This window comes from Myxine glutinosa, unplaced genomic scaffold (assembly GCF_964187855.1).
Source record: "Myxine glutinosa unplaced genomic scaffold, kmMyxGlut1.1 SCAFFOLD_752, whole genome shotgun sequence".
Classification (NCBI taxonomy): domain Eukaryota; kingdom Metazoa; phylum Chordata; class Myxini; order Myxiniformes; family Myxinidae; genus Myxine; species Myxine glutinosa.
This window is the reverse complement of record NW_027616847.1, coordinates 7,015-113,416: the sequence shown is the minus strand read 5'-3', so window position 1 is coordinate 113,416 and position 106,402 is coordinate 7,015. Positions and strand designations below refer to the sequence as shown.

The following is a 106,402-nucleotide window of genomic DNA, read 5'->3' as shown; positions in this document are numbered from 1 at the left end:
TTCCTGTGGTCACTGTAAAAACTTATACTCTCTTGAGGCAAAGATGTCCATAGATTGCGTAAGACAATCTTCTCTCAATCATAGAAGCTTAGGAATCCCTGCTATTTCATATACTTTCCACAGCTGAGACAAAATCACATTGTCTGGTGTTGCGATGTTTAGAAAGTGTCCAGCCTCTTGAGATGAGATTCTCATCAGATCTCATAAGAAATCGATGGAGATGTTTGAAATGGACAAGGTGCTCATTCTGTACAGATTTGCAGTCATGCAGAAAGATATTTTAAAAAACGGTTTAACGTTCTGAAACATAACACGAAACTGGATAGCTCGTGGGTCATGCTTAAAGAGCCCCGGGTGAGCTTGGTTTGCAAGTTGTTTCATACATTCAAGCAGATCTTAAGATAATTGTAGAGTATGAGGGTACGTTCACATGCGATGCATACTGCGTGACATTGTGGTGACCCCACTAGAGAAACCATCCTGGTGTGTGCCAATATGGCGCTGCATGACCACATTTAGAGGCCATTTTCCCCCGCAGGGCAGGGGTTGGCCTTTTTCGGGCACCATGGTCCCCTTTTTGAAGCAATGTTTTATGGCCGGATGCCTTAGTCGCCTCTTGCGACACACAGGGAATTACCAGTGAGCTGGTACTCAATTTGCCGACCCCTGAAGGATGACATGCTAAGTCAACCCCCCTAGCCTTAATTCAGCGAAGGACCGGGATTCGAACCCAGGATCGCAGGATCCCAAGCTGGCACCCGAACCGCTAATCCAACACCAGGCGTAACAACACCAACACCAACTGAAACACCAACACAACTGAAACACCAACACAACACCAACTTAAGCCAACACACCCGGCGCTGTGTTGAATGTAAATATATAAGTGTGAGATTCCTGCTCATAGAGCAACTGTTCATGTAAGCGATAGATTGTGTAATGAATCCGAGAAGGCATGCTGGAGGTGTCTAGATGAAGAAGGAAAGGCGAAGGTTGGAGGAACTTTATCCGTCGTGCGATGTCAAAATACATAATTGGAGAACATTCTTACATCCATTGTCACATTGTAAGTAAATTGAGAAGATAGCTGGCAGGTGCATCAGTGGAAAGACCAAAATGTGAGGAGTAGAAGACCCTGAGTTCAACAACCTGTCTATGATAAGAAATGTATTGGGTCTATTGAGTTTTTTTTAATGATGCCTTGGATCATAGGCCGCAAGCTTCTCTGCATCTGGAAGATAAAGGACCATTTTGTCCAAGTGGTGATATGTAGGTCAGCTGTTCGTGATGCAGTTGTTCATGGTAGACACTCGTCATGAAATGACAACAACATCAACAATTGCAATATGTTATTTGTAACTTTACTTGTAAATATCATATTCGGTTTGCCTTTCTGGTTGGTTTTGCCAGGACTGTGATTCATTGCACTTCGAAGTGTTTTAACCCTTTCCGGCATGCTTACGTATATGGCTTCCGAGGCCTCTTTGGTTGAGGTACAGTGCCATCTTCTTCGACTTTGTAAATTTCAAGAATTATTGCTGCATAGTGCCCATGTTGTCCAAATAAATCTGAACCATCATTGTACAGTCACATTATTTATCTCAGTAAATGAGATTTTATCTTTTTGTTCCATAGCCACTCCAGTGTAGCTTTGGCTGTGTGCTTCGGGTCGTTGTCGTGCTGAAAGGTGAACTTCCGTCCCAATTTCAGCTTTCTTGCAGAGGGCAGCAGGTTTTCCTCAAGGATGTTTCTGTATTTTGCTCCTTCCATTTTTCCTTATATCCTGACAAGTGCCCCAGTCCCTGCTGATGAGAAACATCCCCATAACATGATGCTGCCAACACCATTTTTCACAGTAGGGATGGTGTTCTTTGGGTGAAGTGCTGTGTTGGTTTTGCTCCAAATATAACGTTTTGCATTTAGCCCAAAGACCACAAAACTTTTTGCCACATAACTTCAGAATCTCCAGAGTGGTTTTTTGCATTTTTTTGCATAGATTCGTACAAAAAGATAAATCACACTAAAACACTGTCCTATTCTTTTGTTCTGTACATCGTCGTCCACATGCACCACGTGGCTGTGGGTTATTGTAGGGATGCAGCTGTGCCCTTGATGCACTGCCCCCTGTGGGTTCGAGCAGGAATTTGGAATTTGTACAGGATGCTGGCGATAATCTGCGACTACGTTAATTCAAATACCCTCAACTTTAATTCAATAACTTGAATCCGGGACAGTGTTGAACATTCACCAATTTGAATACTGCCATACTAATAGTTCTGAGTCTTGTAACGTTCAAGCTATAGTTTTTTATGCCTCCGTCAACGAAGTCGCCAGAGGCATTGTTTTCAGGTTGTCCGTCCGGCTGTCCGGCCGTCTGTCCGTCCGTCTGTTATAGGTTTTCGTTACCGCGATAACAAGAGAACGGCTGCAGGGATCTTAGTCAAACTTGGTGCAGGTATGTATAATGAAGTAACGATGAACTGATTAAATTTTGGGGTCAAGAGGTGAAAGGTCAAAGGTCATGTTGGGTTAAAAAAATCCTGTTACCGCGATAACTTGTGAACCATCGATGGGATTCTGACCAAATTTGGTACACTTATGTAGAATGATGTAAAGATGAACTGATTAGATTTTGGGGTCAAGAGGTCGAAGGTCAAAGTCTGTAATATGTCTATAACTTGAGAACGGCTAAAGCTATCTAAGTCAAACTTGGTACAGATATGTATAATGATGCAAAGGCTAACTGATTAGAATTTGGGGGAAAGAGGTCAATGGTCAAAGTCTGTAATAGGTCTATAACTCGAGTACGGCTGAGGTGATATAATTCAAACTTGGTACAGGTATGTATAATGATGTAAAGATTAACTGATTAGATATTGGGAGCAAAGTTCAAAGGTCAGAGGTCATGTCAGGTAAAAATGTGATAACTTGACAACAGCTGAATGGATTTAAAGCAAACTTGGTACAAGTATTATAATGATGTAATAATGTGGGCAGAGGCATATCAGTCGATGTAGTGATATTGAAGAGTGTCGTTCTAGTTGATTAAGCGCTGACATTCAGGAAGTGGGAATGACCTAACTTTCTCTGTGATTGCTTGTTTCAGCTCAACAATGCTTCTTGGGTTATCCTTGTACGCATTGGCTTTGAGATATCCCTAAATATAAAATTCTGGTGGGCTCAAATCAGGGAAATGTGGAGAATGGTCAACACTGAAGCATTGTCCGATCATTCCCTCACCAAAATGGCTTGCCACCCACTCACGGGACTCATTTGTAGTGCAAGGGGTTGCCCCACCATGCAAAAACCATTGTTCTTCTCTTTGAAAGCTTCTCCAGCGACCATGAGCAGCCCATAACTCATTCAGCACTTTAATGTAGCGCTCAGACTTCATGGTCATAGCATTATCGTCTTCAGCCAGAACGGTCCAAAAATGCCATGTTTGCTCATTGCACACCAGGCTGTGCACTTGACTGAATGTAAGGGACTCTGGCGCATCTCATCGGGTGGTACTTTGCCCCAGTAGACATTGTTCCTCAAGTTGACTTGGCCATTAAGCAAAAGGTGAGCCTTATCGGAGAACCAAATGCCATTAAGAAAACCAGGGGCTGCTCAATATTTTCTCCACAAATCACCGAGCCATTTCAAGACCCTGTTTTTGTCTGGGTCCATGAGTTTTTGTCTGACATGTATTCAGTATGGATAATGTGTCATGTCATCATGGAGAATCCTCCCGAGACTTGACACCGTCAGTCCAAGTTCTTGACAAGGGTGGCAAACCAACTGTTTCGGACTAACTGCTGGACCTTCTCAATGACCTTAGGAGTTCTCATAAAAGGGCGTCCAAAATTAGTTTGTCTGTCCGTTGATTTTGAAATTAAGTTGTATACATTTCCTTGCTCTCAAAACTTATTTGAATATTCTGTCTTTGCATGGGGTGTCTCTGTCATTAAATTTTCTCCTGAACCTCCTTTGTGTTTGGACGAAGAATTAATTACCTTTCGATGTAGGATTCTGCAGAAAATGACTTTTCTCTATTTGTCCAGGGTATTGTTTCTTGAACGACCTCAGGTATCATTATCTGAAATGAGAGGAAAAAAAACCATGAAAAATAAATGAATGGTGAATAGAATGGAGAGTTGTTTTTATTTTGTCACATCCTGTATGTATAGCCAGTACCGCACAATTTTTTTTTTTTTTTTTGTCTTCAAGATCGAGGCTCATGTAAGAGCTAAGATTAATCACAAAAAGACAAACTGACATAAAACATAAGATAAAGGGAGCGGGAGACAATATGGGGAGAGAGAGGGAAGCACACAAGTACAAGATTTGAGAGCAGGGACATCGGGAGATCTGTGGGAGGGAGAGGGCTTGGGGGGAAGAGGCATGGGAAGGGGGGGGGGGGGTGGGAGAGGTTAAAAAAAAATACAAGGACACTGCAAGGACTTCCAGGAAAGAAGTCGGTATTTCAAAAAAGTGGATCTGGGGTGAATTAACGGGGGTAGAAAAGATCAAGGTTTTTGATGGGGGAAGACAAGAGGGTGTCTGACATGATAGATCTATGAAAGAAACTGAATTATCTTGCTGGTGAATTAAATCTCATTTTTGCCAATTATAATGGTCTCTGGATGGTAATCCGAATTAGTCAGTGTAGACTGTCCATTGGATGCGAGGCCCTCACCAACCTGCAAAGTAAAGAGCAGTTGTGGTGCGGGAGCACACACGTTGAACAAAGGTAGGCCACAACGCTTTGGTTATCATCGAGCTCTTTATTCATTGCTCACTCATCCGCACTGGAGCGCTCCGGGCTGCGCGCCCGGTGTATATCCCGCGACCACGCCTACCCCTCGGGCGTGGCCGCCGCCCACTTGGTGCGTGGAATGATGCCCTCATGCCAGTGAGCTTTCGTGTCCGCCACACGCGCCCCCCCAGAATTCCCGCGCACCTGGAGGGCCAGTTTGCGGGGCAACCAGATGACCCGGCCGAAGCGCCCTCTGGCGACTGGCGGCGTCCGGGGTGCAGGGATGCCTCCGGTTGCACCCGGGATGGGTGCAGGACCGGGGGGCGGTGTGCCGGCGGGCCTGGGCGGTGCCGGGGGTCCGCCCGCAGAGGGGCGGCCCCGAAGCGGGGGCCGAGCCACCGGCGGTGGGTGGTCCACGTTGAGGTGGGCCGGCTTGAGGCGATCCACCGAGACGCGGTCGGGAGTGCCGCCGATGTCCAAGGTGAAATGTTTCACCCCGGTCTCCAGCACGCGGAAAGGCCCGTCGTACGGGGGCCGCAGTGGTGTCCGGTGGGCGTCGTGCCGGACGAAGACGTACTCCGTGGTGCGAAGCTCCGGGGCGACGTGCGTAGGCGGGTGCCCGTGGTGCGCCGTCGGCACCGGGGCGAACCTCCGGGCGGTCTCCTGCAGCGCGGAGCGCTCCTGCGCCGCGGAACATGGTGCCGTGGGGTCGGGGAGGAACTCGCCCGGCACCCGCAGCGGCTGTCCGAAGACCAACTCCGCCGCGGATGCGCGCAGGTCGTCCTTGGGCGCCGTCCGGAGACCCAGCAGGACCTAGGGGAGCCTGTCGACCCAGCCGCCGTCGCGGAGGGTGGCCCGGAGCGCGGCCTTCAACGAGCGGTGGAACCGCTCGCACAGGCCGTTGGCCTGGGGGTGGTAGGCCGTGGTTCGGTGTAGCTGGACCCCGAGCCCCCGCGCGACCACCCCCCAGAGCTCCGAGGTGAACTGGGGGCCGCGGTCGGACGAGATGTCCGAGGGGGCGCCGAACCGGGCGACCCAGGTGGCGATGAACGCCTGCGCGATGTCCGCCGCCGTCGTCGTCACCAAAGGCACGGCCTCCGGCCACCGGGTGGTGCGGTCCACCATGGTGAGGACGTGGGTGAAGCCCTGCGAGGGGGGCAGAGGTCTCACCAGGTCCACGTGCACGTGGTCCAACCTACGTGCCGGCACCGTAAACGGGGCAATTGGGGCCTGGGTGTGCCGGTGCACCTTCGCGCGCTGGCACGCGAGGCACGTCCTGGTCCAGCAGCGGACGGCCTTCCGGAGGCCATGCCAGACAAACTTGTCGGCGACCAACCTCTGGGAGGCCTTCGTGCCCGGGTGGGACAGGCCGTGGATTGCATCAAAAACCTGGCGCTGCCAGCCCGCGGGCACGATGGGGCGAGGCCGCCCGAGGGAGACGTCGCACAAGAGGGCCGCGCCGTCGAACGGCACCTCGGTGACGCGGAGGCCTGTGACGGCGGTCCGCAAGGCCTGGACGCCGGGGTCGGCGGCCTGGTCCGCTGCCATCTGGGCATAGTCGATGCCAAGGTGGACTGCGTGGGCGACGGACCGGGAAAGGCAATCCGCCACCGGGTTGTCCTTCCCCGCGACGTGCCGGATGTCCATCGTGTACTCGGACACGGCCGAGAGGTGACGCTGCTGCCAGGCCGACCACAGCTCGGCGACCTTGCCCATCGCGAAAACCAGTGGCTTGTGGTCGACGAAGGCCGTGAACGCACGGCCCTCGAGCAGATGGCGGAAGTGCCTGACCGCCAGGTGAAGCCCGAGCAACTCGCGGTCGAAGGTACTATAGCGGCGTTCGGGCGGGCGAAGCTGCCTGCTGAAGAACGCCAACGGTTGCCAGGCACCACGCACCCATTGCTCGTGCACCGCGCCCACCGCGTAGTCCGAGGCGTCGGTGGTGAGGGCGATCGGTGCATCGGGCGCCGGGTGCGCGGGCATGGTGGCGATAGCCAGGACGAGCTTCGCGCCCGTGAACGCCGCGTCCATCTGCTCGGTCCAGGTAACATCACTTTTGCCCGGCTTGCCCCGGAGGGCCTCGTGCAAGGGGCGCAGGAGCTGGGCGATGCGGGGCAGGAACCGATGGTAAAAGTTTACCATGCCCAGGAACTCCTGGAGCCCCTTGATCGTGCGGGGGCACGGAAACCCCTTCACCGCCTCCACCTTGGCCGGTAGGGGGACGGCCCCGTGCCTGGTGACGTGGTGCCCCAAAAAGTCGATGTCGGCGACGCCGAACCGGCACTTGGCGGGGTTCACGATGAGGCCATGCTGGCCCAGACGTTCGAAGAGCTTGCGGAGATGGTGTAGGGTGCTCTTCGCCGGACGCGCTGGCGACGAGGATGTCGTCCAGGTACACGTAGACGCAATCAAAGTCGCGCAAGACGCTGTCCATTAGGCGCTGGAACGCCTGAGCCGCATTCTTCAAACCGAAGGGCATCCGAAGAAATTCGAAAAGGCCGAACGGCGTGATGACCGCCGTCTTCGGGATGTCCTCCGGCCTGACGGGGACCTGATGGTAGCCGCGTATGAGGTCCACCTTCGAAAAGAAGGACATGCCCGCCAACCGGGCGGAGAATTCCTGGATGTGGGGGACGGGGTAGTGGTCGGGGGTGGTGGCGTCGTTGAGGCGCCAGTAGTCCCCGCACGGTCGCCATCCCCCGCCGGGCTTTGGCACGATGTGAAGCGGCGACGCCCAAGCACTCTCGGAGCGCCGCACGATGCCGAGCTGCTCCAGCGTAGCGAACTCCGCCTTAGCTACGGCGAGCTTTGTCGGCTCGAGGCGGCGTGCCCGGGCGTAGACCGGTGGCCCGGCGGTGGGGATGTGGTGTTCCACCCCGTGCTTGATGGCCCCCGCCGAGAAGGTGGGCCGCATGAGGGCCAGGAAACCCGCGAGGAGGCGGGTGAATTCGTTCGCTGCCGGAAGCGTACAGATGAACCTGGCCGGAACCAAACCGCTCAGCAAGCCGCTCGGCGAGCCGCTCGATGAGCCGCTCCGGAAGCTGCTCAACGAGGCGGGCAGCGCGCAAGCGAGCGAGCTGAACGTCTCAGCCTGGACAAGCCTTCTGTGCTTGACGTCCACCAGTAGACCATTGGCACACAGGAAGTCCGCGCCGAGCAGTGCCATAGGCACGTCGGCAGTGACGAAGGACCATCGGAAAACCTGCCCTCCGAACCGCAGAGAAAGGCAGCGTTTTCCGTACGTGCGAATGGACGTACCGTTTGCGGCAAGCAGCGCGGGGCCCCGGCCCGCGGACTGCTTGTCGGACGTACAGGCGGGAACGACACTCACCTGCGCTCCCGTGTCGCACAGGTAACGGCGCCCGGATAAGGTGTCTGTGATGAATAACAGGCTGCCAGTATGGCCGACGCTCATGGCAGGAAGCGAGCGCCGGCCTGGTCGTTTCCCGACCTGCCAAAAGTACAAGGCGGGCGACAGGACCTGGCCTTGTGGCCGAACCTGGCATGGAAATGGCACCAGGTCTGGCCCGGTGGTGGTCGCCGCACCGGTTGCGATGACGGTGGTGGGCGGGGCATGGCGGCGGCCACGCACGGATCCCCCAAACCTACGCCGCGCTCGGAAGGAACCGAACGCCATGCCACGCGGGGTTCCGCCAAACCTACGCCGTATTCGGGAGGATCCGAACGCCATGCCACGCGGTGATCCACCAAACCTACGCCGTGCTCGGAAGGATCTGAACCACCCGCGCCGTGCGTGGCGCCGGGACCCACGACGGCCGTGCTATATGCCGGCCGCGCGTCGTGGGCTGCGAAGTACTTGTCCGTCTCCCTGGCCAGGGCCCGCGGTTCCGTAATGGTCGACCCGGCCAACGCGAGCCGCACCTGTACAGGCAGCGCGTGGAGGAAGAGAGCACGGAACAGGAAATCCACGCAGCCGTCGCCGAGCAGGGCTAGCATGTAATCCATCCATGCGGGCGGACGGGCGTGTGTCGCCGAGGGCGGGAAGGTGCAAAAGACGGTCGGCGCGGTCGGCCTCTGGGAGGCCAAACGTATCGAGGAGCAGCTGCTTGAGCGCCGCGTACTTGCCCTCGTCCGGCGGGTGCCGGAGGAAGGACACGACGCGCGTGGCCGTGCCGGAGCCAAGGGCAGCGACCACGTAGACGTACCTCGTGTCGTCCGCCGTGATGCCTCGGAGCTGGAATTGGGCCTCGGCTTGAAGAAACCAGGTGTCGGCCTGCGCTTCCCAGAACTCCGGCAGCTTGATCGCGTTGATGGCCATTGCGCGTTCGGGGGTTCAACTACGGTTGAGCCAGTCGGAGGTCACCAATGTGGTGCGGGAGCACACACGTTGAACAAAGGTAGGCCACAACGCTTTGGTTATCATCGAGCTCTTTATTCATTGCTCACTCATCCGCACTGGAACGCTCCGTGCTGCGCGCCCGGTGTATATCCCGCGGCCACGCCTACCCCTCGGGCGTGGCCGCCGCCCATTTGGTGCGTGGAATGATGCCCTCACGCCAGTGAGCTTTCGTGTCCGCCACACAGTCATCATTTTGTGAATCACTCTGTATATTTTCTTCGCTCATAATAGTCAGGTTCACTTTGTCAATAAATTATATTTAGTTCAAAATCATGGTAGATTAGCAAACCTATACATTTTTGGAAAGGTTATAGCATAAGGAAACTAAAAATCAATGTTTACATTTGGAGAGATACCTGTATGGCGGCCATTTTGGATTTTCAAAATGGCCACTGTAAAATACATATTTTGTTCTATTTCTGCCTCTAATTCCCCTAAAAACTTTTTAAAATATACTAAACCTATATTTTCAGGGACAAGGTATCCAATGAAAGTATCAAATTAGTGCTATGGGGAATGGTAAGACACGAATCAAAGGTTTTGAATTGCAAAATACTGTCTTTATATTCGCGATAAGTTGCATAATCAAATACATGTTATCATTTTGTACAGGCAGTTAATAACATCAAAATGTGTCACAATAATTCATATCACCAAACATACACAGGCAGTCAGCAAAATCATATATACACATGCAGTCAGTATCACTTCACATCCACACAGGCAGTCAATGACAAAATATACACAGGCAGTCAATGGCATCAAACATACACGATTACAGAATATGCCATTTAGAGTTCGTCATCACTGTCCTGTGTGTCGTATCCGACAATTTCGTCCGCATCGTTTTCACAGTCCGTTCCACACAAGCAAAGGTCGGTCAAATTGATTGGCAAATCGAATTGGTCGAATGGTCGATCGAATCGAATTCGATGAATCGAATCGAATCGAATTGGTCGAATGGTCGATCGAAGCGATTGGTCGAATGGTCGAATGGTCGAATTGGTCGAATGGAATTGGTCGATTGATCGAATTGGTCGAATTGGTCGAATCGAATTGGTCGGAATTGGCAAATGTAAACATAGATTTTCAGATTTTCCATGTAATAACGTTTCCAAAAATGTATAGGTTTGCTAATCTACCATGATTTTGAACGAAAAAACATAGTGAACCTGACTATAATGTAATCAATGTCCGCATTGATTCGGAGACCACTTTATGTCAAAGCTGAGGTACGATTGAAATGAGCAATGTCCGGAGAGGTCTCCATAGGTCATTACTAATAGGGATCACACCAACGCAGGTGCAGGACAGCTCGATGTCTGCTTTAATGGCTTCATCTACATTCAGGCCAAAAACGGTCAATATGAAACCTCTGGGTTGAAACTCCTTACCAGGTAGGAATTATTGGAAGAAACTGGGGGAAAAAGATGTAAAGACAGAAGGAAATTTTAAAAAGCAGAAAAAGGGAATCGAGGATTAAGACCTGCAAAGATGAATGTGTTATTGCTGCCCTACATCTCATTAACGAGAGTGGATGAACAACTCATGGATTCAGGGAAACATCTCCCCCAGTGCGGTTCCTTATGGATCATCGCCCTAGTGGGGAATGAACCCACAAAACAGCGCAATGGGGCCATTGGGAATCCAGTCGTTTGCAATTGAAATCATATTCATGTCGGTGCTTTGGTCTTTGTCAGTGCTGGTTTAAGCCTCGACAGGGCCGGGGGCAAAGAATATTTTCAGGTCGGCCTCAACATTAGTGCAACAGCCAAGCACAGGTTGTCTGAGGTTGAGTAAAGAGTCTCTCGTGTCTCTCTCTGGCTTATTTAGGTTTAGAGTTGAAGGAGAAATATGAATGAAATACATTTTTAAATTTTCTTCATTTAATTGATCACTCGCACACATGTAAGCACGGAACATCACACCGCTCACACGCCACTCACTCGCACGGAACATCACACCGCTCACACGCCACTCACTCGCACGGAACATCACACCACTCACACGCCACTCACTCGCACGGAACATCACACCGCTCACACGCCACTCACTCGCACGGAACATCACACCGCTCACACACCACTCACTCGCACGGAACATCACACCGCTCACACGCCACTCACTCGCACGGAACATCACACCACTCACACGCCACTCACTCGCACGGAACATCACACCGCTCACACGCCACTCACTCGCACGGAACATCACACCGCTCACACACCACTCACTCGCACGGAACATCACACCGCTCACACACCATTCACTCGCACGGAACATCACACCGCTCACACGCCACTCACTCGCACGGAACATCACACCGCGCACACACCACTCACTCACGCGGAACATCACACCGCGCACACACCACTCACTCACGCGGAACATCACACCGCGCACACACCACTCACTCACGCGGAACATCACACCGCTCACACGCCACTCACTCGCACGGAACATCACACCGCTCACACACCACTCACTCGCATGGAACATCACACCGCGCACACACCACTCACTCACGCGGAACATCACCCGCTCACATACAACTCACTCGCACGGAACATCACACCGCTCACACGCCACTCACTCGCACGGAACATCACACCGCTCACACACCACTCACTCGCATGGAACATCACACCGCGCACACACCACTCACTCACGCGGAACATCACCCGCTCACATACAACTCACTCGCACGGAACATCACCCGCTCACACACCACTCACTCGCACGGAACATCACACCGCGCACACACCACTCACTCGCACAGAACATCACCCGCTCACACACCACTCACTCGCACGGAACATCACTCACACCCCACTCACTCGCACGGAACATCACACCGCGCACACACCACTCACTCGCACAGAACATCACCCGCTCACACACCACTCACTCGCACGGAACATCACACCGCGCACACACCACTCACTCGCACGGAACATCACACCGCTCACACACCACTCACTCGCACGGAACATCACACCGCTCATACACCACTCACTCGCACGGAACATCACACCGCTCACACACCACTCACTCGCACGGAACATCACACCGCTCACACACCACTCACTCGCACGGAACATCACACCGCTCATACACCACTCACTCGCACGGAACATCACACCGCTCACACACCACTCACTCGCACGGAACATCACACCGCTCACACATCACTCACTCGCACGGAACATCACACCGCTCACACACCACTCACTCGCACGGAACATCACACCGCGCACACACCACTCACTCGCACGGAACATCACCCGCTCACACACCACTCACTCGCACGGAACATCACACCGCGCACGCACCACTCACTCGCACGTAACATCACACCGCTCACACACCACTCACTCGCACGGAACATCACACCGCGCACACACCACTCACTCGCACGGAACATCACACCGCTCACACACCACTCACTCGCACAGAACATCACCCGCTCACACACCACTCACTCGCACGGAACATCACACCGCTCACACACCACTCACTCGCACAGAACATCACCCGCTCACACACCACTCACTCGCACGGAACATCACACCGCTCACACACCACACACTCACACGGAACATGACACCGCTCACACACCACTCACTCGCACGGAGCATCACACCGCTCACACACCACTCACTCCCATGGGACCACACACCACACACTCGCATGGAACATCACACCGCTCACACACCACTCACTCCCATGGGACCACACACTACTCACTCGCATGGAACATCACACCGCTCACACGCACAGAACATAACCCGCTCACACACCACTCACTCGCACAGAACATCACACCGCTCACACACCACTAACTCGCATGGAACATCACAACACTCACACACCACACACTCGCACGGAACGTCACACCACCAATACACCACTCACTTGCACGGAACATCATACCACTCACACACCACTCACTCACACAGAACATCACACCGCTCATACATCACTCCCTTGCACGGAACAACACACGGCTCACTCACCACACACTCACACGGAACATCACACCGCTCATACACCACTCACTCGCAGGGAACACCACACGGCTCACACAGCACACACTCACACAGAACGTCACACCACTCACTCGCATGGAACATCACAACACTCACACACCACTCACTCGCACGGAACATCACACCGCTCATACACAACTCACTCGCACGGAACACCACATGGCTCACACCCCACTCACTCGCACGGAACATCACACCGCTCACTCGCATGGAACATCACAACACTCACACCCCACTCACTCGCACGGAACATCACACCGCTCACTCGCACGGAACATCACACCACTAACACACCATTCACTCACGCGGAACATCACCCCACTCACACACCACTCACTCACACGGAACATCACAACACTCACACACCAATCACTCGCACAGAACACCACACCACTCACACACCACTCACTCGCACAGAACACCACACTGCTCACACACCACTCACTCGCATGGAACATCACACCACTCACTCGCACGGAACATCACCCGCTCACGAACCACTCACTCGCATGGAACATCACACCGCTCACACACACCACTCACACACCACTCACTCGCCTGGAACATCACAACACTCACATACCACTCACTCACATGGAACACCACACCGCTCACACACCACTTACTCGCACGGAACATCACACAGCTCATACACCACTCACTCGCACGGAACATCACACCGCTCACACACCACTCACTCACACAGAACATCACACCACTCACTCGCATGGAACATCACAACACTCACACACCATTCACTCGCACGGAACATCACACCACTCACACACCATTCACTCACACGGAACATCACACCATTCACACACCACTCACTCGCATGGAACATCACAACACTCACACACCACTCACTCACATGGAACACCACACTGCTCACACACCACTCACTCGCATGGAACATCACAACACTCACACACCATTCACTCGCACGGAACATCACACCACTCCCTCACACGGAACATCACACCACTCACACACCACTCACTCGCATGGAACATCACAACACTCACACACTACTCACTCACACGGAACACCACACCGCTCACACATCACTTACTCGCACGGAACATGACACCGCTCACGCACCACTCACTCGCATGGAACATCACAACACCCACACACCATTCACTCACGCGGAACATCACCCCACTCACACACCACTCACTCACACGGAACATCACAACACTCACACACCACTTACACGCACAGAACACCACATCACTCACACACCACTCACTCGCACAGAACACCACACCGCTCACACACCACTCGCTCGCATGGAACATCACACCACTCACACACCACTCACTCGCACGGAACTTCACCCGCTCACAAACCACTCACTCGCATGGAACATCACACCGCTCACACACACCACTCACTCGCACGGAACATCACACCACTCACACACCACTCACTCGCATGGAACATCACAACACTCACACACCACTCACTCACATGGAACACCACACCGCTCACACACCACTTACTCGCACGGAACATCACACCGCTCACACACCACTCACTCGCACGGAACATCACACAGCTCATACACCACTCACTCGCACGGAACATCACACCGCTCACACACCACTCACTCACACGGAACATCACACCGCTCATACACAACTCACTCGCACGGAACACCACACCGCTCATACACCACTCACTCACACAGAACATCACACCGCGCATACACTACTCACTCGCACGAACATCACACCGCTCACACACCACTCACTCGCACGGAACATCACACCGCGCATACACTACTCACTCGCACGGATCATCACACCGCTCACACACCACTCACTCGCACGGAACATCACACCACTCACTCGCACGGAACATCATACCACTCACACACCACTCACTCTAACTGTGTTTGTTTTATTAATGGTTAAGGACTCATGGATTCATGTTGGTGATTTGGTGTTGGTAACTATAACTGTGGTTGTTTTGTTAATGGTTAAGGACTCATGGATTCATGTTGATGATTAGGTCTTGGTAACTATAACTGTGGTTTTTTTGTTAATGGTTAAGGACTCATGGATTCATGTTGATGATTAGGTCTTGGTAACTATAACTGTGGTTGTTTTATTAATGGTTAAGGACTCATGGATTCATGTTGGTGATTTGGTGTTGGTAACTATAACTGTGGTTGTTTTGTTAATGGTTAAGGACTCATGGATTCATGTTGATGATTTGGTGTTGGTAACTATAACTCTAGTTGTTTTATTAATGGTTAAGGACTCATGGATTCATGTTGATGATTTGGTCTTGGTAACTATTACTGTGGTTGTTTTATTAATGGTTAAGGACTCATGAATTCATGTTGGTGATTTGGTGTTGGTAACTATAACTGTGGTTGTTTTATTAATGGTTAAGGATCCATGAATTCATGTTGGTGATTTGGTCTTGGTAACTATGACTGTGTTTGTTTTATTAATGGTTAAGGACTCATGGATTCATGTTGATGATTAGATCTTGGTAACTATAACTCTAGTTGTTTTATTAATGGTTAAGGACTCATGGATTCATGTTGGTGATTTGGTCTTGGTAACTATAACTGTGATTGTTTTATTAATGGTTAAGGACTCATGGATTCATGTTGATGATTAGGTCTTGGTAACTATAACTGTGGTTGTTTTGTTAATGGTTAAGGACTCATGGATTCATGTTGATGATTAGGTCTTGGTAACTATAACTGTGGTTGTTTTATTAATGGTTAAGGACTCATGGATTCATGTTGGTGATTTGGTGTTGGTAACTATAACTGTGGTTGTTTTGTTAATGGTTAAGGACTCATGGATTCATGTTGATGATTTGGTGTTGGTAACTATAACTCTAGTTGTTTTATTAATGGTTAAGGACTCATGGAAATCTGATGGTGATTTGGTCTTGGTAACTATAACTGTGGTTGTTTTATTAATGGTTAAGGACTCATGGATTCATGTTGATGATTTGGTCTTGGTAACTATTACTGTGGTTGTTTTATTAATGGTTAAGGACTCATGAATTCATGTTGGTGATTTGGTGTTGGTAACTATAACTGTGGTTGTTTTATTAATGGTTAAGGATCCATGAATTCATGTTGGTGATTTGGTCTTGGTAACTATGACTGTGTTTGTTTTATTAATGGTTAAGGACTCATGGATTCATGTTGATGATTTGGTGTTGGTAACTATAACTCTAGTTGTTTTATTAATGGTTAAGGACTCATGGATTCATGTTGGTGATTTGGTCTTGGTAACTATAACTGTGATTGTTTTATTAATGGTTAAGGACTCATGGATTCATGTTGATGATTTGGTGTTGGTAACTATAACTGTGATATGGTACCAAGGACTCCTGGAGGTTTAAATCTAGATTTTCAATTTTAAACTAGGATAACTAGCTTTATTATTATTATTATTTTTGTATACAAGATCGAGGCTCGTGTAAGAGCTAACATTAATCACGCAAAAAACTAGAGGTTCCAGGGAACCTGAACTCAACTGGTCTATATCAATATGGTTAGAATATGCATAATAGAACCACAAACCATATACAGACTTAGCATTTAATATGGAATTTTTTTTTTCTTGACTTGGGTTTACTTTCTTAACTCAGTATATCAATCTGGTGAGTTTCTTTTACACTTTGGTGATTTATTTGTTAAAAGAACCATGTCACTGATTGTCTGTCACAGCAGGAAGTCAACAACAGGATTATATCACAGGTGGCGTGGCAAAATGTACGGACAGGTGCATTTGATGATTGGCTTCACAGTCGGGTATACAAGGGTTGTTGCGTTCTGTATTATTGGAAAACAACTGCTGCACGTATCCAAAAGTTATTGCCGCTTCCTCTGGAGATGGTCCGTCAACTCGACAATGCTGTTTGTCATGGAGTGGTGGCTTTACGAAATTACGGCATGAAACAGCGTGCTATTGCTCGGCAGCATGGCATCACTCAAGGTCAGGTGTCAAAGATCCTGAAACGAAATGCTCAGAGGGGTGTCCCTACTCCAATACCGAGGCCAGGACGTCCCCGCAGAACCACAAGGAGGGATGATCGCCAGCTGCACCGGTTAGTCCGCAATGGCCGTACCAAGTCAGCTAATCGGCTTAGGGCTGAGTGGCAGCAACTGACAAATGTGCCTGTATCCAGAAGGCTAGTCAACCAACGACTAGTTCAAGCAGGCTATTGTGCCAGGCGTCCCCTGAGAAAGCCACGCCTGACCAGACAACACTGCCAGCGCCGATTGCAGTGGGCCAGAGAGCACTGTCAATGGCAGCCAGGACACTGGAATCACGTGATCTTCAGTGACGAGTCTAGATTTCTGGTCTGTCGTCAAGATGGCCGCGTCCGAATGCGCAGACAAGTGCATGGAGCCTACAACAAAGATTGTATAGTGCCAAGAGTCCAAGCTGGAGGTGGTGGGGTGACCGTTTGGGCTGCTTTTCCTGCAGGGGGCAAAACTGACCTGGTTGTTCTGAATGGAAACCTGAACCAGTTCAAGTACAGGGCCATTCTGGAAGAAACATTGCTTCCATTTGCTCGTGCAGCCTTTCGAGGAAACTTTGTCTTCCAAGATGACAATGCACGGCCTCGTCGTGCTCGCATGATCCAACACTTTCTTGTTGACCGTGGTGTAGAGCATATGGAGTGGCCTGCCATGTCCCCGGATATGAATCCGATTGAGAACTTGTGGGCGGAATTAACGCGTCAAATCGACAACTTGGACCAGCAGCCGACCTCTGTGCGTGAATTGCAGCAGGCTATTGTCACTGCATGGCAAGCGATTCCTGTCCAAACCTTGGCAAATCTCGTGAACAGCGTGCCGCAACGTGTACGTGCTCTCATGAATGCTCGTGGGGGTTACACGAAGTACTGAACTGTAATTTTACTGTCCGTAATCCCAGTCGTAATTTAACTTTTGTTTTTGTTGAAATTTTTTTTGGCTAATGTGCAAAATAAAGAGATACTTCTGGAAAACGTACAGAAGTTTAACACAGTAGTAGTGTAATAATGTTGCTTCTGGGACACCTCCGTTTAACATGTGAAATCCCTATCTAATGTCATTTACCCCCTTGTCTTTTTCAAAAATCATAAACACCTCTATTTCTCCCACCCTCATCTTTATGAACCTTTTGTCTGTAGTACCTATCCTTAATGTTGTTCATTAGACCACTCAAACACTACAAATATTTGTTTTCTCTTATAGACCTATCATCCTTCTTCTACATATCATCTGGCAGATTAATCTTTGACCCATTCACTTCCATATTAATTCTTTCCCTCCCTCATTGCCCCTAAAGACCTCTATTTCTCTCACCCTGTTCTTTACGAACCTTCTAACCTTTTGACATGCTATCCTTATTCATTAGACCACTTAAACACCTGTGATCCTTCTGACCTTATGGACCTTTTAACCTTTTACTCTTAATATCATCTGGTGAATATAACCCACTCAAACAACGACCCTACAAATATTTGTTTATGCGTGGGAAATAATTTAATTCTCCTACAACTCTCTTCACCATCTAATATATTAACAAAAAAGATGTTTGAGTTTGGTTCTTTATTAAGATATTTTAACTGAGCTAAGATAAAATGGTAAACCTCCCTCAATGTTCTTGTTTGAGCACCTCCAGTGCCACATACCATTTTTAAATTAAAGTATATATTTTCCTGACAACCATCAAAGTTTTCCGTCCACTCAAAAATATTTCCATCTTTTTTACCCAATTCACCGGTATTTAAATTAATTCTCTTATTTGTTTTGTGAATTTTTTTACCAGTTGCCTTTTCAATTATACCTATTTGATATTTTTCACATTCATTATGTTTTCCATTTATATACCAAGGTTGATTACACCTCCACTCTTTAGTCTGGTTGATACTTGGTTCTATCATTTTTATAATAGTAAAAAAGGCGGCGGTAGCCCGTTAAAATCCCCAACCCCCCCTTTTTAACTTATCACTTATATATATCTTATCACTTATGTATATCTTATCACTTATATATATCTTATCACTTATATATATCTTATCACTTATATATATCTTATCACTTATATACTTATATAACCATAAGGGAGACTATCAATTCCATTTTCTAAAATAAACCTCTTATCATCAAAAGCCCCCAATGCTTTCTTATTTATCTCTTCTGAATATAATTGATGTTTATAACTTCTTATTCCATTAATCTTTCTAAACTCTTCTTTCTTTGTTGTTAAACAGTTATAATAATCCTTAAAGTTTATTGTTTCTTTAATAACATTTTTCTTTACACCTTTTAACTTCTTATCAGTCTTTTCAACGTTATTCACAATGTATTTATAAGCATAAGCCTTTGACCTCAATCCCACAAATTCACTCATAACATTTCCTCCTAATTCATCCTTGAACTTTCCAATCACCTTTTTATTTTTAGAAGAGAACAACTCACTCTCTGGACTGTAATTACTCGTGTCATAGATATTAATGTCTCTTTTCATGTCTGAATAAACATCGTTGGTATTAATTTTCAAAATAAAACTATCTGTATCCATATAAAGTAGATTAACATCATTTTGATATTTCTTCCTCAAGTTATTATAAAAGTAATCATACATTAATGACTTTGATAAATCAAGAATTGTTGTTCCAATATAAATAGGTTTGTTCATTTCAATACTCTCTTTAATCAAATGGATCGCACAAAAGTTCTCAGTAAAGACCTCAGCTCGAGTAAAACTCGGTCTATTAATTAATTTTGATGCTTGTTCCCAAGATGTTGATAGTCTGATATTTTGTCTTTTCCTCACATTCTCCATAGTCTTACCAAAGACCGCATTATTCATCAATTTATAAAAGTCTTTCTCAAAATCTGTTTTTGACTCTGTTCTTCTTTGTGTATTAAAATCAATGTACCCCTTTAACCAATGACTTTGATTGAACTTTAGAACCCTATGGATCTTCTCTACTCTTAGACCTTTTGATAAATATTGTCGCAAATTTCTTTGGTGTAGAACATAATTTTTCTTGTTATATAATGTAGTAAGTAATTTTTCTGTTGATTCACCTATATCAAACGATCGTTGATAATCACTCAACCATTCTTTCTTTGGACTTGCTTTCTCACAAGCAAATGGGAGATCTTTGTGTAGGTTATGGAGTTCCTCTGGATATTTTAAATCAATTTCAAAATAATAACCAACTTTTTCTTCATCCAATTCTTTTTGTGTAGAGATACATACATCTTGTAAAACGTTTTTGTAGTCTTTTTCCTTTACCCATCTAAGTTTTCCATAAGGAAGAGCCTGAGACATTGCCCAGCCATACAGGTTGTTCGCGTCATAGTACATCAAGTAAGAACTCTCTTTCGTTGGATCATAATTTGGAAGATATTTGTTATTTGCTTTTGCGTATCTACTCGAGCAGACTTGTGAAATTCCACCTCTTTTTGCCTTTTCAATCATCAAAAGCATATCAACATCGGTTATCAAATCCAAATCTTGTTTTGTCATTTTCAACATCGCACTCCAGGCCAATCCAGGTGCTGTGTAGTAGTGAGCAGGATCCAATCCATATCCAGTGCGACAAACAGATCTAAAGGCTTCAAATACATCGGCCAATAAAAGCACATCAGTTTTGAGATACAAATCGTGATACTCGCCAAGATTCTTGATGTTATATTTTTCCCAAACATTTTGTGCGTGTACATAATCTTTATCAGATATATGACTATTATTTAATTTGTTATAGAAATTTTCTTTTGAAGGAAGTTGTGTTTCATTGAATCTCTCAAATGAGTCCATATAGTCATAGGGGTAAATTCCCTTTTGTGTTAGAAAATCTTTATCTAAAAAATACTCTGAAAGACATGGAAACTCTTTTAGATTTTGAACCAAGTTAACCAATGGACTTGCCATGAATTTAAATGTATCAAGAAATCTGATATGAGTAATAGGAGATGTGTGAATTGTTTTTGTGAATGAAATGTATTTCTGATCCGTGTTTGGAATTGCTGAGATACTTCCAGAAGTCTTTGAGAGTTCCTTGATAAATAGATGTGTATCATAATGAGCGTTGTTATGAAGAAAGACAGGAATGAAAGAGGGGAGTTGATAATTAATATTACAACTTTGATGAGCCGGACCTCTATATTTACCAGTGAGATGACAATGGTCTCTAACCTTTAGACCTTTACCAATTTTCTCCTCACAAATATGACAGACATTGTTTTTTATAAATTCCCTTTTTTCTTTACTTGTTAAGGACATTGGTTTATTGGTTTCTCTCATTATCTTGGTTAATCGAACACAGTCTTTTTCTAGTCGTTTCACAAACTCCTCTGGGGTATTTGAGCCTCTATACATCTCTAACTTGTTATATTTATCACCAACGGATGATTTGATATAATAACAAAAACCACAAGGAGTATGTTTTTGATATTTATTTGTGTATGATTCTTTTGGATCTGGAGAAGCAGTATCAATTTTTTCTAAAATACTTTCAAAATCAGCATATATAACAAATGGATGTTTGATCTTTTTATTTTCATCTTTGAATGTGATCTTTGAGCCTTCTTTAGGCATATTGATTACCGTTGATTTATGTTCGCCACAATAATTTGAATGTTTATCTAATCTTTCTTGTGAATTGAAGAAGTTAAGACAACGCAAACAAATATATATTTTATTTGTTCTCTTACAGACTTGTGGTTTTATTAATTTAGCAATATCTTTGATGTATGTATAATGTGAATTTTCGTCTGAATTAAAATATAGAAGATTAATATGAGTTTGTTTACAATTGTCAGAAAGCTTTAAAACCTGAATGTTGTTTGTTTCTGTTAGACCATAAACATTAACTGATAAATTATTCATCTTTTCAAATTTAGGAATATCATTTAAAGTCATCGGAAACTTTAGATCTTTCGTATTTAATGTATTCTCATATTTTTTATAATGAGATACTCTTTCATCATGAAAATGTGGAGGATGTAAGTGTGCTAAAATAGACCAGAGAAAACATTTATTGTCTTTATTTTTGATATTGATAACTGCTTTTCTATTTTTGATAACACTGGGTAAATCAATGTAAGAAGAAGCTTTTAGAGGATCTGATTTAAGAATATGAATGTCTATGTAAATAATTTTTCCTATATTGAATCCACTTCCTACGATTGAATTATCCACATCTTGCTCTTGTTTAATAAGTTCATCATAGACTCCTGATGTTTTAAAATCTTGATATGAAGATATAAAGTGTGGCTCAGTTCTCATGTATGGTGCATCTATAACTCCTTCATCCTTTGTCATTTCTAATTTTACTCCCATATAAAATTTAAGTGGTTTCATTTCCTTTAGTGTTTTTTCAATCAACGTTTGAACAGCAGGTTTAACTATTTCTACAGCATCAACTATAGACTCTGGTTCAGGAGGTTTGAAGTTAAAGACTCTTATTTTAATATGTCCTTTGAATGCTCCATCAGAGTTTTTAGTTGTGATAAAATTTGATAAATGTAGATTTGTTTTAAGATGTATTTTGAAGCCTTTCTTGAGGATATTTTTATTACATGTAGAACAGTGTTTTGTTTCAGGTGGAAGAGGGGAAAGTTTGTTTAAAATGTTGTATGTATGTTTTGCGGTGAGAATATGTTGTTTATAATATTTTACTTCCTTCTCGCAAGTATCACAATAAACCATATTTATAGCGTGAGAAAACGTGGTGTTTTATATATATCACTGTGCTTAAAATAAAACACTTTTGAGCTTTACAGCTCCGTTTTATATATATCGCTGTGCTTAAACTAAAACACTTTTTCACTCAGAATCATCTAAGTCATAACTATCACATGAATACTCAGAATCATACTCAGAGTCATCAATAAAGCTACTCTCATAACTATCATTTGAGCACAAACTATTAGTATCATAACTATCATCTGTGTTCAATGAAATACTATCATCACCATCGTCCAAGTTCAATGAAATACTATCATCACTATCGTCTGAGTTCAATGAAATAGTAAAATCTTCACTGCTGTATTGACTCATATTTAATTAGCAAGAAAAATATTCCCATCAATATCTATATACTTTCTTTCATTAACAGATTCAATCTCTACAATTTTTATATCAAAAGTTATCTTTAAATAATCTCTAACTATCATAGAACGAAATGACATTTCACCAGAAATATTAACATCATTCATTTTACTTAGATCTACACCCTTTGGATTATTAAAGAAAATACAAATGTCTCCTCTAGAATTATTAATGGTCTTATCATTCTTTTTCAAAGTATCGTGGTCAATCACTTTTTCAAGCTTTGAATAAATTGCCAGGAGTAGAGGAGAAACTTTTGTTAGATTTACTTTAATGGATGTCTTTCCAGGTATAGTTAGAGCTCTTCCTTTAAATGAAATAGAGGGGCTCATGTTATTTTCCATAACTGGTTTTACCCAAAAATTTCCATATTTATCTTTGTTCAATTTAACATCTTTGACATATTTTTCTATATCTTCCACCGAAGTAGAGATTGATTGAAATTTGTCTTTTGTGCTTTGAAACATTGTATTTATTAATGAATAAACTTGCGTTTAGTTTAAGTAAAAATTTACCACATAAATATGATAAGTTCTGAAGGATATTTAGAATTTCCAGACTCTCCATATGATAAATTAGAGAATTGTCCGGCTTGTGATAGAGTGGGGCTTAATGATGAGGATTCATATAAACAATGTATTTTCTGTGATTTAATTTTAATTAATGATAATAGGAAATATAAAAAAATATATAACTCTTTTAAATTAGAACCAAAAATGAATTACTTTACAAGATTAATAAGAGAGATGAATGTTAAGTATTGTGATGATAATACACCATTTCTTTCAAGGGAAGAGACTAATTGTATTGAGGAAATGTATAAGGGTTTAATGATATTTATTATTCAAAATAATTTTAATGGAAATGTTAATACAAGATACTATATAAATAAAATAATGGATTATTTTGAAATTAAACCCGAACTCAGGATAAAATATAGAGTTTCTCAAATAGCTCAAAAAAAGTTGGATAACTTGTTTTCCAAATATATAAATGAATGATTTTTTACCCGTTTGGGAAAATAAGATAAAATTTAATAACCATAAAAACATTCCAAATTCATTGAGATGTCTAATAGTTGGTTCAAGCGGATGTGGAAAAACCTGTTTACTTTTAAAGATGCTCCTTGGTTCTAATTTTTTAGATTATGATAATTTAATAATTTTTACAAAGTCAAGTTTTCAACCCGAGTATCAACTACTCTCACAGGGTTTTAATGCGGGTCTTAAAAAGGAAGACATTATCGGTTTATTTAAACTTCAAAACAAACTAAATGATTATAATATTGATGATATAATACAATTATTTTGTGATACACAGAAATCAAAATCGAAACCCATAACTTGTATTCTCAGTGATAATACGGATGATATACCTTCACCTCAAGATTTAGATAAATCAAAAAAGAACCTTGTCATCTTTGATGATTGTGTTAATGAGAGAAACCAAACAGTAATGGATAGCTACTATACAAGAGGGAGACATTCTTCTTGTAATTGTATATATCTTAGTCAATCATATTTTCAACTCCCTCGACGCTCAATAAGAAACAATGCCAATACTTTTATTTTATTTAAGTTAAATTCAATAGATGTAAATAATTTTTGGAGAGATAATTGCTCTACGTTATGTAGTAAAAAAGAATTTGAAAATTATATGAAACACACGATTGGAAAATATAAATATATTGTTGTGAAACAAGATGAGATACTAAATGATATTTTTCAATAAATAAATACAGAAAATGAATACTGAAGAAAGAGAAAGAAAGTTTAAGGAACATCAACAATTAGTTTCAAAAGTTGTTAAACAACAGGAAGAGATAAAGAAGAAACGGAGACAGAAACTAACTGGTGAAGAAGCCTTTGAAAGAAAACAAGAGAAATTCTTTAAACCACTTTTGAAAACTCAACACCCTACAGTTCCCACGGTAGAATTTACTCCGAAAAAACTTCAAATGCTCAAAGATTTTAGTCAGATAACAAAACAAGAACTTGGTGAATTAGAATATGACGACGAGGGATTATTTCGGAAACTTGAGGAGGTAAATCAACCCCCTAATTATGTTGTGGAAGCTCTTCAAAACAATGAATATTCGGCGGGTTCAAAAACCAGAGCAGGTCTCATTCCAACAGAAGAACCAGCAGTGTTTCATCTTGTGGAAGAAAAGGTATTGATATTTAATGATGAATTGATGTTCTTGAGTTCTACTCAACCAAATGTTAAATTAACTCCAAGATTAATGTTTCTTCTAACAAACCCCGGATTCAGCGGTTCAAAATATTTTGAGGAACCACTTGATATGGAAAGAGAGGAAGATAGGGTATATATTGAGTTGCTAAATGCACTTGATTATGGAGTTTCTGTTGCTGGTAAAAGTAAGAAGAATGAGAAGGAGAAACATATTATTGATGCTTTAAGTAAGCTTGGTTCGGGTGTTAGTTTTCTTCCAAATGACCCATCACAATTAGTTAATAGGCTATTATTGTTGTTAGGTAGTAAGAAGGCTGGAAACAACAATTGTTTTAATGAATCCTCAGCCATTTTAGATCAGTTGATGAACATGAAAATAATTAATAAATGTCAATACAAAGATATTTTATTAGATATTAAATAAGATGAGAAGCACAATTCTTAGTTTTAATTTCACAACGAGCGATTACACAGCTTCATTCCCTTACCCACTACAACTTGACCCCCTTACCTCATATGAGGCATCTTTATTGTCAATGGAAACTTATAATACCTTGTTTAATATCACAGAGAAAAACAACAAGTTTAGTTATAATCCAGGAAGTGGATATAAAACTATAACCGTTTCACCTGGAGCTTACGAGATTTCTCAAATATCTTCAGAAGTCTCTCGCCTTATGAAAGAAAAAGGTGATGAACCAAAAAATATTGTAATAGATATTCAAAAACACACTTCAAAATCAACTATTAAACTTAAAAATAATTATAAAGTTGATTTCACGATTGAAAATTCGTTTAGAGAGCTATTGGGTTTCTCTTCAAAAAAGATTGAAAATAACGGGACGTTTTACAGTGATAATGTTATCCAAATATCCTCCGGTATAAATTCAGTATTAATTCATTGTGATTTGATTGATGGTGCTTATAACGATGGAATAAGAACAAATACAATATTTTCATTCAGTGCATACTCAACCCCGATTGGTTATAAATTTAATATGGAACCAAAAAATCTTGTCTAAATAGACCTGTGTTCTATTTTAGGATAGAATACAAAAAACCTGTGTCAGGAAAAACCATATACAGAGTAAATTTTAGGATAACCGACCAAGATAATCGTATGATATCCTTTAATGATGAAATTATATCCATCAGAATTCACCTACGTGAAGTTTTTCAATAAATAAATAATGGTTATTGTGAGAAAACACGAGTTGGGAAAATATAAAATAATTACAGGGGAGGGCATGTTCCTTTCACCAGACTATACAAGGTATGTGGGTAGAGGATACTATAAACCTAAGAGACAACGAGGTGTAGGTCATCAATTTCGAAATAAAGGAGATGGGATAATTGATACTCTAATGGGTATTGGTTCAACCATCCTTAAACATAAAGACCTAATTGGTTCAACTGCTTCTGCCGTGGGCTCCGTTGCGGGTGCTATAAAGAGTATAAAAGATGCTCAAAAGGAGTCTCATAAATTACAAGCAATCAAAGAAATAAAAAAAGGTAAAACTCAACTATCTTCACAAGAACGACAAAAAATCATTAAAATACTTGGGTCAGGGTTTCAACAATTTTAATGCTATATAAATACAAGTATGGAAGCGATTGATAGTATCTATGATTTGGATGATACGATTATCATTTCAAACTCCACTAAAAAGGAAGACTATTTTAAGGTAAATGCTATAACAGGAACAGACTGGAATTCAAACGGAACAAAAAGTTTTGAAATAAATAATCAACAAACTTACTTGAATATAGCTGATAGTTTCTTGCTGTGTAAATTTAAATTCACTAAGGCTGCGAATAATACTAATGCTACACTCGTAAATGATTTCTTCTGGAAAATGTTTGACAGTGTTCGCCTGTATATTGGAACACAAGAGGTTGAAGCGGTTGATTATGTCTCTGCTACATCTGAAATGATGAAATTTACACTATATTCGTTTGGTGATAGAATGGGTAAGGGAGCTGTTGAAGGCTTTATTCCTGATATGTCAACGGGAACAAACACAGACCCTGGTTATAGTCAAAGGAAGTCAATGTATAATGATGACGCAAAAGCTGAGAATAGTTTTACCGTAGCAGTACCTCTTAAAGGTATATTTGGATTTTGTGATTATGATAAAGTTTTGTATGGTCTTAAAATTAGATTTCAACTACAAAGGAATGATAATGTAAATAGATTGCTTTTTGGGGCTGAAAATGCTTTTGGCGACAATAATAAATTTGTTATTAATGATTTGTGTTGGTATATCAATGAATATACTCCTAATCTTAAAACGGAGGAGATGTTAAATAGAAGACTTAACTCAAAGAAACCGCTAAATGTATCATACCTTAAAAGAAGATGTCAACACGTTAAACTGGAACACACTACCTACACTTGGAATTTGGGTGTTCTTGAAGGAAAGCCACGATACCTATGGCTCATTTTTAAAAAACCAGATGGAGAGGAGGGTACTAATAAGAATAATGCGCTGAGTGATAATGCTAAGGTGAAACAACTTCGGGTTTCTCTTGATGGCACATTTTATCCGCGAGATAGATTGGAAATTGATTGGGAAAAAAATGATTATGCGGAAGCCTACAAGTCCTACCAAAAAGTGTGTGAAAGTAATGGTAATAATGATCCTATTTTGGATATGGTTGCATTTAAAGGTTTATATACAATCTACGCAATTGACCTGAGTTCTCAAAAGGAAACTATAAAGTCTAATCGAGTGGATACTTCTCTATACATTGAAAGAGGGGAGAATGAAGAAGTTGATGCTTATTGTTTGCTTTTGGAGGAAACAGAATTACAGATTAATACAGATAATGGTGTTATGATTAATATCACATAGGTTTTTTCTCATAAATAAATGGTAGGGGTATATGTTAATCAAATCAATCTTAATAAATTAACATCTTGTATTCAAAATCAAAAGCCTTGTATTATTAATGTTAATACAATTCAAAGAAAAGGAGCTGTAAGAATTGATGTTTTACTCACACACACACAAGTAAAAACACTAAATGATGTTGGATCACTTAAAATTAAAATGACGAAACCTATGTTAAAGAAATATTCAATAGACGAGTCAAGAGGAGGATTTCTCCCGTTTCTAATTCCTTTATTTGCTGGTTTAAGTGCGGCGGGAGCATTGACTGGTGGTATTTCAGCAGCGGTAAAAACTGCTAACGAAAGGAAGGCACAACTAAAAGCTCAAAAAGAATTGGAAAGACATAACAAGGAGTTGGAGAAACAAATTAGTGGAAGTGGTGTAATTGTAGATTTTGCTCAAAAACTTGAAAGTCTACCTGATAAAGCTAGATTGTTGGTTGGTGATATGCTTTCCTCTATCGCTCAAGCGGGTGTTAAACTAACTAAACGGGGTAATGGATTGTATCTTTCTCATAAATAAATGGATAAATGGTTTAAACAATTTGGAAAGAATACAACGTCAAATATAGAACTAGCCAAGTATTGTAAAACACTAAAAATTGATAATGTGGTAATCTGTATGAGAGATGAATTAATACATATAAATAAGAATACAAAGAATATTATTATGAATTTAGACACACAGAATGGTTCTCATTGGGTTTGTATTCATAATAGTCAGGATAAATATTATTTTGATAGTTATGGTATGCCACCACCTGTTGAAGTAATACAATTCTTACAGAATGGTGTTTATCAAACATTTCAAGTTCAAGAAATTAATTCTAAATGTTGTGGTCAATTATGTTTATATGTATTATTTCAACTCAACAATAATGAAAATTTTTATGATATCATTTTTAATCTAATATAAATGACTTATGTTGGAAAAGATGGTTCTATCTTTGGAAAATCCTCTCAGGATATTGATTTATCAAATTATTATACAAAGGCACAGGCTGAACGACAAAAATATAGTGTAAGTAAAAATATTAATATGAAGAATACTTATAAATTAATCAATTATCCAAACCCTACAGATGCGAATGACTTAATTAGATTAAGTGATTTATCACAATATATATTTTTAAAGAAAACAGCACGTTTTGTGAAAGAAGTAAAATTTACAACCACAACACCTGGTTATACTGACCATACACCTTTCCTCATTGAATTTAACTACCTGCTTACAATTGAATTTTATAAAGAAGGACATTTAGTTAATATGCGAATTAATAAATGGGGGTATGATATGCCTGATTTAGGGTATAATTGGTCTTTTTCAATAAACATAGAAGACCTACATGATTTAAATCAGTCTCGTAAAGAAGAATATTATCCACTTGGTGAAGATAAGGATTTATGTGGAAGTACAATTAGTAAACAACAAATACGTGATTTTAAGAAAATAAAAATATATGATAGTATAGCGATGGTTCGCATGACAAAGAAGGAAGGTAATGAGATAAGGATAGAAAGCCGAGGAATACAAACCGATTTGGTAGTGGGAAGATGGGGTGGTATTACCTGTCATAATATTAATCTCACATATATTTCTGATACATAAATGGCAGGAAGAAGACTACAAGAGAATTATAATTTTTGTATTCAAGGATACCTACAAGAAAAGGGTGCTCGGTATTACATACCTTATGATTTGGAGCATATACATGGGAATTTTGTCATAAAAAACTGGCCTTATACTGATATTGTTAAACCCACAAATAGAGACTTGTTTAAAATATTAAATAAAAATGAACTTCTCAAAGTTATGAAATATAAAACTCTTTTAGAAATCGTCAACAAATCTTATTGGTATCCTATTATGAGAAAAATAATTATAGATACAAGAATATCTCAAAATCCAGATGAGTATATGTATAATATTCTTTGGGGTTCAAACTCAAGGGTAGCAAGGGATGAGGAAGGAGTTGAAGAAGAGAAGGAGGAAAGAGAGAAAAAGGAGAAGGAGGAAAGGGAGAGGGAGGAGAAGGAGGAGAGGGAGAAAAAGGAGGAGAAGGAGGAGAGGGAGAAAAAGGAGAAGGAGGAAAGGGAGAAAAGGGAGAAGGAGGAAAGGGAGAAAAGGGAGAAAAAGGAGAAGGAGGAGAGGGAGAAATTGGAGGAGGAGGAGAGGGAGCAAAGAGAGAGGGAGGAAAAATATAAAAAGATGGAAATCACTGAGATTCATAAAAGATTGAGTGTATTAAAGCAAATAAATCAATCTCAACGCACCGAAGAGGAAATTAAAGAATTAACAACTCTTATGAAGATAATGGTTTCAAAAATAAGAACGTCAATGTCTTCAATTTCAGAGATTTAAACGAGAAAGTGGTGAAGAAGAAGAAGAAGAAGAAGGAAAAGATTATGTGATTGATGATGTTGGTGTCATTGACTTTAGTTAGTTTTTATTTGTAAATAAATGGAGGAGAGAGTGAAGGCATTCCTTAGGATTCTTTATGTTTTAAAAATAAAGATTGAAATGTGTATGTTGAAAACCAAAAAGGTTTTGATACTCTGTCGGAATTTTTCTGATAAATAAATATGAGTTATTGTCTCAAATGTAAAAAGAAAACTAAATCTAAAAATATCTCTTATGTTAAAGCTAAAAATAATAGAGTTTATCAAAAAGGAATATGTCAAGTATGTGGCTCTAAAAAGTGCCAATTCATCTCTCCTAAAAGAGGAGGAGACATACAAAAGTTTCTGTCAGGAAGTAAATTTACAACAACTGGAATTCCAGGGGAATTACACCTTCCAGGGTATTCTTTCTGTGGTCCAGGAACAAACTTGGATAAAAGATTAGATGAGGCTGACAATCCTAAACCTTGGTCTAAACCTACAAATAGGGTTGACGAAGTGTGTATGAAGCATGATATTGCTTATGGGAAAACCACTACGTTGACTGAAAAACATAAAGCCGACAGCGAAATGTTGTATAATTTGTCTTTGATACAAAATCCAACGTTGAGAGAGAAAGTTGATAGGTATATTGTGAGAAATTTGATAAATGCTAAATTGAAACTTGGTCTTGGTTATTCCTCAAAAAACTATTAGGCTCTAATGATGTCATCAAGACTGAGGAGCTTTTGGCTGAAGAATTACACAAACCTATAATCACAAAGTTTAAAAGAAGGAAGGTTTATTCTAAATACACCGACCACATATGGTCCGCTGATTTAATTGAATTGAATAATGACAGGGGATACAGGTATGCTTTAACCGTTATTGATTTGAGGAGTAGATTTGCCTGGGTTGTCCCTTTAAAAAATAAAAGGGGTGATACTTTAATGTTAGCCTTTAAGCTAATATTTGATCGGGATAAAAGGAAACCAAAGAAGTTATGGACTGATGAGGGAACAGAGTTCTATAACAAAATATTCATGAAATTTCTTAAGGGGAAGGGTATTAAATTATACAGCACCTTTAATGAAGGAAAGGCAGTTGTTATTGAGCGTTTTAATCGTACTTTAAAAGAGAAATTATATAAAAAATTCACACAACTCGGTTCTCAAAAATGGGTGTATTTAATTCAGGATATTGTAGATAATTACAATAATACAGTTCATTCATCAACACAATCAAAACCATCAGAAACATTTACAAAATTAGAATATGAAAAGGAGATTAATTTGAGAAAGCCCAAGTTTAAAGTTGGTGATATTGTAAGAATATACAAATGGAAAAGTCATTTTGAGAAAGGTTATACACAAAAATGGACTCGTGAATTATTTAAAATCATTGATGTAATGGATACAGTCCCTTGGACCTACAAATTATATGATTTAAATGGAGAAGAAATCTTGGGTTCATTTTACTCACAAGAATTACAAAAAACACAAGTAAGCAGATAATACCCTTGAAAATAATAAATAAATAAATAAAATGTAATGGGGATACGTTTTTAAATCTGTGAACCCCAAACACCGAATCCCACAACTTTTTAGTTGGGGCTTAACTTTTGTGTGTGTATAATGGGGATACGTTTTTAAATCTGTGAACCCCAAACACAGAATCCCACAACTTTTTAGTTGGGGCTTAACTTTTGTGTGTGTATAATGGGGATACGTTTTTAAATCTGTGAACCCCAAACACAGAATCCCACAACTTTTTAGTTGGGGCTTAACTTTTGTGTGTGTATAATGGGGATACGTTTTTAAATCTGTGAACCCCAAACACAGAATCCCACAACTTTTTAGTTGGGGCTTAACTTTTGTGTGTGTATAATGGGGATACGTTTTTAAATCTGTGAACCCCAAACACAGAATCCCACAACTTTTTAGTTGGGGCTTAACTTTTGTGTGTGTATAATGGGGATACGTTTTTAAATCTGTGAACCCCAAACACAGAATCCCACAACTTTTTAGTTGGGGCTTAACTTTTGTGTGTGTATAATGGGGATACGTTTTTAAATCTGTGAACCCCAAACACAGAATCCCACAACTTTTTAGTTGGGGCTTAACTTTTGTGTGTGTATAATGGGGATACGTTTTTAAATCTGTGAACCCCAAACACAGAATCCCACAACTTTTTAGTTGGGGCTTAACTTTTGTGTGTGTGTGTATGTGCGAGTGAGTCATAATAATATACAAACCCTAACCCAACCCAAGCCCTAACCCAACCCCATCCCTAACCCAAACCCATCCCTAACCCAACCCATCCCTAACCCAACCCCATCCCTAACCCAACCCCATCCCTAACCCAACCCCATCCCTAACCCAACCCCATCCCTAACCCAACCCCATCCCTAACCCAACCCCATCCCTAACCCAACCCATCCCTAACCCTCACATTCAAAATCCCAACCCTAACCCAATCCCATCCCTAACCCAACCCCAACCCTAACCCTCACATTCAAAATCCCAACCCTAACCCAACCCATCCCTAACCCAACCCCATCCCTAACCCAACCCCATCCCTAACCCAACCCCAACCCTAACCCTCACATTCAAAATCCCAACCCTAACCCAACCCCATCCCTAACCCTCACATTCAAAATCCCACCCAAACCCTAACATAATCTTTCTTTTCTTCTTTTTTAAATACGTATTTCTTTTTTTTTTTCCTCTTCCTCCAATTCTGTCTTTCAAGGCTTTTAAGTTTGAAGAAGTAGAAATGGGAAGAAAGAATTTTCCAGCATTTTCTTCCTCGAACTTTCTTGATATTGCTTAAATCAAGCGTCATTAAATAAAGAACATTGTTCATTGCTTTAGAATCCAAAGAGTCTCCAAGAGGAACCCCACAGGTAGAGTCTCCAAAATAAAACCAACTTTCCAAGTTCCCAAGGTATAACCACATTCCTGTTGAGCCTCCAAGATAGGTATCACATTCCGAGTCATCAAAACAAAACCCCCATTCCGAGTCTCCAAAAATATAACCATCTTTCCAAGTCCCCAAGGTAAAACCACAATTTTCAGAAATATTGGGGGTTTCCGTGATAAGTCTCACATAGTATAACTGCGGACCATCAGGGAAAACTTCCCTTTCCCAATTTTTTAGGGTTTCTATGATGTGTCTCACATAGTATAACTGCGGACCATCAGGGAGAATTCCCATTTCACAATTTTTTAGGGTTTCTATGATGTGTCTCACATAGTATAACTGCGGACCATCAGGGAGAACTCTCCTTGCCCAATTTTTTAGGGTTTCTATGATGTGTCTCACATAGTATAACTGCGGACCATCAGGGAGAACTCTCCTTGCCCAATTTTTTAGGGTTTCTATGATGTGTCTCACATAGTATAACTGCGGACCATCAGGGAGAACTCTCCTTGCCCAATTTTTTAGGGTTTCTATGATGTGTCTCACATAGTATAACTGCGGACCATCAGGGAGAACTCTCCTTGCCCAATTTTTTAGGGTTTCTATGATGTGTCTCACATAGTATAACTGCGGACCATCAGGGAGAACTCTCCTTTCCCAATTTTCAGAAATTTGTGGGTCTCCAATGTATGACTTGTATTCTGGCTCATCAAGGTAGAACTTGTTCAGTGGGTTTTGTTTTGATAACTCACAACAAGTATCATCATGGTAAAACTCTTTTTCAGGATTTTGTGGATCTCCAAGGTATAACTCTTTGGCTGGGTCATCAAGGTAGAACTCGTTCTGGGGGTCTTGGTTGTTCAAAATGTCTTCAAACAAAAAAATAACTTCATCCCAAGTTGTGTTAAAAGCAGAATTTTCATTTCGTATCTCAGATACAATTTCCTGTGAAAGAAAATAACAATGTATTAATTTAATACAATATTTTTTATTTGTATAAATCAAGCTCTATGAATATTAAAATAAACTTTGTTAACTCTTACACGAGTCTCATCTTAAAAAAAAAAAAAAAATTAAATAAATAAATAAATAAATAAACAAACTTACCTCCATTGATAAGAGGTTCGAGTCCAGTTCATCAATCTGAAGGTTGAGTTCTACACAGGTAGTAGGACTCCATGGAATAGCAAAGTTATCCCATTCCATTTCGGCATAGTAGTCCATTCTCAAGTGAAGCAGAAAGCGTGTTTGAAAAAGCCTGTGTGGTCGGTGCCTTTTATAAGGACTGGGTGTGTCTTCCTGTGGAAATTCCCTGGGCGTGTCTTAACTGGAAATGATGTGATGGAAATTCCCTGAAAATGATGTAATGTATTACCTGGAAATGATACAATGCTGAAGAGTTTATAAAGTGGGTGGGACTTAGCAAAAGTGGGAGGAGCTTAGCAAAAGTGGGCGGGGCTTAGTAAAAAGTGGGCGTGGCTTAACAAAAGTGGGCGGGGCTTAGTAAAAAATGGGCGTGGTTTACCAAAAAGTGGGCGGAGCTTACCAAAAAATGGTATGTGGCACTGGAGGCGCTCAAGCAAGAACATTGAGGGAGGTTTACCATTTTATCTTAGCTCAGTTAAAATATCTTAATAAAGAACCAAACTCAAACATATTTTTTGTTAATATATTAGATGGTGAAGAGAGTTGTAGGAGAATTAAATTATTTCCCACGCATAAACAAATATTTGTAGGGTCGTTGTTTGAGTGGGTTATATTCACCAGATGATATTAAGAGTAAAAGGTTAAAAGGTCCATGAGGTCAGAAGGATCACAGGTGTTTAAGTGGTCTAATGAATAAGGATAACATGTCAAAAGGTTAGAAGGTTCGTAAAGAACAGGGTGAGAGAAATATAGGTGTTTAGGGGCAATGAGGGAGGGAAAGAATTAATATGGAAGTGAATGGGTCAAAGATTAATCTGCCAGATGATATGTAGAAGAAGGATGATAGGTCTATAAGAGAAAACAAATATTTGTAGTGTTTGAGTGGTCTAATGAACAACATTAAGGATAGGTACTACAGACAAAAGGTTCATAAAGATGAGGGTGGGAGAAATAGAGGTGTTTATGATTTTTGAAAAAGACAAGGGGGTAAATGACATTAGATAGGGATTTCACATGTTAAACGGAGGTGTCCCAGAAGCAACATTATTACACTACTCACAGTACTGTCCATGAATTGAGTTCGATATCAGTTTACATCACTTTCAAGGATCAATTTATTTGTTTCGAAATGTCAAATGTGGTTTTTGTTTCTTTTAAAGGTCACATTAACAAAATCTAGAATAATTTCAACATAATTCCAATGAACTTTTGGTTCTAAGGCGTCTTGGAAAGTACGTTCACCCCCACAAAAAAAATATTCCATATTAAATGCCAAGTCTGTAGTTTATATGTGCTAAAAAATATGACAAAAATAGATTTTTCAATATGGCCGCCCTGCCGCGCTCATTTTTGGGCGTGCAACGCCCAAATGCAATCCCAAACTAGTTTATGTCTTAAAGATGCTGCATAACAAGTTTCATCAAATGTAATCAATATTTGTGACTTTTAGAGCGTAGACGTCGAATTGTTTACAGACGACAGACAGACAGACAGACAGACAGACGGACGACGGACACTGGGTGTCGACAAAAACTCAGCTGGACATAGTCCAGTTGAGTTAACAAACGGACACACAAAACATACAATGAAGGGAGTGAGAGACAGGATGGGGAGAGAGAGGGAAGCACACAAGTACAACAGCAGAGAAAAGGGAGATCTGTGGGAGGGAGAGGGCTTGGGGGGAGGAGGCATGGGAGGGTGAGGGGGGTGGGGGTGGGTTAGGTATAAAACACATGGACACTGCAAGGACTTCCATGAAAGAAGTTGGAATTTCAAAAAAGTGGATCTGGGGTGAATAATTAACGGGGGTAGAAAATATCAGGTTTTTGGATGGGGGAAGATAAGAGATGGTGGTGAACAGCTGTTTTAAAGACCTGGAGGGAGGAGTGGGATTGAAGAGAGTGAGGGAGTTTGTTCCAGAGGCGGGAGAAAAGAGGAAGGAGTGAAGTGAGCAGAGAGTTTTGATTTTGGCAGTTTCACCAGAAGAGGGTTGCAAGCAGATCTTGTGCGACCTGTCGGAATATTTGGGGGACACAGCACAGACAGGGCTGGGGGAGCAAGGCCGGAGAGGAGTCGGTAGAAGACAGAAAGACCACCTACCTGCCTGCGGTGAATGAGTGAAAGGCCCTCGTAGTTCGCTTCATCGTGGGAGATTCCAATGATTATTTAACTACAATGCAATTTAATTAATGAAATTTAACGCTGGTCAATTAATTTTAACTAGGAGTTGGATGTTTAATAAATGAATTGGCCAGCTATTGGGTGTTAACTGAGTTCACATCCCTGCAGGTACTGAGGTAAAAACAATAGTTGGATCCGTTTGATTTATACCATGATTACATCGACTTCTCATCATCATTGAGAGGGCTGCATTTTTCTTTTCCTCCATCGATTCCATTTTTGTCTTTTAACATAACCAGCGTGGCTCAGCATGCTCCGCGCGCCTCACCACACGTCGCTTCAGATGGTTCGGCATCTTTGACCATGTCTGCTTTCTCAGGGAGTGAGGGATGGCAGGAATGGTGGGTGAGTGTTAGTGGTGGTGATGGTGTATTGGTGGTTGTGGGTGGGGGAGTAGGAGGGGGAATGATGGAGGAGGAATGGGTTGCATGGTGTTGGGGGGGGTTGGAGGGGGGGGTTGGGGGAAGGTGGCGGTGGGCGGCCAAATATATTTTGTGCTCTGATTGAATATCTACTGTAAATCAGAAATCAGAACTCAACACATATAAATAACAAGCGTTACGCCTCGGTCCCCCGTCCGGTGACGTGATGTGAGTTGACAAAGTGGAAGACGCAAGGCGGCCATCTTGGATTTTTGGCGTGGCGACCCAATTTTCAAATGCATTCTTCCTTATGCGTAGATACACCCACACACCAGATTAGAAGTTAGTAGTTCGTTTATTTTTCAAGATATTTCGCTCACAATGTTCAGACATATATATGGTGTCGGCCATCTTGGATTTTGACGTGGCGACCCAATTTTCAAATGCATTCTTCCTTATGCGTAGATACACCCACACACCAGATTAGAAGTTAGTAGTTCGTTTATTTTTGAAGATATTTCGCTCACAATGTTCAGACATATATATGGTGTCGGCCATCTTGGATTTTGACGTGGCGACCCAATTTTCAATAGCGTTCTTCCTTATGCGTAGATACACCCATACACCAGATTAGAAGTTGGTACTTCGCTTATTTCTCAAGATATTCCGCTCACAAGGTTTGGACATACATGGCTTCAGACATACATGGCGGCGGCCATCTTGTATTTTGACGTGGGTTGCACCCACGCACCAAATTAGAATTCGGTCCTTCACTTACGCACGCATGCACGCACGTACGCATGCATGCACGCACGCATGGACGAACGGACGCACGCACGCACGGACGGGCGCACGGAGGGGAAAACCATAGTCCCCCTCTCGCTCCGCGGTGCGACGGGGGACAAAAAGGAACTGAGCACAAATTTAGATTTATTTAAAATTATTGAAATGTTGATTGAAATGTGAGTACGTCTATTAATTATATACCATTGAAACGTTAGCACGTCTATTAATTACATACCATTGAAACCGAGTACGTCTATTAATTACATGCCATTGAAACGTGAGTACGTCTATTAATTACATGCTATTGAAACGTGAGTACGTCTATTAATTACATACCATTGAACCCTGAGTACTTTGATTAAATACATATTATTGAATACGAGTTCAGTACGTCCATTAATTACATGCTATGGAAACCTACATACATATATTAATTACACTGTGTACGTCTATTAATTACATGCTATTGAAACATAATTGCATGGGTCTTCGGGGTCTTCTGTGTCTTTTCGGTCTTCATGGTATTTTGGGGTCTTCAGGGTCTTTTTGGTCTTCTGGGTCTTTAAGGTATTCTGGGTCTTTTCAGTATTTGTGGTATTTTGGGGCTTCTGGGGCCTTTGGGGTATTTTGGGTCTTCAGGGTATTTTTGATCTTTGAGGCATTTTGGGTGTTTGGGATATTTTGGGTCTTCATGGTCTTTAAGGGTCTTTGAGGTCTTCAGCGTGTTCTTGGCCCTCAGGGTCTTTTGGGACTTTGGTGTATTTCAGGGTCTTCAGGGTATTTTAGGTCTTCTGGATCTTTAAGGTCTTCTGTGTCTTTAAGGGTATTTGGGGTATTTTCAGTATTTGTGGTATTTTGGGTCTTCTGAGGGCTTTGGGGTCTTTTGGGCCTTCAGGGTCTTTTTGGTCTTTGGGGCATTTTGTGTATTTGGGATATTTTGGATCTTCAAGGTCTTTAAGGGTATTTTGGATCCTCTGGGCCTTTAAGGGTATTTGGGGTCTTTGGGGTCTTTAAGGGTCATCAGGGTCCTTTGGGTCTTCTGGATATTTAAGGGTCTTCGGGGTCTTTCACTATTTGTGGTATTTTGGGTCTGCCGGGTCTTTTGGGTCTTCATGGTGTTTTGGGTATTCAGGGTCTTTTTGGGTCGTAAGGGTCTTTTGGTTCCTCTGGATCTTTAAGGGTCTTTGGGATATTTTGGTTCTTCGGGATCTTTGTGGTGTTTTGGGTTTTCGGGGTATTTTGGGTCTCTGGGGTCTTTTGGGTATTCAGGGTGTTTTGGGTCTTCCGGTCTTTTAGGTCTTCGGTGTCGTTTTGGGTCTTTAAGGGTATTTTGGGTCTTTGCAGTCTTTAAGAGTATTTGGCGTCTTTATGGGGTATTGGTGGTTTTTTGGTGGATTTAAAGGGTGGTCAAATGTTTGAGGGGTCTCAGCAGTGTAAAGGGTCAAAAGGTATATTCCAACAGTATGTAATTATGAGTTCACAGACTGTTTTTTGGGTGTTTTTTTAGTTGAAGACAAATACGTTTTGGTCACAAATAAACAAACAAACATCCCCACATACGTTTGCTCTATTATAATAAGATATACCAGAGGCACTCACTCCGCCTCCATCAATATGCGGCCGGCGTACCTGTCCCGACCCCCACCTTGCACATCGGGTCCCGGCGGGCCAGGCAGGCTCCTCCACTCCAGCTGCCGTCCCGCGGCGGCCCGGGATGTTGTCGTCGACGCGACGCCAGGATTCAGCGCGGGACCCTCGGCTGTGCAGGGGGGGCTCCATTTCCAAGGGCCGTCCCCTCGATCTAAACACGAGTGTATTTCCGACGCGATCAAGCTGTAAAGAACGACATTCGCGGCTGCCGGCGGAAGTAGTGGGACAATAAAGGACACTTCTTCATCGAACCCCGCTCCCGGCGTTCCGTGCGCGTTTTTCTCACCGCGATGATGAACTTTCTGCGCTTCTTCGAGCGCCGGAAAGCTCCGTGCCAGGAATCTTCCTCCTCAAAAGGCGCCGAAGGTCACGAGGACTCGTTGGTGAGCCCCGCGGAGAGACCGAACGAGGCTCAGCGAGAGCTCGTCAAGGACTCGTGGCGCGCTCTGCAACAGGACATCGCCCGGGTCGGGGTCATCATATTCGTCAGGTATGGAGGCTTGAGGTATCGCTCCCTTGGGACCTTTAGCACGACCTACACTATCATCACCGCTCTTTTTATATCTCCTACCTGCATCACCAGAATCCCGTTTAAGACACGCTAAATGCTTTGCCGTCATTGTTCAAAAGCTGCTAATTGAGAGTCCTGGGTTTGGGTTTGGGGTTTGGTGTTGGGTTTGGTTTTGGGTCCCCTATTGAGCTCGTTCCATCATTATCACGTTTGTACGAGTGAATGCAATGGCTGCGCCTAATTGTCTCAGCTTGACAATAAACGCTTCAATCTAAGATGAGGCTTTTCAGTTTCGCGCAGCAGTTTTGACTTTCACATCGGTGAAGAAGAGTCTGGGAGGCAGTAAGGTGATGGTTAGAGGGTCTGCTCTCTGGGAGGTCGGTAGGGTAATGGTTAGAGGGTCTGCTCTCTGGGAGGTCGGTAGGGTAATGGTTAGAGGGTCTGCTATCTGGGAGGTCGGTAGGGTAATGGTTAGAGGGTCTGCTCTCTGGGAGGTCGGTAGGGTAATGGTTAGAGGGTCTGCTCTTTGGGAGGTCGGTGGGGTAATGGTTAGAGGGTCTGCTCTTTGGGAGGTCGGTGGGGTAATGGTTAGAGGGTCTGCTATCTGGGAGGTCGGTGGGGTAATGGTTAGAGGGTCTGCTATCTGGGAGGCCAGTCGGGTAATGGTTAGAGGGTCTGCTCTTTGGGAGGTCGGTGGGGTAATGGTTAGAGGGTCTGCTCTTTGGGAGGTCGGTAGGGTAATGGTTAGAGGGTCTGCTCTTTGGGAGGTCGGTGGGGTAATGGTTAGAGGGTCTGCTATCTGGGAGGTCGGTAGGGTAATGGTTAGAGGGTCTGCTCTCTGGGAGGTCGGTAGGGTAATGGTTAGAGGGTCTGCTCTCTGGGAGGTCGGTAGGGTAATGGTTAGAGGGTCTGCTCTCTGGGAGGTCGGTAGGGTAATGGTTAGAGGGTCTGCTCTCTGGGAGGTCGGTAGGGTAATGGTTTGAGGGTCTGCTCTCTGGGAGGTCGGTAGGGTAATGGTTAGAGGGTCTGCTCTCTGGGAGGTCGGTGGGGTAATGGTTAGAGGGTCTGCTCTCTGGGAGGTCGGTAGGGTAATGGTTAGAGGGTCTGCTCTTTGGGAGGTCGGTGGGGTAATGGTTAGAGGGTCTGCTCTCTGGGAGGTCGGTGGGGTAATGGTTAGAGGGTCTGCTCTGAGTCTGAGAGGTCGGTGGGGTAATGGTTAGCATCAGAGGATCTGCTGTCTGGGAGGTCGGTGGGGTCATGGTTCGACTTTGAGGGTCTGCGCTGAGCTTGCGAGGTCGGTGGTTTCAACTCCAGTTCAGTCATACCAGACTTTTCAGTGGTACCTGCTGTTTCCTTGCTTGACGCTCGCAGTTAGAAGGATAGAGCATGGACCAACAACCATAGCTTGGTAATAACAGGCTTTCATGGTCCAAATGACCTCCTCCTGTGTCAAAAGTCTATTGCAAGTGAACTCGTATTATTTTGAACCAAATGATGTACAGTATTGCAAAGGTTTACCGATTTGGGCTGATGGTCTTCCATGGTTGGTTATAGGTTCAAATCGCCAAATCCTCAAACGCACACGCCAGGTATTTATTACCTTCGCCACCAAAGGTGGATGTAGGTTATGTTTTCACCCCTGACTGTCTGTGTGTTTGTCCGTTTGTCTGTGAACAAAATATCTCAAAAAGCTGTGGACGGATTCGGACGATATTTGGCAGAGATGTAGCGTATGTGAGGACGAAATGATTCGATTTTGGTGAAGATCCGGATTCGGATCCGGCTACTAGAACTTTTTAAGTGATTCTTCACCATTGGGAGATCGGGCCAAAAACGATACGTAGCAGGATATCTCAAAATGTTATAGACGGATTTGGACGAAACCTGTTGGACCGGTTGTGTGTCTGACAAGGACGATTCGATTCGATTTTGGTGAAGATCCGGATCCGGATCCAGATAGTAGAATTTTTTAAGTGATTCTTCACCATTGAGTGATATGCCCAACCAGGTAGAGGTATGCTCTCTACTGAGTGCCGTTCTACTTACATATGTGCCTCACATGAAATATCACAGGTACTCCTATGTTATTATACATATACCGGAGATGCACTTGTATGTTTGGACATTTTGTGTTCGGACCTGAGCGAGATAAGACAAAACGTTTGATTTGATTTGATTTTAACTAGAAAGTACAAGAGAATGTTATGGGCCATTTTCGTCATTAAGAATGACCTGTAAACAAGGTAAGGGACCGATCACAATGAATGCACGAGCATCACGACCTTAATTCCTAACATCGTGTGTACTGCTCTTTTCAGTTGGATTTAGAACCACGACCTCTGGGATTATTATTTCATATGCAGCCCGTGACTGCTGGTTGCATCATTGCTGAGAGCGTGGCTGTGCGGCTGATGCAGTGCCCCTGTTTCCAGGAAGCTGGTGCTCATTTTGCCAACGTCGGAATGATGGCAGGCTTATCCAACCTACCTGGTGTTATTTATTGGCACGACAGGGGCTCAAACTCAAGACCCTAAGATCTTAAACCTTAACCGTTAAGCCAACACTCGGCTTACCTCTGGGATACCAATCCAGTGTCCTCGCTAATAAGCCACCGCTGTACCTGCGTACAAAGGACGTCTACAATGGACAAATCGGAATGGTCGATGGGCTCTTGACATGGGATTAGAGAAACAGGATGAAAGTACTCAGCTGGGAACATGATATCGGTCAAATTAGAGACATAGTACATGTGCCACATGTGGAGTAAGTTCAATCACGTTTCGCATTCACTTTCCCTCTCTACACACATAGAGCCTGTCATGCCAGAAGCCATGGGTACAACAATATACAGTTCATGGTCATTGTTTGCTGATACGAGAAGTCACAAAGATGCCTGGAGTATTCAGGGGAGCAGACAGACGTGGCGATAGAGTTCAAGCATATTCAGATGTAGTATTAAAGACCAATTGTGGTTACAAAGACCAAGGACAAATGTCATGGTTACAAAGTCCAGATGTGACGACATGCAGAAATTGTATTGAACATGAAGAGGAATGAAAAAAAAAGAAAGAACCGAGAAACTGGTGACTTCTTATTCACTAAAATTGTTATTCACTTAGAAGCATTAGGTGAAGGTTTCCAGAAGCAGAAAGGATACTAATGTAGTACAGATAAAACTAGAACGGCATTCAGCAGAGAGCATACCTCCACCTGGTGAACACTTTACGTTTTGTATCCCAGAGTAGACCAGAAAATCTCAATACAGAATCATATTTAATCAAAATCAATCACAGGAATCACCATAGATAGGTCCAGTCGTTCATACCCTGATCTACCCCTCGTTTTTGACCATATCACTCAATGGTGAAGAATCACTTTAAAGATTTACTAGCTGGATCCGGATCCTGATCTTCACCAAAATCGAATCGAATCGTCCTTGTCAGATACGCTACATCTCTGCAAAATTTCGTCCGAATCCGTCCACCACTTTTTGAGATATTTTGTTCACAAACGGACAAACGGACAGAGGTGAAAACATAACTTTCATCCACCTTTTTTTTTTTTCTTTTTTTTTTTGTATACAGAGTCGAGGCTCGTGAAAGAGCGAACATTTATCAAACAAACAAATCAAACAAACAAGCAAACAAAGTATATAAAAAGGGGAGGCGGAGGTAACGACATGGCGGAGGTAGGTAATGACATGATTTGGTGGCGGAGGTAATGACATGCAGTAAAAAACATGAATGTACGGAGCAATTGCGCCGGAATTCCGGGAGAATTGAATTTTCCGAATTTAGTGGAATAGAAATCGTTTTGGCAATAAGAAGCTAAATTTTGACTGTTTGAAAGGAAACATGGAATTCGATAAAAATGAGCAAAATCGAAAATCAGTGCGTGTGTGGATGTGCCACAAAATAGCTTGGTTGGCAGCCAATTCGCCCTCAAGCTTCCCATTTTAATACATAAGATGCATGCACATTCATGGAAAAGGTGAAGTGACGGAGGGTGGAAGGAAATGAACAACAACATATCAACTAGAGAGTTCATAGAAATAGAACACATGACCCCGTGCAGTCTTGACAAACAAGGAAATGGGCGGGGTCTGCGAGCGGCAAATTTGATTGGTTGTGGATTGGTTATGGTGATGTGAAATGCCTGTCATATTTTGTCAAAGTTCTGCTGAACGGAAGACTTTTGAAAGTGGCAAAAACGCAATTTGTGTTTTACAGTATTCAAGTATATAATTCAACGTAAATTACCCTTTAGAACCAATTATAATCACCCTTTAGAATTACCCTTTAGAATTACCCTTTAAACCGCTTTAGAATTACCCTTTAGAATTACCCTTCAGAATTACCTTGTAGAATTACACTTTAGATTTACCCTTTAGAATTACCCTTTAGAATTACCCTTTAGAATTACCCTTTAGAATTACCCTTTAGAATCACCCTTTAGAATTACCCTTTAGAATCACCCTTTAGAATCACCCTTTAGAATCACCCTTTAGAATTACCCTTTAGAATTACCCTTTAGAATCACCCTTTAGAATCACCCTTTAGAATTACCCTTTAGAATCACCCTTTAGAATTACCCTTTAGAATTGCCCTTTAGAATTACCCTTTAGAATTACCCTTTAGAATTACCCTTTAGAATTACCCTTTAGAATCACCCTTTAGAATCACCCTTTAGAATTACCCTTTAGAATTACCCTTTAGAATTACCCTTTAGAATTACCCTTTAGAATCACCCTTTGGAATCACCTTTTAGAATTACCCTTTAGAATCACCCTTTAGAATTACCCTCTAGAATTACCCTTTAGAATTACCCTGTTGAATTACCTTGCAGAATTACACTTTAGATTTACCCTTTAGAATTACAATTTCGAATTACCCTTTAGAATTACCCTTTAGAATCACCCTTTAGAATTACCCTTTAGAATTACCCTTTAGAATTACCCGTTTGAATCACCCTTTAGAATTACCTTGTAGAATTACCCTTCAGAATTACCCTTTCGAATTACCCTTTAGAATTCCCCTTTCGAATTACCCTGTTGAATTACCTTGCAAAATTACACTTTAGAATTACCCTTTGGAATTACCCTTTATAATTACCCTTTAGATTTACCTTTTAGAATTACCCTTTAGAATTACCTGATAGAATTACCCTTTAGAATTACCCTTTAGAATTACCCTTTAGAATTACCCTTCGGAATTACCCTTTAGAATTACCCTTTAGATTTACCCTTTAGAATTACCCTTTAGAATTTCCCTGTAGAATTACCCTTTAGAATTACCCTTTAGAATTACCCTTTAGAATTACCCTTTAGAATTACCCTTTAGAATTACCCTTTATAATTACCCTTTAGAATACCCCTTTAGAATTACCCTGTAGAATTACCTTGTAGAATTACACTTTAGATTTACCCTTTAGAATTACCCTTTAGAATTACCCTTTAGAATTACCCTTCGGAATTACCCTTTAGAATTACCCTTTAAATATTACCCTTTAAATAATTACCCTCAAATATTGTTTGGGAGGTTCTTCCCAACACTGTTGCAGAAGTTCCCACAAATGTGTTGCACTTGTAGGTTGCTTTGCTTTCACCCTTCTGTCCAGTTCATCCCAAACCAGCTCTATGAGGTTTAAGTCTGGAGACTGTGCTGGACATTCCATGATTTGAAGCCTACCGTCTTGTTCTTTTCCTCGAAGGTAGTTTTGACATAGCCTGGAGGTGTGTTTAGGGTCATTATCTTGCTGTAGGATGAACCACTGACCAACTAGGCATATACCAGAAGGTATTGCATGGCGCTGCAAAATGCTGTGGTGGCCCTTTTGGTTCAGGGTGCCAGTCACTCTGTGCAAGTCGCCGACTCTGGATCAAGCAAAAGAGCCCCAGACCATCACGCTTCCTCCTCCATGTTTGACAGTTGGTGTCACACACTGAGGAACCGTCCTTTCGCCTACTCGACGGCGTACAAAAACCCTGCGTGATGAACCAAATATTTCAAATTTTGATTCATCGGTCCACAAGACCTTCTTCCAGTCTTCAGTAGTCCACTGGCGGTGCTTCATGACTCAGGCAAGCCTCTTTTTCTTATTTTGCCATCTTAGCAATGGCTTTCTTACTGCCACTCGACCTGTCAAACCTGCAGCTCGAAGTCTTCTCTTCACAGTTGAAACTGGGACTTGCTTACTTCGTTCAACCAGTGTTAAGCTGTGCTTGAAGCTGTTGTCCTGTGAGCCGCCGATCACGCAAGCTGCTGACTCTCAGAGACTTGTCTTCTGATTCTGTTGTGGCTTTGGGTCTGCCAGACCTCTTCCTGTCAGAGTTTCCTCCAGTTTTCAACATACTACTTCCTGCAGTGCAATATTGTCCAAATTATGCTTCGGAGGGTGTAATAATAGTCTGTTCCAATACTGCTTTTATACAGACAGGGGGTTTGTAATCAAGTATTCAGCAGAGGTAGGGACACCTGTAGGAATTGTTTTACATCAACTTTCAAGGCTTAATTTACTTACATTGCTGCAGAACAACTGTAAGTTGTTAACCCATTATTTGTTCCCTGAAGAAGGCCTTTTTTACAATATAACTGTGCAATTTACATTATTTTCCCATTTTTGCTGACCTAAACTTTTTGTTTTAACCTCGAGCAGTTGACTGCTTACCTTTGTACCATTTCAGATTATTCACTGAACTTGAATTGCTTAAATTTCAATAAAAACTGGAAAAATTGAGGTGTTCTAAAACTTTTGACCAGTCGTGTATGTGTGTACGTGTACATGTGTGTATGTGTGTATGTGTGCGTGCATGGGTGTATGTGTGTTTATGTGCGTGTATGGGTGTGTGCATGTATGTGTGCATGTATGTGTGTGTGCATGCGTGTATGGGTATATGTGTGAAAGTGCTTGTGTGTGACCTTTAATGCCTTCAAAAAAAGCAGCAATTGTTTCTGGATTATGCTAAATCGGCAGATTAAACCTCCCCTCCCCTTCCCTTATACCTGGTGTTGGCCTCATCGTTAGGGCGGTGGGCTTGGGATCCGAAGGTCCTGAGTTCAAATCCTGTTCAGCTGTTGAATTAATACCAGGTGGGGTTGACTCAGCCTGTCATCCTTCTGAGGTCGGCGAAATGAGTACCAGGGTATTGGGTCATCCCTCAAGGAGGTTGGTGGCAGGATATGCACTCCGGCCACCGTAATAACACCTCATTCCATAGCACACACAGTGGTGTGTGTCGGGATGGTGCTGAGGAGTCGTTCAAGGACGCAGCAACGTGGTGATCCAGCGTACGCTCCCATATGCAGTCACGTGAAAAAGTGGGTGCACCCCATGTAAAGTTTTGACATTTTCAACATATTTCAACATGCAGCTATTTGATCTTCATTTCAACGGTGTTGATGGATGGAGGTGATATGGTGTAACAGATATCATGAAACATATACATTTTGTGGTCCATTGTATAATTTAGATAGACATCAATGCAGGTTTTGCATGTGGAAAAAGTAAGTACACCCTTGGCTCCAAATAGGTGGAATTGCCCCCTTTGGCAGAATCAACCTCAAGTAGGCGTTTCTTATAACTGTCTACCAGTCTCTGACATCGTAGCCTGGTGTTGGCTTAGCGGTTAGGGTGCCGGCTTGGGATCCTATGATCCTGGTTTCGAATCCCGATCAATCGCTGAATTAATGCCAGGGGGGTTGACTCAGCCTGTTCATCCTTCCGAGGTCGGCAAATTGAGGACCAGCTTGCTGGGATGAATGATCCTGGTGTGTACCCCAGCTTAGAATAGGTGCACCGTATCCCTGCGCATAGTAAGAGGCAACTAAGGGTTGGCGTCAGGAAGGGCATCCGGCCATAAAAACATTGTCTCAAACAGGGAACCACGATTGTCATGGGGCCCGCAAGGCTAACCCCCGCTCTCGCGGGGAAAATGGCCTTAAAACGATAGTTCATTCATTCATTCATTATTCAATGACCCTTTAGATTTACCCTTTAGAATTACCCTTTAGAATCACCCTTTAGAATTACCCTCGAGAATTACCCGTTTGAATCACCCTTTAGAATTACCTTGAAGAATTACACTTTAGATTTACCCTTTCGAATTACCTTGTAGAATTACCCTTTAGAATTCCCCTGTAGAATTACCTTGCAGAATTACACTTGAGAATTACCCTTTATAATTACCCTTTAGATTTACCCTTTAGAATTACCCTTCGGAATTACCCTTTAGAATTACCCTTTAGATTTACAATTTAGAATTACCCTTTAGAATTACCCTGTAGAATTACCCTTTAGAATTACCCTGTAGAATTACCCTTTCGAATTACACTTTTGAATTACACTTTAGAATTACCCTTTAGAATTACCCTTTCGAATTACCCTTTAGATTTACCCTTTAGAATTACCCTTTAGAATTACCCTTTAGAATACCCCTTTTGAATTACCCTGTAGAATTACCTTGTAGAATTACACTTTGGATTTACCCTTTAGAATTACCCTTTAGAATTACCCTTTAGAATTACCCTTCGGAATTACCCTTTAGAATTACCCTTTAGAATTACCCTTTAGAATACCCCTTTTGAATTACCCTGTAGAATTACCTTGTAGAATTACACTTTAGATTTGCCCTTTAGAATTACCCTTTCGAATTACCTTGTAGAATTACACTTTAGATTTACCCATTAGAATTACCCTTGAGAATTACCATTGAGAATTACCCTTTCGAATTACCCTTTCGAATTACCCTTTAGAATTACCCTTTAGAATTACCCTTTAGAATTACCCTTTAGAATTACCCTTTAGAATTACCCTTTAGAATCACCCTTTAGAATTACCCTTTAGAATTACCCTTTAGAATCAGCCTTTAGAATTAGCCTTTAGAATCACCCTTTAGAATTACCCTTCAGAATAACCCTTTACAATTACCCTTTACAATTACCCTTTGCAATTACCCTTTCGAATTACACTTTAGATTTGCCCTTTACAATTATCCTTTACAATTACCCTTTACAACTACCCTTTAGAATTACCCTTTAGAAATACTCTTTCGAATTACCCTTTAGAATTACCCTTTAAAATTTACCCTTTAGAATTTACCCTTTCGAATTACCCTTTAGAATTTACCCTTTAGAATTAACCTTTAGAATTACCCTTTAGAATTTACCCTTTAGAATTACCCTTTAGAATTTACCCTTTAGAATTAACCTTTAGAATTACCCTTTGGAATACCCTTTATAATTACCCTTTAGAATTACCATTTAGAATCATCCTTTAGATTTACCCTTTACAATTACCCTTTACAATTACCCTTTACAAATACCCTTTAGAATTACACTTTAGATTTACCCTTTACAATTACCCTTTACAATTACCTTTTACAATTACCCTTTACAATTACCCTTTAGAATTACACTTTAGATTTACCCTTTACAATTACCCTTTCGAATTACCTTGTAGAATTACACTTTAGATTTACCCATTAGAATTACCCATTAGAATTACCCATTAGAATTACCCTTTAGAATTACCCTTTCGAATTACCCTTTCGAATTACCCTTTAGAATTACCCTTTAGAATTACCCTTTAGAATTACCCTTTAGAATTACCCTTTAGAATTACCCTTTAGAATTACCCTTTAGAATTACCCTTTAGAATCGCCTTTTAGAATCACCCTTTAGAATTCCCCTTTAGAATTACCCTGTAGAATTACCTTGTAGAATTACCTTGTAGAATTACACTTTAGATTTACCCTTTAGAATTACCCGGTAGAATTACCCGGTAGAATTACCCTTTCGAATTACCCTTTAGAATTACCCTTTAGAATTACCCTTCGGAATTACCCTTTAGAATTACCCTTTAGATTTACAATTTAGAATTACCCTTTAGAATTACCCTGTAGAATTATCCTTTAGAATTACCCTTTCGAATTACACTTTTGAATTACCCTTTAGAATTACCCTTTAGAATTACCCTTTAGAATTACCCTTTAGAATTACCCTTTAGAATTACCCTTTAGAATCACCCTTTAGAATTCCCCTTTAGAATTACCCTGTAGAATTACCTTGTAGAATTACCTTGTAGAATTACACTTTAGATTTACCCTTTAGAATTACCCTTTAGAATTACCCGGTAGAATTACCCTTTCGAATTACCCTTTAGAATTACCCTTTAGAATTACCCTTCGGAATTACCCTTTAGAATTACCCTTTAGATTTACAATTTAGAATTACCCTTTAGAATTACCCTGTAGAATTACCCTTTAGAATTACCCTTTCGAATTACACTTTTGAATTACACTTTAGAATTACCCTTTAGAATTACCCTTTCGAATTACCCTTTAGAATTACCCTTTAGAATTACCCTTTAGAATTACCCTATAGATTTACCCTTTAGAATTACCCTTTAGAATTACCCTGTAGAATTACCCTTTAGAATTACCCTTTAGAATTCCCCTTTAGAATTTCCCTGTAGAATTACCTTGTAGAATTACCTTGTAGAATTACACTTTAGATTTACCCTTTAGAATTCCCCTGTCGATTTACCCTTTAGAATTACCCTTTAGAATTACCCTTTAGAATTACCCTTTCGAATTACCCTTTCGAATTACCATTTAGAATTACCCTTTAGAATTACCCTTTAGAATTACCCTTTAGAATTACCCTTTAGAATTACCCTTTAGAATTACCCTTTAGAATTACCCTTTCGAATTACCCTTTAGAATTACCCTTTAGAATCACCCGTTAGAATTACCCTCGAGAATTACTCTTTAGAATTACCCTTCAGAATTACCCGTTTGAATCACCCTTTAGAATTACCTTGAAGAATTACACTTTAGATTTACCCTTTAGAATTACAATTTCGAATTACCTTGTAGAATTACCCTTGAGAGTTACCCTTTAGAATTACCCTTTCGAATTACCCTGTAGAATTCCCCTTTAGAATTACCCTGTAGAATTACCTTGCAGAATTACACTTGAGAATTACCCTTCGGAATTACCCTTTATAATTACCCTTTAGATTTACCCTTTAGAATTACCCGGTAGAATTACCCTTTCGAATTACCCTTTAGAATTACCCTTTAGAATTACCCTTCGGAATTACCCTTTAGAATTACCCTTTAGATTTACAATTTAGAATTACCCTTTAGAATTACCCTGTAGAATTACCCTTTAGAATTACCCTTTCGAATTACACTTTTGAATTACACTTTAGAATTACCCTTTAGAATTACCCTTTCGAATTACCCTTTAGATTTACCCTTTAGAATTACCCTTTAGAATTACCCTTCAGAATACCCCTTTAGAATTACCCCTGTAGAATTACCTTGTAGAATTACACTTTAGATTTACCCTTTAGAATTACCCTTTAGAATTACCCTTTAGAATTACCCTTTAGAATTACCCTTTAGAACCGTTTAGAATTAAACAGTGGGTTAGAAAGGTTCTTCTACTTTATTTTTGGTGGACGGACATAGCCAAATATTGAAGTGGCTTCACTGCTTAAAAATACAAACACATCTTCTCATATGTTTGAAAAATACATCCTCGTACCATAGTTTCTGGCCATGGAGACAGCACCTGTCTTGAAATTGTTCACAGGAATACACACAATGTGGCAGCCATTCATCATCCATTCGTGCATGACCATCTCTCTGCAACTGAGTTACATTTGGCATGAGGACAAATTTGACACAAAGCATGTTCGCACAACTGAGAACTTCTACATTTTATGTACGGTCCATCCACCATATTCCTGTAATTAAACATAGATGCCAGAGCTGTATGCTCGTAAGTTGATGCCAATGACGATGGTAGAGTATATACGTTCCAGCAGTCTCGTACATATGCATAAACGAAAGCAATTGTACACGAGCAGGGAAGTGGCAGCACTGTAAGTAGTTGGTTGTGTTCAGCCCTACTATTGGCAGAGCATCAAGGCATTCACGATAAGTCATGAATGTTTCCGTGGCTCGAATTAATCTCGGACAGGTCGCCATGCGCAACAGTCTGGAAATTTCCACTCATTAGCCATTGGAATTAGAACACACACCAAAGAGGGCAATACAACAAAACTTCACCCACTCCACCACCAAGTGGCTCCTGTAAGTAGGATATACAGATAACGTGTAGAGTGGTAGTGTATGTTAGTTGGGCTACTTTGTTGCATTCTCTCCATCCTGATGCGAAAATATATAATTATTTTCTTTTAGACTAGACGGATTTATGGAAAAAAATCCATGTATAAGCTTCTAGGTACATTTTTGGGTAAAAGTTGGGAACCTCACTTTTTAACATAATTAGGGTATGCTGAATTCTATTAACCCGGTTGCCAAGCCGAATTTTGAGGTTTTGACCTTCTAATTAGCATAAACAAAATGGCAACCAAATTGCCATTTTTGGACAATTTCTTTGAACAAGCATTTATATATCATGTATATACAATATACATGCAGCTCTTTTACTTTAACTTTACAACTTTTACCCCAAAATGCACCTAGAAGCTTATACATGACCTTTTTTCATAAATCCGTCTGGTCTATATTATGGTTGGCGACATATTGAAAGAGACATTCAAACTGATATTGAAATTGGACACCATAAAATGAGAAATGGTTTTAACAAGACAATGTTTCATACAACCATTTATTCTTAAATTAAGTATACATGACCATGAAGCACATACATTCAGGAATGCCACACATGTTGTTTTGCCAAACTACATCAAATTCATACAAGGGGTCTGATCATCACTCTGTTGCTGGCAGGCACACAATGATGTACACCTCAACTCTGAATAGCGACATTTGCAGCGTCGAGTCTTGCATTGCTTTGGGCATGCACAACAAATCATGTCGAGGCAACTTTCTGGGATTGGACTCAGTGACATCAGAATAGGCTCTAGTCCTGAATCACCACGTTTCCATCCCATTTCCACAGGTGCAGGAAAGTCAGGTATGGCACAATGAGTATTTCTCCATACCATGGCTTGATAGTGTACTCGCATCAAATGGAAACGAAGTGCATCACTTGTCAGTGACATTGCTTCTGGTTTACCAGTCTTGGAGAACATATGTCATGCTGAATCAACAGAGGTTGTTCTGTGCACATTATATCTTCTGCAGACGAACGCTTCTGCACATTTGATTGTCTCCTCTGTGAGTTCACCAATGCCCAAGTTCTTCAGCAGTTTATTCAAAACTCAAAAAAAAAACCCTCAAAATTCGGCTTGGGAACCGGGTTAATCAAATTCAGCATACCCTAATTATGTTAAAAAGTGAGGTTCCCAACTTTTACCCAAAAATGCACCTAACATTCACATTTCTCAGAAATCCCTCTAGTCTATTTAATGTACATTTGGTTTGAAACATTGTTTCACAGTGGTACTAAATTACTCTGCGTTGTACTAAATCGAAATCACATTACTAAATTGTACTAAATCAAATTACTTTGAAAAGTGTTGTGATTTGTGACGCTCAACAGTTGGCTAGAAAATTCTGAGATGATGTGATCGAATTATCACATCATAAAGAGGGTATAATGGAGTCAGCAAACACTTAACATCTGCGATTAGTGAGGAGTTAAACGTGCTGGCTTGGACTGAATATTGAATATGAGGGCACACATTCAAATTTAAAGAAATAAACAGTTTACAAAAATTGATGTTGCCATGTAGAGTAAGTCAGCAGGAAAGGTGGTAGAACTTTAAAAGGTGAATACATTAACTGATCACTGTACAATTATCCTGGTGATGAGGAATATTGATAGAAGATAGAGGTGATCATATTGTCGTGCGAATCCCTCCGGTTAATACCAGGGACCGCGGATGGACCAAACGGATTTACTGGAGGCGACGATCAAACACGGACTTTGCTATAAACCCGCGAGAGGAAGAAGGGAAGAGGAAGATGCGGCAAAAGCACTTACCTTGAGCGAACCGACGGCAGCTCCGATCCTGCAGGGGAATTAACTCAAGCGAAAACCGAATTAGAATGTACAAAAAGAACAGGTTTATTCAACGGTCACGGAAGATCTGCGCATGCGCAAGATTGGAGGTCACGTCTCTTCAAAGCTGTCCATGCGCGCACGCTTTCGAAGTTAAGTAACTTTTCACAATTGTGTTTTTGTCGAAACTGTATCTTTTTTCGGTGTGTGTAACTATTGGTGTGTCTTTAATAGTATTCTTGGTGTTGGTTTTTCATACCTGTGTACAGAATCGTCGGTTAGTTCGTGTCGCGTATTCTGAGGCCTAGTGTAGTACTAGTAGGCTACGGTGTCTGACCTTGGCTTGAGGCTTTGTTTCTGTCTCAGCGGTTCTTCGATTGCGCTCGCAATTACTTTCGGTCTCTATTTTTCACGTTTCACGTTCGGTCTCTGTCTCTGTTTTCATCTCAACTCAAAAAAAAAAAAAAAAAAAAAAATTCCCTTCTCTGTTCTTATCCGTTGTTCGTTCTTATTTGTTCATTCGTTCTTCGACCACGTTGTTCGTGATCACGTGTTCACGTCGGTAAAAAATGTTTCAACTGTCCCCTGAAGAACTGTATTCTGTCATATACTATAACACCTTTTTCTTCTTCTTCTATAAAAGGATGCTTTCGACTTGCTCACCAAATCTATTCATTCCAAAAAAAAATTCCATCTCTTACAGTTACAGTGCCTCTTTCATACATTCCCTAAACTCTCCAGAACTCCACCCATCCTTCAGCATCCTCAAACGTATTTTTGACTCGAAGGTCTCAAGAAACTCATTTTGCAATAAATGTTCGTTTCCCATTAATCGTACATTTTTCAAAATCCAATCTCACCCCTCCCCTCCAAATCTTCCCCATCACCCCTTCCCTCAAAAACTTCCCCATCACCCCTTCCCTTCAAAACTTCCCCATCACCCCTCCCCTCCAAATCCACCCCCTTGCCCCTCCCCTCCAAATCTTCCCCATCACCCATCTCTTTCAAATATTCCCCCCTGCCCCTCCCCTCCAAATCTTCCCCATCACCCATCCCTTTCAAATCTTCCCCCTTGCCCCTCCCCTCCAAATCTTCCCCATCACCCCTTCCCTCCAAAACTTCCCCATCACCCCTCCCCTCCAAAACTTCCCCATCACCCCTCCCCTCTAAATCTACCCCCTTGCCCCTCCCCTCCAAATCTTCCCCATCACCCATCCCTTTCAGATCTCCCCCCTTGCCCCTTCCCGCCTAAACTCCCCCAACAACCCTCCCCTCCGAGACTCTCCCTCACTCCTCCCCTCCTATCTTTTCCTCTCACCCCTCCTCCTCAAAGTGTCCTCCCGGCTTCTTTCCCCTTCCAACTTTCACCTTCATCTCCCTCAACCTTCTGCCTCACTCTTCCCCTCCTCAAATAACACCTCACTGCGCCTCACCCAATCACCATCAAACCTTTTGTCCGCCCCATTCTTCCCTTTCTCCAAGCTATTCTGAAATCTCTGACACACCTTCAACAGCTCTCCCGACCTCTTCCTCCTCTTCCACATCTTACCCTAGCGCTCTCCCCCGCCCTGTTCTGTATCCGATGCTCCCCCTTCCTCTTCTTTAACAGTATGGACCTCAAACATCTGGGGCCTTCGCTCAAACTTGACTGATCTCTCCATACAGGTTGCTTCTGAAAAACCAGACGTGATCTGCTTAATATAAACTTTCCTCCTTCATGATGTCTCTGATTCCTTGGTATCTCTCCCAGGTTACTCCCTCCTCCGGTATGATAGACCTGAGCCTCGTCCTGGAGGGGGGGTTGCTATCTTTATAAAAAACTCTCTTCCTCACTCGCCCTGCACTGCCCTCTCTCCACCTCACCCCCAGGAATACCTTTGGCTACAGCTTCCCCTTCGCTCCCACATTTTGTTCATATGTGTGTTGTACCGTCCACCAAACAGTGATGACTCCATCTACATCTCGCTGTCTGATAATATGGACCAACTTCTATCTACCCATCCCAACTCTCTCTTCCTCATATGTGGTGATTTCAATTGTCACCATGCCAGTTGGCTGGGTGTGCGTACCTCTCTCACCAGCCATGGCTCTTCAGCAAAGGACTTATGTGACTCACTGGGACTGACACAATCTGTCAATTTCCAGACCCGGATCTCAGTCAACGGAGCATCTTCCCCGCTGGACTTGGTTATGACTAACTTCCCTGAAAATGTCTGCTGCTCTTCTTCTGCTCCAATCGGCTCATCTGATCATGTGCTTGTTAAAGTGGACATCTCTCTGACCATTCTCAGAGAGCCTCCTCAGCGTCGACGAGTCTGGCATTTCACTCAGGCCAACTGGCACGGTCTTCAAGCGTACCCAGTCGTACCCAGCTGCTCCTGGACTCTGTGTCCTTTCCTCCTGACAAGGTGGAAAAGTTTCTGTCAACCCTCGACTCTGATTCTGCAACTGGACCTGATGGCATCAGCACACGGGTCCTAAAATCCTGTTCTTCCGCTCTTTCACTCCCTCTCTCTGTTCTCTTCACCCTTTCTTTTGCTCAAGGTCATCTGCCATCTGCTTGGAAATCTGCCAACATCACCGCTTTGCACAAAAACTGTGCAAAAACAGATCCCAGCAACTACAGACCAATCAGCCTTCTCCCAATTATCAGCAAAGTCATGGAATCCATCATTGCTTCAGATTTGAAATCTTTCCTCTTCTCCAATGGCTTGATCTCTGATCATCAATTTGGTTTCAGACCTGGTCACTCTAATCTGGACATGCTGCTTCTGCTTTCTCAACAATGGATGGAGGTCCTCAATGCCAAACAGGAAATTACAGCTGTCTCCCTTGACATATCACGTGCCTTCGATACGGTCTGGCACCCCACTCTGCTCACCAAACTCTCCTATTTTGGTATCCATGGAAATCTCCACGCATGGCTGGCGGACTTCCTCTCTAGTCGTGGTCAACGTGTGGCCCTGAATGGGTTTCTCTCATCTCCTCTTCCTGTTCAGGCTGGAGTTCCCCAAGGCAGTGTTCTGGGCCCTGTGCTTTTTCTGGTCTTCATCAATGATCTCTCTGACTCTCTTGAAAATCCTCTCTATCTCTTTGCTGATGACTCTACTCTCTGTCGCGCCATTCTTCCTCCCTCAGATCGGCAGTCTGCAGCCTCCTCACTCTCTGCAGACCTGGACAAAATCACAGACTGGGCAAACAAGTGGAACATGTCTTTCAATCCTGACAAATCTCACACTCTTACGATGTCTCTCCGAAAAGACCGACTGGACAACCCTCCCATCCACTTTCTGAATAATCCTCTCCAAGAAGTTCTGTCACTCAAGCTTTTGGGTCTCACTATCTGCCATGATCTTTCCTGGGAAAACCACATTTCAAATCTGGCCTCCAAAGCCAGTCGCCGACTGGGCATCCTCCGTCGTGCGAAGTCCTTCCTTGGCACACCTGAGTTCCTCACCACATACAAGGCTTTCATCCACAGCTCAATGGAATACTGCTCTCCCCTCTGGGCTGGTGCTCCTGCCTCACACCTAGCTCGTCTTCACGCTGTTGAAACCAAAGCATTCAGAATCATTGGAATCTCCCGCAATGAAGCTAACTCCAAGGGCCTCTCACTCACTCACCGCAGGCAGGTTGGTGGTCTTTCCGTCTTCTACCGACTCCTCTCTGGCCTTGCCCCCCCCCCCAGCTCTCTCTGGGCTCTGTCCCGCAAATATTCCTACAGGTCACACAAGATCTGCCTGCAACCCTCTTATGGTTAAACTGCCCAAATCAAGACTCTCTGCTCACCTTCACTCCTTCATTCCTCTTTTCTCCCGCCTCTGGAACAAACTCCCTCACTCTCTTCAATCCCACTCCACCCTCCAGGTCTTTAAAACAGCTGTTGACCACCATCTCTTATCTTCCCCCATCCAAAACCTTGATCTTTTCTACCCCCGCTAATTTCACCCCAATTCCACTTTTTTGAAATACCAACTTCTGTCCTGGAAGTCCTTGGTGTCCTTGTGTTTTATACTTCTCCCACGCCCCCCCCCCTTCCCACACCTTCTCCGCCCAAGCCCTCTCCCTCCCACACATCTCCCTGCTCTCAAATGTTGTGTGCTCTCAAGTGTTTGTGTGCTTCCCCTTCTCTCCCCATCTTGTCTTCCGCTCCCTCTTTTTATATATTTTGTTTGTCTGGTTGATTTGTTTGTGAAGTAAATGTCAGCTCTTTCACGAGCCTCGATTCAGTATACAAAAAAAAACCAAAAAAAAAACGGAACCCGAAACAATGAAACACGACGATGAATAAATGCGGTTCTAAATTGGGATCCCACACACCTCACTTCAGAAACGAGACAGGGGCAAATGAATTACGAAAATAAATGTTTCGTCGTGTAATGGAAATGTGGTGCGTCCTTATCTGGTCATCGTCTTGCCCACACGCGGCTCCAAGCTCCGGCGGGAAGAAACCCTTCGTCCACTTCGCCCACGCGCTCCGCCAGGCCTGAGCCAATGCCCCACTCGCCCCAGCCTCGTCCGCTCCATAGCACGCCTCACTCCAAACCCCTCGTCGGTTGCACACGAGGTCCGTTCGCTCACAGCACCAAAAGCACCGAGGGTCGTTCTCCAACACGAGGTCCACTGCGAAGAGAGGGTGCTATGAGAGAGAGAACAGCGCCAAGAGGAGCAGAAGCCAAGAGAGAGGAATGCGACTGCACAATCAAAACTCAGGGCCAAGAGAGCGAATGTCGTGCAGCGTCCCCTTTTATCACTTGGCTTGTGACGTCAGTCTTGGCGCGCTCCCCAATCAGCGTCTCGTAGCTTCCCGCCGTTCTCTAGTCTTCTCTCCGTTCTCTCCACGTCACCGCCGCTGATTCGCGCCAGGTTCGCGCCTTCAGCGCTGATTGGCTGGAGGTTCGCGCCTTCCGTGCCAACCAATCACACATTCCTTGGGCATGGTTACAGGTCGTGTCACGCGATGTTGCCAGGCTAGCTGGTTGTGTAGCTGGCGGCGGCCATCCGGCAGTGCCCCGATCTGACTTCCTGCCTGTCTTCTTCCGAAGTCATTGTAAGGGAAGAGAACTAATTAATGTGTGCACTAAAGGGCCTATCTAAGTGTTTATATGTGCATGCATTGCCAGAAGGGACAAAGGGGGGACGACGGTTTGGCGACAGGGGGGACGACGAACAAAGGAATCTTATCCATAATCCCTGGACTATTTAGCACGCCCTGCTCCCTCGTAGCGGGGACATCAATACAGCTTATCCCGACAAACCGGACTACACATATAACTTATTACAGGGTAGATTCCCTATCGTGACAGTCAAAGCATGTTACCTATACAGATCTACCTGGCTCTAGATATTCCTTTACCCAAATTCATAACAATATTCATGAGGATTCGAAGCTTTATAAAGGGAGTGCGAGATTGGAATTACGAATAAGGTCCTGTTTTTTATGTATTTATTTGAGAAGAGGGTCATTTTAGTGGACATATGCCATCCTGATTAAATATACATAAATAACAGACTTTTAAACCTTTGCCCTCACCACTGACCTTATCTTCCCATTACATGACATATACAACAACAACCGTTACATTCCTGGCAAGGCCATGGCATCTCAATTACCTGTAGTGTGTGGCCTCAACTTGACAGCGGGGAGGTCCTAAACTGTGGGCAGGGTGGTGTAGCAGTGTGTGTGTGCCCACAGCGCAAGCAGAGTCCCCAAATCCAGGAATTCCTTGGGCCCCTCTCTTCGCTTTCCACCCCCAAGCACCACAGCAGCTCCCTTTGCTGTATACCCCACCGAAGAGGTCACCCGTTTGCGTTTGGCAGCCTTCCGTGGTTGCCAAGAGAACTCTATCCCATGGCCGACCTATCTGACACTCTTCCCAGTGGGTCATCCATACCAATTCCCAAACTCACCTGTATACCCCCAAAAGCAAAGCATAGCATGTCATGACAATGGGGAAAGGTAAATTTAACACAAATTACAACTGGGGAGCCCGTTGAATAACAGCAGCACCTGCTGCAGCCAATCTTCTCATGTACCCCATGTTTAAAAAAACCAGGCCTCTCTTCCCAAACTATGAACCCATTAATCACAGCGGACCTTCTGTGGAAGGCCATGTGGGCCTCTCCAGGCCTTCCCAAACACTCCATAACTTTCCACAGATGGTCCCATGGTTGTCCGGTGGGCTTTACTCGTACCCAGTCCGTGTGGATCATCCTGCGTCCATAGCCCACCCAGCATGGCAGGTCTCTACATGTTGGCTGTCCCAGAGCCGCAGAGACCTCCCTCTCCCCCACCCATAGTGGTCCTCATGGTGCACCATACCATGTGACCAGGAGAAACCAGCTCGGTCCCCCAGAGGTCTTAACCCCCTCCAGGGTCAGGCGACCCCATCGACCTAAGACACTCGCACGGACGGCGCCCCAATGGAAAGGGAGCACCACACCCCACCAGACTCCCTGTGGGGCCCGGATCGTGCCACACTCGTGGTCGGATCCCACGCCCAAATTCTGCCAGTGAGGCTCCACAGCTACCTGGTGAAACCCAATTTCCCAGGAGGGCAATTTCACATGTGGCTGATCCTATTAACCCACCCTGGTCTGAATTCTCCAACCTGGGGACCAACTCCAAACAAGGTTTCTCAAGGTTAAATTAAATTTAAAGTTCCGTCCTCGCATTTCCAAATATGGCTGCACGCTATGACCTGATTGTTCCTATTAGGCTTTTCTGCCCCTCCCTGCAGCCGCTGCTGGCCTTGGGTCTCTTGCTCTCCGAACTTTTCTCCATTGTCATGAGCTGCCACCTGCGCATGACTCACAGCTCCTATCTCTGCATTGGCAAAGATAAACCGGACTCAAACCGACACCAGCCCACATTGGCCTGTCCCTTTCTCAATGCCCTACTGCTATGCTTTTTTCTTCTTACCCACTGTCCCGCAGTCACAAGCACACACTCTGTGCATAGAGAGTCGACGACTCCAGACACTGAGTCGACAGGGTCTAACCAAGCGCCCGAGAGAATCGTCCTGCACACCACAGATGTCGCTTCACAGTCCATAACCTATCCCCCTCTAACTGGCTTGTCACATGGACAGTGTCTTTCCACCAGAGCAGGGCGACATCCACACCGGTGCAATGTTCCTCCAGTTCATTATTAATCACCAAACATGTCTCTGTGGAATTTGTCTGAACCCCCCTAAACCAACTTACCATTCTACCTTTAATCTGTGCCCCTAACTGTGCACCTAAAACATCATTATTTATGTTCATTTCCGTTTTTATTTCCATCCATTTCTCTCGTTTCAATTATTCGTTCTCTCATTTGCTCCATTCTTTTTTTAACATGGCCTGTGTGGACATTGCATCCATTTCCTGGCGAGAACACGAAGGAGTGGGGGGTGGGGAGGTGGGAGGCGTGGGTTATATATTGTTGCGGATCCCGGGTTCATCGACGTACTAAGGTGGGTTTATGACCCCGTCCCCCCTCAAACTCCGGTTCCACAGGCCGTTGACCCAAGCGACTAAACTCGTGATCGACGGGTTGCTAAGCAACTCCGATCGCCAACCTCCTAGCCACGCGCTGTAGAGTTTGCTGGTCAATTAATCCCAAATACCTTCAAGACACGCGGCCGAAAAAACCGGGGATCGAACCCTCGCTTCCCCCACTTTATTGCGTGCCGAGCGGATTTGCACGGTGTGTAAAGCGGCGTTATCTGACCTGATTTACGGACCTGATTCAAGCCAAATTCGGTCTCGGATGATGCTAGGCCAATGGTGAAAAGACGTACCCGAACAGGTTTGAAAGCAACAACAAAATGTACAGCCTTTTATTTAGAAGGCAAAGAGAAAAAGAGACGAAGATGCAACCTTATTCATTCCTTACCTACAATAAACCCCACAGGTGCCTTCACACACTCACACACATGGAATGACACACTGGTTATTCTCGTACCGATGTACGTGCTGGGATTGACTCGAGGGTGGCTGCTGCTGTGCGCAGCGCGCAGCTCGATCCGGACGTGCAGCCTTGATGAGGTAAGGTCCGAAGAATGAACCGCCGCCTCGAAGACAGTATGGATGAACTTCCACGCAGTTCAGACGAGCTTCAACGCAGGCAGACGAGCTTCAATATGAGTCATGGGAGGGGCCAACGCTTGCAGGTCAGCCGGATCAGAGCAAGGGATCGGCGAAGAGCGATGGTTCAACACTCGCAGGTCGGATCAGATAGACAAAGGGCGTCCGCGAAGTCAAAGCTGATGAGGGGCGTCGGCGAAGCACAAAGCAAGAGTGTCGTCTGGTGTAGCAAAATGCAAAGAGGGTCGGCTAAGCACAAAGCAAGAGAGTGTCATCGGCGAAGCAAAATGCAAGAGGGTCGGCGAAGCACAAAGCAAGAGGGTGAAAATGCGATGGGCGGGGGTTTTTATCAAACCCGAAAAGCTTCCAGAATGTTTCACAGCCTCCCATTGGCTGAGGTTGGTCACGTGCTGGCCTTCAATCCCTCCTCCCCCTATGAAGGCTTCAGTCCTCCTTCCCTCTTTCATTCGGGGAGGTTTCACAACCCATTGGTCGCTTGCTGGTGAGGTGTCCCCGACCCCTCATTGGTCACGTGGGCCTGTGATTTTGGCCACACCTTCCTGCACATTAAAAATTTCTTCCCTCAACCTCACGAGGGTTTGAAATCCTGCCTAATTCAACGCATATTGGTCTCGATTATTACGCAATGGAAAGGGGCTAATCTTTACATTCATTAAGAAATAACTAACTACTGCAGGCTACATGTTGTCGTGCAATTAACTATCGGGGGTTTGCATTTATGGCAAAACCGCAACAATATATACAGATGGGACCGTCATTTTTTTCCACGCCATCCCTACATAGAGAGTACTACCGTACTCTCTGATATATGCCCATATTATTACATGCCTATAATCCTCCCCGCTATGTCCCAACCCTGGCTCACCTCCCTCATCCTCGCTACTCCCATGCACCGCCATTTCAAGCACACAAGATCCTTAGTTCTGATTTTAATGGGGTTGATTCCCTTTTTATAAATACCAGAGCAGAGGTATAATAGAACATGATGTTGGGGTCGGCGGGGAAGTGGGTGTGGGAGGGGGGGGGGGGGACACGGATTCACAATAAATAATTATTTACAATGGCAATAAAGAAACTAAGGCGCCACACTCCAGACTCAAGCATGGACGGAAAGGGGAATGAAAACCGAGTGAGGCCTTATCTCCTGGTGGGCGTCGACACAGCTGGCGATGAAGCTGCCACGAACCCACAACAAAGCAGATGACAAACAGTGAGACGAGCAAATGATGAAGCTGGAATACGAGCAGGAGTGGAACCAGAGAGACAAGCAGACTGCCACAATGGAGGCGATCAAAAACCATCCCTCCAAGGAGAGCGAAAAAGCCGAAGAGACCGAAACTCCTCCAATCTTTCTCTCCAAGATGCCCCTCCCCCAACCACTCCTTCTCTGGATGGCACCCATCTCATAACTCCTCCCCTCTCTTTCCCAAGGCCTCACCGGCACCTTACTTAGGCAGTTAAGACCAAAAAATAGGGCGTATCGTTCATTTTTTCAGGAAAGCACCAAATTTGGCACAGAAGTAGTATGGACCTAAACAATTGTTTTCCTGAGGGGCGCCCAAAAATTCAGAACCCCTGGTGGCCGCCATATTGAATTTCAACATGACCGCCATTTTTTTCCATTTTCCTTGAATCTCATAGTATTTTAGGTAAAATTTCAATTCCAAGTGATACACATTGTTTTATTGGTTTCTGATAACAATGAAATGGTATTAATTAATCAAAGTTACACACAGTTGCAGTTTTAACTTAAAATATTGTGGGCACTTGAAAGGTGGAGGCTCTCACACAGATGCGTAGTACTACAAGCACTGTCCATCGCAGTCACACAGTGATGTGCAGGGCAGATTTGCCCTGGAGCATTTACAGTTGCCTTTACAGGCCGACTTACAATGGCAGCTTGTAAGCTCTGAACATGCCTCCTGTATCAGTGGTATTGTGGTCCAAATTGGTGTCCAAGAAGTCCCTGTTTTCATCCAGCCCCAATCAGCTGGTGATGGAAGTTCTGGGTAGGGCACAAGTGCCTGACTCCATACGTGTCCAGCCTGAAAACATGCACGTTTTAGGTGTTGTTCGAAGGCGTCTGCTGTTGGGGGAATGTGATCAATTGTTCTTGCCTTCTTCGTGAACAAGTGTCGGCGCATGTCATTCACTGTCTTTATCTCGGTAGTCCGGTCATAGAGGATGGCAACATATCTTTCTATGCTCTGTAGTTCCATAGTAATAGCGTCCACAGATGGCCTATAAGCGAGAGCATGAAAGGTCTGCGTGATGCTGGGGTATGCCTCCCAAGCCTTCCAGGCTGTCTTTTTCCCAATTTGGGCAAAAAATGACACTGTGTCGCAGCCAGTGAAGGCATGAAATAATGGCAAAGACTCGGGCTTCCTGCGGCCAAGGCCGGTGGCAATTTTATGGATGGCAAGGTAGCGGTAGCTTTTACCAGTGCCAATGGCAATCCAGAGTTCCTCCACACCATGTGACTGGTAGGTAAAGTAGTGTGCTATTGCCAAGACCACAATATCAGAATCTACAGTTCGAATCAATACCCGTTTTCTCCCCTTTTTCACGGCGCCCCTCAGGATTTAATTTTAATTTCAAAATTTCTAAATTTTTGAGCGCCCCTCAGGAAAACAATTGTATAGGTCCATACTACATCTGTGCCAAATTTGGTGCTTTCCTGAAAAAATGAACGATGCTTCCTCTTAACTGCCTAACTACCTCACCTGGAGATTACAGAGGTTTCACATACAAGTCCTTCACCTTAAACCCTAGCCATTTATTGGACAACGCATCACCCTTTGTATGATGCACAATTACGCAGGACAATTCTTAAGCTAACATCTTCCTACTTAATACATCAAAATGGCTAAACTACCCGAAACACGGAGGAGCATATTGAACTATATTTTACAATACAGACCTAAATGTTCTAAAGGGATTCCTACCGCCCACCCCTACAAATGTAGCAATACCATAGCAGAGTACATACCCTATGGGCGATCTTGTTCAAAGTATGCAATACGTTCTTCTGACATATCCCTTTATTTGGGCTGTGTATGGGCAACAGATCCTGAAAGCCGGATTATGTATATGAGGCAAATACATGCGTACTGCTTATGTGCATATATGATCCATCGTGGTTATTCAGCCAAATTGCACCCCCAACGTCCTCCTCCCAGACCCCCAAAGGAAGGAAATGCCAAGATGGGCAAATTGTTTTTCCAAAGCTTGGTGAAATCAAACGAAACTTACACGTGCACAACTTCAGCAAGCCCTCATTAATCCCTGAAAGTTTAGCTTTCTTTCTTGGTCAAATCCTCTCAGAGGAGTAGATGAAATATACAACCTACTTTCACTCCATTATATATGGATTTATGTGCAAGAAGATATGAATTTTTCTTTCTCATTCATATGCAGCATGTGGCTGCTGGGTTTCATCATTGTTGGAAACACTGCTACAACATTGCCCCTTGTAGGCCAGAACCAAGGATTGGTTCTGGCCAGGTTGCTGGTGATGACTTTCCAACTCTTCACCGAAAGACACAGATATTTTAGGTACGAGGACATCATCTAATGTGAGCAAATTGTTACCCAGCGAGGGACAGACAGCTTTGTGATACAATATCCTGCGTGCGAAGCACCAAATAATCCATCAGTTTATGGCCAGGTTGGGAGTTGAACCCAAACTATACAGCTCTACTCGAAGGTATGTATGCTACCTTCCACTATCCTGTGAAATCCTCATTATAAGCGTTACGATCCATGTGAGTGTGAAGCTTAATTATATGTTTAACTGACAAGATGACTTCCTTATGGTGATGGTGATGTTGGCCATATGTTTAACCCAGCAGGATTTCAATTAGAGAGCAGGTGGAACATCTGCTGCTAAATCCAAGGTTGTGTGTTTTTATCTTGTCTGTATAATAAGCATTCTCTCATACTTTGCCTTCCAACGTGTGGCATTAGAATTTGCAATTTGTACTTTTCTGGTGGGATATTTAAAGTACAATTGCCTCAATTTACTGAAGTTTAAATTTAACAAGAAATACTCCATCATTGCACAGATTAGTGTAATTGTGTTGCAGATCTTTTGGGGACTGGCAGGATGGCCCAGAGGTCTGCACACTCACCTCTAAGCTGTCGAGCCTGGGTTCAAATCTCAGTCCAGCTACAGGTGTGGATACATGACCTTAGGTTAGGGGTGGGGAGGAGGTGTAAAAATTTACATTGCACTGAAAAATATAATTTCTCCGAGCAGAGGGAGAAGAATATTTTTTATGGGTTTTATTTTTATCATAAATTCTAAAGACTATTCTATAATACTGTATAGACAAATAACGCTCTAATTCACTTGAAAATAAGTTCTCTAATGGAAAAAACTTTTAACTCAAAACTCAACAATAATTTTAATTATTGTCATCAAAAAAATCCAATTGAATGAAAAGCAGACATTGCATATTAATGAAACAAATGACATAATGATCAAAACAAATCAATGTCTATGACATATTGAACAAGGTTTGACATGGAAGTGACTTTCGATCAGAATTACTTTTGCCATCAGCTGAACATTTGCCTTCATCATCTCGACGATGTGAATCACTTATAACAAAGCTTGCTTCTCCAACACATTTGATGTCCATTGTATAACCTGGAGAATTCCCAAGGTCAAAAAGCATGTTCTTGAGTATTAAACACAAAGACTGAGTGCCAAATTCAAACAGAACTAGAACGGGCACTCGGTAGAGCGCATACCTTCGCCGCAGCTACTGTTCTGTACTTGGTAAAAATACGATTTTGACCTTTTCGTGACCTTGACCTTGACCTTTGACCCGATTGCTCCCAAAATCTAATCAAATGTGTCCCGTATAATAACCAATCATCCCACCAAATTTCATGCAATTCGGTTGAATACTTTTTGAGTTATGCGAATAACATACACACACACACACAGACATACAAATAAATACACAGCGATCAAAACATAACCTTCCGCTTTTGCGAAGGTAACTAGAACGGCACTCAGTAGAGAGCATACCTCCACCACCTCCGCCTGGTTGGCCATATCACTCAATGGTGAAGAATCACTTAAAAAATTATACTAGCTGGATCCAGATCCAGATCTTCACCAAAATTGATGATTCTTCCTTGTCACACACACAATCTGTCCAACAAGTTTCGTCCAAATCCATCCATAACTTTTTGATATATCCTGCTATGTATCGTTTTTGGCCCTATCTCCCAATCCACCAATATCTCCAGAACGGCATAAAGATACCTTATGAGAAAATGGAGACCACCGGAGGTGCTAGCGAATGACGAGTGGAAAGTCCATTACCAAATTGTGGTGCCACAACCGTACCGGAAGGAGATGCTGAGTTTGGCACATGAGACACCTTTGGCCGGGCACCTTGGAGTGAACAGGACGTGTGAAAGAATTCTGGCACATTTTTTCTGGCCAGGATTGCGACGTGATGTGGCGGAGTTCTGTAAATCTTGTCCGCTGATGGGCAAACCTAATCAGAAAACCCCTCCTGCACCTTTAAAACCAATTCCAGCTTTTGAAGAACCATTCAGCCATGTCATTATTGATTGTGTGGGTCCTTTACCTAAAACTAAGGCTGGACATCAGTATATGCTGACCATTATGTGTGCTTCCACCAGGTTCCCAGAAGCAGTGCCTCTTAGGAAAATGACTGCAGCAGTTATTGCGAAGGCCTTGATTAAATTTTTCACCTGGTTGGCCTACCTAAGGTCATCCAGTCTGATCAGGGTTCCAACTTCATGTCAAAGCTTTTTCAGCAAGTGGTACACCTGTTGGGAGTGGAGCAAGTAAGATCAAGTACTTACCATCCCGAGAGCCAAGGGGCCTTGGAAAGGTTTCACCAGACATTAAAGAATATGATCAGAACGTACTGTTTTTTTTTTTTTTTTTTTTTTTTTTTTTTTGTATACAATATCGAGGCTCGTGAAAGAGCGAACATTAATCACATGAACACACAGAAGGACAAACCGACACATAAAACATATAACATAGGGAGCGGTAGACAAGATGGGGAGAGAGGGGGAAGGACACAAACACAACATTTGAGAGCAGGGACCGAGAGACATGGAGACATCGAGAGATCTGAGAGAGGGCGAGGGCTTTGGGGGGGGGGGCGTGGGAAGGGGGCAGTGGGAGAGGTATAAAACATATGGACACTGCCAGGACTTCCAGGAAAGAAGTTGGAATTTCAAACAAGGTGGATCTGGGGTGAATTAGCGGGGGTAGAAAAGATCAAGGTTTTGGATGGGGGAAGATAAGAGATCACAAGATCTCTTCTCCGTTTTGATCTCTTCTCCTTCTCCGTTTTGAATGTGACAAGGATTGGGATGAGGGAATACCCTTATTGTTGTTTGCTACGAGGGAATCTGTTCAGGAGTCTTTGGGATTCAGTCCTTTTGAACTTGTGTTTGGACACACAGTTCGAGGACCTTTGAAACTGGTGAAGGAACAATGTCTACAAGAGGAGTCGCAGTCAACTGTGTTAGAGTATGTGACAACTGTTAGGCACAGATTGGCTAAGGCCTGTGAATTAGCGAGAGGAAACTTGAAAGTAGCACAGGACAAAATGAAAGTGAGACATGACAAGACTTCTCAGATAAGAAATTCCAGTCCTGCGGACCGAGTGCTCGTGTTGCTTCCAGTTCCAGGTCAACCGCTGCAGGCTAGGTATTTTGGTCTCTATGCCATCGAAAGGAGGGTCAATTAAACAGATTATGTTGTGACAACTCCTGACCGACGGAAAAAGTGGCAGCTGTGTCACGTTAACTGACTGAAGAAATATTATGAAAGGAAGCCTGTAGAAAAAATGGCTCCTGTCACACCTGTCATACCTGTAGTCGGGGTGCAAGAGAATCCAGAGTTTGAGGCCAGTGTGAAGTTCGATAGCATTGATGACCAGACTTGCCCCAGATTGATGAATACTGAAGTGTTAAAGAACCAAGACCAGACATGAGGTCATTTGACGAGGGAACAACAAAGGACAATTATCCAACCTCATTTCTGAGTTTGCACATTTGTTCACAGATGTACCTGGTCGTACCAATCTGCTATGTCATGATATTGATGTGGGGGAGGCCACTCCCATGAAACAACACCCCTACCGGATGAACCCTGTTAAGATGAAATATCTCCAGCAGGAGGTTCATCCAGATTGAATTAACCTTGAGAATTCCTGTGTGTTGTTTGGAATTTTTGTTACTTACGGGATTTGATCAGCCATAGTTTTGATTTATAGATGTTGGGTGTGAGTATTACTTTTGGGTGTTAAATATACTTTTTGTATGGAAAGAAAGTTTTCACCATGTTCAAACTTTCTTCCTTGAAGGTTGGGAGTGTTACTGATTCGTCACTTCCGCCTTTGTTGTTATTATATACTTGTAGGATTTTTAGTTTCAGGTAATATTGTTGTTGAGATTTTTGTGTGAAATTAACATGACTTCAGTAAAAGGTGAAAATAAATGTTTGTGAAGGAAGAAGGAAGACGCGGCAAAGGAACCGGAAGAGGTGAGAGATGGGGATCGGCAGAGAGAGGAGTAGAGAGACAGCTGTGTCACGTCGAGGCTGCGAGCTGACTTTTTAAATATTGGTCGCGAATGAGTTGAGGCTTCCCATGAAAGGGATTGCCCGTGACATCGTTATATATTGCGAGTGCAATTAAACCTGCATCTCAGGTTTTATCATCAAGCGTGAGTCATTGTTGGAGGGAGTCAGCGCCTCCATTACAGGCTGATATGCCATTTTGTCCTCGAAGAGTCTCTCAGATTGGTGCAGCTTGTTTTGTCATTGGGATTCCCATATCGACCTCCCCGTGTGGATTGCTGTTGGTTTCCAATCGGCTCAATTCCCATATCGACCTCTCACCTCGTAACTCCTCATCCACAGCCGCGCCGATACCTGCCTGTTGTTTTGCCAATCTGCACGATTTCAACCTTCACCGTGTTGGGATTTGGGCACGGACTTTGGGGAATGTTACATTCCACTCACGTTTGGCGTATCGTGAGTTCATTGCTTTGAGAGCATTGGGGAATGATGGTATCATCATAGGTGTTGTTCATTTGATACTAGTGATCTTTTCGTTGTACTTTGTTTAAGAGTGTTATTACTGTGTATGTGAGAGTTATTAATACCATTACTTGTTTTGTTCTAAAATTGCATTGGTGTGGTTTTACCATGGTTTATTAGAACACTCAGAGTAAAAAATCTTTCTGCCGTGTTCCCACTCCAGACTCTGAGGTGCACCTTAACCGGGGTTTGGGGAGGTAATACGTAACAGGGTGTTAAAGAAGTGTTGCAGATCTTTTAATTTGCTAACGCTTACATCTTGATTAAGTTGATAAAGTACTCGTATTACATCATTCAAGTTAATAAAGTTAGTGTGATCCATTGTAAAAAATAATATTTTTACAAGTTTCAAAAATTTGAACATGATCAATAATTAATTGGCTTTTTATCAATGTGGTTTCAACCTCACTTAACCACGAGCTCACCCCTTCTGGCCCCTTCCCACTACTTTCAAGTTTTCTTCTGGTGGGGTTGCCATGGCAAAGACCCTATTTTGCACTGGCATAAAACGCATGCTTCTGCGGTTTGTGAATAGATTCATGGGAATTTCACAGTGGCAAGTATAAGTGACCACTGGCCCACAATTTTAGTGAGGACATCTAATCGCTCTCAAGAGACATCCAGTGTGGACACTGCCTGTTGATGAGCACAGTTAAGGTATCAATCTGCCTTGCAGATTTCCATGCTCCCCATGGCCTTAATGGCAAAGGATAGGGGTGGATGACATTTTTTTTCAAGTGATATCATAGGTGATACAAAGTAGAGGTGGTTGGTTAAAATCCAGCTTAAGACAGCAATGCTAGGATTTGGATTCTAAGCTTCAAGAAGCTGAGATTAGTTTCAGGAGAACTGCAATGCCACCATTGGATTGTCAGTAAAAACCCAGCAGCCTCATTAACGACATTCAGGGTGGGAGAATCTCCCTTCCCACCTGGTCTGGTCCACATCTGATGAGAGCGTACTTACTGTAGTTGACTCTTATTACTTACTAACGGGTACTCCTTCCTGCCCAGAAGGATAGTAAAAAATAAGAGCCAACCCTTCTCGGCCTAATCTGTGCACATTCTAAGAAACTGGGCAATGTGCACATTCTAAGAAACCAGTTTCCTGTCCTATCTATCTATGGTCCTTCGTCCCTGAGTAGTTCCCGGGCAAAGTGATGGGACCGGTCCACCACAATGGATAAATCGTCCGAATATTAAGACCTATGAGAAATGTGAAAAACTCCAAAGATGCAAAAATAATAATGGAAATATATCGCAGAAAACCAAAGTAGTACACCCTGAATATTTGGTGTTGGTCAGCCTAATGGTCTCGAAGTAGTTACCGGACAAACACACATCCAAATTCCACTCTGTTTTATGTATTGCATTACAGGTGGTCGTTCTGAATGAGCATAGGTCTAACCCTTCCAACTTAGAAAACATAACACCAGGAAAATCAGACAAAGGCGACAAGGCCATTTTCTACATATATCGTATTCCCGGTCCAATGCTTCTGCGCAGTCAATTAATACTTCACAGAGAAGGTACAACAGGCAAGTATAATTGATAGCAGATCAAACTATACATTCCTGCATCCTTTTGGGTCAAGCATAATCTAAACCTCCGATGGCCAATCTGGAGAAGTGATCAATCTTTCCTCGGTTGTTGCTTTCTGAATGAAATTAGGATTAGGCATTCTCCACCGTACGTGGACGATCTAAACTGGCTCCTTTACTCAAGGTGGACAATGTCTCACTCAGCCCAGCTTGAGTGCGACATGATTGCATGAGGGTCATGGCAGAACTCGGGCTTACTTTTTGGAATGACCCTGAATGCACTTTCTTTAATGCGGTTCCTGGCAAAACTCACAAATCAATAGTCAAGAGTGGACTATTCCTCAGTTTGTTCCCCAAAATTCAAAATCTAGAGCTTCCCTGATTCCAAGGCTTCATCCATCCACACTTCACATGGGTGACATCCTCAAGCATTTCCCAAGGTGACATAAATATAATCAACTCGCATTCTCTCCTATATCTGGGTGTTGGAAAGGGAGTGATTTTGTAAGCTTATTTTCACAAAAAACATGATGTGAAATGACACAAAACGCACATTGACAATTACGTATTCTTCTACGTGATATCCTGATGATCCCGACAATAAATCCCTGTGGTTCATTTTGCTTAACAGTCATCCTTCTCTTTTTAGTGCCTGCAGAATTTGCATAGTGGCCTCTTGTTTTTTGCAATTGAATGTGTTTGTTGCCATTTAAGCTGCATGGAATGGTTTCAGTTAGAAGGCTGCTCAGGATTTCAAGTGGAACTTTGTGTACGAAAGTCAGAATAACCTATGTACATTAATTATTTTTGAGGGAATATTGCTTGATGATGTTGGTAACTATTTTTTTGTGTATGAAGTCGAGGCTTGGGGAAGCACTGGAACACAGAATGGGCCAGAACATAATGTGATGGGGGGTGGGGTGGGCAAACACACCAACAGCAGGGTAGAGGGTTACAACAGATGGACGCTTGGAGGAAGAATGGGCATGAGAAACAATGAGGTCAAGTGAAGGGGGAGAAAGACACAGAGGATGAACAAAAAGAGTATATGGCGATGCATGATTGCCTGTCTGTCAAGGACCTCCGATCTTTGCCTCCTCGAAGAGCATCTAGGAGTGGACAATATTTTTTGGACAAACGAGGCTATGAACAATGATTGTCCTGTAATGGATGCTAAGCAGTTAAACAATGATGGCGTATACTTAAACTTCCACTCCGATGGGATAAGTGTGTGAGGAAAGCAACATATGATTTACATAATATACGATGGTGGCTCAAGATTAATGGTGTACTTCTATTGGATAATATGTAAAAAAATAAAAGTTTGAGTAGTATTGTCTGGGTGTGAATCTGGATATGACCAGAAACTGTCAGACTGATGCTTCGTAGGCAGGACGTTGCATCACAAAATGCACCGTGCCTGGGATGGAAGATAACCTGGCCATGTCCAGTCGATGAGCATTCATTGGTGGATGTTAATTGGATATCTTTTGCAAAGAGTAGATGAGGTGTAGCCAGCACCGCGAACAAATTCCAAATTCCTGCCACCTTCAATCAAACGTAGACCTGGCCATCTTGTTCTTGAAAGACGGGCAAAAACATTCCCTGGCCAACCCCAGGAGAAGTTAGGAACAATTGGGTTTGTAACATTGCTGAATTGAACCCACAACTTCTTAGATGCCAGTCCAGTTGCCTCACCACTTGCCAACCACCTTTGGGGCACAAAGGTGACTTAAAGAAAAACTCTTGGTAAAACTATTGTGCTCTATTGTATTCTTCAATTTGAATTATGTTGAAGCTTTCAGTTGAGTCACCATTCAGGTTCATGTTCAACATTTTAAAATCAAGTCAATGTCATTGTCTGAAGGACTTACATTTGCCATTATTGCTTGTAAATGTATTCTTAAGGAAACAAGGTCCTTTGATCACTTGCGGTTACAATTTACTCATGTGTTCTTGCCCTCAGACTGTTCGAAACGCATCCTGAGTGTAAAGATATCTTCTTTCAGTTCCGAGACATGGATGACCTGCATAAACTGAAGAGAAGTAGGCAATTAAAGGCACATGGTCTAAGGTGAATTCACACTTAACGCATGAGATAAAGAAACAAGCAAACACTACAATTGGTTGGCGGCCTAGTGATGCCAGACACTGATTATAATTACACAGAAGGTTCGTAATTAATTACCATTTAGAAATGTCAAAGATGCAAAGACTACCCGTTGCCTCTATGCCACCACTGTTTTAATCTCTGAATTCTAGATATTAATCTGTGATTGATATTCTCACCTTGATCTGTTTCGGTCAGCCACATTTCACCTGTCTCTGCTCCGCTCTATCAAAAGGGAAGCCTTTAATATTATTTGCTTTCCCAAATATAACGGGGGACTGCTTACTTCATATATCTCTGTCCCCTCTTCTCTCTCTCTCTCCTCTCCCACTCCCTCCTCCGACTCTTCTGTCCCCTGTTTCTGCTCTATGTATGGCCACACTGAGCAGCGGAGTGTGTGGCAAAAAGAACAAGAAAGAGCAATCAGAGATTGTAGACTCTCGCCAGGACATGTTTTAGTGGTTTTTAAGGCTTTTGTGTTAAAACAAATATGGCGGCCGAACCACGCGACTGATGACATAATCATCATGTTTTTTTCCTCCACCAATTTATCCCTCGATGATGCTCACGAAATTTCATCTTAATCGGATGAAATTTTGTACTTGTTGAATTATGACGTCATAAAGGAGGCACCTATGGCATCATCATTAACATATTTTATTCCCCATGGAGACTTCTTTACAATGAGCCATGTCTCAATTTTTTCTTTGCAGCACTTTCGGAGATATCGACGTGCAAAATTTTTCGGTTTTTCCAAGATGGCGGCCGAACAACGTGACTGATGACGTCATAATTATTTTATTTTTTTTCTCCACCAGTTTATGCCGACATCGCGCTCAAGAAATTCCATCTTGATTGGATGAAGTTTTGTACTTGTCGAATTATCAAATTATGACATCATAATGGAGGCCTTGGGCCGAGAGAGTTAAAAAATGGGCACAGTCTATTCCAGGGCAAGACAAATATGTGTGTAAAGTTTGGCGATTCAACGTGCAACGGTGTAGACGTAGTACTGCGAACAAACAGACAGATGAAAAATCGGTCAGAGACCGAGGACTTGCCGGAATGTACTTTTTTATCGGCCATTTTGGACAAATATGGTGGCCGAACCACGTGACCGATGATGTCATCAGTATTTGTTTTCTAAACTAATTTATTCCTTGATGATGGTCAATAAATTTAATCTTGATCGGATGAAGTTTTGTACTTGTCGAATTATGACTTCATAATGGAGGCACCAATGACATCATCATTAACATATTTTATTCCCCATGGAGAGTTCTTTACAATGAGCCATGTCTCAATTTTTTCTATTCAGCACTTTCGGAGATATAGAGGTGCAAAGTTTTTCAGTTTTTCCAAGATGGCGGACGAACCACATGACCGATGACGTCATCATTTTTTTTTCTCTCCACCAGTTTATGCCGTCATGTCGCTCAAGAAATTGCATCTTGATTGGATGAAGTTTTGTACTTGTCGAATTATCGAATTATGACGTCATAATGGAGGCATTGGGCCGAGAGAGTTAAAAATTGGGCCCAGTCTTTTCCAGGGCAAGACAAATATGTGTGTAAAGTTTGGCAATTCTACGTGCAACGGTGTAGATGTAGTACTGCGAACAAACAGACAGACAGACAAATGAAAAATCGGTCAGAGACCGAGGACTTGCCGGAATGTACTCTTTTATCGGCCATTTAAGACAAATATGGCGTCCGAACCACGTGATAGATGACGTCATCATTAACATATATTATTCCCCATGGAGAGTTCTTCACAAAGAGCCATGTCTCAACTTTTTCTATTCAGCACTTTTGGAGATATGGAGGTGCTACGTTTTTCGGTTTTTCCAAGATGGCAGCCGAACCACGTGACCTATGATGTCATCATTAACATATTTTATTCCCCATGGAGAGTTCTTTACAATGAGCCATGTCTCAATTTTTTCTATTCAGCACTTTCAGAGATATGGAGGTGCACAATTTTTCGGTTTTTCCAAGATGGCGGCCGAACCACGTGACATATGACGTCATCATTAACATATTTTATTCCCCATTGAGAGTTCTTTACAATGAGCCATGTCTCAATTTTTTCCATTCTGCACTTTTGGAGATATAGTGGTGCAAAGTTTTCCCATTTTTCCAAGATGGCGGCCGAACCACGTGACCGATGGCGTCATCATTAACATATTTTATTCCCCATGGAGAGTTCTTCACAATGAGCCATGTCTCAATTTTTTCTGTTCAGCACTTTTGGAGATTTTGTGGTGCAAAGTTTTGCCGTTTTTCCAAGATGGCGGCCGACCACGTGACTGATGACGTCATCATTAACATATTTTATTCCCCATGGAGAGTTCTTTACAATGAGCCATGTCTCAATTATTTCTGTTCAGCACTTTTGGAGATATAGTGGTGCAAAGTTTTGCCGTTTTTCCAAGATGGCGGCCGACCACGTGACATATGACGTCATCATTAACATATTTTATTCCCCATGGAGAGTTCTTTCCAATGAGCCATGTCTCAATTTTTTCTGTTCAGCACTTTTGGAGATATAGTGGCGCAACGATTTGCCGTTTTTCCAAGATGGCGACCGAACCACGTGACTGATGACGTCATCATTTACATATTTTATTCCCCATGGAGAGTTCTTTACAATGAGCCATGTCTCAATTTTTTCTGTTCAGTACTTTCGGAGATATAGAGGTGCAAATTTATTCGGTTTTTCCGAGATGGCGGCCGAACCACGTCACCGATGACGTCATCATTGGGGCACAGTATATTAGAGGGCAAGACCATTATGTGTGCAAAGTTTGGCGATTCTCCGTGCAACGGTGTAGACGCAGTGCTGCAAACAGACAAACAGACAGACAAACAGACAAACAGACAAATGAAAAATCGGTCAGGGACCGAGGACTTGCCGGAATGTACCGTTGCTAGTAATATATAATGGCGATACAACAATTTTTACCGCTTTGCTTTGAAGAACGGGAATGAAGGGGGAGGAGCGTGTTCATATGTGTGGTTGAAAGCTTTGGGTGGTGAGGGGGCTTGAAGCCAGATTTTAATCTTTCAGCCGCCGTCACTGTGATGCGAAGCGAAAGACGCCTCAGAGCTGTCATATTCACAATCACTATGTCGTACGTACTCCCGATACGTGTTTCCTTCATTGTAAAAACTACCAAGTCAACAGTTAAAAGGATTTTGAGCCGATAGGTGTTACAGCCTTGGCAAGATCGATGGAGACAGCGATCTGTTAGCTTATACACCGCCCAAATAGCTATGTGGAATTCTCTCATGGAGAGATTAAACCCACGTCGTTTGAACTTTGGCAGAGGTCATTATTTACTTTTAATGATGTTTATATACGAATCAAAAAGAAGATAATTGGTTTTGGGTCGTCCTTTCCGCATATCTCGTGGGATTGTGAGTTGGAGAGATGACCGTGATGGCGGGTACCGTTGCTAGTTAGCAAAAAACGATTTTCACATTTTGGGTGACCTTGAGCTTAACCTTGGGCGTGGAGAGTTAAAAATTGGGCACAGTCTATTCCAGGGCAAGGCAAATATGTGTGTAAAGTATGGCGATGCTATGTGCAACAATGTAGACGTAATACTGCGCACAAACAGACAGACAGACAAACAGACAGATGAAAAATCGGTCAGAGACCGAGGACTTGCCGGAATGTACTCTTTTATCGGCCATTTAAGACAAATATGGCGTCCGAACCACGTGATAGATGACGTCATCATTAACATATATTATTCCCCATGGAGAGTTCTTTACAAAGAGCCATGTCTCAACTTTTTCTATTCAGCACTTTTGGAGATATGGAGGTGCTACGTTTTTCGGTTTTTCCAAGATGGCAGCCGAACCACGTGACCTATGATGTCATCATTAACATATTTTATTCCCCATGGAGAGTTCTTTACAATGAGCCATGTCTCAATTTTTTCTATTCAGCACTTTCAGAGATATGGAGGTGCACAATTTTTCGGTTTTTCCAAGATGGCGGCCGAACCACGTGACATATGACGTCATCATTAACATATTTTATTCCCCATTGAGAGTTCTTTACAATGAGCCATGTCGCAATTTTTTCCATTCTGCACTTTTGGAGATATAGTGGTGCAAAGTTTTCCCATTTTTCCAAGATGGCGGCCGAACCACGTGACCGATGGCGTCATCATTAACATATTTTATTCCCCATGGAGAGTTCTTTACAATGAGCCATGTCTCAATTTTTTCTGTTCAGCACTTTTGGAGATTTTGTGGTGCAAATTTTTGCCGTTTTTCCAAGATGGCGGCCGACCACGTGACTGATGACGTCATCATTAACATATTTTATTCCCCATGGAGAGTTCTTTACAATGAGCCATGTCTCAATTATTTCTGTTCAGCACTTTTGGAGATATAGTGGTGCAAAGTTTTGCCGTTTTTCCAAGATGGCGGCCGACCACGTGACATATGATGGCATCATTAACATATTTTATTCCCCATGGAGAGTTCTTTCCAATGAGCCATGTCTCAATTTTTTCTGTTCAGCACTTTTGGAGATATAGTGGCGCAACGTTTTGCCGTTTTTCCAAGATGGCGACCGAACCACGTGACTGATGACGTCATCATTTACATATTTTATTCCCCATGGAGAGTTCTTTCCAATGAGCCATGTCTCAATTTTTTCTGTTCAGCACTTTTGGAGATATAGTGGCGCAACCTTTTTGCCGTTTTTCCAAGATGGCGACCGAACCACGTGACTGATGACGTCATCATTTACATATTTTATTCCGCATGGAGAGTTCTTTCCAATGAGCCATGTCTCAATTTTTTCTGTTCAGTACTTTCGGAGATATAGAGGTGCAAATTTATTCGGTTTTTCCAAGATGGCGGCCGAACCACGTCACCGATGACGTCATCATTGAGGCACAGTATATTAGAGGGCAAGACCATTATGTGTGCAAAGTTTGGCGATTCTCCGTGCAACGGTGTAGACGCAGTGCTGCAAACAGACAAACAGACAGACAAACAGACAGACAAACAGACAGACAGACAAATGAAAAATCGGTCAGAGACCGAGGACTTGCCGGAATGTACTTTTTTATCGGCCATTTAGGACAAATATGGCGGCCGAACCATGTGACCGATGACGTCATCATTAACATATTTTATTCCCCATGGAGAGTTCTTTACAATGAGCCATACCTCAATTTTTTCTGTTCAGGACTTTTGGAGATGTGGAGGTGCAGAGTTTTTCGGTTTTTCCAAGATGGCGGCCGACCACGTGACTGATGACGTCATCATTAACATATTTTATTCCCCATGGAGAGTTCTTTACAATGAGCCATGTCTCAATTTTTTCTGTTCAGCACTTTTGGAGTTATAGTGGTGAATTTTTTTTGCCGTTTTTCCAAGATGGCGGCCGACCACGTGACATATGACGTCATCATTAACATATTTTATTCCCCATGGAGAGTTCTTTACAATGAGCCAAGTCTCAATTTTTTCTGTTCAGCACTTTTGGAGATATAGTGGCGCAACGTTTTTCGGTTTTTCCAAGATGGCGCCAGAACCACGTGACTGATGACGTCATCATTTACGTATTTTATTCCCCATGGAGAGTTCTTTACAACGAGCCATGTCTCAATTTTTTCTGTTCAGTACTTTCGGAGATATAGAGGTGCAAAGTTTTTCGGTTTTTCCAAGATGGCGGCCGAACACGTCACCGATGACGTCATCAATTGGGCACAGTCTATTCCAGGGCAAGACCAATATGTGTGCAAAGTTTGGCGATTCTACGTGCAACGGTGTAGACGCAGTGCTGCAAACAGACAGACAGACAGACAGATGAAAAATCGGTCAGAGACCGAGGACTTGCCGGAATGTACTTTTTTATCGGCCATTTAGGACAAATATGGTGGCCGAAACACGTGATAGATGACGTCATCAGTAACTTATTTTATTCCCCATGGAGAGTTCTTTTCAATGAGCCATGTCTCAATTTTTTATATTCAGCACTTTCAGAGATATGGAGGTGCAATTTTTTTCCAAGATGGCGGCCGAACCACGTGACATATGACGTCATCATTAACATATTTTATTCCCCATGGAGAGTTCTTTCCAATGAGCCATGTCTCAATTTTTTCTGTTCAGCACTTTTGGAGATATAGTGGTGCAAAGTTTTGCCGTTTTTCCAAGATGGCGGCCGACCACGTGACATATGACGTCATCATTAACATATTTTATTCCCCATGGAGAGTTCTTTACAATGAGCCATGTCTCAATTTTTTCTATTCAGCACTTTCGGAGATATGGAGGTGCAAAGTTTTTCGGATTTTCCAAGATGGCGGCCGAATCACGTGAACGATGACGTCATCATTAACATATTTTATTCCCCATGGTGAGTTCTTTACAATGAGCCATGTCTCAATTTTTTCTGTTCAGGACTTTCGGAGATATGGAGGTGCAAAAATTTTCGTTTTTTCCAAGATGGCGGCCGAACCACGTGACCGATGACGTCATCATTAACATATTTTATTCCCCATGGAGAGTTCTTTACAATGAGCCATGTCTCAATTTTTTCTGTTCAGCACTTTTGGAGATATAGTGGTGCAAAGTTTTGCCGTTTTTCCAAGATGGCGGCCGACCACGTGACATATGACATCATCATTAACATGTTTTATTCCCCATGGAGAGTTCTTTACAATGAGCCATGTCTCAATTTTTTCTGTTCAGCACTTTTGGAGATATAGTGGTGCAAAATTTTGCCGTTTTTCCAAGATGGCGGCCGACCACGTGACTGATGACGTCATCATTAACATATTTTATTCCCCATGGAGAGTTCTTTACAATGAGCCATGTCTCAATTTTTTCTGTTCAGCACTTTTGGAGATATAGTGGTGCAAAGTTTTGCCGTTTTTCCAAGATGGCGGCCGACCACGTGACTGATGACGTCATCATTAACATGTTTTATTCCCCATGGAGAGTTCTTCACAATGAGCCATGTCTCAATTTTTTCTGTTCAGCACTTTGAGATATCGGGGTGCAAAATTTTTCGGTTTTTCCAAGATGGCGGCCGAACCACGTGACTGGTGACGTCATCATTTGGGCGCGGTATATTAGAGGGCAAGACCAATATGTGTGCCAAGTTTGGCGATTCTACGTGCAACGGTGTAGACGTAGTGCTGCAAACAGACAAACAGACAGACAGACAAACAAATGAAAAATCGGTCAGAGACCGAGGACTTGCCGGAATGTACTCTTTTATCGGCCATTTAAGACAAATATGGCGTCCGAAGCACGTGATAGATGACGTCATCATTAACATATATTATTCCCCATGGAGAGTTCTTTACAAAGAGCCATGTCTCAACTTTTTCTATTCAGCACTTTTGGAGATATGGAGGTGCTACGTTTTTCGGTTTTTCCAAGATGGCAGCCGAACCACGTGACCTATGATGTCATCATTAACATATTTTATTCCCCATGGAGAGTTCTTTACAATGAGCCATGTCTCAATTTTTTCTATTCAGCACTTTCAGAGATATGGAGGTGCACAATTTTTCGGTTTTTCCAAGATGGCGGCCGAACCACGTGACATATGACGTCATCATTAACATATTTTATTCCCCATTGAGAGTTCTTTACAATGAGCCATGTCTCAATTTTTTCCATTCTGCACTTTTGGAGATATAGTGGTGCAAAGTTTTCCCATTTTTCCAAGATGGCGGCCGAACCACGTGACCGATGGCGTCATCATTAACATATTTTATTCCCCATGGAGAGTTCTTTACAATGAGCCATGTCTCAATTTTTTCTGTTCAGCACTTTTGGAGATTTTGTGGTGCAAAGTTTTGCCGTTTTTCCAAGATGGCGGCCGACCACGTGACTGATGACGTCATCATTAACATATTTTATTCCCCATGGAGAGTTCTTTACAATGAGCCATGTCTCAATTATTTCTGTTCAGCACTTTTGGAGATATAGTGGTGCAAAGTTTTGCCGTTTTTCCAAGATGGCGGCCGACCACGTGACATATGACGGCATCATTAACATATTTTATTCCCCATGGAGAGTTCTTTCCAATGAGCCATGTCTCAATTTTTTCTGTTCAGCACTTTTGGAGATATAGTGGCGCAACGTTTTGCCGTTTTTCCAAGATGGCGACCGAACCACGTGACTGATGACGTCATCATTTACATATTTTATTCCCCATGGAGAGTTCTTTCCAATGAGCCATGTCTCAATTTTTTCTGTTCAGCACTTTTGGAGATATAGTGGCGCAACCTTTTTGCCGTTTTTCCAAGATGGCGACCGAACCACGTAACTGATGACGTCATCATTTTCATATTTTATTCCGCATGGAGAGTTCTTTCCAATGAGCCATGTCTCAATTTTTTCTGTTCAGTACTTTCGGAGATATAGAGGTGCAAATTTATTCGGTTTTTCCAAGATGGCGGCCGAACCACGTCACCGATGACGTCATCATTGAGGCACAGTATATTAGAGGGCAAGACCATTATGTGTGCAAAGTTTGGCGATTCTCCGTGCAACGGTGTAGACGCAGTGCTGCAAACAGACAAACAGACAGACAAACAGACAGACAGACAAATGAAAAATCGGTCAGAGACCGAGGACTTGCCGGAATGTACTCTTTTATCGGCCATTTAAGACAAATATGGCGTCCGAACCACGTGATAGATGACGTCATCATTAACATATATTATTCCCCATGGAGAGTTCTTCACAAAGAGCCATGTCTCAACTTTTTCTATTCAGCACTTTTGGAGATATGGAGGTGCTACGTTTTTCGGTTTTTCCAAGATGGCAGCCGAACCACGTGACCTATGATGTCATCATTAACATATTTTATTCCCCATGGAGAGTTCTTTACAATGAGCCATGTCTCAATTTTTTCTATTCAGCACTTTCAGAGATATGGAGGTGCACAATTTTTCGGTTTTTCCAAGATGGCGGCCGAACCACGTGACATATGACGTCATCATTAACATATTTTATTCCCCATTGAGAGTTCTTTACAATGAGCCATGTCTCAATTTTTTCCATTCTGCACTTTTGGAGATATAGTGGTGCAAAGTTTTCCCATTTTTCCAAGATGGCGGCCGAACCACGTGACCGATGGCGTCATCATTAACATATTTTATTCCCCATGGAGAGTTCTTTACAATGAGCCATGTCTCAATTTTTTCTGTTCAGCACTTTTGGAGATTTTGTGGTGCAAATTTTGCCGTTTTTCCAAGATGGCGGCCGACCACGTGACTGATGACGTCATCATTAACATATTTTATTCCCCATGGAGAGTTCTTTACAATGAGCCATGTCTCAATTATTCTGTTCAGCACTTTTGGAGATATAGTGGTGCAAAGTTTTGCCGTTTTTCCAAGATGGCGGCCGACCACGTGACATATGACGTCATCATTAACATATTTTATTCCCCATGGAGAGTTCTTTCCAATGAGCCATGTCTCAATTTTTTCTGTTCAGCACTTTTGGAGATATAGTGGCGCAACGATTTGCCGTTTTTCCAAGATGGCGACCGAACCACGTGACTGATGACGTCATCATTTACATATTTTATTCCCCATGGAGAGTTCTTTACAATGAGCCATGTCTCAATTTTTTCTGTTCAGCACTTTTGGAGATATAGTGGTGCAAATTTTTGCCGTTTTTCCAAGATGGCGGCCGACCACGTGACATATGACGTCATCATTAACATATTTTATTCCCCATGGAGAGTTCTTTACAATGAGCCATGTCTCAATTTTTTCTGTTCAGTACTTTCGGAGATATAGAGGTGCAAATTTATTCGGTTTATCCAAGATGGCGGCCGAACCACGTCACTGATGACGTCATCATTGAGGCACAGTATATTAGAGGGCAAGACCATTATGTGTGCAAAGTTTGGCGATTCTCCGTGCAACGGTGTAGACGCAGTGCTGCAAACAGACAAACAGACAGACAAACAGACAGACAAACAGACAGACAGACAAACAAACGAACAGATCAACATACTTGCCGGAAAATTTTTCCGGCAAGTAACAAACGAACAGATCAATATACTTGCCGGAAAATTTTTCCGGCAAGTAATGAAAAATCGGTCAGAGACCGAGGACTTGCCGGAATGTACTTTTTTATTGGCCATTTAGGACAAATATGGCGGCCGAACCACGTGACCGATGACGTCATCATTAACATATTTTATTCCCCATGGAGAGTTCTTTTCAATGAGCCATGTCTCAATTTTTTCTATTCAGCACTTTCGGAGATGTGGAGGTTTCGGTTTTTCCAAGATGGCGGCCGAACCACGTGACATATGATGTCATCATTAACAAATTTTATTCCCCATGGAGAGGTCTTTACAATGAGCCATGTCTCAATTTTTTCCATTCTGCACTTTTGGAGATATAGTGGTGCAAAGTTTTTGCCGTTTTTCCAAGATGGCGGCCGAACCACATGACCGATGGCATCATCATTAACATATTTTATTCCCCATGGAGAGGTCTTTACAATGAGCCATGTCTCAATTTTTTCTGTTCAGCACTTTTGGAGATATAGTGGTGCAAAGTTTTGCCGTTTTTCCAAGATGGCGGCCGACCACGTGACATATGACATCATTAACATATTTTATTCCCCATGGAGAGTTTTTTACAATGAGCCATGTCTCAATTTTTTCTGTTCAGCACTTTTGGAGATTTCGTAGTGCAAAGTTTTGCCGTTTTTCAAAGATGGCGGCCGACCACGTGACTGATGACGTCATCATTAACATATTTTATTCCCCATGTGGAGTTCTTTACAATGAGCCATGTCTCAATTTTTTCTGTTCAGCACTTTTGGCGATATAGTGGTGCAAAGTTTTGCCGTTTTTCCAAGATGGCGGCCGACCACGTGACATATGACGTCATCATTAACATATTTTATTCCCCATGGAGAGTTCTTTACAATGAGCCATGTCTCAATTTTTTCTGTTCAGCACTTTTGGAGATATCGTGGCGCAACGTTTTGCCGTTTTTCCAAGATGGCGACCGAACCACGTGACTGATGACGTCATCATTTACATATTTTATTCCGCATGGAGAGTTCTTTACAATGAGCCATGTCTCAATTTTTTCTGTTCAGTACTTTCGGAGATATAGAGGTGCAACGTTTTTTGGTTTTTCCAAGATGGCGGCCGAACCACGTCACCGATGACGTCATCAATTGGGCACAATATATTAGAGGGCAAGACAAATACGTGTGCAAAGTTTGGCGATTCTACGTGCAACGGTGTAGACGTAGTGCTGCAAACAGACAAACAGACAAACAGACAAACAGATGAAAAATCGGTCAGAGACCGAGGACTTGCCGGAATGTACTTTTTTATCGGCCATTTAGGACAAATAGGGCGGCCGAACCACGTGACCGATGACGTCATAATTAACATATTTTATTCCCCATGGAGAGTTCTTTACAATGAGCCATACCTCAATTTTTTCTATTCAGGACTTTTGGAGATGTGGAGGTGCAGAGTTTTTCGGTTTTTCCAAGATGGCGGCCGAACCACGTGACCGATGACATCATCATTAACATATTTTGTTCCCCATGGAGAGTTCTTTACAATGAGCCATGTCTCAATTTTTTCTATTCAGCACTTTCGGAGATATGGAGGTGCTAAGTTTTTCGGTTTTTCCAAGATGGCGGCCGACCACGTGACTGATGACGTCATCATTAACATATTTTATGCCCCATGGAGAGTTCTTTACAATGAGCCATGTCTCAATTTTTTCTGTTCAGCACTTTTGGAGATATAGTGGTGCAAATTTTTGCCGTTTTTCCAAGATGGCGGCCGACCACGTGACATATGACGTCATCATTAACATATTTTATTCCCCATGGAGAGTTCTTTACAATGAGCCATGTCTCAATTTTTTCTGTTCAGTACTTTCGGAGATATAGAGGTGCAAATTTATTCGGTTTTTCCAAGATGGCGGCCGAACCACGTCACCGATGACGTCATCATTGAGGCACAGTATATTAGAGGGCAAGACCATTATGTGTGCAAAGTTTGGCGATTCTCCGTGCAACGGTGTAGACGCAGTGCTGCAAACAGACAAACAGACAAACAGACAAACAGATGAAAAATCGGTCAGAGACCGAGGACTTGCCGGAATGTACTCTTTTATCGGCCATTTAAGACAAATATGGCGTCCGAAGCACGTGATAGATGACGTCATCATTAACATATATTATTCCCCATGGAGAGTTCTTTACAAAGAGCCATGTCTCAACTTTTTCTATTCAGCACTTTTGGAGATATGGAGGTGCTACGTTTTTCGGTTTTTCCAAGATGGCAGCCGAACCACGTGACCTATGATGTCATCATTAACATATTTTATTCCCCATGGAGAGTTCTTTACAATGAGCCATGTCTCAATTTTTTCTATTCAGCACTTTCAGAGATATGGAGGTGCACAATTTTTCGGTTTTTCCAAGATGGCGGCCGAACCACGTGACATATGACGTCATCATTAACATATTTTATTCCCCATTGAGAGTTCTTTACAATGAGCCATGTCTCAATTTTTTCCATTCTGCACTTTTGGAGATATAGTGGTGCAAAGTTTTCCCATTTTTCCAAGATGGCGGCCGAACCACGTGACCGATGGCGTCATCATTAACATATTTTATTCCCCATGGAGAGTTCTTTACAATGAGCCATGTCTCAATTTTTTCTGTTCAGCACTTTTGGAGATTTTGTGGTGCAAAGTTTTGCCGTTTTTCCAAGATGGCGGCCGACCACGTGACTGATGACGTCATCATTAACATATTTTATTCCCCATGGAGAGTTCTTTACAATGAGCCATGTCTCAATTATTTCTGTTCAGCACTTTTGGAGATATAGTGGTGCAAAGTTTTGCCGTTTTTCCAAGATGGCGGCCGACCACGTGACATATGACGGCATCATTAACATATTTTATTCCCCATGGAGAGTTCTTTCCAATGAGCCATGTCTCAATTTTTTCTGTTCAGCACTTTTGGAGATATAGTGGCGCAACGTTTTGCCGTTTTTCCAAGATGGCGACCGAACCACGTGACTGATGACGTCATCATTTACATATTTTATTCCCCATGGAGAGTTCTTTCCAATGAGCCATGTCTCAATTTTTTCTGTTCAGCACTTTTGGAGATATAGTGGCGCAACCTTTTTGCCGTTTTTCCAAGATGGCGACCGAACCACGTAACTGATGACGTCATCATTTTCATATTTTATTCCGCATGGAGAGTTCTTTCCAATGAGCCATGTCTCAATTTTTTCTGTTCAGTACTTTCGGAGATATAGAGGTGCAAATTTATTCGGTTTTTCCAAGATGGCGGCCGAACCACGTCACCGATGACGTCATCATTGAGGCACAGTATATTAGAGGGCAAGACCATTATGTGTGCAAAGTTTGGCGATTCTCCGTGCAACGGTGTAGACGCAGTGCTGCAAACAGACAAACAGACAGACAAACAGACAGACAGACAAACAAACGAACAGATCAATATACTTGCCGGAAAATTTTTCCGGCAAGTAACAAACAGACAAATGAAAAATCGGTCAGAGACCGAGGACTTGCCGGAATGTACTCTTTTATCGGCCATTTAAGACAAATATGGCGTCCGAACCACGTGATAGATGACGTCATCATTAACATATATTATTCCCCATGGAGAGTTCTTTACAAAGAGCCATGTCTCAACTTTTTCTATTCAGCACTTTTGGAGATATGGAGGTGCTACGTTTTTCGGTTTTTCCAAGATGGCAGCCGAACCACGTGACCTATGATGTCATCATTAACATATTTTATTCCCCATGGAGAGTTCTTTACAATGAGCCATGTCTCAATTTTTTCTATTCAGCACTTTCAGAGATATGGAGGTGCACAATTTTTCGGTTTTTCCAAGATGGCGGCCGAACCACGTGACATATGACGTCATCATTAACATATTTTATTCCCCATTGAGAGTTCTTTACAATGAGCCATGTCGCAATTTTTTCCATTCTGCACTTTTGGAGATATAGTGGTGCAAAGTTTTCCCATTTTTCCAAGATGGCGGCCGAACCACGTGACCGATGGCGTCATCATTAACATATTTTATTCCCCATGGAGAGTTCTTTACAATGAGCCATGTCTCAATTTTTTCTGTTCAGCACTTTTGGAGATTTTGTGGTGCAAATTTTTGCCGTTTTTCCAAGATGGCGGCCGACCACGTGACTGATGACGTCATCATTAACATATTTTATTCCCCATGGAGAGTTCTTTACAATGAGCCATGTCTCAATTATTTCTGTTCAGCACTTTTGGAGATATAGTGGTGCAAAGTTTTGCCGTTTTTCCAAGATGGCGGCCGACCACGTGACATATGATGGCATCATTAACATATTTTATTCCCCATGGAGAGTTCTTTCCAATGAGCCATGTCTCAATTTTTTCTGTTCAGCACTTTTGGAGATATAGTGGCGCAACGTTTTGCCGTTTTTCCAAGATGGCGACCGAACCACGTGACTGATGACGTCATCATTTACATATTTTATTCCCCATGGAGAGTTCTTTCCAATGAGCCATGTCTCAATTTTTTCTGTTCAGCACTTTTGGAGATATAGTGGCGCAACCTTTTTGCCGTTTTTCCAAGATGGCGACCGAACCACGTGACTGATGACGTCATCATTTACATATTTTATTCCGCATGGAGAGTTCTTTCCAATGAGCCATGTCTCAATTTTTTCTGTTCAGTACTTTCGGAGATATAGAGGTGCAAATTTATTCGGTTTTTCCAAGATGGCGGCCGAACCACGTCACCGATGACGTCATCATTGAGGCACAGTATATTAGAGGGCAAGACCATTATGTGTGCAAAGTTTGGCGATTCTCCGTGCAACGGTGTAGACGCAGTGCTGCAAACAGACAAACAGACAGACAAACAGACAGACAAACAGACAGACAGACAAATGAAAAATCGGTCAGAGACCGAGGACTTGCCGGAATGCACTTTTTTATCGGCCATTTTGGACAAATATGACGGCCAAACCACGTGACCGATGACATCATCATTATTTGTTTTCTAAACTAATTTATTCCTTGATGATGCTCAAGAAATTTCATCTTGATCGGTTTGTACTCGATGATCGATGAAGATCGATGAAGTTTTGTACTTGTCGAATTATGACGTCATAATGGAGGCACCCATGACATCATCATTGACATATTTTATTCCCCATGGAGAGGTCTTTACAATAAGCCATGTCTCAATTTTTTCTATTCATTACTTTTGGAGATATGGAGGTGCAAAGTTTTTCGGTTTTTCCAAGATGGCGGCTGAAGCACGTGACCGATGACGTCATCAATTGGGCACAGTCTATTCCAGGGCAAGACAAATACGTTTGCAAAGTTTGGCGATTCTATGTGCAAAGGTGTAGACGTAGTGTTGCAAACAGACAGCCAGACAGACAAACGAACAGATCAACATACTTGCCGGAATCTTTTCCGGCAAGTAACAAACGAACAGATCAACATACTTGCCGGAAAAAAATTTCCGGCAAGTAACAAACGAACAGATCAACATACTTGCCGGAAAATTTTTCCGGCAAGTAACAAACGAACAGATCAACATACTTGCCGGAATCTTTTCCGGCAAGTAATGAAAAATCGGTCAGAGACCGAGGACTTGCCGGAATGTACTTTTTTATCGGCCATTTAGGACAAATATGGCGGCCGAACCACGTGACCGATGACGTCATCATTAACATATTTTATTCCACATGGAGAGTTCTTTGTAACGAGCGATGTCTCAATTCTTTCTATTCAGCACTTTTGGAGATATGGAGGTGCTAAGTTTTTCGGTTTTTCCAAGATGGCGGCTGAACCACGTGACCTATGACGTCTTATTAACATATTTTATTCCACATGGAGAGTTCTTTACAATGAGCCATGTCTCAATTTTTTCTATTCAGTACTTTCAGAGATAGAGGTGCAAAATTTTTCGGTTTTTCCAAGATGGCGGCCGAACCACGTGACTGATGACGTCATCATTAACATATTTTATTCTGCATGGAGAGTTCTTTACAATGAGCCATGTCTCAATTTTTTCTGTTCAGCACTTTTGGAGATATAGTGGTGCAACGTTTTGCCGTTTTTCCAAGATGGCGGCGGAACCACGTGACTGATGGTGTCATCATTAACATATTTTATTCCCCATGGAGAGTTCTTTACAATGAGCCATGTCTCAATTTTTTCTGTTCAGCACTTTTGGAGATATAGTGGCGCAACGTTTTGCCGTTTTTCCAAGATGGCGCCCGAACCACGTGACTGATGACGTCATCATTTACATATTTTATTCCCCATGGAGAGTTCTTTACAATGAGCCATGTCTCAATTTTTTCTGTTCAGTACTTTCGGAGATATAGAGGTGCAAAATTTTTCGGTTTTTCCAAGATGGCGGCCGAACCACGTCACCGATGACGTCATCAATTGGGCACAGTCTATTCCAGCGCAAGACCAATATTTGTGCAAAGTTTGGCGATTCTCCGTGCAACGGTGTAGACGCAGTGCTGCAAACAGACAGACAGACAGACAGACAGACAAACAGACAGATGAAAAATCGGTCAGAGACCGAGGACTTGCCGGAATGTACTTTTTTATCCGCCATTTAGGACAAATATGGCGGCCGAACCACGTGACCGATGACGTCATCATTAACATATTTTATTCCCCATGGAGAGTTCTTTACAATGAGCCATGCCTCAATTTTTTCTATTCAGGACTTTTGGAGATGTGGAGGTGCAGAGTTTTTCGGTTTTTCCAAGATGGCGGCCGACCACGTGACATATGACATCATTAACATATTTTATTCCCCATGGAGAGTTTTTTACAATGAGCCATGTCTCAATTTTTTCTGTTCAGCACTTTTGGAGATTTCGTAGTGCAAAGTTTTGCCGTTTTTCCAAGATGGCGGCCGACCACGTGACTGATGACGTCATCATTAACACATTTTATTCCCCATGTGGAGTTCTTTACAATGAGCCATGTCTCAATTTTTTCTGTTCAGCACTTTTGGCGATATAGTGGTGCAAAGTTTTGCCGTTTTTCCAAGATGGCGGCCGACCACGTGACATATGACGTCATCATTAACATATTTTATTCCCCATGGAGAGTTCTTTACAATGAGCCATGTCTCAATTTTTTCTGTTCAGCACTTTTGGAGATTTCGTAGTGCAAAGTTTTGCCGTTTTTCCAAGATGGCGGCCGACCACGTGACTGATGACGTCATCATTAACATATTTTATTCCCCATGTGGAGTTCTTTACAATGAGCCATGTCTCAATTTTTTCTGTTCAGCACTTTTGGCGATATAGTGGTGCAAAGTTTTGCCGTTTTTCCAAGATGGCGGCCGACCACGTGACATATGACGTCATCATTAACATATTTTATTCCCCATGGAGAGTTCTTTACAATGAGCCATGTCTCAATTTTTTCTGTTCAGCACTTTTGGAGATATAGAGGTGCAAAGTTTTTCGGTTTTTCCAAGATGGCGGCCGAACCACGTCACCGATGACGTCATCAATTGGGCACAGTCTATTCCAGGGTAAGACCAATATGTGTGCAAAGTTTGGCGATTCTACGTTCAACGGTGTAGACGCAGTGCTGCAAACAGACAGACAGACAGACAAACAGACAGACAGACAAATGAAAAATCGGTCAGAGACCGAGGACTTGCCGGAATGTACTTTTTTATCGGCCATTTTGGACAAATATGGCGGTCGAAACACGTGAACGATGACGTCATCAATAACATATTTTATTCCCCATGGAGAGTTCTTTACAATGAGCCATGTCTCAATTTTTTCTATTCAGCACTTTTGGAGATATGGTGGTGCAACGTTTTGCCGTTTTTCCAAGATGGCGGCCGAAACACGTGAACGATGACGTCATCATTAACATATTTTATTCCCCATGGAGAGTTCTTTCCAATGAGCCATGTCTCAATTTTTTCTATTCCGCACTTTTGGAGATATGGTGGTGAAACGTTTTGCCTTTTTTCCAAAATGGCGGCCGAAGCACGTGACTGATGACGTCATCATTAACATATTTTATTCCCCATGGAGAGTTCTTTCCAATGAGCCATGTCTCAATTTTTTCTATTCAGCACTTCCGGAGATATGGAGGTGCAACGTTTTTCGGTTTTTGCAAGATGGCGGCCGAAACACGTGACCGATGACGTCATCATTAACATATTTTATTCCCCATGGAGAGTTCTTTACAATGAGGCATGTCTCAATTTTTTCAATTCAGCACTTTTGGACACATAGAGGTGCTAAGTTTTTCGGTTTTTCCAAGATGGCGGCCGAACCACGTGACATATGACGTCATCATTAACAAATTTTATTCCCCATGCATAGTTCTTTACAATGAGCCATGTCTCAATTTTTTCTGTTCAGCACTTTTGGAGATATAGTGGTGCAAAGTTTTGCCGTTTTTCCAAGATGGCGGCCGACCACGTGACATATGACATCATCATTAACATATTTTATTCCCCATGGAGAGTTCTTTACAATGAGCCATGTCTCAATTTTTTCTGTTCAGCACTTTTGGAAATTTCGTGGTGCAAAGTTTTGCCGTTTTTCCAAGATGGCGGCCGACCACGTGACTGATGACGTCATCATTAACATATTTTATTCCCCATGGAGAGTTCTTTACAATGAGCCATGTCTCAATTTTTTCTGTTCAGCACTTTTGGAGATATAGTGGTGCAAAGTTTTGCCGTTTTTCCAAGATGGCGGCCGACCACGTGACATATGACGTCATCATTAACATATTTTATTCCCCATGGAGAGTTCTTTACAATGAGCCATGTCTCAATTTTTTCTGTTCAGCACTTTTGGAGATATAGTGGCGCAACGTTTTTCGGTTTTTCCAAGATGGCGGCCGAACCACGTGACCTATGACGTCATCATTAACATATTTTATTCCCCATGGAGAGTTCTTTACAATGAGCCATGTCTCAATTTTTTCTGTTCAGCACTTTTGGAGATATAGTGGTGCAAAGTTTTGCCGTTTTTCCAAGATGGCGGCCGACCACGTGACATATGACGTCATCATTAACATATTTTATTCCCCATGGAGAGTTCTTTACAATGAGCCATGTCTCAATTTTTTCTGTTCAGCACTTTTGGAGATATAGTGGCGCAACGTTTTGCCGTTTTTCCAAGATGGCGACCGAACCACGTGACTGATGACGTCATCATTTACATATTTTATTCCCCATGGAGAGTTCTTTACAATGAGCCATGTCTCAATTTTTTCTGTTCAGTACTTTCGGAGATATAGAGGTGCAAAGTTTTTCGGTTTTTCCAAGATGGCGGCCGAACCACGTCACCGATGACGTCATCAATTGGGCACAGTCTATTCCAGGGCAAGACCAATATGTGTGCAAAGTTTGGCGATTCTACGTGCAACGATGTAGACGCAGTGCTGCAAACAGACAGACAGACAAACAGACAGACAAACAGATCAGAGACCGAGGACTTGCCGGAATGTACTTTTTTATCGGCCATTTAGAACAAATATGGCGGCCGAACTATGTGATACATGACGTCATCATTAACATATTTTATTCCCCATGGAGAGTTCTTTACAATGAGCCATACCTCAATTTTTTCTGTTCAGGACTTTTGGAGATGTGGAGGTGCAGAGTTTTTCGGTTTTTCCAAGATGGCGGCCGACCACGTGACTGATGACGTCATCATTAACATATTTTATTCCCCATGGAGAGTTCTTTACAATGAGCCATGTCTCAATTTTTTCTGTTCAGCACTTTTGGAGTTATAGTGGTGAAAATTTTTGCCGTTTTTCCAAGATGGCGGCCGACCACGTGACATATGACGTCATCATTAACATATTTTATTCCCCATGGAGAGTTCTTTACAATGAGCCATGTCTCAATTTTTTCTGTTCAGTACTTTCGGAGATATAGAGGTGCAAAGTTTTTCGGTTTTTCCAAGATGGCGGCCGAACCACGTCACCGATGACGTCATCAATTGGGCACAGTCTATTCCAGGGCAAGACCAATATGTGTGCAAAGTTTGGCGATTCTACGTGCAACGGTGTAGACGCAGTGCTGCAAACAGACAGACAGACAGACAGACAGACAGACAGACAGACAAACAGACAGACAAACGAACAGATCAACATACTTGCCGGAAAATTTTTTCCGGCAAGTAACAAACGAACAGATCAACATACTTGCCGGAATCTTTTCCGGCAAGTAACAAACGAACAGATCAACATACTTGCCGGAAAATTTTTCCGGCAAGTAACAAACCGATCAACATACTTGCCGGAATCTTTTCCGGCAAGTAACAAATGAAAAATCGGTCAGGGACCGAGGACTTGCCGGAATGTACCGTTGCTAGTAATATATAATGGCGATACAACAATTTTTACCGCTTTGCTTTGAAGAACGGGAATGAAGGGGGAGGAGCGTGTTCATATGTGTGGTTGAAAGCTTTGGGTGGTGAGGGGGCTTGAAGCCAGATTTTAATCTTTCAGCCGCCGTCACTGTGATGCGAAGCGAAAGACGCCTCAGAGCTGTCATATTCACAATCACTATGTCGTACGTACTCCCGATACGTGTTTCCTTCATTGTAAAAACTACCAAGTCAACAGTTAAAAGGATTTTGAGCCGATAGGTGTTACAGCCTTGGCAAGATCGATGGAGACAGCGATCTGTTAGCTTATACACCGCCCAAATAGCTATGTGGAATTCTCTCATGGAGAGATTAAACCCACGTCGTTTGAACTTTGGCAGAGGTCATTATTTACTTTTAATGATGTTTATATACGAATCAAAAAGAAGATAATTGGTTTTGGGTCGTCCTTTCCGCATATCTCGTGGGATTGTGAGTTGGAGAGATGACCGTGATGGCGGGTACCGTTGCTAGTTAGCAAAAAACGATTTTCACATTTTGGGTGACCTTGAGCTTAACCTTGGGCGTGGAGAGTTAAAAATTGGGCACAGTCTATTCCAGGGCAAGGCAAATATGTGTGTAAAGTATGGCGATGCTATGTGCAACAATGTAGACGTAATACTGCGCACAAACAGACAGACAGACAAACAGACAGATGAAAAATCGGTCAGAGACCGAGGACTTGCCGGAATGTACTCTTTTATCGGCCATTTAAGACAAATATGGCGTCCGAACCACGTGATAGATGACGTCATCATTAACATATATTATTCCCCATGGAGAGTTCTTTACAAAGAGCCATGTCTCAACTTTTTCTATTCAGCACTTTTGGAGATATGGAGGTGCTACGTTTTTCGGTTTTTCCAAGATGGCAGCCGAACCACGTGACCTATGATGTCATCATTAACATATTTTATTCCCCATGGAGAGTTCTTTACAATGAGCCATGTCTCAATTTTTTCTATTCAGCACTTTCAGAGATATGGAGGTGCACAATTTTTCGGTTTTTCCAAGATGGCGGCCGAACCACGTGACATATGACGTCATCATTAACATATTTTATTCCCCATTGAGAGTTCTTTACAATGAGCCATGTCGCAATTTTTTCCATTCTGCACTTTTGGAGATATAGTGGTGCAAAGTTTTCCCATTTTTCCAAGATGGCGGCCGAACCACGTGACCGATGGCGTCATCATTAACATATTTTATTCCCCATGGAGAGTTCTTTACAATGAGCCATGTCTCAATTTTTTCTGTTCAGCACTTTTGGAGATTTTGTGGTGCAAATTTTTGCCGTTTTTCCAAGATGGCGGCCGACCACGTGACTGATGACGTCATCATTAACATATTTTATTCCCCATGGAGAGTTCTTTACAATGAGCCATGTCTCAATTATTTCTGTTCAGCACTTTTGGAGATATAGTGGTGCAAAGTTTTGCCGTTTTTCCAAGATGGCGGCCGACCACGTGACATATGATGGCATCATTAACATATTTTATTCCCCATGGAGAGTTCTTTCCAATGAGCCATGTCTCAATTTTTTCTGTTCAGCACTTTTGGAGATATAGTGGCGCAACGTTTTGCCGTTTTTCCAAGATGGCGACCGAACCACGTGACTGATGACGTCATCATTTACATATTTTATTCCCCATGGAGAGTTCTTTCCAATGAGCCATGTCTCAATTTTTTCTGTTCAGCACTTTTGGAGATATAGTGGCGCAACCTTTTTGCCGTTTTTCCAAGATGGCGACCGAACCACGTGACTGATGACGTCATCATTTACATATTTTATTCCGCATGGAGAGTTCTTTCCAATGAGCCATGTCTCAATTTTTTCTGTTCAGTACTTTCGGAGATATAGAGGTGCAAATTTATTCGGTTTTTCCAAGATGGCGGCCGAACCACGTCACCGATGACGTCATCATTGAGGCACAGTATATTAGAGGGCAAGACCATTATGTGTGCAAAGTTTGGCGATTCTCCGTGCAACGGTGTAGACGCAGTGCTGCAAACAGACAAACAGACAGACAAACAGACAGACAAACAGACAGACAGACAAATGAAAAATCGGTCAGAGACCGAGGACTTGCCGGAATGTACTTTTTTATCGGCCATTTAGGACAAATATGGCGGCCGAACCATGTGACCGATGACGTCATCATTAACATATTTTATTCCCCATGGAGAGTTCTTTACAATGAGCCATACCTCAATTTTTTCTGTTCAGGACTTTTGGAGATGTGGAGGTGCAGAGTTTTTCGGTTTTTCCAAGATGGCGGCCGACCACGTGACTGATGACGTCATCATTAACATATTTTATTCCCCATGGAGAGTTCTTTACAATGAGCCATGTCTCAATTTTTTCTGTTCAGCACTTTTGGAGTTATAGTGGTGAAATTTTTTTGCCGTTTTTCCAAGATGGCGGCCGACCACGTGACATATGACGTCATCATTAACATATTTTATTCTCCATGGAGAGTTCTTTACAATGAGCCAAGTCTCAATTTTTTCTGTTCAGCACTTTTGGAGATATAGTGGCGCAACGTTTTTCGGTTTTTCCAAGATGGCGCCAGAACCACGTGACTGATGACGTCATCATTTACGTATTTTATTCCCCATGGAGAGTTCTTTACAACGAGCCATGTCTCAATTTTTTCTGTTCAGTACTTTCGGAGATATAGAGGTGCAAAGTTTTTCGGTTTTTCCAAGATGGCGGCCGAACACGTCACCGATGACGTCATCAATTGGGCACAGTCTATTCCAGGGCAAGACCAATATGTGTGCAAAGTTTGGCGATTCTACGTGCAACGGTGTAGACGCAGTGCTGCAAACAGACAGACAGACAGACAGATGAAAAATCGGTCAGAGACCGAGGACTTGCCGGAATGTACTTTTTTATCGGCCATTTAGGACAAATATGGTGGCCGAAACACGTGATAGATGACGTCATCAGTAACTTATTTTATTCCCCATGGAGAGTTCTTTTCAATGAGCCATGTCTCAATTTTTTATATTCAGCACTTTCAGAGATATGGAGGTGCAATTTTTTTCCAAGATGGCGGCCGAACCACGTGACATATGACGTCATCATTAACATATTTTATTCCCCATGGAGAGTTCTTTCCAATGAGCCATGTCTCAATTTTTTCTGTTCAGCACTTTTGGAGATATAGTGGTGCAAAGTTTTGCCGTTTTTCCAAGATGGCGGCCGACCACGTGACATATGACGTCATCATTAACATATTTTATTCCCCATGGAGAGTTCTTTACAATGAGCCATGTCTCAATTTTTTCTATTCAGCACTTTCGGAGATATGGAGGTGCAAAGTTTTTCGGATTTTCCAAGATGGCGGCCGAATCACGTGAACGATGACGTCATCATTAACATATTTTATTCCCCATGGTGAGTTCTTTACAATGAGCCATGTCTCAATTTTTTCTGTTCAGGACTTTCGGAGATATGGAGGTGCAAAAATTTTCGTTTTTCCCAAGATGGCGGCCGAACCACGTGACCGATGACGTCATCATTAACATATTTTATTCCCCATGGAGAGTTCTTTACAATGAGCCATGTCTCAATTTTTTCTGTTCAGCACTTTTGGAGATATAGTGGTGCAAAGTTTTGCCGTTTTTCCAAGATGGCGGCCGACCACGTGACATATGACATCATCATTAACATGTTTTATTCCCCATGGAGAGTTCTTTACAATGAGCCATGTCTCAATTTTTTCTGTTCAGCACTTTTGGAGATATAGTGGTGCAAAATTTTGCCGTTTTTCCAAGATGGCGGCCGACCACGTGACTGATGACGTCATCATTAACATATTTTATTCCCCATGGAGAGTTCTTTACAATGAGCCATGTCTCAATTTTTTCTGTTCAGCACTTTTGGAGATATAGTGGTGCAAAGTTTTGCCGTTTTTCCAAGATGGCGGCCGACCACGTGACTGATGACGTCATCATTAACATGTTTTATTCCCCATGGAGAGTTCTTCACAATGAGCCATGTCTCAATTTTTTCTGTTCAGCACTTTGAGATATCGGGGTGCAAAATTTTTCGGTTTTTCCAAGATGGCGGCCGAACCACGTGACTGGTGACGTCATCATTTGGGCGCGGTATATTAGAGGGCAAGACCAATATGTGTGCCAAGTTTGGCGATTCTACGTGCAACGGTGTAGACGTAGTGCTGCAAACAGACAAGCAGACAGACAGACAAACAAATGAAAAATCGGTCAGAGACCGAGGACTTGCCGGAATGTACTCTTTTATCGGCCATTTAAGACAAATATGGCGTCCGAAGCACGTGATAGATGACGTCATCATTAACATATATTATTCCCCATGGAGAGTTCTTTACAAAGAGCCATGTCTCAACTTTTTCTATTCAGCACTTTTGGAGATATGGAGGTGCTACGTTTTTCGGTTTTTCCAAGATGGCAGCCGAACCACGTGACCTATGATGTCATCATTAACATATTTTATTCCCCATGGAGAGTTCTTTACAATGAGCCATGTCTCAATTTTTTCTATTCAGCACTTTCAGAGATATGGAGGTGCACAATTTTTCGGTTTTTCCAAGATGGCGGCCGAACCACGTGACATATGACGTCATCATTAACATATTTTATTCCCCATTGAGAGTTCTTTACAATGAGCCATGTCTCAATTTTTTCCATTCTGCACTTTTGGAGATATAGTGGTGCAAAGTTTTCCCATTTTTCCAAGATGGCGGCCGAACCACGTGACCGATGGCGTCATCATTAACATATTTTATTCCCCATGGAGAGTTCTTTACAATGAGCCATGTCTCAATTTTTTCTGTTCAGCACTTTTGGAGATTTTGTGGTGCAAAGTTTTGCCGTTTTTCCAAGATGGCGGCCGACCACGTGACTGATGACGTCATCATTAACATATTTTATTCCCCATGGAGAGTTCTTTACAATGAGCCATGTCTCAATTATTTCTGTTCAGCACTTTTGGAGATATAGTGGTGCAAAGTTTTGCCGTTTTTCCAAGATGGCGGCCGACCACGTGACATATGACGGCATCATTAACATATTTTATTCCCCATGGAGAGTTCTTTCCAATGAGCCATGTCTCAATTTTTTCTGTTCAGCACTTTTGGAGATATAGTGGCGCAACGTTTTGCCGTTTTTCCAAGATGGCGACCGAACCACGTGACTGATGACGTCATCATTTACATATTTTATTCCCCATGGAGAGTTCTTTCCAATGAGCCATGTCTCAATTTTTTCTGTTCAGCACTTTTGGAGATATAGTGGCGCAACCTTTTTGCCGTTTTTCCAAGATGGCGACCGAACCACGTAACTGATGACGTCATCATTTTCATATTTTATTCCGCATGGAGAGTTCTTTCCAATGAGCCATGTCTCAATTTTTTCTGTTCAGTACTTTCGGAGATATAGAGGTGCAAATTTATTCGGTTTTTCCAAGATGGCGGCCGAACCACGTCACCGATGACGTCATCATTGAGGCACAGTATATTAGAGGGCAAGACCATTATGTGTGCAAAGTTTGGCGATTCTCCGTGCAACGGTGTAGACGCAGTGCTGCAAACAGACAAACAGACAGACAAACAGACAGACAGACAAATGAAAAATCGGTCAGAGACCGAGGACTTGCCGGAATGTACTCTTTTATCGGCCATTTAAGACAAATATGGCGTCCGAACCACGTGATAGATGACGTCATCATTAACATATATTATTCCCCATGGAGAGTTCTTCACAAAGAGCCATGTCTCAACTTTTTCTATTCAGCACTTTTGGAGATATGGAGGTGCTACGTTTTTCGGTTTTTCCAAGATGGCAGCCGAACCACGTGACCTATGATGTCATCATTAACATATTTTATTCCCCATGGAGAGTTCTTTACAATGAGCCATGTCTCAATTATTTCTGTTCAGCACTTTTGGAGATATAGTGGTGCAAAGTTTTGCCGTTTTTCCAAGATGGCGGCCGACCACGTGACATATGACGTCATCATTAACATATTTTATTCCCCATGGAGAGTTCTTTCCAATGAGCCATGTCTCAATTTTTTCTGTTCAGCACTTTTGGAGATATAGTGGCGCAACGATTTGCCGTTTTTCCAAGATGGCGACCGAACCACGTGACTGATGACGTCATCATTTACATATTTTATTCCCCATGGAGAGTTCTTTACAATGAGCCATGTCTCAATTTTTTCTGTTCAGTACTTTCGGAGATATAGAGGTGCAAATTTATTCGGTTTTTCCAAGATGGCGGCCGAACCACGTCACCGATGACGTCATCATTGGGGCACAGTATATTAGAGGGCAAGACCATTATGTGTGCAAAGTTTGGCGATTCTCCGTGCAACGGTGTAGACGCAGTGCTGCAAACAGACAAACAGACAGACAAACAGACAGACAGACAAACAAACGAACAGATCAACATACTTGCCGGAAAATTTTTCCGGCAAGTAACAAACGAACAGATCAATATACTTGCCGGAAAATTTTTCCGGCAAGTAACAAACGAACAGATCAACATACTTGCCGGAAAAAAATTTCCGGCAAGTAACAAACAAACCAACCAACCAACATACTTGCCGGAATCTATTCCGGCAAGTAACAAACAGACAAACAGACTCTAATGCAATACCCTCTCCTCTGGCGAGGGTAATAAAGATTGCACCTTATCCAGTGAAAATTAACCTCATTATGAAACAGAGCACTGCAACAAAGAAAAGGCTAAAGAGGTTCTGCCTACCCCCAAAACAACGCAAACTGAGCTCCAGACTCGCAGCAGATATGAGCTGCTGCATAGAGGAATAGACCATCCTATATTGCAAAATGTATTCCACACATGACGCATTGGGAACACATTGTAAAGGAAAAACCTTTGAGGATCAAATTCAAACTGCAGAACATTCACAAGACATCATCTCGGCAGCAACTCCTGACGGAGTTAGAATCAGTATGGACGGCAGAGTCGACACATGTCAAAATCAACAAGGTTGTCAGAGCTTAAGACAGTTGCAACTTGACGGTACTCGGTAGAGCGCATACCTCCGCCAAGCTGAACAGTTTGTTTTGTATCCCACTGATAGGCCGGATCTGGATTCGGACCTGAACCAAAATCTAATCAGCTTGTTCTTATCACCTAACAAACTCAACCACCTAGTTTAGTCATAACTCGTCCATAACTTTTTTTAAATATCATGTTATATATCGGTTTAATCCCCATCACTCAATGGTGAAGAATCACTTGTGAAATTAAATAATTCTCGTATCCGAATCCGTATTCAGATCTTCACCAAAATCAAATCGATTCATCCTTGTCACACACCCAATCAGTCCACCAAGTGTCGTCCAAATCCGTCCACAACTTTTTTAGATATTCTGCTATGTATAGCTTTTGGCCCTATCTCCCAATGGTGAAGAATCACTTTAAAATTCTAGTAACCGAATCCAGATCTTCACCAAAATCTAATCATTTCGTCCATGTCACATATGCTACCTCTCTGCCAAATTTCGTCCGAATCCGTCCACAACTTTTTGAGATATCTTCTTCACAGACAGACAGACAGACAAACAAACAAATGTAAAATCACTCATAGAGCGACACTTGGCAAAACAGAACAAAGTAGAATTGTACTTGGTAGAGCATCCTTTTGACCTCAAAAATAATTGGTAATTCAGTGACCTGATATGCAAATCGTCTTCAAAGTTTAAGTTAATCGGATGAAAATTGACAATTTTAGAATTTGGCCTATGTTGATCTCAAAAATAGTTGGTGGTTGAATTCCGTTCGCTGTGTTAATCGTATTCAAATTTAAAGTCAATCGGATGAAAATTGAGGATTTTAGAAATTTGAGAAAAAGTGGTTTTGGCCTATGTTGACCTTTTGACCTCAAAAATATATAGGATTTTGTCGGACCACGAACTCTACCATTTGGTGAAGTTTCGTGAAGATCGGTTTCAAATTGTGACCTGTAGGCAAGTACAAGTGAGCGGACTGACAAACAAACACACACACAAACAAACACACACACACAAACAAACACACACACAAACCGGAATCAACATACTTGTCTAAAAAAAATTTTTTGGCCAAGTAACAAACTTGACAGAGGTGAGAACATAACCTCCAACCACCTTTGGTGGTGGAGGTAGTGAGAACAGAAAAACAGCACAATTTGGTCCTTTAAATGTGATCCTTGCGAAAAGGTCAGTTTGGGCCCTGGGAGGACTCTATTATTCCTTCTGAAACAGAAAAAGGAAATAATAACAAACGCAAGACTTTCTTGCATATGGAAACATATCCAATGTTTTGAAACAATGAAACATATCCAAATATGGAGAAAATTTTCCACCTGTCCCTCCTCACTCGCCCCGCCACCTCCGACCCCTCAGCTCCTTCCACCTCTTCCCGGGTATACATAATAGATAGATGGAAACTCACTTACCAAGTTTAATTTTTAAAACATTTATATTGGGCTAATTGGAGCAGCTCTCCATCCAGTTGCCCAGCTCATAGCCCCTTCCTTTTGTTAAAATAAATATCAATTCATGAGACCCCTTACAAGGAACTTAAACACAGGAGGAGGCCATTTGGTGCATCAAGCCTGCACAATAGTTTCCAACCTATGGTTGTTTGTTCGAGCTTTAACCTTTTTAAATGCTGAGCATCAAACAAGGAAGCAGCACGTACCCCGTTTTACGGGTGAATAGGGACAATCACTAATACAAAAAATAATAATCAAGAAATAGGGACAGTTTGGAGAAACTTTTTATCCCATATTTTTTTCCATTGGCACCGTGGTTTATATTATGGGTGCATATTATGTGCATCCATCTGAGCTATCAATTTAGCAATAAGTTGGAAACTCAGGATTGTTTCTTGATTATTATTTTTTTGTATTAGTGACTGTCCCTATTCACCCGTATAACGGGGTGAATAGGGACAGCCATAAAAATCCTATTTATTCCTATTTAACCCATATATGGGGTTAATAGGGACTATAAGTTGCTTTTAAAAAAAACAAGAGAACACTTTCAACCCAAATATCAACAAATCAGTATGGTTATCAATTTTCAGCGAAAAAAGTTTCCGAACTTTTTTCAGTTTGTGTCCCTATTCACCCCATTCCATGGTACATTTTGTTTTGGCCTTCCTTTATATTCACTCGTGGATTTGTCTGTTCTCAATCACTTTAACCAGCATTTCATTAATCAGAACATGGCTTTCTAACCTTCCCTTTACCAAAACTCTGGTGAGCTCAGCTCTTCCCTCTTTGGCGAGAGAGTGAGAGTGTGAGATTTGTCATGATTGGAAGGCATATTCCAAGTGTTGTTATCAAAGTCTGAAGAGAGGGAAGATGCTGCTGCCTGCCTGTCTGAAGGATGAGGGATTTCACGGCAGAGAATGGAGTCATCAGCTAAGATATGGTCCTTTGGGAGAGAGAGTGGGCGTTCCCATTCTAATCACCCATAACAAACTGGGCGTCCCTATTCTAATGACCCATAACAGCATAATTATGCCCTTTTTCACTCACATTCATTTACTCTATTTGATCAAAATTCCATCCACTTTTTCCTCTGGCTGATTACTAGCTTCACAAGCAACATTTTGTCGGCATGATAAACAACATTAGAATTGCATGTTCCAGCATTCCCCTTTCTGTCAGAGTCGATTATCCTCGAACAATCACTCAAGACATTAAATTACAAACACCTTTCAATCTCGCTTTGCAAAGTTCAAATCCATTCAGACTTCGTTTCTGAATTTCTCTTGATGCGTTCAGGTTTCCCGACTCTATTCGTTGTTTGAACATTCAAGGTAACAATTCTGATTTCTTTACCAAGCTCCAAATTGCAAGGATTTCATCTATAACTACAGACTTGGCATTTAATATGGAATTTTTTTTTTGTGGGGGTGTACTTACTTTTCAAGATGACTTAGAACCAAAAGTTCATTGGAATTATGTTGAAATTATTCTAGATTTTGTTAATGTGATGTTTAAAAGAAACAAAAACCACATTTGACATTTCGAAGCAAATAAATTGATCCTTGAAAGTGATGCAAACTGATATCGAACTCAATTCACGGGCAGTACTGTGTTAAACTTCTGTACGTTTTCCAGAAGTATTTCTTTATTTTGCACATTAGCCAAACATTTTTTTAACAAAAACAAAAGTTAAATTACAACTGGGATTACGGACAGTAAAATTACAGTTCAGTACGTCGTGTAACCCCCACGAGCATTCAGGAGAGCACGTACACGTCGAGGCATGCTGTTCACGAGATTTGCCAAGGTTTGGACAGGAATCGCTTGCCATGCAGTGACAATAGCCTGCTGCAATTCACGCACAGAGGCAGGCTGCTGGTCCAAGTTGTCGATTTGATGCGTTAATTCTGCCCACAAGTTCTCTATCGGATTCATATCCGGGACATGGCAGGCCACTCCATATGCTCTACACCACGGTCAGCAAGAAAGTGTTGGATCATGCGAGCACGATGAGGCCGTGCATTGTCATCTTGGAAGACAAAGTTTCCTCGAAAGGCTACACGAGCAAATGGAAGCAATGTTTCTTCCAGAATAACCCTGCACTTGAACTGGTTCAGGTTTCCATTCAGAACAACCAGGTCAGTTTTGCCCCCTGCATGAAAAGCAGCCCAAACGGTCACCCCACCACCTCCAGCTTGGACTCTTGGCACTATACAATCTTCGCTGTAGGCTTCATGCACTTGTCTGCGCACTCGGACATGGCCATCTTGACGATAGACCAGAAATCAAGACTCGTCACTGAAGATCACGTGATTCCAGTGTCCTGGCTGCCATTGACGGTGCTCTCTGGCCCACTGCAATCGGCGCTGGCAGTGTTGTCTTGTTAGGCGTGGCTTTCTCAGGGGACGCCTGGCACGATAGCCTGCTTGAACCAGTCATTGGTTGACTAACCTTCTGGATACAGGCACATTTGTCAGTTGCTGCCACTCAGCCCTAAGCCGATTAGCTGACTTGGTACAGCCATTGCGGACTAACCGGTGCAGCTGGCGATCATCCCTCCTTGTGGTTCTGCGGGGACGTCCTGGCCTCGATATTGGAGGAGGGACACCCCTCTGAGCATTTCGTTTCAGGATCTTTGACACCTGACCTTGAGTGATGCCATACTGCCGAGCAATAGCACACTGTTTCATGCCGGAATTTCGTAAAGCCACCACTAAATGACAAACAGCATTGTCGAGTTGACGGACCATCTCCAGGGGAAGCGGCAATAACTTTTGTAGATGTGCAGCAGTTGTTTTCCACTAATACAGAACGCAACAACCCTTATATACCCGATTGTGAAGCCAATCGTCAAATGTACCTGTCCGTACATTTTGTCACACCACCTGTGATATAAACCTGTTATTGACTTCTTGCTGCGACAGACAATCAGTGACATGGTTCTTTTAACAAATAAATCACCGAAGCATAAAAGCAACTCACCAGATTGATATTCTGAGTTCAGAAAGGACACCCAAGTCAAGAAAAATATATATATTCCATATTAAATGCCAAGTCTGTAGATGGTGTCATGGAATACTCACCCTGCGCAGTGAACTTGGTGTGAGCCAACTTTTCTGTTTTTGAACATTTTTTTTCTTTGATCCAATATGGCTGCCAGACCACGTGAGCGATTACATCAGAAATTTAGATGCCCCGATATAATTGTTGCGTAGATCACGCTCAATAAATTTCAAACTATTCAGACTAAGCGTTGTCCCTGTCGAATTATGACGTCATAATTATGGCACCAATGATGTCATTGTTAACAACACCTATTCCCCATATGGAGTTCTTTACAATGAGCCACGTTTC

General features: G+C 42.6%; 1 protein-coding gene across 1 annotated transcript; it reads left to right on the top strand.

The window, feature by feature from the left end:
* The first annotated feature begins 39,763 nt into the window (after positions 1-39,763).
* Positions 39,764-101,372, top strand: LOC144889091 (cytoglobin-2-like). Its single transcript, XM_078768950.1, has 3 exons — positions 39,764-40,252; positions 73,918-74,025; positions 101,216-101,372. Exons 1-3 carry the CDS (start codon positions 40,053-40,055, stop codon positions 101,370-101,372), a joined length of 465 nt encoding a protein of 154 aa, XP_078625076.1. The 5' UTR covers positions 39,764-40,052.
* Positions 101,373-106,402: the final 5,030 nt, after the last annotated feature.

What these genes read in the sequence shown, in the direction of transcription:
- LOC144889091 (XM_078768950.1), top strand. Translation starts at nt 40,053, where the DNA reads ATGATGAACTTTCTGCGCTTCTTCGAGCGCCGGAAAGCTCCGTGCCAG. An exon ending in GGGGTCATCATATTCGTCAG is followed by an intron (nt 40,253 to 73,917) that starts GTATGGAGGCTT and finishes TCTTGCCCTCAG; the next exon opens with ACTGTTCGAAACGCATCCTG. An exon ending in TTAAAGGCACATGGTCTAAG is followed by an intron (nt 74,026 to 101,215) that starts GTGAATTCACAC and finishes TCCTCTGGCGAG; the next exon opens with GGTAATAAAGATTGCACCTT.